At 50.0% G+C, this 144179-nt stretch overlaps 1 protein-coding gene across 1 annotated transcript; it reads left to right on the plus strand.

Moving 5' to 3' along the window:
• Window positions 1–9686: 9686 nt before the first annotated feature.
• On the plus strand, window positions 9687–96376 carry DEK (DEK proto-oncogene). The gene is made up of 11 exons (XM_075314704.1): window positions 9687–10044; window positions 25310–25493; window positions 68205–68303; window positions 69327–69436; window positions 70022–70116; window positions 70209–70329; window positions 70449–70640; window positions 92573–92708; window positions 93519–93682; window positions 95467–95535; window positions 95703–96376. Exons 2-11 carry the CDS (start codon window positions 25319–25321, stop codon window positions 95712–95714), a joined length of 1173 nt encoding a protein of 390 aa, XP_075170819.1. The 5' UTR covers window positions 9687–10044; window positions 25310–25318; the 3' UTR covers window positions 95715–96376.
• The last annotated feature ends 47803 nt before the right edge of the window (window positions 96377–144179 follow it).

The following is a 144179-nucleotide window of genomic DNA, read 5'->3' on the forward strand; positions in this document are numbered from 1 at the left end:
TTATTTAAAAAAAAATGAGTGAGCTCCCGCCGTTTTTTGATCGTCAGTCAGGTAAAGCCAGGCAGCTGGATGCTGGGATTCTCAACGTGGTAAGACCCAAGTGTTCTGGGCCCCCACGCTAAAAACTGCAGCCCTCCCTGGAAATGGCGCATTGTTTCTTAGCGCCATTTCCAGGCGCTTTACCTTGCTTGTCCAGCGGCCCTGATGGCAGTGGCACGCTGGGTAATAAAGGGGTTTACCAGCTTTGTATTGTCAGCTGGTACTAAGGCTGAAATTCATGGTGTCACTCCAAATTAGAAATAACCACCATGAATTTCTAGTAAACAGTAAAAAAAAACCCCACAAGACAGAATTTTTTTATTAGAAACAAAAAAAAACATTTAGAGACCCCATCTTTATCATAAAAAAATCCTTAGTCTGACGTAGTCCACAGGTAGAGCAATGTGAGCTCTGCTTCATCGCTCTGTAAAGATAAGTGTCTCTACAGAGCAAGACACAGGAAGAGATACTGTGGAGAACATAACGCAAATAGGGTCTTATCCAGTGATATACAGTAGGTAAGTGCAACTGAATACACTCACCTGGCAGGGTTGTTAGCGTCACAATACCTGTATCAGCATAGGAGAGGTAATAGCAGCAGCCCTGGAATTTGGATTGAAGATAAAAGAAGGAATCAAGGTTTTTTTGCCGCGCTGTCTCTAATAAGCGATGTTGATTAAATATTCTCTTTATTCATGTACAGGTCATGTCAATGCGTTTCTGAGGTCGCAGCCTCCATCATCAGGACAGCAGAGAAATTAAACAATAAAAAGGCATCAGGGGAGCCCCTATATATATCTGAACCGGTTTGTTACCGTCAGAGGACCACCCACCAGATTTTGAAAAAAAACAGCGGGATCCCCAACAACCGAAATATCACACGAAAATAAAGAATTCAAAAGCTTGACAATCAAAAGGTCTTGATGAATAAATTTTAAAAACACTTGATAAAATTACAACAAAAAGCAAAAAAAACATGTGAAGATGGACTAGAACTCTGAGTTTTAGCGTGAAGTCACTGTGACTGTGTTGTGTAACATATCCATTAATCTATAGGAACCTTGTATAGCTCCCTTGGGAGTGTAAGATTGTCATAAGAGAGGGAGTAATAGCATAAGAATTTTCATGGACAAGATGTAAAAAAACAGGTCTATAGGGTGCATTACACGCTGCGACATCGCTAGCGATGTCGTGGGCGATAGAACCCGCCCCCGTCGCTCGTGCGACATTTGGTGATCGCTGCCGTAGCGATAATGTTCGCTACGGCAGCGTCACACGCACATACCTTTACAGCGTCGTCGCTGTGACCGCCAAACAATCCCTCCTTCAAGGGGGAGGTGCGTTCGGCATCATAGCGACGTCACTGCGGCGTCACTAAGCGGCCGCCCAATAGCAGAGGAGAGGCGGAGATGAGCGGGCGGAATATCCCGCCCATATCCTTCCTCCTCATTGCCAGTGGACGCAGGTAAGGAGATGTTCGTCGTTCCTGCGGTGTCACACATAGCGATGTGTGATGCCGCAGGAACGACAAACATCGTACCTGCAGCAGCAACGATATTATGAAAAGGAGCGACGTGTCAACGATCAATGATTTTTCACGCTTTTGCGATTGTTGATGGTCGCTCCTTGGTGTCACACGCTGCAATGTCGCTAATGGCGCCGGATGTGCGTCACTAACGACGTGACCCCGACGATATACCCTTAGCGATGTCGCAGCGTGTAAAGCACCTTTATGTGTTCAGTTTGTGATACTATGTATCAAGGAAAAAGATCTTGTGTCGGGAGAGTGTGCGCCGTGCCAGGTGATGCAATGCAACACTTGCAAAGTGAAAAAGCAGTGCAATGAATACCCCCGAAAGGTAACAGGGCCTTCGATGACATCATAGCCATGTGACCAGACTGTAAGCCAATGTCTGTACAACGTTCACACCATACTGGTCACATGGCTATGACCTCATGGAAGGTAATTTATTCAGTGGTGGTTACCCGGGGCACAGAAATGATTGGACGCGTAAGCGTAAGCCGCCAGGAGCCAGCGGTTGAGCGGGTCTGCAGGACGCGTCGCGGACCTGTAAGTATAATCAGAATGTTTTTTAGTAATGTGCTTTTTTATTTTTACAGCCCATGGACCCGAACCGTAACACAAGCTTCCCAGGAAAGCTTTTGTTCGGGATCGTGTGTATGAACACTATGTGTTTGGTACAAACCCCAAACTTTACAGTTCAGGTTCGGCCATCGCTAATTGCATCTACTGTTTCTTATGGTGTTGTATTTTAACTCTATAAGTTGTCTGTATCCTTTTACGGCAAAATCAGAGCTCTAAAATAGTCACACTAACAAGTTGCACATTCAGCTGAAATGTATTGTGGCACAGAGAGCCACCAACTCCTTGCACTGCAATACACTCTGCCGGCCAATTGGAGGCCAACGAGTGACATCAGCATGCCTGTCACAGACGGCACGTGGCTTTGATGTAATGCAGCACCCATGGCAAGCCCATCATGGGAGGAGGTAAGAATTATTTTCTTTTTTAAATACACTGAAGAGCAGCAAAACAGATGACATTAGACCAGGAAAGGGCTAACAATGTTTTCTAATTTGAACACGCACTGCAATCTCAGATGTAGCAGAGCCAGGATCGTCATGGGAACTCCTAAGGATTAGGTCGAACCTGCAGTGGTGTTTTGGGGTTTGATAAATTTGAGAAAGAGGGTGTTTTTTTTTTTTTTAAGTAAAATCCTTTTTTATTTAAAAAAACCCCCACCCTTTCTCAAATGTATCAATTTTTCTGTGTTTTGTGTTTATTTCTTTTTACTTACAGGGTTAGTAATGGGGGAATCCCATAGACACCTCCCCATTACTAACCTTCGGCTTGATGGCAGCTGTAATTTTTTGACAAACCACAGCCTTCATTAACCCCTTATATTACCCCAATTGCCACCACTCTAGGACAAATCGGGATGAGCTGAGTAAAGCACCGGAATTGGCACATCTAATGCGACAATTCCTGGGCAGCTGGGGGCGGCTATATTTATGCTTGGGAGGGCCCAATAACCATGGGCTTCCCCAGGCTGAGATCACCTTGTCGTGGTTATCGGGCTCACATGCATTGGCCAATACATAAGCTGAGTATTTTTTTCACCAAATATTCCTGTAGCAGTAATCCAATATCTGAGTTCCCTTATTCAATATTAGCATTTTTGAGTGCAGCTGTGTGTATTTTTGTAGTTATGTGTTTTCAGCTGGCACTCATACACACCTGTGGGATGTGCGGGTCAGTCTTTTTGATACATTTGTAGTGCATTTCTTTCTTCTTTTTGACTGTGCACCTCGCCCTGTAACCAGGCTGTGTCCATCCTCTTTAAAGGGAACCTGTCACCACTTTTTTGGCCTATAAGCTGTGGCCATTACCACAGGGCTCTTATATACAGCATTCTAACATGCGGTATATAAGAGCCCAGGCCGCTGTGAGAACATAAAAAACAATTTATAATACTTGCCTAATAATCGTGTGGTGGGCCTTATGGGTGTCTCCGTTGTCCGGTGCCAGCGCCTCTTCTTTCGGCAATCTTCGTCCTCATTCTGAAGCCTGGGTGCATGACGCGGCTACGTCATACAGACTCGCCGGTCCTGCGCAAGCGCCCTACAATACTTTGATCTGCCCTGAATGCCGGCGAGTGTGTATGACGTCGGACCCGTACAAGCCGCAAAAGAACAGACTGTGCCAACACTGCCAGCAGGGGGCTCTGGAAGACGAGGCGCATTTCCTGCTACACTGTAACAAATACTCAGCAGTGAGGGCCTCCCACTTCCAGAAACTTACCGCTCATACCCCGGACTTTCAATCCATTGGTGAGGAGAGGAAACTCTGCATCCTACTGGGGGAAGAAGAATCAATGGTGGAGATCGCCGCCCAATATGTCACCACATGTCATAAGATGAGAGGACCGTAAGACCCCCAAATGGACCATCATTCCCCAAATTGTGGCCCCAACACTCCATCCCCACAACCCTAACCCACTCCCCTATCACATTTCGTTTCTTGCTTTGGCAATAACGATTGCACTTTGGTCCTGCCAATAAAGCCTATTTGATTTGATTTGATCTGAAAAAGAGAGAGAGAGAAAAAGAGAGAGAAAAAGAGAGAAAGAGAAGAAGGGAATTTTGTTTACTTACCATAAATTCCTTTTCTTCTAGCTCCTATTGGGAGACCCAGACAATTGGGGTGTATAGCTTCTGCCTCCGGAGGCCACACAAAGTATTACACTTTAAAAAGTGTAACCCCTCCCCTCTGCCTATACACCCTCCCGTGCATCACGGGCCCATCAGTTTTGGTGCCAAAGCAGGAAGGAGGAAACTTATAAATTGGTCTAAGGTAAATTCAATCCGAAGGATGTTCGGAGAACTGAACCATGAACCAAAAGAACAATTCAACATGAACAACATGTGTACACAAAAGAACAACAGCCTGAAGGGAACAGGGGCGGGTGCTGGGTCTCCCAATAGGAGCTAGAAGAAAAGGAATTTACGGTAAGTAAACAAAATTCCCTTCTTCTTTGTCGCTCCATTGGGAGACCCAGACAATTGGGACGTCCAAAAGCAGTCCCTGGGTGGGTAAAAGAATACCTCGATAAAAAGAGCCGTAAAACGGCCCCTTCCTACAGGTGGGCAACCGCCGCCTGAAGGACTCGCCTACCTAGGCTGACATCTGCCGAAGCATAGGCATGCACCTGATAGTGTTTCGTGAAAGTGTGCAGACTCGACCAGGTAGCCGCCTGACACACCTGCTGAGCCGTAGCCTGGTGCCGCAAAGCCCAGGACGCACCCACGGCTCTGGTAGAATGGGCTTTCAGCCCTGAAGGGACCGGAAGCCCAGAAGAACGGTAGGCTTCAAGAATCGGTTCCTTGATCCACCGAGCCAAGGTTGACTTGGAAGCCTGCGACCCTTTACGCTGGCCAGCGACAAGGACAAAGAGCGCATCAGAACGGCGCAGGGGCGCCGTACGAGAAATGTAGAGTCTGAGTGCTCTCACGAGATCTAACAAGTGCAAATCCTTTTCACATTGGTGAACTGGATTAGGACAAAAAGAAGGTAAGGAGATATCCTGATTGAGATGAAAAGGAGATACCACCTTAGGGAGAAATTCCGGGACCGGACGCAGAACCACCTTATCCTGGTGAAACACCAGGAAGGGGGCTTTGCATGACAGCGCTGCTAGCTCAGACACTCTCCGAAGTGATGTGACTGCCACTAGGAAGACCACCTTCTCTGAAAGGCGTGAAAGAGAAACATCCCTCATCGGCTCGAAAGGTGATTTCTGAAGAGCCGTTAGCACCCTGTTAAGATCCCAGGGTTCTAGCGGACGCTTGTAAGGAGGGACTATGTGGCAAACCCCCTGCAGGAACGTGCGTACCTGCGGAAGCCTGGCTAGACGCTTTTGAAAAAACACGGAAAGCGCCGAGACTTGTCCCTTGAGAGAGCCGAGAGACAAACCCTTTTCCATTCCGGATTGAAGGAAGGACAGAAAAGTGGGCAAGGCAAACGGCCAGGGAGTAAAACCCTGATCAGAGCACCAGGATAAGAAGATCCTCCACGTCCTGTGGTAGATCTTGGCGGAAGTTGGTTTCCTGGCCTGTCTCATAGTGGCAATGACCTCTTGAGATAATCCTGAAGACGCTAGGATCCAGGACTCAATGGCCACACAGTCAGGTTGAGGGCCGCAGAATTCAGATGGAAAAATGGCCCTTGAGACAGCAAGTCTGGTCGGTCTGGTAGTGCCCACGGTTGACCCACCGTGAGATGCCACAGATCCGGGTACCACGACCTCCTCGGCCAGTCTGGGGCGATGAGGATGGCGCGGCGGCAGTCGGACCTGATCTTGCGTAACACTCTGGGCAGCAGTGCCAGAGGGGGAAATACATAAGGCAGTCGAAACTGCGACCAATCCTGAACTAATGCGTCTGCCGCCAGAGCTCTGTGATCTTGAGACCGTGCCATGAATGCCGGGACCTTGTTGTTGTGCCGGGACGCCATTAGGTCGACATCCGGCGTTCCCCAGCGGCAACAGATCTCTTGAAACACGTCCGGGTGAAGAGACCATTCCCCTGCGTCCATGCCCTGGCGACTGAGAAAGTCTGCTTCCCAGTTTTCTACGCCCGGGATGTGAACTGCGGAGATGGTGGAGGCTGTGGCTTCCACCCACAGCAGAATCCGCCGAACTTCTTGGAAGGCTTGATGACTGCGTGTGCCGCCTTGGTGGTTGATGTACGCCACCGCCGTGGCGTTGTCCGACTGAATTCGGATCTGCCTGCCTTCCAGCCACGGCTGGAACGCCTTTAGGGCTAGATACACTGCCCTTATCTCCAGAACATTGATCTGAAGGGAGGACTCTGGCTGAGTCCAGGTGCCCTGAGCCCTGTGGTGGAGGAAGACCGCTCCCCACCCTGACAGACTCGCGTCCGTCGTGACCACAGCCCAGGATGGGGGCAGGAAGGATTTTCCTTTCGACAGAGAAGTGGGAAGAAGCCACCACTGAAGAGAGGCTTTGGCTGCCCGAGAAAGGGAGACGTTCCTGTCGAGGGACGTCGACCTCCTGTCCCATTTGCGGAGAATGTCCCATTGGAGTGGACGCAGATGAAACTGCGCAAATGGAACCACAAAGCAAAAAACTGATGGGCCCGTGATGCACGGGAGGGTGTATAGGCAGAGGGGAGGGGTTACACTTTTTAAAGTGTAATACTTTGTGTGGCCTCCGGAGGCAGAAGCTATACACCCCAATTGTCTGGGTCTCCCAATGGAGCGACAAAGAAAAAGAGAGAAAAAGAGAGAGAGAAAGAAAGAGAGACACTACCGTCCCCATCATCACCGCACAAATGCAGACACTATGGCCCCATCATCACCGCACACACCGCCACTACCATCATCATCGCACACACGCAGGCACTACCACCCCCATCATCACCGCACACATCGGCACTACCGCCCCCATCATCACCGCACAAAAGCAGGCACTACTGCCCCCATCATCACCGCACACACCGGCACTACGGCCCCCATCATCACCGCACACACCGGCACTACCGCCCCCATCATCACCGCACACACGCATGCACTACCTTCCCCATCATCACCGCACACACGCAGGCACTAGCGCCCCCATCATCACTGCACACACCGGTACTACCGCCCCCATCATCATCACACACACCGGCACTACCGTCCCCATCATCACCGCACATACACATGCACTACCGCCCTCATCACTACCTCACACACGCAGGCACTACCACCCCCATCATCACCGCACATACCGGTACTACCGCGCCCATCATCACCGCACACACGCAGGCACTACCGCACCCATCATCACCGCACACACGCATGCACTACCTTTCCCATCATCACCGCACACACGCATGCACTACCTTTCCCATCATCACCGCACACACCGGCACTACGGCCCCCATCATCACCGCACACACGCAGGCACTAGCGCCCCCATCATCACTGCACACACGCATGCACTACCGCCCCCATCATCACCGCACACACGCAGGCACTAGCGCCCCCATCATCACTGCACACACGCAGGCACTAGCGCCCCCATCATCACTGCACACACCGGTACTGCCGCCCCCATCATCACTGCACACACCGGCACTACCGCCCCCATCATCACCGCACATACACATGCACTACCGCCCCCATCATTACCGCACACACGCAGGCACTACCACACCCATCATCACTGCACACACCGGCACTACCACCCCCATCATCACCGCACACATCGGCACTACCGCCCCCATCATCACCGCACAAACACATGCACTACCACCCCCATCATCACAGCACACACCGGTACCACCGCCCCCATCATTACCGCACACACGCAGGCACTACCGCCCCCATCATCACCGCACATACCAGTACTACCGCCCCATCATCACCGCACATACCGGTACTACCGCACCCATCATCACCGCACACACCGGCACTACCGCTCCCATCATCACTGCACACATCGGCACTACCGCCCCCATCATCACCGCAAACACACCGGCACTACCGCCCCCATCATCACCGCACACACACCGGCACTACCGCACCCATCATCACCGCAAACACCGGCACTACCCACCCATCACCGTACACACGCCGGCACTACCTGAGTGACGTCACCGCTGACAGCGCGGCTCACTTCAGTTTCTGTGTGGAGCTCACAGGAGCGGCGGTGTTCTACTGCATCTCCTGTCAGCTTCCGATGTAGCAGAGCTGAAAGCGTCGTGGGACCTCTGTGGATTACGTCGAACCTGGAGGGGTATTTGGGGATTTTAATAAAGTGGTGAAAGAGGGTGTTTTTTTGTTTTTTATTTCAAATAAAGGATTTTTTCGGGTGTATGTTTATTTACTTTCACTTACAGGTTAATAATGGAAGGTGCCTCATAGACGCCTGCCATGATTAACCTAGGACTTAATGACAGCTATGGGCTGTCATTAACTCCTTATTACCCCGATTTCCACCGCACCAGGGCAATTCTGGATGAGCTGGGTAGAGCCCCGGGACTGTTGCATCTAATGGATGTGGCAATTCCAGGCAGCTGCTGGCTCATATTTTGAGGCTGGGGGGCTCCCCATAACGTGGGGCTCCCCATCCTGAGAGTACCAGCCTTTAGCCGTGTGGCTTTATCTTGGCTGGTATCAAAATTGGGGGGAAAGTCCCTGGATGGTGAAGGGGTTAAACGGTGAAGGGGTTAAATGCCACATTTGCAGCTTTTTTCGTAGCCATTAAAAGGTATCAACCTCTGAGGACTCTAAGGGGTACTTTGCACACTACGACATCGCAGGTGTGATGTCGGTGGGGTCAAACTGAAAGTAACGCACATCTGGCATCGCAGGCGACATCGTAGTGTGTAAAGCCTAGATGATACGATTAACGAGCGCAAAAGTGTCGTAATCGTATCATCGGTGTAGCGTCGGCGTAATGCATAATTACGCTGACGCGATGGTCCGATGTTGTTCCTCGCTCCAGCACACATCGCTGTGTGTGAAGCCGCAGGAGCGAGGAACATCTCCTACCAGCGTCACCGCGGCTCCCGTAGGATATGCGGGAGAAGGTGGGCGGGATGTTTACATCCCGCTCATCTCCGCTCCTATTGGCCGCCGGCCGTGTGACGTCGCAGTGACGCCGTACGACCCGCCCCCTTAATAAGGAGGCGGGTCGCCGGCCAGAGCGACGTCCCAGGACAGGTGAGCACATGTGGAGCTGCCATAGCGATAATGTTCGCTATGGCAGCTATCACAAGGATATCGCAGCTGCGACGGGGGCGGGGACTATCGCGCTCGGCATCGCAGCATCGGCTTGCGATGTTGCAGGGTGCAAAGTACCCCTAAGTTCTTTTAAACATTTTTTTTATCTCTGCTGGCTAACCCAGTACAAAGATATATTTCACTTTGTATTACAAACACATCCAAAGGAGAAAAATGAAAACAATCTATATTTCCTTCATACATTAATGTGTGACCCCGGCGCCTGTATGGATGTGCCGCACGAGCTGACATTCCCTGCAGCCGCCCTCAGCCATGACGACACACGGAGCGTTTCCCGCCATGAGGAGGCTCCCGGGGCTGTCCCGGGGCATGGCTGCTATTACACAACACTGCCGTGCTCTTCCGGGGTCGCCTCCCCCTCAGGCCTGTCACAGTGACGTCCTGTTCCCGCCCTGACAGGGCGCTGCTCCTCCTCTCCGCCTGTGGTTGGTTGTAGCTTTCCCGCTTTGCTCTTACACCGCCATTTTAAATAAAAATAAGTAAATATTATCTCCCCCAATCTATAAGCTGCTCTCCCGGCGGGAACCGTGTCTGGAGTCGGTGTACCGGAGCCGTAAGCTGCTCGTAGCTCGGTATAAGTCTCGGGGCTAGCGGAATCTTCTAGTCGTTTCCAATTGTAAATCTGTTTCTTCTCATCTTCCCGCTGCGCCATTTCACGCCGACCGGAGTCCAGGGTAAGTGTGTGCGCATATATGTGTGTGTAAGCGCGCTCCCCTGGTCAGGTGTGAGAATATATAATGTGTATGTATGGATGTGCTCTCGCCCGGCCAGGTGTGTGTATCTATCTGCCTATGTATGTATGTATGTATGAATGCATATACAGTATGTGCACCCCACTGCCAGTGACGTCTGTGTATGTGTGCTCGCCTGGTCAGGTGTGAGTATATATAATGTGTATATACTGTATATATGTGCTCTGCTGCTCAGCCAGGTTGTGTGTGTGTGTGTGTATATGAATGTATATATGTGCATCCCACTGCCAGGTGTGTGCGGACTGCCAGTGACGTGTGTGTGTGTGTGTGTGTGTGTGTGTGTGTGTGTGTGTGTGTGTGTGTGTGCGCTCGCCTGGTCAGGTGATTATATATGTCAGATATATATATATATATATATATATATATATATATATATATATACGCACTGGCATCGTCAGGTAACAAGTGCCGCCCACACAAAGATGCACTGTCATTTCCCATGTATATAGTCGGGTATCCACCTGTCCAGGACATGCTAATTATAATATATATCTATCCATACACAGACTTCACTTGCAGTGCATACACAAACAAGCAGGCATACATAATTATATAATATAGTGTAATATATATACTATATGTGCACCCCACTGCCAGTGAGGTAGAGGTAGGTGTGTGTGTGTGTGTGTGTGTGTGTGTATATTATACTATATTATATGTGTATGTATGCCTGCTTATGTTTGTGGGTGCACTGACAGTGAAGTCTGTGTATACACATATTAACATACACATATATAATGTGTGTATATGTCATGGATAGGTGGATAACTGACTATATACATGGTAAATGACAGCGCATCTGTGTGGGCGGCACTTGTTACCTGGCGATGCCAGTGCCCATTAATCCACCTTAGGCCCCTTTCACACGTCAGTGATTCTGGTACGTTTGTGCTTTTTTTTTAAACGTACCAGAATCACTGACATACGCAGACCCATTGTAATGAATGGGTCTGCTCACACGTCAGTGATTTTTCACTGCACGTGTCTCCGTGCAGCGTACCCGCGTGTGCGTGATTGCTGCACGGAGACATGTCCATTTTTTTCTGGCATCACTAATGTTCCACGGACCACGCAGTGGTGTGGTCCGTGAGACACGTGCCAGAAAAAAACATGCTTTTAAAATAATAAACATTTTAACTCACCCGGCTCCAGCGATGTCCTCTGCAGCCCGTTCTCCCTTCTCCTTCTGTGCCGGCTGATTACTGTCGCGCATATTCATTATGCGCGACACAGCCGACCCGGAAGCAGCTGCTGCGGGGGTCACCGCCGGCCGGATGCTGCGTCGCGGGAGGATTCAGCACCACGGACAGCGGGAGCGGGCGCAGGTGAGTGAATCTCTAAGTGCAATCACGGAGAACGGAGCCCGGATTGCACTTAGACAACCCACATGTGCCGTGAGTTTCGGCACACGCAGGGACATGTGCGTGTTTTACACGCCAGTGAAAAACGTATGTGTTTTTCACTGACGTGTGAAACGGGCCTTACACAGGCATGTCATGGTGTTGCGAGGTCTCAGGAGCTTTTGGTTTTAGCTTCTCCATAGACATCAGGTGCAGCTGGATGAGAAGCTTGTAGTTCCCGCCCCGGGGAGCTGTCATTATGTCTGCAGGGAGGCAGCTCTCACCACATAATTTAATTTTGATGTCTTGGATCCTTCAGGGAACGGTTAATAAATGTGTGAGAGCTGCAGGAAGGCGTCTCCACCTGCCTGTGTACAAGCATCAATAAGTGTACCCACACAAAATGATCAATAGACTGACCTATATTCATTCAAATTGATAGTTTGTTCATAGAAATGCCAAGGGAGAATAAGGCGTTGTGCCCACAGGGCTTTTTTTTTTTTTTAATCAATAACAAGCAAGGAAAACGCATCCCAGCAACGTTTGGGAATCCAGACTCGTTGTGCCCATGTTGTTTCTTTTTTCCTTGCTTTTTTTGTTGCTGAAAAAGAAGCAACATGTCAAGTGTTTGGTTTTGTTTTGTGTTTTTTTTTTTTTTTTTTTTTGTTTTTTTTTTCTCCCCCTAGCTCAATAGATAACTATGAAAAAAGCAGCTTTCTTTTTCGCTCCTAATTGGGAGACCCAGACAATTGGGTGTATAGCTACTGCCTCCGGAGGCCACACAAAGCATTACACTTAAAAGTGTAAGGCCCCTCCCCTTCTGCCTATACACCCCCCGTGGGATCACGGGCTCCTCAGTTTTCAAGCTTTGTGCGAAGGAGGTCAGACATCCACGCATAGCTCCACTGTTTAGTCAGCAGCAGCTGCTGACTATGTCGGATGGAAGAAAAGAGGACCCATACTAGGGTCCCCAGCATGCTCCCTTCTCAACCCCACTTTTGTCGGCGGTGTTTGTTAAGGTTGAGGTGCCCATTGCGGGTACGGAGGCTGGAGCCCACATGCTGCATCCTTCCCCATCCCCCTTAGGGCTCTGGGTGAAGTGGGATTTTACCGGTCTCCAGGCACATGGGACCGTGCTCCATCCACAGCCCCTGGGGAATCTGCTGGATATGGAGCGGAGTATCGTCAGGGACAGGCCCTGCTACGTCAAGGTACTCTGTGTCCCCGTACAGACCGCGCGCACACTGCAGCATTGCTGGGTGTGTTAGTGCGCCGGGGACAACAGCGCTGCGCGCTTGTGCCACACTACCACAGCTTGCTGATGGAGTTATTGTATTGGGAACTGCCGCGCCGGCCGCTGCTGGCAGTTTACGCTGCGGCGCGGCTGGGATTTGTGGTGCGCCGGGGACTTCCGCGCTGGCCGTGCATATTTGACGGCCGCGCTTATTACTAGAGTCCCCGGCTTTTGCGGCCTAGTTTCGTTTCGTTCCCGCCCCCAGGCCTGCCAGTCAGGGGAAGGGCGGGACGCTGTACAGAACGTCAGCGCCGAGGGCTGGAGTCTGCTTTACATACTCCAGCCCTCACATTGAGCACAGTGGGACGCCAGTTTCCCGCACTTTGTCTGAGGCACGCCCACGGTCCGCCCCTCTTCACAGAACGCCGGCGGCCATTCCTGTATGCAGTCTGAGCTGGAGAGGGGAGACAAGTTCTGGGAGACCCAGGCACGGGATTCTGGCGACCACACACCCGCTTTTAGCGGGCGGTAAGCGGCACCTCCGGTGCTGACCCCACTAGTGCCGAAGTGTACAATTGTATTTTTATGCTTGCATGCTATACATTGCACTAAACGGTCGCTGGTGATTCTTGGCTATATACCCTCCTAGATTGCTCAGAGGAGTCAACAGCATGTCGTCCGCAAAAAGCAAGGGTGCCAAGGCACAGGCTTTCTATGCTGCTTGTACCGCATGTGAGGCTATTCTACCGGCAGGTTCCACTGACCCCCATTGTGTGCAGTGCTCGGCCCCTGTGCCACTTGCTCGGCCGGGGCCCCTGCTGGAGGTGACCCAGGGAGAACCACCTGTGAATACTGTCCAGGTGACGGGGACAGAGTTTGCAGTTTTTGCTGATAGATTGTCTGTGACTATGACTAAAATTCTAGAAACTTTGCAGTCTAGACCAGTAACTCAGACCATGGGCACTGTTGAATCATTGCTCCCTGGTCCCCCTCAGTTGGAACAGCTCCGGGCTCCGGGGGTGTCCCATGCATCCCAGGGTGACGGCTCTGACACGGACGACAGTCCCAGACAGCCTAAGCGAGCTCGCTATGAGCGGCCCTCTACTTCATCACACTGGTCAGGGTCCCAGCAGGAGGATTCTCTGTGTGATGAGGCGGAGGTAGCTGATCAGGATTCTGATCCTGAGACCGCTCTCAATCTGGATACACCTGATGGTGACGCCATAGTGAATGATCTTATCGCGTCCATCAATAAAATGTTGGATATTTCTCCCCCAGCTCCTCCAGTGGAGGAGTCAGCTTCACAGCAGGAGAAATTCCATTTCAGGTATCCCAAGCGTAAATTAAGTACTTTTCTGGACCACTCTGACTTTAGAGAGTCAGTCCAGAAACACCACGCTTATCCAGATAAGCGTTTCTCCAAACGGCTTAAGGATACACGTTATCCCTTTCCTCCTGACGTGATCAAGAGCTGGACCCAGTGTCCCAAGGTGGATCCCCCAATCTCCAGGCTTGCGGCTAGATCCATAGTTGCAGTGGAGGATGGGGCTGCACTTAAAGATTCCACTGACAGACAGATGGAGCTCTGGTTGAAATCCATCTATGAAGCTATCGGCGCGTCGTTTGCTCCTGCATTCGCAGCCGTATGGGCACTCCAAGCTATTTCAGCTTGTCTTACACAGATTGACACGGTCACACGTACATCTGTTCCGCAGGTGGCATCCTTAACCTCTCAAATGTCTGCATTTGCGTCTTACGCGATTAATGCGGTTCTGGACTCTACGAGCCGTACGGCAGTGGCGTCCGCCAACTCCGTGGTTTTACGCAGAGCCTTGTGGTTAAGGGAATGGAAAGCAGATTCTGCTTCCAAAAAGTGCTTAACCAGTTTGCCATTTTCTGGTGACCGACTGTTTGGTGAGCGTTTGGATGAAATCATTAAACAGTCCAAGGGTAAGGATTCATCCTTACCTCAGCCCAGACAAACCAAACCCCAACAGAGGAGGTGACAGTCGGGGTTTCGGTCCTTTCGAGGCTCGGGCAGGTCCCAATTCTCCTCGTCCAAAAGGACTCAAAAGGATCAGAGGAGCTCAGATTCTTGGCGGGCTCAGTCACGCCCAAAAAAGACAGCCGGAAGACCCGCTACCAAGGCGGCTTCCTCATGACTTTCGGCCTCCTCTCTCCGCATCCTCGGTCGGTGGCAGGCTCTCCCGCTTTGGCGACATTTGGCTGCCACAGGTCCAAGACCGTTGGGTGAGAGACATTCTGTCCCACGGGTACAGGATAGAGTTCAGCTTCCACCATATCCGCAGTTCACATCCCAGGCGTGGACAACTGGGAAGCAGACTTCCTCAGTCGCCAGGGTATGGACGCAGGGGAATGGTCTCTTCACCCGGACGTGTTTCAGGAGATCTGTCGCCGCTGGGGGATGCCGGACGTCGACCTAATGGCGTCTCGGCACAACAACAAGGTCCCGGCTTTCATGGCACGGTCTCACGATCACCGAGCTCTGGCGGCAGACGCCTTAGTTCAAGATTGGTCGCAGTTCCGGCTTCCTTATGTGTTTCCACCTCTGGCACTGTTGCCCAGAGTGCTGCGCAAGATCAGGTCCGACTGCCGCCGCGCCATCCTCGTCGCTCCAGACTGGCCAAGGAGGTCGTGGTACCCGGATCTGTGGCACCTCGCGGTAGGCCAACCGTGGGCACTACCAGACCGACCAGACTTGCTGTCTCAAGGGCCGTTTTTCCATCAGAATTCTGCGGCCCTGAACCTGACTGTGTGGCCATTGAGTCCTGGATCCTAGCGTGTTCAGGATTATCTCAAGAGGTCATTGCCACCATGAGAAAGGCTAGAAAACCAACCTCCGCCAAGATATACCACAGGACGTGGAAAATATTCTTATCTTGGTGCTCTGCCCAGGGAGTTTCTCCCTGGCCATTTGCATTGCCTACTTTTCTTTCTTCTTCGGCGCTCTATTGGGAGACCCAGACGATTGGGTGTATAGCTACTGCCTCCGGAGGCCACACAAAGCATTACACTAAAAAGTGTAAGGCCCCTCCCCTTCTGGCTATACACCCCCAGTGGGATCACTGGCTCACCAGTTTTCTGCTTTGTGCGAAGGAGGTCAGACATCCACGCATAGCTCCACTGTTTAGTCAGCAGTAGCTGCTGACTATATCGGATGGAAGAAAAGAGGACCCATATAGGGCCCCCAGCATGCTCCCTTCTCACCCCGCTTGTGGTTTGTAAGGTTGAGGTACCTATTGCTGGTACGGCGGCTGGAGCCCACATGCTGTTTTCCTTCCACATCCCCCTGAGGGGCTCTGAGGAAGTGGGATCTTACCGGCCCCAAAGCCCTGAGGCCGGGCTCCATCCACAGACCCATTGAACCTGCTGGATACGGAGCTGGGTACCGTTCAGGGACATGGCCCTGCACCATTCAGGTACTCTGTGTCCCCGTACACACAGGCGCAGCACACTCCAGACTTGCTGGGTGTGCTAGTGCGCCGGGGACAGTAAAGGGTTACAGTCACTGCAGCCTAGCTGAGTGACTTTATGTATGGGGAACTACCGCGCCGGACGCTCCGGGAGCGGCGGCGCGGCTGGGACTTGTAGTGCGCCGGGGACTTAGCGCCGACCGCGCTTTTACGGCGGCGGCGCTTATAAATCCAGTCCCCGGCTTTTGCGGCCTAGCTCCGCTTCGTTCCCGCCCCCACCCTGTCAATCAGGGTAGGGGAGAGACGCTGTACAATCAGCAGCGCCGAGGGCTGGAGCCTTATTTACATGCTCCAGCCCTCTCACTGGACACTGTGGGACGCCGGTTTCCCGCTCTGAGTTGGGGGCACGCCCACGGCCCGCCCCTACTCACACGAGCTGGAGAAGACGCCGGCAGCCATTCCTGCAGTCCGAGCTGAGAGATCGGACTCTGGGCGACCAGGCACAGGACTAGGGCGACCACACACCCGCTTATAGGCGGGCGGTAAGCGGCACCTGAAGTGCTGACCCCACTAAATACCGCAGTTGTCCATTTGTATTTTTATGCTTACACTGCATAGGTCGCTATTTTTGGCTATATGCCCTCTTAGATGGCGACACATCAGCAGCAGGAAAGCAGGGGTGCTAAGGCACAGGCTTTCTATGCTGCTTGTATTGCATGTACTGATGTGTTCATGTGTATTTATGCTTGTATGCTATACACTGCACTGTACGGTCGCTAGTCTGGGCTATTTTCGCCTAGAATGACTAGACTACAGCAGCAGAAAAGCAGGGGTGCTGAGGCACAGGTTTTTTCTATGCTGCTTGTATTGCAGGGGTTGCAGTGTTCATTTGTACTTATGCTTGTATGCTATACATTGCACTGTATGGTCGATATTCTGGGCTATATTCCCCTAGATGGCTAGTCTACAGCAGCAGAAAAGCAGGGGTGCCAAGGCACAGGCTTTCTATGCTGCTTGTATTGCATGTGCTGCAGTGTTTATTGTACTTTATGCTTGTATGCTATACATTGCATTGTACGGTCGCCATTCTTGGCTCTATGTCCTAGATGGCTAGTCGGCACCAGCATATAAGCAACACAGGCTTTCGATGCTGTTTTTACTGCATGTGTTACTGTTCCACGGCACTGAACCCCATTGTGTGCAATGCTCCCCTGGAGCACTTGGTCAGCCGGGGTCTCTACTAGACGTGGCCAAAGGAACCACCTGTCAACCCTGTCCAAGGACAGGGATGGAGTTGAATTGGGATAGAGACTTGCAGTCCGGACAGGCCATGGGCAAATCATTGCTCCCTGGCCACCCTCATTGGGAATAAAATCGGTTCCCCGGGGGGGGTCCCAGGAGGCTCTCTGTATGATGACGCAGACGTAGCTCATCAGGACTTTGATCCTGACAACGCTCTCAATCCGGATACACCGGTTGGTGACGCCATAAGGAATGATCCTATAGCGTCCATCAATGGAATGTTGGATCTTTCTCCCTCAGCTCCCCCAGCGGAGGAGTCAGCTTCACAGCAGGAGAAGTCCCATTTCAGTAGCTCAAACGTATATTGAGTATTTTTCTGGCCACGCTGACTTCAGAGAAGCAGTCCAGGAACACCACGCTTACCAGATAAGCGTTTTCTCCAAACGTATTAAGGATACACGTTATCCTTTTCCCCCTGACGTGGTCAAGCGCGGGACCCAGGGTCCAAAGGTGGATTCTCCAATCTCCAGGCTTACGGCTAGAGCTATAGTTGCAGTGGAGATGGGACTTCACTTAAAGATGCCAGACAGACTGTGGTTGAAATCTGTCTATGAGGATATCGGCGTGTCGGTTGCTCCGGCATTTACAGCCGTATGGGCACCCTAAGCTTTTCAGCTGTTCTTGCACAGCTGGTCTTGAGCATATGTACATTTGTGCCGCAGGGGCGTCCGTATCCTCGCAATGTCTGCATTGCGACTTACCCTATTAATGCTGTCCTGGAAGGACAGTCGAGGTTTCGGTCCTTCCCAAGCTCGGGCAGGTCCCAATTGTCCTCGTCCAAAAGAGCTGAAAAGCCTCAGAAGGGCTCAGTTTCCGGGGGCTCAATCACGCCCAAGGAAGGCAGCCGGAGGAACCGCTACCAAGGCGGTCTCCTCATGACTCTCAGCTCTCTCATCTCTCCGCATCCGCGGTTGATGGCAGACTCGCTCGCCTTTGGCGACATTTAGCTGCCACAGGTCACAGACCGGTGGGTGAGGGACATTGTGCCCACGTGCACAGGACAGAGTTCTGTTCTCGTCCTCCGACTCGATTCTTCAGAACGTCCCCACCTCCCCACCGAGCCGATGCTCTTCTGCAGGCAGAAGGAGTGGTAATCCCTGTTCCTCTTCAGGAACAAGACACGGTTTTCCTCCAATCTGGTTGTGGTGCCAAAAAAGGATGGCTCTTTCCGTTCCGTTCTGGACCTAAAACTGCTCAACAAGCACGTGGAGGCCAGGCGGTTCCGGATGAAACCCTCCGCTCCGTCATTGCCTCAATGTCTCAAGGATATTTCCTAGCATCAATAGACATCAAAGATGCTTATCTCCACGTGCCGATTGCTACAGAGCACCAATGTTTTCTACGTTTCGTGATGGGAGACGACCATCTTCAGTTCGTAGCTCTGCCATTCGGTCTGGCGACAACCCCACGGGGGTTCACCAAGGTCATGGCGGCAGTGGTAGCAGTCTTGCACTCACAGGGACACTCTGTGATCCCTTACTTGGACGATCTACTTGTCAAGGCACCCTCTCAAGAGGCATGCCAATTCAGCCTGAATGTTGCGCTGGAGACTCTCCAGACGTTCGGGTGGATCATCGACTTCTCAAAGTCAAACCTGTCACCGACCCAATCACTAACGTATCTTGGTATGGAGTTTCATACTCTCTCAGCGATAGTGAAGCTTCCGCTGGACAAGCAGCGGTCACTACAGACTGGGGTGCAGACTCTCCGTCAAGGTCAGTCGCACTCCTTAAGACGCCTCATGCACTTCCTCGGGAAGATGGTGGCGGCAATGGAGGCGGTTCCGTTTGCGCAGTTTCATCTGCGTCCTCTTATTGGGACATTCTCCGCCAATGGGACAGGAAGTCAACATCCCTGAACAGGAAAGTCTCCTTTTCACAGAAGGACTCTCTGCAATGGTGGCTTCTTCCCACCTCATTATCACAGGGAAGATCCTTCCTACCACCGTCTTGGGCGGTAGTCACGACAGACGCGAGTCTGTCAGGGTGGGGAGCAGTTTTTTCTCCACCACAGGGCTCAGGGTACGTGGACTCAGCAGGAGTCCACCCTTCAGATCCATGTTCTGGAAATCAGAGCAGTGTATCTTGCCCTACTAGCCTTCCAGCAGTGGCTGGAAGGAAAGCAGATCCGAATTCAGTCGGACAACTCCACAGCGGTGGCATACATCAATCACCAAGGAGGGACACGCAGTCGGCAAGCCTTCCAGGAAGTCCGGCGGATTCTGACGTGGGTGGAAGCCACGGCCTCCACCGTATCCGCAGTTCACATCCCCGGCGTAGAAAACTGGGAAGCAGACTTCCTCAGCCGCCAGGGCATGGACGCAGGGGAATGGTCCCTTCGCCCGGACGTGTTTCAGGAAATTTGTAGCCGCTGGGGAAGGCCGGACGTCGACCTAATGGCGTCCAGGCACAACAACAAGGTCCCAACCTTCATAGCACGGTCTCGCGATCACAGAACTCTGGCGGCAGACGCCTTAGTGCAAGATTGGTCGCAGTTCCGGCTCCCTTATGTGTTCCCACCTCTGGCACTCTTGCCCAGAGTGCTACGCAAGATCAGATCCGACTGCAGCCGCGTCATACTCGTCGCCCCAGACTGGCCAAGGAGGGCGTGGTATCCGGATCTGTGGCATCTCACGGTCGGCCAACCGTCGGCACTACCAGACCGACCAGACTTACTGTCCCAAGGGCCGTTTTTCCATCGGAATTCTGCGGCCCTGAACCTGACTGTGTGGCCATTGAGTCCTGGATCCTAGGGTCTTCAGGATTATCCCAAGGGGTCGTTGCCACCATGAGACAGGCTAGGAAGCCCACGTCCGCTAAGATCTACCACAGAACGTGGAGGATATTCTTATCCTGGTGCTCTGCTCAGGGAGTGTCTCCCTGGCCTTTTGCATTGCCTACCCTTCTTTCTTTCCTGCAATCTGGGTTAGAAAAAGGTTTGTCGCTCGGCTCCCTTAAAGGGCAAGTCTCGGCGCTATCCGTCTTTTTTTCAAAAGCGTCTAGCACGACTTCCTAAGGTGTGCACGTTCCTGCAGGGGGTTTGTCATATTGTACCCCCGTACAAGCGGCCGTTAGATCCATGGGATCTGAACAGGGTACTAGTTGCCCTCCAGAAGCCGCCCTTCGAGCCTCTGAGGGAGGTTTCACTTTCTAGACTATCACAGAAAGTGGCTTTTCTAGTAGCGATCACATCTCTTCGGAGAGTGTCTGAGCTAGCAGCGCTGTCATCCAAGGCTCCTTTCCTGGTCTTCCACCAGGACAAGGTAGTGCTGCGCCCCATTCAGGAGTTTCTCCCGAAGGTGGTATCCTCTTTTCATCTTAATCAGGATATCTCTTTGCCTTCGTTTTGTCCTCATGCAGTTCATCGGTATGAGAAGGATTTACATTTGTTAGATCTGGTGAGAGCACTCAGAATCTACATTTCCCGCACGGCGCCCTTGCGCCGTTCGGATGCACTCTTTGTCCTTGTCGCTGGTAAGCGCAAAGGGTCGCAGGCTTCTAAGGCCACCCTGGCTTGATGGATCAAAGAACCAATTCTTGAAGCCTACCGTTCTGCTGGGCTTCCGGTTCCATCAGGGCTGAAGGCCCATTCTACCAGAGCCGTGGGTGCATCCTGGGCATTACGACACCAGGCTACGGCTCAACAGGTGTGCCAGGCAGCTACCTGGTCGAGTCTGCACACTTTCACCAAACATTATCAGGTGCATACCTATGCTTCGGCGGACGCCAGCCTAGGTAGAAGAGTCCTGCAGGCGGCAGTTGCCTCCCCGTAGGGGAGGGCTGTCTTGCAGCTCTAACATGAGGTATTTCTTTACCCACCCAGGGACAGCTTTTGGACGTCCCAATCGTCTGGGTCTCCCAATAGAGCGCCGAAGAAGAAGGGAATTTTGTTACTTACCGTAAATTCCTTTTCTTCTAGCTCTTATTGGGAGACCCAGCACCCGCCCTGTTGTCCTTCGGGATTTTTGGGTTTTTTTCGGGTACACATGTTGTTCATGTTGAACGGTTTTTCAGTTCTCCGTTGTTACTCGGAGTGAATTTGTTTAACCAAGTTATTGGCTTTCCTCCTTCTTGCTTTTGCACTAAAACTGGTGAGCCAGTGATCCCACTGGGGGTGTATAGCCAGAAGGGGAGGGGCCTTACACTTTTTAGTGTAATGCTTTGTGTGGCCTCCGGAGGCAGTAGCTATACACCCAATCGTCTGGGTCTCCCAATAAGAGCTAGAAGAAAAGGAATTTACGGTAAGTAACAAAATTCCCTTCTTTCCTGCAATCCGGTTTGGAAAAAGGTTTGTCGCTCAGCTCCCTCAAGGGACAAGTCTCAGCGCTATCTGTATTTTTTCAGAAGCGCCTAGCACGACTTCCTCAGGTACGCACGTTCCTGCAAGGGGTTTGTCATATCGTCCCTCCTTACAAGCGGCCGTTAGAGCCCTGGGATCTGAACAGGGTTCTAATTGCTCTTCAGAAGCCGCCTTTCGAGCCTATGAGGGATGTTTCCCTTTCTCGCCTTTCACAGAAAGTGGCTTTTCTAGTAGCGGTCACGTCTCTTCGGAGAGTGTCCGAGCTAGCAGCGCTGTCATGCAAATCTCCCTTCCTGGTGATTCACCAGGACAAGGTGGTTCTGCGCCCGATTCCGGAGTTTCTCCCTAAGGTGGTATCCCCCTTTCATCTCAATCAGGATATCTCCTTGCCTTCTTTGTGTCCTCATCCAGTTCATCAATGTGAAAAGGATTTGCATTTGTTGGATCTGGTGAGAGCACTCAGAATCTACATTTCCCGCACGGCGCCCCTGCGCCGCTCGGATGCACTCTTTGTCCTTGTCGCTGGTCAGCGCAAAGGGTCGCAAGCTTCCAAATCCACCCTGGCTCGGTGGATCAAGGAACCAATTCTTGAAGCCTACCGTTCTGCTGGGCTTCCGGTTCCCTCAGGGCTGAAGGCCCATTCTACCAGAGCCGTGGGTGCGTCCTGGGCATTACGGCACCAGGCTACGGCTCAGCAGGTGTGCCAGGCGGCTACCTGGTCGAGTCTGCACACTTTCACCAAGCATTATCAGGTGCATACCTACGCTTCGGCGGACGCCAGCCTAGGTAGACAAGTCCTTCAGGCGGCGGCTGCCCACCTGTAGGAAAGGGCTGTTTACGGTCCTATCACGAGGAGTTATTATACCCACCCAGGGACTGCTTTTGGACGTCCCAATTGTCTGGGTCTCCCAATTAGGAGCGAAAAAGAAGGGAATTTTGTTTACTTACCGTAAATTCCTTTTCTTCTAGCTCCAATTGGGAGACCCAGCACCCGCCCTGTTTTCTTAGGGATTTTTGTTTTTTCGGGTACACATGTTGTTCATGTTGAATGGTTTCGGTTCTCCGATGTTCCTTCGGATTGAATTTGTTCTTAAACCACTTATTGGCTTTCCTCCTTCTTGCTTTTGCACTAAAACTGAGGAGCCCGTGATCCCACGGGGGGTGTATAGGCAGAAGGGGAGGGGCCTTACACTTTTAAGTGTAATGCTTTGTGTGGCCTCCGGAGGCAGTAGCTATACACCCAATTGTCTGGGTCTCCCAATTGGAGCTAGAAGAAAAGGAATTTACGGTAAGTAAACAAAATTCCCTGCTTTTCCTGCAAAGACATGGGGGTTTTTTGTGCTGAAAAAAACCCTACTAAAGGTATATGGCCGAACATCGGAAACCTAACAATATGTAATATTGAGGCGAAAAATAAAAATGGCTATTGTTCATTGTCCTGCCCCAGACCTGAGTTCTGTTTATTTTTGGTCTGTCTCTACTTTGCAATTAATGTTCGTTCTTTTTTTGTTTTTTTACCCACATGCAAACTTAAATTATTTTACAGAATTACAATTGGGGAGTTTAAAGCGGTGTTTACACTGCATCTGTCATGAGGCAAAAGCACCCTATGAAATAAACATGCACAGCAATGGCAAAACGACATTGCTGTGCACGGGTGCTGTCTATTGTTACATCTGTACGCACACCTCTGCTGTCAGACACAGTGCGGTTCGTGCTTATATTTTTTCATAGTAGCCGCACTTACAATACAGCATCCGGGCTGCTTCCTTAAGGCCACGTCTCACTAAGCAACATCGCTAGCAACATCACTGCTGAGGCACGACTTTTGTGACGTAACTGCGATCTTGCTAGCGATGTTGTTGTGTGTGACATCCAGCAACAACCTGGCCCCTGCTGTGAGGTTGTTGGTTGTTGCTGAATGTCTTGGACCATTTTTTTAGTTGTTGCTCTCCCGCTGTGAAGCACAGATCGCTGTGTGTGACAGCGACAGAGCAACAACTGAAGGGAGCGGGAGCCGGATTCTGCGGACGCTGGTAACCACAGTAAACATCGGGTAACCAAGAAGCCCTTTACTTGGTTACCCGATATTTACCTTCGTTACCAGCGTCCGCCACTCTCAGCTATCAGTGCCGACTCCTGCTCCCTGCACACATAGCCTGACTACACATCGGGTAATTTTCCCGATGTGTACTCTGGGTAGGAGTGCAGGGAGCCAGCGCTAAGCGGTCTGCGCTGGTAACCAAGGTAAATATCAGGTTGGTTACCCGATATTTACCTTAGTTACCAAGCGCAGCATCGCTTCCACGCGTCGCTGGGGGCTGGTCACTGGTTGCTGGTGAGATCTGCCTGTTTGACAGCTCACCAGCAACCCGTGTAGTAACGCTCCAGCGATCCCTGCCAGGTCAGGTTGCTGGTGGGATCGCTAGAGCGTCGCGTAGTGTGACGGTACCTTTACAGTGTTATGGTGGGTTCCTTTTGAGATGATAAACCTTATCATTTGTAAGAAATTGCACTCTGTACAGGTATTTCCATGTGTCAGATCCATCAATAAGCCCTCTCAATCTGTCATAGGTTTGGAATAATGTTGGGATAATGAATACCTTGCACTATGAAGTTGTCAACACTTGTGGTTGCTTTGCTGTTTCATGAAATATTTTCGTTGGTCCCTATTTTATTCATCTGATTCTCATGTAAATTTGTTGCAGTCCCTCTAAGGCCTAAAGGCCACTTTACACACAGAGATAGATCTTTGGCAGATCTGTGGTTGCAGTGAAATTGTGGACAATCAGTGTCAGGATTGTGGCTCTGTACAAATGGAACAATATGTCCATGATTTCACTGCAACCATAGATCTGCCAAAGATTTATCTCTGTGTGTAAAGTGGCCTTTAGACACACGGCATGAAAATCGGAGCGAGTGGAATGCGATAAAACATCGCATTCCACTCGGACCAATATTAATCTATGTACCAGCACCCTAATCGGACCGAGAAAACAGTCGCAGCATGCTAAGAGTGTAATGCGATCCTTGTTTCTCGCACTCATTCAAGTCTATGGGGCGAGAGAAAAATCGCAGTGCACTTGCAGTACACCGGTGTAATGCGAGTGCAGAGCGAGAATGGCAATAGCCGGCAACGGAGGAGAGAGGGAGATAAACCCCGCCATCACCTCTGCAGCACCGGCCCTCCCCTCCTCAGTGCCGGCCCACCCCCACGCAGCTGTCAGTCGCAGTGACACTCTCATGACACTCGGCTCCCGCTGTGCTGCCAGTGTGGGCCGAGTATCATACGAGGATCGCAGTAGTCCCCGTGTGGCCCCGACCTAAGATCAGAAGTAGTGCATTTTGTTCGCCAGTCTTGACGAAGAGTACTTTGGAGTACGTTGAGCCAAGGAAATTTTGTGACTTCTAATGAATGTGACCCATCTTTTGAATGTTGTGTGTCACCACAAAAAACATAAATATGGACTGAAGTACATTTCTGTCATATTTTTCACCACTTTCTTGTGCTAAATTCTGTTTGTTTGGCCTGGTTGATTCATGTTTTCCTTTGCGGGATTTTTTTTTTTTCTGCCCAGGTAAGAAACATGTCGTCAGCTGCTACATCAGACACTCTTATGGAGGAATCTGAGACTGTGGAGCAGGCCACAGAAGAGCAAGTAGAAGATGAGGCTGCAAATGGAAGTGAAGGAGAAGAAAATGATGATGATGATGATGAAGAGGATGACGAAGAAGATGAAGAGGATGACGATGAGAAAAAAGGTCTATAAATTAGTGTAGATTGTAAAATACTTAATGCAATATTCTGGAGCTAGGAATAGGAGCCAATTTAGAGACAACTGCAGCTGTTAACCCCTTCACGACTTATGATGTAAACTTCTGTCATATATCATGTCCCTAATCTGATGCGGGCTCTCGCCTTTCCCTGCACCTGACTGCTGATTTTATCACCCATCATGTACATCTAACAGTCGCAGGTGGACCGGAGATCCACCCACGGTGTTAGTCCGCTGTCAGTGGGATTTAACAAGCATTGGCAAGGGGTCACGTTATCCCCAGCTAACGTTGGTGCACCCGTGACGTGATCACGGGGTGCCAATGGGTGATGACAGTCAGGGATTAGCTGTGACCTCTGTCATTATGATCCTCTGACATTAATAGGAGATTGTGATTTCTGATATGCAGAGCACAAGTTCAAATTCCTACCTTTTTGCCCCATTGAAAATGAAATAACCCCATCACACACAATTCCCACCCCCCGAACATGTTATCTTCTTGACCAGGCCATTTTTTATTTTTTTATTTTTTTGTCGGATCCCAGAGATTGAGACTTGTTGTTGTTGTTTGTTGTGTTTTTTTTTTTTTTTTTTTGTGTGACAACTTCATGTTAGTGGTAAATTTAAGGTGGTATTTTTGTGTTTACTTGTGAAAATTTATCTGAAATTTATCAAATTGTTAAATTTTCATGCCCTGAGACCATAGTTATTTCATACAAAATTAGTTAATAAATAACATTTAACACGTCTATTTTACATCAGCACCATTTCTAAAGCATATTTTTTGTTAGGGAGTTAGAAGGGTTAAACATTTCACTAATTTCTCATTTTACCTCATAAAATTTAGAACCCTTCTTTTTTTTTTTTTTTTTGGGGTCCACATCACATTTGAAGTGACATTGAGAAGCTTATGTGACCGAAAATAACTCTGACACCATTCTAAAACCTGCACCCCTCACTGTTCAAAACTACATCCAGGAAGTTTAACCTTTCAGGTGCTTTGTAGGAAATAAAGCAATGCGTGAGGAAAAAATGTAATTTTTTTTTCCGTCCCACAAAAATGCTACTTAACCTTGTGAAAATGCTAAATTTGGGGTTTAACAGGAGAAATTGCACAACAAATTGTATGACGCATTTTCTCCTGAGTACCCCAATACCCCATGGAATAGATAGCAAACACCATGTCTCATTTGGAGAGCCTCTGATGTACCCCACAAACATAATAAAAAAAAAGTGAAACCCCACCACAAGTGACATTTTCGAAATTAGACCCCTCAAGGAATTTAGCCCCACATTTCTCCACAAGAGTACAGCGATACCCCATATGTACTGGAAAACTATTGTTAAGGTGTAGGGCTCAGAAGGGAAGGAGTGCAATTTTGTCTTGAATAGATTGTGGACACCATGTCACACTTGAAGAGCTTTTAACATGACAAAACAGCAGAAGCCCCCACAAGTGACCCCATTTTGGACTCTACACCTATCAATGAATTTATCTAGGGGATTTGTGAGCATTTTTAACCCCTTCACCCCCGGCCACTAAAACACCCTAATGACCGGGCCATTTTTTGCAATTCTGACCAGTGTCACTTTGACAGGTTATAACTCTGGAACGCTTCAACGGATCCTGGCGATTCTGAGATTGTTTTTTCGTGACATATTGTACTTCATGTCAGTGGTAAATTTAGGCCGATATTTTTTGCGTTTATTTGTGAAAATTTAGGAAATTTGGCGAAAATTTTGAAAATTTCGCAATTTTCAAACTTTGAAAATTTATGCCCATAAATCTGAGATATGTCACACAAAATAGTTACTAAATAACATTTCCAACTTGTGTACTTTACATCAGCGCAATTTTCGAAACAAATTTTTTTTCCGTTAGGAAGTTAGAAGGGGTCAAAGGTCATCAGCAAATTCTCATTTTTCCAACAAAATTTACAAAATAATTTTTTTTAGGGACCACATTACATTTGAGGTGACTTTGAGAGGCCTAGGTGACAGAAAATACCCAAAAGTGACCCCATTCTAAAAACTACACCCCTCACACTGCTCAAAACCACATCCAATAAGTTTATTAACCCTTTAAGTGCTTCACAGGAACCAAAGCAATGTGGAAGGAAAAAATGAAAATTTTACTTTTTAACACAAAAATGTTACTTTAGCCATAAAATTTTCATTTTTACAAGGGAGAAAAGAGAAAGTGCACAATACAATTTATTGTGCATGTTCTCCTGAGTACGCTGATACCCCATATGTGGTAAAAATCAATTGTTTGGGCGCACGGCAGAGCTCGGAAGGGAAGGAGCGCCATTTGAATTTTTGAACGCAAAATTAGCTGCACTCATTAGCGGACGCCATGTCGGGTTTGAAGACCCCCTGAGGTGCCTAACCAATGGAGCTCCCCCACAAGTGACCCCATTTTGGAAACTAGAGCCCTCAAATAATTGTTCTAGATGTTTGGTGAGCACTTTGAACACCTGGGGGCTTCACAGAAGTTTATAGCGTTGAGCCGTGAAAAGAAAATTATTTTTCTTTGTCGCTCCATTGGGAGACCCAGACAATTGGGGTGTATAGCTCATGCCTCCGGAGGCCACACAAAGTATTACACTAAAAGTGTAAAGCCCCTCCCCTTCTGCCTATACACCCCCCGTGCATCACGGGTTCCTCAGTTTTCAAGCTTTGTGCGAAGGAGGTCAGACATCCACGCATAGCTCCACTGTTTAGTCAGCAGTAGCTGCTGACTATGTCGGATGGAAGAAAAGAGGGCCCATACTAGGGCCCCCAGCATGCTCCCTTCTCACCCCACTCTTGGCGGTGTTTGTTAAGGTTGAGGTATCCATTGCGGGTACGGAGGCTGGAGCCCACATGCAGCTTTCCTTCCCCATCCCCCTTAGGGCTCTGGGTGAAGTGGGATCCTACCGGTCTCCAGGCACAGGAGACCGTGCTCCATCCACTGCCACTGGGGTATCTGCTGGATATGGAGCTGAGTATCGTCAGGGACATGGCCCTGCTACGTCAAGGTACTCTGTGTCCCCGTACAGACCGCGCGCAGACACACCGCAGCATTGCTGGGTGTGTTAGTGCGCTGGGGACAACAGCGCTGCGCGCTTGTGCCACTACTCACTACAGCTTTGCTGAGTTAGTTAATGTATTGGGGACTGCCGCGCCGGCCGCTGCTGTCAGTTTTACACTGAGGCACGGCTGGGATTTGTAGTGCGCCGGGGACTTCCGCGCTGGCCGTGCCTCTGGACGGCCGCGCTTATTACTCGAGTCCCCGGCTTTTACGGCCTAGTCTCGTGGCTTTCCCGCCCCCAGGCCTGCCAGTCAGGGGAGGGGCGGGACGCTGTGCCGGACGTCAGCGCCGAGGGCTGGAGTCTGCTTGCATACTCCAGCCCACTCACTGAACACAGTGGGACGCCAGTTTCCCGCACTTTGTCTGAGGCACGCCCACGGTACGCCCCTCTTCACAGGATGCCGGCAGCCATTCCTGTGTGCAGTCGGAGCTGGAGAGGGGAGACAAGCTCTGGGGGACCCGGACACGGGATTCTGGCGACCACACACCCGCTTTTCAGCGGGCGGTAAGCAGCACCTGAAGTGCTGACCCCACTAGCGCCGAAGTGTTCATTTGTACTTTTATGCTTGTATTCTATACATTGCACTGTACGGTCGCTATTCTTGGCTATATACCCTCCTAGATTGCTCAGAGGACAGCATGTCGTCCGCAAAAAGCAAGGGTGCCAAGGCACAGGCTTTCTATGCTGCTTGTACTGCTTGTGAGGCTGTTCTACCGGCAGGTTCCACTGATCCCCATTGTGTGCAATGTTCGGCCCCTGTGGCACTTGCTCAGCCGGGGTCTCTGCTAGAGGTGACCCAGGGAGAACCACCTGTGAACACTGTCCAGGTGACGGGGACGGAGTTTGCAGTTTTTGCTGATAGATTGTCTGTGACTATGACTAAAATTCTAGAAACTTTGCAGTCCAGACCGGTACCTTAGACCATGGGCACTGTTGAATCATTGCCCCCTGGTCCCCCTCAGTTGGATCGAATCCGGGCTCCGGGGATGTCCCATGCATCCCAGGGTGAAGGCTCTGACACGGACGACAGTCCCAGACGGCCTAAGCGAGCTCGCTGGGAACAGCCCTCGACATCATCACACTGGTCAGGGTCCCAGCAGGAGGACTCTCTGTATGATGAAGCGGAGGTAGCTGATCAGGATTCTGATCCTGAGACCGCTCTCAATCTGGATACACCTGAGGGTGACGCCATAGTGAATGATCTTATAGCGTCCATCAATCGAATGTTGGATATTTCTCCCTCAGCTTCTCCAGTGGAGGAGTCAGCTTCACAGCAGGAGAAATTCCTTTTCAGGTATCCCAAGCGTAAATTGAGTATTTTTCTGGACCACTCTGACTTCAGGGAGGCAGTCCAGAAACACCACGCTTATCCAGATAAGCGTTTCTCCAAACGCCTTAAGGATACACGTTATCCCTTCCCTCCTGTCGTGGTCAAGGGCTGGACCCAGTGTCCCAAGGTGGATCCTCCAATCTCCAGGCTTGCGGCTAGATCCGTAGTTGCAGTGGAAGATGGGGCTTCACTTAAAGATTCCACTGACAGACAGATGGAGCTCTGGTTGAAATCCATCTATGAAGCTATCGGCGCGTCGTTTGCTCCAGCATTCGCAGCCGTGTGGGCACTCCAAGCTATTTCAGCTGGTCTGGCGCAGATTGACACTGTCACACGTACATCTGTTCCGCAAGTGGCATCCTTAACCTCTCAAATGTCGGCATTTGCGTCTTACGCTATTAATGCTGTCCTGGACTCTACGAGCCGTACGGCAGTGGCGTCCGCCAACTCCGTGGTTTTACGCAGAGCCTTGTGGTTAAGGGAATGGAAGGCAGATTCTGCTTCCAAAAAGTGTTTAACCAGTTTGCCATTTTCTGGTGACCGACTGTTTGGTGAGCGATTGGATGAAATCATTAAACAATCCAAGGGTAAGGATTCATCCTTACCTCAGCCCAGACCAAACAAACCCCAACAGAGGAGGTGACAGTCGGGGTTTCGGTCCTTTCGAGGCTCGGGCAGGTCCCAATTCTCCTCGTCCAAAAGGTCTCAAAAGGATCAGAGGAGCTCAGATTCTTGGCGGGCTCAGTCACGCCCAAAAATGACAGCTGGAGGAACCGCTACCAAGGCGGCTTCCTCATGACTTTCGGCCCCCTCTCTCCGCATCCTCGGTCGGTGGCAGGCTCTCCCGCTTTGGCGACATTTGGCTGCCACAGGTCCAAGACCGTTGGGTGAGAGACATTCTGTCTCACGGGTACAGGATAGAGTTCAGTTCTCGTCCTCTGACTCGATTCTTCAGAACGTCTCCGCCTCCCGACCGAGCCGATGCTCTTCTGCAGGCGGTGTGCACTCTAAAGGCAGAAGGAGTGGTGATCCCTGTTCCTCTTCAGCAGCAAGGTCACGGTTTTTACTCCAATTTGTTTGTGGTGCCAAAAAAGGACGGGTCTTTCCGTCCCGTTCTGGACCTAAAACTGCTCAACAAGCACGTGAAAACCAGGCGGTTCCGGATGGAATCCCTCCGCTCCGTCATCGCCGCAATGTCTCAAGGAGATTTCCTAGCATCAATAGACATCAAGGATGCTTATCTCCACGTGCCGATTGCTCCAGAGCATCAGCGTTCTCTACGCTTCGTTATAGGAGACGAACACCTTCAGTTCGTAGCTCTGCCTTTCGGTCTGGCGACAGCCCCAGGGGTCTTCACCAAGGTCATGGCAGCAGTAGTAGCAGTCCTGCACTCTCAGGGACACTCTGTGATCACTTACTTAGACGATCTGCTGGTCAAGGCGCCCTCTCAAGAGGCATGCCAACACAGCCTGAACGTTGCGCTGGAGACTCTCCAGAGTTTCGGGTGGATCATCAACTTTTCAAAGTCAAATCTGACCCCGGCCCAATCGCTGACATATCTTGGCATGGAGTTTCATACTCTCCCAGCGATAGTGAAGCTTCCGCTGGACAAACAACGTTCACTACAGATAGGGGTGCAATCTCTCCTTCAAGGCCAGTTGCACCCCTTGAGGCGCCTCATGCACTTCCTAGGGAAGATGGTAGCAGCAATGGAGGCAGTCCCTTTCGCGCAGTTTCATCTGCGTCCACTACAATGGGACATTCTCCGCCAATGGGACGGGAGGTCGACGTCCCTCGACAGGAACGTCTCCCTTTCTCAGGCGGCCAAGGATTCTCTTCGGTGGTGGCTGCTGCCCAACTCATTGTCGAAAGGGAAATCCTTTCTACCCCCATCCTGGGCGGTGGTCACGACAGATGCGAGTCTGTCAGGGTGGGGAGCAGTTTTCCTCCACCACAGGGCTCAAGGTACGTGGACTCAGCAAGAGTCCACCCTTCAGATCAATGTTCTGGAAATCAGGGCAGTGTATCTTGCCCTACAGGCCTTCCGGCAGTGGCTGGAAGGCAAGCAGATCCGAATTCAGTCGGACAACTCCACAGCGGTGGCATACATCAACCACCAAGGCGGAACACGCAGTCGACAAGCCTTCCAGGAAGTCCGGCGGATTCTGAGGTTGGTGGAAGACACGGCCTCCACCATATCCGCTGTTCACATCCCGGGCGTAGAAAACTGGGAAGCAGACTTCCTCAGTCGCCAGGGCATGGACGCAGGGGAATGGTCTCTTCACCCGGACGTGTTTCAGGAGATCTGTTGCCGCTGGGGGATGCCGGACGTCGACCTAATGGCGTCCCGGCACAACAACAAGGTCACGGCATTCATGGCACGATCTCACGATCACAGAGCTCTGGCGGCAGACGCCTTAGTTCAAGATTGGTCGCAGTTTCAACTCCCTTATGTGTTCCCACCTCTTGCACTGTTGCCCAGAGTGATACGCAAGATCAGGTCAGACTGCCGCCACGCCATTCTCGTCGCTCCAGACTGGCCGAGGAGGTCGTGGTACCCGGATCTGTGGTATCTCACGGTGGGCCAACCGTGGGCACGTCCAGACTTGCTGTCTCAAGGGCCGTTTTTCCATCTGAATTCTGCGGCCCTCAACCTGACTGTGTGGCCATTGAGTCCTGGATCCTAGCGTCTTCAGGGTTGTCTCAAGAGGTCATTGCCACTATGAGACAGGCCAGGAAACCAACGTCTGCCAAGATCTACCACAGAACGTGGAAGATATTCCTTTCTTGGTGCTCTGATCAGGGATTTTCTCCCTGGCCATTTGCATTGCCCACGTTTCTTTCCTTTCTTCAATCTGGACTGGAAAAAGGTTTGTCGCTCGGCTCCCTTAAGGGACAAGTCTCAGCGCTCTCTGTGTTCTTTCAGCAGCGTCTTGCCAGGCTTTCTCAGGTACGCACGTTCCTGCAAGGGGTTTGTCACATTGTTCCTCCTTACAGGCGGCCGTTAGAACCCTGGGATCTGAACAGGGTTCTGCTGGCCCTTCAGAAGGTACCCTTTGAACCTTTGAAAGATATTTCTCTTTCTCGCCTTCGCAGAAAGTGGTCTTCCTAGTAGCAGTCACCTCACCTCGGAGAGTGTCTGAGCTAGCAGCGCTGTCATACAAAGCCCCTTTCCTGGTGTTTCACCAGGACAAGGTGGTGCTGCGCCCGGTTCCGGAATTCCTTCCTAAGGTGGTATCCACCTTTCATCTCAATCAGGATATCTCCTTGCCTTCTTTTTGTCCTCATCCAGTTCATCAATGTGAAAGGGATTTGCATTTGTTAGATCTGGTGAGAGCACTCAGAATCTACATTTCCCGTACGGCGCCTCTGCGCCGCTCGGATGCACTCTTTGTCCTTGTCGCTGGTCAGCGTAAGGGGTTACAGGCTTCCAAATCCACCCTGGCTCGGTGGATCAAGGAACCAATTCTTGAAGCCTACCGTTCTTCTGGGCTTCCGGTTCCCTCAGGCCTAAAGGCCCATTCTACCAGAGCCGTCGGTGCGTCCTGGGCTTTACGGCACCAGGCGACGGCTCAGCAGGTGTGCCAGGCGGCTACCTGGTCGAGCCTGCACACTTTCACCAAGCACTATCAGGTGCATGCCTATGCTTCGGCGGATGCCAGCCTAGGTAGACGAGTCCTTCAGGCGGCGGTTGCCCACCTGTAGGAACGGGCCGTTTTACGGCTCTATTATGAGGTATTCTTTTACCCACCCAGGGACTGCTTTTGGACGTCCCAATTGTCTGGGTCTCCCAATGGAGCGACAAAGAAGGGAATTTTGTTTACTTACCGTAAATTCCTTTTCTTCTAGCTCCAATTGGGAGACCCAGCACCCGCCCTGTTGTTTTTTCGTGTACACATGTTGTTCATGTTGAATGGTTTCAGTTCTCCGAGGTTCTTCGGATTGAAGTTACTTTAAACCAATTTATTTGCTTTCCTCCTTCTTGCTTTTGCACTAAAACTGAGGAACCCGTGATGCACGGGGGGTGTATAGGCAGAAGGGGAGGGGCTTTACACTTTTAGTGTAATACTTTGTGTGGCCTCCGGAGGCATAAGCTATACACCCCAATTGTCTGGGTCTCCCAATTGGAGCTAGAAGAAAAGGAATTTACGGTAAGTAAACAAAATTCCCTTCTTTTTTACCACAAAACGGTTGCTTCAACTAGGTAGCTTTTTTTTTCACAAGGGTAACAGGAAAAAATGCACCATAAAACGTATTGTGCAATTTCTCCTGAGTACGCAGATACCTCATATGTGGTGGAAAGTAATTGTTTGAGCGCATGGCGGGGCTCAGAAGAGAAGGAGCGCCATTTGACTTTTCAAACGCACAGACGCAGTGCACTGATCGGCCGCTGCAGGACGCACGGTCGGATGCGATAAAAAAAAAAAGCGTCGGATACGTAAAAAAAAAAGTCACGCCAAAAATTGACCATGGATGCAGATACGTTATGTGCATCCCTGATCAGCGCTCGGCGGGACGCACGGACGGATGTGATACAAAAAGCGTCGTGAATACGGAAAAAAGTCACGCCAAAAACTGACCACGGATGCAGATCCGTTATCTGCATCCCTGATCAGCGCTCGGCGGGACGCACGGACGGATGTGATACAAAAAGCGTCGTGAATACGGAAAAAAGTCACGCCAAAAACTGACCACGGATGCAGATCCGTTATCTGCATCCCTGATCAGCGCTCGGCGGGACGCACTGACGGATGTGATACAAAAAGCGTCGTAAATACGGAAAAAAGTCACGCCAAAAACTGACCACGGATGCAGATCCGTTATCTGCATCCCTGATCAGCGCTCGGCGGGACGCACGGACGGATGTGATACAAAAAGCGTCGTGAATACGGAAAAATGTCACGCCAAAAACTGACCACGGATGCAGATCCGTTATCTGCATCCCTGATCAGCGCTCGGCGGGACGCACGGACGGATGTGATACAAAAAGCGTCGTGAATACGGAAAAATGTCACGCCAAAAACTGACCACGGATGCAGATCCGTTATCTGCATCCCTGATCAGCGCTCGGCGGGACGCACTGACGGATGTGATACAAAAAGCGTCGTGAATACAGAAAAAAGTCACGCCAAAAACTGACCACGGATGCAGATCCGTTATCTGCATCCCTGATCAGCGCTCGGCGGGACGCACGGACGGATGTGATACAAAAAGCGTCGTGAATACGGAAAAAAGTCACGCCAAAAACTGACCACGGATGCAGATCCGTTATCTGCATCCCTGATCAGCGCTCGGCGGGACGCACTGACGGATGTGATACAAAAAGCGTCGTGAATACGGAAAAAAGTCACGCCAAAAATTGACCATGGATGCCGATCCGTTATGTGCATCCCTGATCAGCGCTCGGCGGGACGCACGGACGGATGAGGTGTAAAAATGGACAGGGGATACGGGAAAAAAAAAAAAAGTTATACTCACAGTACCCAGAGGACTAGCAGGAGGATCACTGACCAGAAGAGCTGCAGAGGAACAGATGGCAGAGAGATGGACAGCTTTACAGGAGCAGCAGGCAGATCAGCAGAATGCCCAGGAAGGACCCAGCGATGGACGCAGATGTGATCAGGCCGGTGAAGACAGGTAAGAGGACGTCGGGGGGGGGGGGGTTGAGAGCAGAGGGGGGGGTTGAGAGCAGAGGGGGGGAGAGCAGAGGGGGAGACCGGAGAGGGAGCTGCAGAAGCAGAATAGAGATAATGGGGGAGGCAGTCAGATCGCGGGGGGAGCAGATCGGGATGTCGGGGGGAGCAGATCGCGGGGGGGGGCACGGCAGGGGCTATCACGGCAGCGCGCAGGGGCACCACGGGAGCGCGCACGGGCTGCAAAGTGAGCACAGTACTCACGTGCAGCAGCAGCGGTGACATCAGCAACGGCGGCGGCAGCGGTGGCGTGGTACCACAAGTACCAGCCACTGCACGCTGCAGACATGTTTGGGGAGGGGGGCCACCGGCAGATCAGACCGCCCCACTGCACACTGATTGGAGCGATTGCGCGTCATAGCACGATCGCTCCAATCAGTGCTGCAGGGGCTGGGGGCGACATGTTTGAGGTCCACCTATGATATGCTGCAGCAGCTGCGGCATCTCATAGCTGGATCTCACAGGATCGCACTAATTCGGGCATTATTTTTGCCGAAATTAGTGCGATCGATGTGGTTGGCGGTTCAGATTTGAACAGCCAATCACATCGATCGTCGATAGGGGGTGGCGATGCCGCCCCGCCTGGGGTCAAGCAAAGGTCCCCTGCTGTAAGAAACAGCAGGGGACATCATTTGAAAGCCGTTGCTATGGCCACGGCAATCAAATGAAGTTTAGGCAGTAAAATTACGTCCCTGGTCGTTAAGTCATGTTAAAATAGGACGGAATTTTACTGCCCGCGGTCGTGAAGGGGTTAACCTGCATGTGATTCACAGAATTTTATAACATTGGGCTGAGCAAATGAAAATTACAACTTTTTTTTTTTAATTTATTTATTTACTTTTTTTAATTCCTCCCCCCACTAAAATGTTACTTTGGCCCTACATTTTTCTTTTTCAAGACGTAGTGGGAGAAGACAAACATTGCAGTTTCTATTGAGTACACAGACACCCCATATGTGGTTGAATACTACTTTTGAGGCAGTGTAAGCTTAGTCCAGGGGCAACACAGCGCTCCTTCCCTTCTATCAGGTCGTCACAGGGTATTGCACAATCTACCCTCCCGTGCAGTATCCTACTGCCTCTTGGTTATGGGTCCCTAACCAAATGGTGTTGCCTAAATCAGCTAATCAAATCCTAGATACACCCTGCACCACACCCACCAGTGGACGGCTTGAGTGGAATAGTCACCCACCTGGGGGTCAGTGAGGGGAGGTGAGGAGTGTAGTCAGTAGTGAGAGAGAGAGAGTAGAGTAGCCCTCGAGCTATGAGGAGCTCTGAGGAGGTCAGGTGCGGGGACTCCCATAAGGAAAGGGTCTAGGTGGCAGACGGTGGTCTAGTCTGGGATTAGAGGAGTTGGACCCCCGATTGCAGGGGATCGTGGCAAGGGGCTCGGGTCTGTTAAGCAGGACAGCCGGCGGCCTTGCACCATCACCGGGCTGGGACCAAGGCACGACGGGGTACGTGGACCCTAGGTCGGGGAGTCGTAGCTGCATGCAACCCGATAATTTCCCCGTGGAGATCGGAGCTTTCAAGATTCGTTCCCAACCGCTCCAAAATTGGGGGTACTAACGCAACAAGGGTGGATACGACTTTCCACCCAAAACGGTCCAGAAAATCCCAAGCGTGAGCCCTGAGAGCAAGCTCTCATACTTAGCCACAGTGGGGAGCGGGACGCGGCAAGTTCCATACTACTGGGACCACCAGAGAAGTAAACTTGGTGCCAGGAGGCAGGTCACGGATCACCAGGCAGCACCATTGAGGACGGGAACCGAACTAGCTCCCCTCAGCGGCAGTGGTACCCAGAGATTTGGTTTAACCGGTTGTCGGTGTCTGTTTAATGGACTGAGTGAGTGCAAAAGTGATCCCTGTATCCCACGGCCTTCTCCTAACACACGAGTCCCGTGGCATTCCCCCCCCCCCCCACCCGTGAGGGTTCTAACACCTTGCTGCCCCATTCCATCATCCCCGGGTACTCCCAACTGCAGCGGTGGTACTCCTAATTACCACACACCACGGGTGGCGTCACAAACTCTATAATCCCTTGTAAATACCCCCTTCATTTGAGCGGCCGCATGACCCCCGGGTCCGAAGGAAGACCCTCGAGCCACTGAGAACCCAGATCCGAGCAGCTCGGCTGCTGCCACGGGGGCGGCACCGCGCCATATTATAGTACAGATTTTGCTGTTCTGGTTTGTAAGTACAGTGCAACCTTGGATTACGAGCATAATTGGTTCTGGGAGTGTGCTCCTAAACTAAGTTACTCCTATATCAAAGCTAATTTTTCCATAAGAAATAATTGAAACTCAGACAATTCGTTCCACAACCCAAAAATATTTACTGCATTTATACAAACTTATTACAGTAATACAAAATAATGTACTGTATTCATATAAAATTATTACAGCACACTAATACAAAATACTGTACATTACAGTACAGTAAAAAACATAAAACAAATTAAACTGCACGTTAGCTTACAGTAGAATTGTTGGTGTGTGCGGGAGGTACACTATAGAGAGAAAAGTTGCTGTATAATTGACACCTTTTATTCTAGTACAGTACACAAACACCCCAAATCTATTCTCCCCAAACAGGTGGGGTAGGAATACTGCACAGGCAATTACAGTACAAGCAATGTGCTGTACTCTCTAGCAGAAAGTACAATACTGTATCCACAAATGGATTGTTCTTGTTTGTAGGTTGCGTTGAATTCTATTTGGGGTACAGAACACTTTGGATCAGTTCAAAATTTATCCTGTGCTCCATGCTAAGCACATACATTAGTATCAATCTGCATCCCTGAATCTACGTGATTCAGGTGAAATGAAATGTTGTTGACCGCAGTTTTGTGCATGCCTAAAAAAAAACACAAAAAGATGGGCATTGCCAGAGGCTGCAAGTGGGAGTTCAAAATGACGCAGTCTGCCTCATAACAGTGAATTCTCCTTTGGGAACTTTGTCTTTTTCAGAGATTTGCAAGTAGTACCCAGTGTAACCGCTCAGCGTACAGCGCAGGATAAATGTGAGCTGAGGCTTACTGCAGTCTTTGGAAGGCAGAAAAAAACAATTCTTCACCTACTGTTGATTTGTCACTTGTTTAACCCCTTCACGACCATGGACGGATCTATCAGTCATGGAGCGTGTCACGTTAAGCCCTGCCGTGGGCAGGGTGCGGCGATCGGCGCACATATCAGCTGTTTTCAACAGCTGACGTGTACCTGCATGTTACGAGTGGAATCGCATTCCACCCGTAACATTAACCCCTTACATCTCGCTGCCAAAGTCTGGCAGTGAGATGTATATTATACGCGCGGTGAAGATTTTCACTTACCGCCGCCACCACCGAAAGTCACGTGAGTGATCACGTGACTTTCGGTGGTTGCCATGGTAGCACAGGGTCATGTGATGACTCCTGCAGCTATGACTAGTCACTTTCATTTTCACCCGGCCCGGAGGCCAGTGAAGCAGGAAGTGACCGTATCTGCTGTTTACAGCTGTATAGCTGTGATTAGCAGATGCATCAGAGCAATTGGATTGCTGATCACTATAGCCCCCTAGGGGGAATAGTAAAATAAAAAAAAAGTTTTAAAAAATTAAAAAAAAAAAAAAAACCTAAAAGTTCAAATCGCCCCCCCTTTCACCCCATTGAATATTAAAGGGTTAAACAAAAAATTAAATATACACATATTTAGTATCGCCGCGTTCAGAAATGCCCGATCTATCAAAATATAAAATCAATTAATCTGATTGGTAAACGGCGTAGTGGCAAAAAAATTCCAAACGCAAAATTACGTTTTTTGGTCGCCGCAAGTTTTACGCAAAATGCAATAACAGGCTATCAAAACGTAGCATCTGCGTAAAAATGGTACCATTAAAAATTTCAGCTCGAGACGCAAAAAATAGGCCTTCACTGAGCCATAGATCCCAAAAAATGAGAACGCTACGGGTTTTGGAACATGGCGCAAAACGTACGCCACTTTTATTGGACAAGCTTGTGAATTTTTTTTAACCCCTTGGATACAAGTTAACCTATAAATGTTTGGTGTCTACAAACTGGCATTGACCTCAGGCATCATACCCACACATCAGTTTTACCATATGGTGAACACCGTGAATAAAACATCCCAAAAATTATTGTGCCATCACACTTTTTCTTCGGCGCTCTATTGGGAGACCCAGACGATTGGGTGTATAGCACTGCCTCCGGAGGCCACACAAAGCAATTACACTAAAAAGTGTAAGGCCCCTCCCCTTCTGGCTATACACCCCCAGTGGGATCACTGGCTCACCAGTTTTCTGCTTTGTGCGAAGGAGGTCAGACATCCACGCATAGCTCCACTGTTTAGTCAGCAGTAGCTGCTGACTATATCGGATGGAAGAAAAGAGGGCCCATACTAGGGCCCCCAGCATGCTCCCTTCTCACCCCACTTGCGGTTTGTAAGGTTGAGGTACCCATTGCGGGTACGGAGGCTGGAGCCCACATGCTGTTTTCCTTCCCCATCCCCCTGAGGGGCTCTGAGGAAGTGGGATCTTACCGGCCACCAAGCCCTGAGGCCGGGCTCCATCCACAGACCCATAGAACCTGCTGGATGTGGAGCGGGAGTGCCGTTCAGGGACAAGGCCCTGCAACTTTCAGGTACTCTGTGTCCCCGTATGGCAGGCCACGCACACTCCAGGCTTGCTGGGTGTGCTAGTGCGCCGGGGACTGTAGCGCTGTGCGCTGGGCTTATAGTCCCCGCAGATTTCTGGGGGACTTTATGTGTGTGGATCGCCGCGCCGACCGCCCCTGGAGCGGCGGCGCAGCTGTGACTTGTAGTGCGCCGGGGTCGCGCCGACCGCGCTTTTACGGCGGCGGCGCTTCTAACTTTAGTCCCCGGCTTTCTGCGGCCTAGCTCCGCTTCGTTAACGCCCCCACCCTGTCAATCAGGGTAGGGGAGAGACGTTATTCAATCAGCAGCGCCGAGGGCTGGGGCACGATTTACATGCTCCAGCCCTCTCACTGAGCACAGTAGACACAGGCTTCGCGCTTTTTCTCTGTGCACGCCCTAGGCCCGCCCCCAGGCTTGCAGCTCCCCAGGACGCCGGCAGCCATTATACACATGCAGCCTGGCTGGAGAACACACGCAGGCTCTGGGGGACCCAGGCTAAGGGGTTCTGGCGACCACACACCCGCACTCAGCGGGCGGTAAGCAGCACATACGTGCAGCCCCTCTAGTGCCACAGTGTTATATTTGTCACTGTACATAGACACTGCTGTGTCTAGATATATTTAATACTGCACTGTAAGGTCGCTTCTTGGCTGTACACCCTATATTGCTTGAGGAGACAACAGCATGTCATCCGCAAAACGCAAGGGTGCCAAGGCACAGGCTGTATACACTACTTGTACAGCATGTGGGGCTAATCTACCAGCAGGCTCCAACGACTCTCATTGTGTGCAATGTTCAGTCCCAGTGGCACTTCGTCAGCCAGAGCCTACTGTGGTGGTAGCCCAGGCAGAGACGCCTGTGAACCCTGCCCCGGTGACGGGGACAGAATTTGCAGTCTTTGCTGATAAAATGTCTGTGACCATGACAAAAATCCTGGAAACCTTGCAGTCCAGGCCAGTTGCTCAGACCATAGACACTGCTGTGTCTATGTTCCCCGGTCCCCCTCAGTTGGAACTAATCCGTACTTCAAGGGGGTCCCAGGCATCACAGGCTGAGGGCTCTGACTCCGATGACAGTCCCAGCCCGCCTAAGCGAGCTCGCTGGGAGAGACCCTCCACGTCATCACGTGGATCAGGGTCTCAGCGAGAAGGGTCCCTATATGAGGGTTCAGAGGTGGGTGATCAGGAGTCTTGTCCTGACGCCGCACTCAATTTGGATACGCCAGATGGTGACGCCATGGTAAATGACCTTATAGCGGCCATCAATAGGCTGTTGGATATTTCTCCCCCAGCCCCTTCTGCAGAGGAGGCAGCTGCACAGCAGGAGAAATTCCATTTCCTGTATCCCAAGCGTAAATTGAGTACTTTTCTGGACCACTCTGACTTCAGAGAATCCATCCAGAAACATAATACTTATCCGGACAAGCGTTGTTTCTAAACGCCTTAAGGATACACGGTATCCTTTTCCCCCTGACGTGGTCAAACGCTGGACCCAGTGTCCAAAAGTGGACCCTCCAATATCCAGGCTTGCAGCTAGATCCATAGTTGCAGTGGAGGATGGGGCTTCACTTAGAGATGCCAATGACAGACAGATGGACCTTTGGTTGAAATCTGTCTATGAAGCTATCGGCGCGTCGTTTGCTCCAGCATTCGCGGCCGTGTGGGCGCTCCAAGCTATTTCAGCTGGTCTGGCACAGGTGGACTCTCTCATACGTCCAGCAGTGCCGCAAGTGGCGTCCCTAACTACGCAAATGTCTGCGTTTGCGACCTACGCTATCAATGCGGTACTGGACTCTACGAGCCGTACCTCAATGGCTTCTGCCAACTCTGTAGTTTTGCGCAGAGCCTTGTGGTTAAAGGAATGGAAAGCAGATTCTGCTTCTAAAAAATGTTTAACCAGCTTGCCATTATCTGGAGACAGACTGTTTGGTGAGCAATTGGCGGAAATCATCAAACAGTCCAAAGGTAAGGACTCCTCCTTACCCCAGCCCAGATCAAGCAAACCTCCACAGAGGAAGTGGCAGTCAAAGTTTCGGTCCTTTCGAGGCTCGGGCAAGCCCCAATTCTCCTCGTCCAAAGGGACTCAGAAAGAGCAAAGGAGCTCTGATTCATGGCGGGTTCACTCACGCCCCAAGAAAGCAACCGGAGGTACCGCTTCCAAGGCGGCTGCCTCATGACTTTCGGCCGCCTCCCTCCGCATCCTCGGTCGGTGGCAGGCTCTCCCGCTTTTGCGACATTTGGCTGCCACAGGTCAAAGACCGGTGGGTAACAGACATTTTGTCTCACGGGTACAGGATAGAGTTCAGTTCTCGTCCTCCGCCTCGGTTCTTCAGAACTTCCCCACATCCCGACCGAGCAGATGCCCTTCTGCAGGCGGTGAATTCTCTAAGAGCAGAAGGAGTGGTGGTCCCTGTTCCTATTCAGGAACGAGGTCTAGGTTTTTACTCCAATCTCTTTGTGGTGCCAAAAAAGGACGGCTCATTCCGTCCTGTTCTGGACCTAAAACTGCTCAACAAGCATGTCAACGCCAGGCGGTTCCGGATGGAATCCCTCCGCTCAGTCATTGCCTCAATGTCTCAAGGAGATTTCCTAGCATCAATAGACATCAAGGATGCTTATCTCCACGTGCCGATTGCTACAGAGCACCAACGCTTTCTACGCTTCGTGATAAGAGACGACCATCTTCAGTTCGTAGCTCTGCCATTTGGTCTAGCGACAGCCCCACGGGTGTTCACCAAGATCATGGCGGCAGTGGTAGCAGTCTTGCACTCTCAGGGACACTCTGTGATCCCTTACTTGGACGATCTACTGATCAAGGCACCCTCTCAAGAGGGTGGATCATCAACTTCTCAAAGTCAAATCTGTCACCGACCCAATCACTAACGTATCTTGGCATGGAGTTTCATACTCTCTCAGCGATAGTGAAGCTTCCGCTGGACAAGCAGAGGTCACTGCAGACTGGGGTGCAGGCTCTCCTTCAAAGTCAGTCGCACTCCTTAAGACGCCTCATGCACTTCCTCGGGAAGATGGTGGCGGCAATGGAAGCGGTTCCGTTTGCGCAGTTTCATCTGCGCCCACTTCAATGGGACATTCTCCGCCAATGGGACGGGAAGTCAACATCCCTGGACAGGAAAGTCTCCCTTTCCCAGACGGCCAAGGACTCTCTGCAGTGGTGGCTTCTTCCCACCTCATTATCACAGGGAAGATCCTTCCTACCCCCATCCTGGGCGGTGGTCACGACAGACGCGAGTCTGTCAGGGTGGGGAGCAGTATTTCTCCACCACAGGGCTCAGGGTATGTGGACCCAGCAGGAGTCCACCCTTCAGATCAATGTTCTGGAAATCAGAGCAGTGTATCTTGCCCTACTAGCCTTCCAGCAGTGGCTGGAAGGAAGGCAGATCCGAATTCAGTCGGACAACTCTACAGCGGTGGCATACATCAACCACCAAGGGGGGACACGCAGTCGGCAAGCCTTCCAGGAAGTCCAGCGGATTCTGATGTGGGTGGAAGCCACAGCCTCCACCATATCCGCAGTTCACATCCCCGGCGTAGAAAACTGGGAAGCAGACTTCCTCAGTCGCCAGGGCATGGACGCAGGGGAATGGTCCCTTCACCCAGACGTGTTTCAGGAAATCTGTCACCGCTGGGGGGTGCCGGACGTCGATCTAATGGCGTCACGGCACAACAACAAGGTCCCAACCTTCATGGCACGGTCTCGCGATCAAAGAGCGCTGGCGGCAGACGCCCTAGTGCAAGATTGGTCGCAGTTCCGGCTCCCTTATGTGTTTCCACCTCTGGCACTCTTGCCCAGAGTGCTACGCAAGATCAGATCCGATTGCAGCCGCGTCATACTTGTCGCCCCAGACTGGCCGAGGAGGGCGTGGTACCCGGATCTGTGGCAGCTCACGGTCGGCCAACCGTGGGCACTACCAGACCGACCAGACTTGCTGTCCCAAGGGCCGTTTTTCCATCGGAATTCTGCGGCCCTGAACCTGACTGTGTGGCCATTGAGTCCTGGATCCTAGCGTCTTCAGGATTGTCCCAAGGGGTCGTTGCCACCATGAGACAGGCTAGGAAGCCCACGTCCGCTAAGATCTACCACAGAACGTGGAGGATATTCTTATCCTGGTGCTCTGCTCAGGGAGTGTCTCCCTGGCCATTTGCATTGCCTACCTTTCTTTCTTTCCTGCAATCTGGGTTAGAAAAAGGTTTGTCGCTCGGCTCCCTTAAAGGTCAGGTCTCGGCGCTATCCGTCTTTTTTCAGAGGCGTTTGGCACGCCTTCCTAAGGTGCGCACGTTCCTACAGGGGGTTTGCCATATCGTACCCCCGTACAAGCGGCCGTTAGATCCATGGGATCTGAACAGGGTACTAGTTGCCCTCCAGAAGCCGCCCTTCGAGCCTCTGAGGGAGGTTTCACTTTCTAGGCTGTCACAGAAAGTGGCTTTTCTGGTAGCGATCACGTCTCTTCGGAGAGTGTCTGAGCTAGCAGCGCTGTCATCCAAGGCTCCCTTCCTGGTCTTCCACCAGGACAAGGTAGTGCTGCGCCCCATTCAGGAGTTTCTCCCGAAGGTGGTATCCTCTTTTCATCTTAATCAGGATATCTCTTTGCCTTCGTTTTGTCCTCATGCAGTTCATCGGTATGAGAAGGATTTACATTTGTTAGATCTGGTGAGAGCACTCAGAATCTACATTTCCCGCACGGCGCCCTTGCGCCGTTCGGATGCACTCTTTGTCCTTGTCGCTGGTAAGCGCAAAGGGTCGCAGGCTTCTAAGGCCACCCTGGCTCGATGGATCAAAGAACCAATACTTGAAGCCTACCGTTCTGCTGGGCTTCCGGTTCCGTCAGGGCTGAAGGCCCATTCTACCAGAGCCGTGGGTGCATCCTGGGCATTACGACACCAGGCTACGGCTCAACAGGTGTGCCAGGCAGCTACCTGGTCGAGTCTGCACACTTTCACCAAACATTATCAGGTGCATACCTATGCTTCGGCGGACACCAGCCTAGGTAGAAGAGTCCTGCAGGCGGCAGTTGCCTCCCCGTAGGGGAGGGCTGTCTTGCAGCTCTAACATGAGGTATTTCTTTACCCACCCAGGGACAGCTTTTGGACGTCCCAATCGTCTGGGTCTCCCAATAGAGCGCCGAAGAAGAAGGGAATTTTGTTACTTACCGTAAATTCCTTTTCTTCTAGCTCTTATTGGGAGACCCAGCACCCGCCCTGTTGTCCTTCGGGATTTTTGGTTTGTTTGCGGGTACACATGTTGTTCATGTTGAACGGTTTTCAGTTCTCCGATGTTACTCGGAGTGAATTTGTTTAAACCAGTTATTGGCTTTCCTCCTTCTTGCTTTTGCACTAAAACTGGTGAGCCAGTGATCCCACTGGGGGTGTATAGCCAGAAGGGGAGGGGCCTTACACTTTTTAGTGTAATTGCTTTGTGTGGCCTCCGGAGGCAGTGCTATACACCCAATCGTCTGGGTCTCCCAATAAGAGCTAGAAGAAAAGGAATTTACGGTAAGTAACAAAATTCCCTTCTTTTTGCAGTTTTTCCACATTTGGAATTTTTTTGCTGTTTTCCAGTACACCATATGGTAAAACTTATGGTTTCATTTAAAAGTACAACTCGTCCCGCAAAAAACAAGCCCTCATATGGCAAGATTGACAGAAAAATAAAGTTACGGCTCTCGGAAGAAGGGGAGCAAAAAACGCAAAAACGGAAAGTGCCCCGGGGCTGAAGGGGTTAAAGAGAATCAATCGCCAGGATTTTTGTATTTAACCTAAAGCCAGTGCTATACTGGCACGATCAGGTTGATTCTCTGCATACCTGTAGTGGTCAGCACGGATGTTTAGGTTTTGAAATCCAAGAAAGTAAAGTTTATAAAATCAGCTTCTTAAGTGACAGCAGCTGAGGGTCAGATAATATGTGGGGATTATGCATAGTTATCCCCTCCCTCTGTTAGAATTGGCATAAGTATTATACAGTTGACCTACAGGACCTGTGGTGAGGTTATACCCATGTGACCAGAAGGAGCGGGGCCCCAACCTACAAAGCTGATATCAGGAAGCAACATTTTTCTGTTGGCTGAGGCTCCACCCCTTCTGGTCTGGTCTGGTCTGGTAATGCTTATGCTAATTCTAACAGAGGGAGCGGATAACTATGCATTCAGATATTATCTGATCCTCAGCTGCTGTCACTAAAGAAGCTGCTGATTTCTTCAGCGCTCTATTGGGAGACCCAGACGATTGGGTGTATAGCACTGCCTCCGGAGGCCACACAAAGCAATTACACTAAAAAGTGTAAGGCCCCTCCCCTTCTGGCTATACACCCCCAGTGGGATCACTGGCTCACCAGTTTTCTGCTTTGTGCGAAGGAGGTCAGACATCCACGCATAGCTCCACTGTTTGTAGTCAGCAGTAGCTGCTGGCTATATCGGATGGAAGAAAAGAGGGCCCATATGGGGCCCCCAGCATGCTCCCTTCTCACCCGCGGTGGTGCTTGTAAGGTTGAGGTACCTATTGCTGGTACAGAGGCTGGAGCCCACATGCTGTTTTCCTTCCACATCCCCTTAGGGCTCTGTGGAAGTGGGATCTTACCGGCCTCCAAGCCCTGAGGCCGGGCTCCATCCACAGACCCAGAGAACCTGCTGGATTTGGAGCGGGAGTGCCGTTCAGGGACAAGGCCCTGCAACTTTCAGGTACTCTGTGTCCCCGGCAGGCACGGACACTCTCAAGGCTTGCTGAGCGTTATAGTGCGCCGGGGACAGTAGCGCTGTGCGCTGGGGTTAGGTCACTGCAGCTTTGCTGAGTGACGTTACATGTTGGGAACTACTGCGCCGACCGCTGCTGGAGCGGCGGCGCAGCTGCGACTTGTGGTGCGCCGGGGACTTTGCGCCGACCGCGCTTTTACGGCGGCGGCGCTTCTATCTTTAGCCCCCGGCTTCTGCGGCCTAGCGCCGCTTCGTTCCCGCCCCCACCCTGTCAATCAGGGTAGGGGAGAGACGCTGCTCAATTGGCAGCGCCGAGGGCTGGAGCTTTATTTACATGCTCCAGCCCTCTCACTAGGCACAGTGGGAAGCAGGCTTCCCGCTCTTCGTCTGTATACGCCCAGGGCCCGCCCCCCTCTCCACAAGGACGCCGGCAGCCATTACACATGCGGTCTGGCTGGGGAAAGGCAGCAGGCTCTGGGAGACCCAGACTAAAGGGATTTCGGCGACCACACACCCGCTCCTAAGCGGGCGGTAAGCTGCACTTTAGTGCTGGCCCCACTTGTGCCTCAGTGTTATATTAGTGTACTTTTTTCTTAGTACCATATATATATATAGTTGCACTGTAAGGTCGCTTCTTGGCTGGACACCCTGTACTGCTCTGAGGAGGCAGCAACATGTCATCCGCAAAACGCAAGGGTGCCAAGGCACAGGCTGTGTACACTGTTTGTACTGCATGTGGGGCTGATCTACCGGCAGGCTCCAAAGACTCACATTGTATGCAATGTTCAGTCCCAGTGGCACTCCGTCAGCCAGAGCCTAATGTGGTGGTAGCCCAGGCAGAGACGCCTGTGAACCCTGCCCCGGTGACGGGGACAGACTTTGCAGTTTTTGCTGACAAAATGTCTGTGACTATGTTAAAAATCCTGGAGACCTTGCAGTCCAGGCCAGTTACTCAGACCATGGACACTGCTGTGTCTATGCTCTCCGGTCCCCCTCAGTTGGAACTAATCCGTACTTCAAGGGGGTCTCAAGCATCACAAGCTGAAGTCTCTGACTCAGATGACAGTCCCAGGCAGCCTAAGCGAGCTCGCTGGGAAAGACCCTCCACGTCATCACACTGCTCAGGGTCTCAGCGAGAAGAGTCTCTCTGTGATGAGACTGAGGACGGTGATCAGGATTCTAATCCTGAGGCTCCTTTCAATCTGGATGCCCCTGATGGTGACGCCATGGTTAATGACCTTATATCGGCGATTAATAGACTGTTGGATATTTCTCCCCCAGCCCCTTCTGAAGAGGAGGCAGCGGCACAGCAGGAGAAGTTCCATTTCCTGTATCCCAAGCGTAAATTAAGTGCTTTTTTGGACCACTCTGACTTCAGAGAATCGATCCAGAAACACGACGCTCATCCAGATAAGCGTTTCTCTAAACGTTCTAAGGATACCCGTTACCCTTTTCCTGCTGAGGTGACCAAACGCTGGACCCAGTGTCCAAAGGTGGATCCCCCAATTTCCAAGCTTGCGGCTAGATCCATAGTCGCAGTAGAGGATGGCGCTTCACTTAAAGATGCCAACGACAGACAGATGGACCTTTGGTTGAAATCTGTCTATGAAGCTATCGGCGCGTCGTTTGCTCCAGCATTCGCGGCCGTGTGGGCACTCCAAGCTATTTCAGCTGGTTTAGCACAGGTGGATGCTATCATACATCCAGCAGTGACGCAGGTGGCGTCCCTAACTTCGCAAATGTCTGCGTTTGCGACCTATGCTATCAATGCTGTCCTAGAATCTACGAGCCGTACCGCTATGGCGTCCGCCAATTCTGTGGTTTTGCGCAGAGCCTTGTGGTTAAAGGACTGGAAAGCAGATGCTGGTTCCAAAAAATGCTTAACCAGCCTGCCATTATCCAGAGACAGACTGTTTGGTGAGCCATTGGCTGAAATCATAAAACAGTCCAAGGGTAAGGACTCTTCCTTACCACAGCCCAGAGCAAGTAAACCTCAACAGAAAAAGTGGCAGTCGAGGTTTCGGTCCTTTCGAGGCTCGGGCAAGGCCCAATTCTCCTCGTCCAAAAGGACTCAGAAAGAACAAGGGAGCTCAGATTCCTGGCGGGCTCACTCACGCCCCAGGAAAGCAAATGGAGGAACCGCTTCCAAAGCGGCTACCTCATGACTTTCGGCCTCCTCCCTCCGCATCCTCGGTCGGTGGCAGGCTCTCCCGCTTTTGCGACATTTGGCTGTCACAGGTCAAGGACCGGTGGGTAACAGACATTTTGTCTCGCGGGTACAGAATCGAGTTCAGTTCTCGACCTCCACTTCGGTTCTTCAGAACCTCCCCACACCCCAACCGAGCAGATGCCCTGCTGCAGGCGGTGGACTCTCTAAGAGCAGAAGGAGTCGTGATCCCTGTCCCCCCTCAGGAACGAGGGCGAGGATTTTACTCCAATCTCTTTGTGGTTCCAAAAGAGGACGGCTCCTTCCGTCCTGTTCTGGACCTAAAACTGCTCAACAAGCATGTGAACGCCAGGCGGTTCCGGATGGAATCCCTCCGCTCAGTCATTGCCTCAATGTCTCAAGGAGATTTCATAGCATCAATAGACATCAAAGATGCTTATCTCCACGTGCCGATTGCTACAGAGCACCAACGCTTTCTACGCTTCGTGATAGGAGACGACCATCTTCAGTTCGTAGCTCTGCCATTTGGTCTGGCGACAGCCCCTCGGGTGTTCACCAAGATCATGGCGGCAGTGGTAGCAGTCTTGCACTCTCACGGACACTCTGTGATCCCTTACTTGGACGATCTACTGGTCAAGGCACCCTCTCAAGAGGCATGCCAACTCAGCCTGAATGTTGCACTGGAGACTCTCCAGGCGTTCGGGTGGATCATCAACTTCCCGAAGTCAAATCTGTCACCGACCCAATCACTAACGTATCTTGGCATGGAGTTTCATACTCTCTCAGCGATAGTGAAGCTTCCGCTGGACAAGCAGCGGTCTCTACAGACTGGGGTGCAGGCTCTCCTTCAAAGTCAGTCGCACTCCTTAAGACGCCTCATGCACTTCCTCGGGAAGATGGTGGCGGCAATAGAGGCGGTTCCGTTTGCGCAGTTTCATCTGCGTCCACTTCAATGGGACATTCTCCGCCAATGGGACGGGAAGTCAACATCCCTAGACAGGAAAGTCTCCCTTTCCCAGACGGCCAAGGACTCTCTGCAGTGGTGGCTTCTTCCCACCTCATTATCACAGGGAAGATCCTTCCTACCACCGTCTTGGGCGGTGGTCACGACAGACGCGAGTCTGTCAGGGTGGGGAGCAGTTTTTCTCCACCACAGGGCTCAGGGTACGTGGACTCGGCAGGAGTCCACCCTTCAGATCAATGTTCTGGAAATCAGAGCAGTGTATCTTGCCCTACTAGCCTTCCAGCAGTGGCTGGAGGGAAAGCAGATCCGAATTCAGTCGGACAACTCCACAGCGGTGGCATACATCAACCACCAAGGGGGGACACGCAGTCGGCAAGCCTTCCAGGAAGTCCGGCGGATTCTGATGTGGGTGGAAGCCACAGCCTCCACCATATCCGCAGTTCACATCCCCGGCGTAGAAAACTGGGAAGCAGACTTCCTCAGTCGCCAGGGCATGGACGCAGGGGAATGGTCCCTTCACCCAGACGTGTTTCAGGAAATCTGTCGCCGCTGGGGGGTGCCGGACGTCGATCTAATGGCGTCACGGCACAACAACAAGGTCCCAACCTTCATGGCACGGTCTCGCGATCAAAGAGCGCTGGCGGCAGACGCCCTAGTGCAAGATTGGTCGCAGTTCCGGCTCCCTTATGTGTTTCCACCTCTGGCACTCTTGCCCAGAGTGCTACGCAAGATCAGATCCGATTGCAGCCGCGTCATACTTGTCGCCCCAGACTGGCCGAGGAGGGCGTGGTATCCGGATCTGTGGCAGCTCACGGTCGGCCAACCGTGGGCACTACCAGACCGACCAGACTTGCTGTCCCAAGGGCCGTTTTTCCATCGGAATTCTGCGGCCCTGAACCTGACTGTGTGGCCATTGAGTCCTGGATCCTAGCGTCTTCAGGATTGTCCCAAGGGGTCGTTGCCACCATGAGACAGGCTAGGAAGCCCACGTCTGCTAAGATCTACCACAGAACGTGGAGGATGTTCTTATCCTGGTCCTCTGCTCAGGGAGTGTCTCCCTGGCCATTTGCATTGCCTACCTTTCTTTCTTTCCTGCAATCTGGGTTAGAAAAAGGTTTGTCGCTCAGCTCCCTTAAAGGTCAGGTCTCGGCGCTATCCGTCTTTTTTCAGAGGCGTTTGGCACGCCTTCCTAAGGTGCGCACGTTCCTGCAGGGGGTTTGTCATATTGTACCCCCGTACAAGCGGCCGTTAGATCCATGGGATCTGAACAGGGTACTAGTTGCCCTCCAGAAGCCGCCCTTCGAGCCTCTGAGGGAGGTTTCACTTTCTAGACTATCACAGAAAGTGGCTTTTCTAGTAGCGATCACATCTCTTCGGAGAGTGTCTGAGCTGGCAGCACTATCATCCAAGGCTCCCTTCCTGGTCTTCCACCAGGACAAGGTTGTGCTGCGCCCCATTCAGGAGTTTCTCCCGAAGGTGGTATCCTCTTTTCATCTTAATCAGGATATCTCTTTGCCTTCGTTTTGTCCTCATGCAGTTCATCGGTATGAGAAAGATTTAAATTTGTTAGATCTGGTGAGAGCACTCAGAATCTACATTTCCCGCACGGCGCCCTTGCGCCGTTCGGATGCACTCTTTGTCCTTGTCGCTGGTCAGCGCAAAGGGTCGCAGGCTTCTAAGGCCACCCTGGCTCGATGGATCAAAGAACCAATTCTTGAAGCCTACCGTTCTGCTGGGCTTCCGGTTCCTTCAGGGCTGAAGGCCCATTCTACCAGAGCCGTGGGTGCATCCTGGGCATTACGACACCAGGCTACGGCTCAACAGGTGTGCCAGGCAGCTACCTGGTCGAGTCTGCACACTTTCACCAAACATTATCAGGTGCATACCTATGCTTCGGCGGACGCCAGCCTAGGTAGAAGAGTCCTGCAGGCGGCAGTTGCCTCCTCGTAGGGGAGGGCTGTCTTGCAGCTCTAACATGAGGTATTTCTTTACCCACCCAGGGACAGCTTTTGGACGTCCCAATCGTCTGGGTCTCCCAATAGAGCGCTGAAGAAGAAGGGAATTTTGTTACTTACCGTAAATTCCTTTTCTTCTAGCTCTTATTGGGAGACCCAGCACCCGCCCTGTTGTCCTTCGGGATTTTTGGTTTGTTTGCGGGTACACATGTTGTTCATGTTGAACGGTTTTCAGTTCTCCGTTGTTACTCGGAGAGAATTGTTTAAACCAGTTATTGGCTTTCCTCCTTCTTGCTTTTGCACTAAAACTGGTGAGCCAGTGATCCCACTGGGGGTGTATAGCCAGAAGGGGAGGGGCCTTACACTTTTTAGTGTAATTGCTTTGTGTGGCCTCCGGAGGCAGTGCTATACACCCAATCGTCTGGGTCTCCCAATAAGAGCTAGAAGAAAAGGAATTTACGGTAAGTAACAAAATTCCCTTCTTTATAAACTTTACCTTCTTGGATTTCAAAACCTAAATATCCGAGCTGAGCACTAATGATATGAAGAGAATCAACCTGATAGTGCCAGTATAGCACTGGCTTTAGCTTATATATGTAAATCCTTTTGAGTGGTTCCCTTTAATTACTATTTTTTTTTTTACCCTATATTCACCCCGTGGTATAAATGGTTAGGTGGCTTTATTTCTCAGGTCAGTACGATTTTACAGCAATACCAGATTTATATAGAATTTTTATTTTTTTTTTTTTTTGTAAGCTTTTGCTGTCATCACCAAAAGCATAAAAACCTCGGTTGTGGTTTTTTTTTTTTTTTTTACAAAATAAAGGTTTTTCTGACGCCTCACTGGGGGACACAGGACCATGGGTGTTATTCTGCCTATCCATAGGAGGACACTAAGTAGATGCAAAAGCATAGCTCCTCCTCTGCAGTATACACCCCCTGGCCGGACCAGGCAACCTCAGTTTTAGCTTAGTGTCTGTAGGAGGCACATCCTTTCAAGGTTTTATTTTTTTTCAGGGCGACTGTTTCCCTTTGGGACCGATCTCCCAATGCCATCAACGGGCGGGAACGCAGAGTGTCGTCTCCACATACCCCCTCCTGCGACGCTGGATCCTGGGCTGCCTTTTACTGGACGACGGGTCCCACAGACACCGATTTTTCCAGAGCCCAGGGCAGAGGCACAATTCCTCAGCCCCTCTTTGCAGGCTCTGAGTTGAACATGGCACCTGTGTGGCCGGACACAGCAAGCTGACTCTGCTATTTCCACTGCCTGGACTGAGGCAGCGTTAAGGTGAGATCCCCCCCTGACTGGTTTCCCAGCCAAAGGAAGAAAAGAAAGTCCCTTGCTGATTGCAAGGAGGAGAGCCCCAGGGATCCTGAACACAGTGTTAATTTTTCTCTAGCTGCCTGCTGGCTGGAGGAGGGGGGAGGGGGAAGTCCCTCGCTGTTTGCAGAAAATCCTGCACAGATAATTGGTGGTGGGGGGAGGGCCCAGAGCTCAGGAACTCACTGTTTATTTGATCTGCTTATTTGCTCTAGCTGCGTGCTCTGATTGCAGGAAAGCCGGCAGAGATAATCCACCAAGCTGTGTGCTGACTGGAGGGAGGGGGAGAAAAACTGTCACAGAAGCTCCCTTCCCGCCGTTTTTTTTTGCTACCGACAGCAGGGGGGGCACACTGACTGACTTCTTCTTGGCGCTCTTTTAGCGCTGAGCCCCGCCCCCCACGGGCTGCGATAAGCCCCGCACCCCCCCCCCCCCCTCCCGGAAAGCGTGCGAAGTTCTCCACAGAGCTTACTCTTTCCTGAGGACGCAGGACCATCGGCTGATTCTGGTGAGGTACTTGCTTCACTTGTAGCTCTGCCGAGCATTGCTCCCCCTCCTGGCATACTCCTATTAGGAGCATGCATAATTCTAAGGGTACTAAGAGATTATTCAGCCTGCACTGCCTGCCACGCTGAGCTACCACGTAAACACACCTCTTCTCTCTGTGGTTCCTGTGCCCCTATAGCCCCCCAAGACCCCCCCCCCCACCCCGCCACCACCGTCGTAACAGTCAGCCCAGAGCCTAGGGCTCCCAGCCCACCGGAATGGGCACAGTTTCTGTCCCAATCCATGGAAAAACTCACAGAACCTGGTTCTGGTTATACAATGTCGTCCTCCACACCCTTCTGGGCCCCTGGACGGAACGCAGCCTGAGGATACCTCTATGGAGGATCCTTTTGAGGTAATCCGGGCACATGCTTCACCGGTTGCAGGGATCAGGAAAAGAGCACACGGCCGGGTGTCTCCAGCACTCTCTCATGGACCCCATGACTCTCCCTCGGGAGCATACAGGGCAGGCTCTCCCACACGCTCCACAGCTTCTGAAGAGCTGGAGGAGGGAGAATGCTGTTTGTACCAGGAGGATTCCTTGGTTTCATCCTCTCCAGATGATCAAACTGCAATAGACTCCCTTATAGCAGCAGTCAACCAAACTCTGCATGTGGAGGATCGCTGATAAGAGTTTCAGGTTATCCTCACAAAGCAAAGGGTGAAGCCTGACAGGTGCTTCGGTAACCGAAAACTCATGGAGTCCGGGTCCCCCCCACCCCCACCCCCGGTCTCCCGCCTTGCCACAAAGACGCTCCTGTTTTTACCCGATGGTTCCTCCATCAAGGACCCGACAGACAGACAAGTGGAGCACCTCGCCCGCTCTGCTTTTGAGGCTGCAGGTTCCTCCCTCTCGCCCTCCTTTGCCTCTGTGTGGGTTGCAAAGGCGATCTCGGTCTGGGCAGAATCCCTTAACACTTCGCTTGAGGAATCCCAGTTCACTCATACCTTCACAGAGGTAACAGCTCAAATTGCCGCTGTGGCGGAGTACCTCATGCAGGCCTCCATGGACGCTGCTACCTGCGCAGCGTTTGCCGCCTCAAATACCATAGCCATCCGCAGAGCTCTCTCGCTCCGACAATGGCGAGCAGACTCTGCCTCCAAGAAGTCTCTCACGGGCCTTCCCTTTTTTCCAGACTGATGGTTTGGCGAACGTCTGGACAAGCTCATTTCTGACGCCACGGGAGGAAAGAGTACCTCCCTCCCCCAGCTGAAGTCCAGGACGACCTTCACCAGACGTCCACAGTCCTCGTTCCGCTCCTTTCGGAACTCATTGGTTTGTCGACATCCCGTGCTGTCCCCGCCATGCAGGGACCGACCTTCTCAGCTCTCCCCGAAACCCACTTCGTCATGGCAGCCTAGACCGAAACAGTCCAGGACTAGGGAGATTCGTCCACGACGTTTTTTCCCCCCCTCATGACTCCTTCGGCGCCCTGGAAGACACACTCATTGTAGGAGGTCGACTGCGGCTCTTTCAACACATCTGGGCTGCCGCCTCAGACGACAAATGGATGCGAGACCTTGTGTCTTCCGGTTACCAGGACCCGACCCCCGAGTCGATTCTTTCTCTCAAACCCCCCAAAGACTCGAAAACGACGCAAAGCTTTTTTTCTCAGCAATCCACTCGCTCCAAACAGCGGGAGTGATAACTGTCCCGGACGACGAGAAGTTCAGGGGTTTTTATTCCAACCTCTTTGTGGCCCCCAAAAAGGATGGGTCAGTTCGACCCATCCTGGACCTCAAACACCTAAACAAACATGTGCACGTACGGAGATTCAGAATGGAGTCCCTAAGGTCCATTATTGCATCCATGGTCGAAGGGGAATTCCTCGCCTCCATAGACATCAAGGACGCTTACCTGCACATACCCATCGCCCCAGATCACCAAAAGCTCCTCCGCTTCGCAATTCAGGACTCCCACTTTCAATTCGTAGCTCTACCCTTCGGCCTTGCCACCGCACCAAGGGTCTTCACCAAAGTCATGGCGGCCGCCATGAGCGTCCTTCACGCCAGGGGAGTAGTCGTTCTCCCTTACTTGGACGACCTCCTCATCAAGGCCCCCTCCTACCGCGACTGCTCAGCCAGCATACAGATCACTGTGGACACCCTATCCTGCTTAGGGTGGCTAGTGAATCTAGACAAATCATCCCCAATCCCATCACGATCCATCACCTACTGCAGCTAGCCCTTCTAGCGGCCTGGGACAAGAGCCCTTTCTCCCTGGACAGACATCTTCACCTGACTCCTTCAGTCAGGTACGCACTCTGCTAGTGGCTTCGGTCCTCATCCCTATCGAAGGGGAGATCTTTTCTCCCAGTGAACTGGCTGGTCCTGACCACGGACGCCAGCCTCCTAGGCTGGGGAGCAGTGTACCGGCACCACACTGCTCAAGGACGTTGGACGTCCCAGGAGTCTTCCATACCCATAAAAATCCTGGAAATCTGCGCGATCTTCCTCGCGCTCAGGGCGTTTTGCCCTCTGCTAGCGGGTCATCAGATTCGAGTCCAATCGGACAATGCGACAGCTGTAGCCTACATCAATCGGCAGGGGGACACCTGCAGCAAGTAGCTTATCTCGAGGCCCACCGGATCCTCAGCTGGGCCGAATCGACAGGGTCAGTGATATCAGCGGTACACATACCGGGAGTAGAGAACTGGGCAACAGACTTCTAAGTCGCCAAGGCCTGGCCGCCGGAGAGTGGTCTCTCCACCCAGAAGTGTTCCTACACATCTGCACTCGCTGGGGTACACCAGACGTGGATCTAATGGCCTCAAGGTTGAACGCAAAGGTACCCGCGTTCATAGCCAGGTCATGCGATCTGCAGTCCATCGGCGTGGATGCTCTAGTCTGCTCCTGGCTCCACTTCCGCCTGCCTTACATATTTCCACCTCTACCTCTGCTGCCGCGGGTAATCAGGAAAATCAAGGCAGAGGGAGTCCCGGTGATACTGATAGCACCGGACTGGCCCAGGCGCGCCTGGTACGACGAATTAGTACAAATGCTCGTAGATGTACCGTGGCGCCTTCCAGACATCCCAGCCTTGCTGACCCAAGGGCCCATTTCCCATCAGAACTCCAGAGCCCTGAAGCTGACGGCATGGCCATGGAGACCTGGGTATTAACAAGAGCAGGATTCTCCCCCGCGGTTATCTCCACCATGATCAGCGTCCGAAAACCTGTTTCATCCCGCATTTACCACCGTACGTGGAAAATCTTCCTTTCATTGTGCAGGGACACTAACGTCCAGCCTCTGCCTCTGGCCATCCCCAGAATTCTCGATTTTCTGCAGGTCTGCTCTCAGTTCCCTTAAAGGGCAGGTCTCAGCGTTCTCAATCTTCTACCAATGCCGCCTGGCTCAAAAACCGCAGGTCAAGACCTTCCTCCAGGGCGTTTCCCATCTAGTTCCCCCGTACAAATGGCCGCTGGACCCATGGGACCTCAATCTCGTTCTGGACGGTCTCCAGAGGTCTCCCTTTGAACCTCTCAAGGAATCCTCCCTTGCTCTTCTGTCCTGGAAGGTAACATTCCTGGTGGCAATTACGTCCATCAGACGGGTTTCGGAGCTGGCAGTACTCTCTCTTGCCGCGATTTTTTTTTTTTTTTTTTTCCACCAGGACAAGGTGGTTCTGCGCCCCCTTCCGGATTTTCTTCCAAAGGTTCCTACCCAGTTTCATTTGAACGAGGACATTGTTCTGCCTTCCTTTTTGTCCACACCCAGTTCATAGGGTGGAAAGGTCTCTGCATTCGTTAGACCTAGTCAGAGCTCTCAGATATTACATATCCAGGACAGCCCCCCTAGGAAAACGGACTCTTTGTTCGTCATTCCTCAGGGGCCTAAGAAGGGACAGGCAGCTTCAAAGGCGACTCTGGCTCGCTGGATTCTCTCTGCGATCCAGGAAGTCTACCACTTGCAACTCAAGCCCATTCCTAGTGGGCTGCGGGCTCATTCCACGCGAGCAGTTGGCGCTTCGTGGGCCATTTGGCATCAGGCTTCAGTGGAACAGGTGTGTAAGGCTGCGACCTGGTCTAGCCTACATACGTTTTCAAAGCATTACAGAGTCCATACCCAGGTTTTCTGCTGAGGCAAATCTGGGTAGGACAATTCTGCAAACGGCAGTAGAGCACCTTTTTCTTAGTAATGCTCCAGGCTGTCTGGGACTGGTTCCTAGTCCTTGGGTTACGTTGTCTTGTTTTTATTTTTCCCACCCATGGACTGCTTTAGGACGTCCCATGGTCCTGTGTTCCCCAATGAGGCGTCAGAGAAAAACTGAATTTTGTGTACTCATCGTAAAATCGTTTTCTCTTAGCCATCATTGGGGGACACAGCACCCACCCTGTTGCCCTGTTGGACCTTGGTTCTCTCAGTACCTTATGTGTTTATGACTCCTTTTTTCTCATGTTGCGCTGTTGAGAAGTTTTTACTGGCTTTTTCTCCTACTGCTTGTGTACTAAAACGGAGGTTGCCTGGCCAGGGGGTGTATTCTGCAGAGGAGGAGCTATGCTTTTTGCATCTACTTAGTGTCCTCCTATGGATAGGTAGCATAACACCCATGGTCCTGTGTCCCCCCAATGATGGCTAAGAGAAAACGATTTTATGGGGAGTACACAAAAATCCGTTTTTTGCTCATCAGCAAATTTTGAAGGCTTTGTTTTTTAATCTTCCTGCCAACAGTCATGTGAGGGCTTGTTTTTGCAGGATGAGTTGGAGTTCTTATTGGTACCATTTAGGGCCACCTAATTGTTGATCGTTTTCCATTCCTCTCTTTGTGAGGCAGAATCTAGAAGAAATGGCAACTGAGGAATAGTTTAAAGTTTTTGGTTTTGTTTGTTCACCGTGTAGTAAAAGTGATGACCATTTTATTCATTGGGTCAGCACGAATACAGGGATACCATTGTGCTACAACTTTTCTTTTACGGTGTTCACTGAAGTAATTAACTAGTAACTTTCATAGTTTGGGTTGTTCTGGAACGGCAATACCAAACTGTGTATATTTCATATATTTCTATCCCGCTCACCTATTCCTTTTGAGAAGTCAAATCTACCAGACATTGCAAGGACACATTAATGTCGGCCACAAATTCACAAGGAGTACGGAAACAAGGGTATCCATCAACGACATCTGGTAATACGTAAAAAATCCATTGTTTATTTAGTCCATTGAAAGCTCTGTATTTTTAAAGGATAAACAGGGATTCTATTGATTACTGAGTTACTATGTGTGTCTCTTTCTGATATAATTCTGTATATGTGTCTAAGATGCTTGTAAGGAATTGTTCCATGTCATTTCCTGTTCAGTCTTTCTCCCTCCCCATTCTTCCCGTTCTATTAGCGGACCAGTCCGTTCTGGATAGACTCCTGAATAAGGGCTATGTCTGAAACGCATCCCTGTCTATTTTTTTTTTTTTTTTTAATTTAAAGCTTCATTTTTCTAATGTATTAGTTAAAGAGGATGGATTTTTCACGTATTACCGGATGTTGTTGCTGAAAATATATATATATATATATATAGTTTTGTTTTTTTATTTACTTATTTTTTTTACTTAGTCCCTATGTGAGACTTCAACTTTTATTACTCTGATCACTGGTATAAAGTATTGCAGTGCACCAGCATTGCAATACATTATACCTTTCTGTGCTGCACTGACATAAGCTTCTTAGACCCAGTTTCTGGCAAGAAGCTAAGAAAAAGACCTTGGGTTGCCATGGCAACAGGCTTCATGATCACATCACGGGGGTCCCAATTGCATGGGAGAGGAAGCATGCTCCCTCTTCCAGCCAGCTGAATACTGCAATCACTATTGATCGCGCTATTTAGGTGGTTACACAGCCAGGGTTGGTGAGGAGACCATCCCTGGCTAACACCTAGAGATCAGCTATAACTTAAAGGGAATGTATCGTCCAGAAAAAAAAAAATCCATAACTGAAAAAATGGAAAGTAATAATATTTTAACGTTTTGTTTAAATATTAGTTTTTTTTTAATTGAGCAAAATATAAAAAAAATAAAGTTAAATATTTTCCACTGTTAAACACTAGGGGGAGCAGCTTCTGAAATCCTACAGAAATTCAACTGTATAAAAAGCTCAGATTACAGCTGCAGTAAAGTGGGCGGAGTCTGCTCTCCTGTGTGTGATGGCATGCCTCCCCCCTCCCAATCTGAGTGTTTACAACACAACAGACTGACATGTAGCGACACAGTGCACAGCCATTTTGTTGGTGACCAGAAATGTCTAAAGTGTCACCAAGGACAGCAGAAGTATCACACAGGATAGGATTAGATACACAGCTCAGCAGACCGTATCACACAGGAGAGGATTAGATACAAGGCTCAGCAGTTAGTATCACAGGATAGGATTAGCTACACAGCTAAACAGACAGGATCACACAGGATAGGATTAGATACACTGCTCAGCAGACAGTATCACAGGAGAGGATTAGATACACAGCCGTGCAGACAGTATCAGCGGTAGCAGCGGCGGTACTCACATGCAGTGACACACACACACACACACACACACACACACACACACACACACACACACACACACACACACACACACACACACGTGTACGTACGTGGCTGGGGAGAGCGGAGGAGGGAGGGAGGGGGTGTCAGCGGAGACGGTAACTGTGTGGGGAGGGGTGGCGGTAGCAGTAGCGGGGGCTGGGGAAAGCGGAGGGGTGAGGTGTCAGCGGAGACTGTAACAGGGGGAGGGGAGGCGGCCTGTACTCACATATCCCGGCGGTTGACAGGGGTACAGTGGAGCAAATGGCATACGCTGTGAGCTTCACAATGATGGCGCTGATCTCCCCCCTCTGCTGTGATCTGGACAGCCCAGGGGGCACGTCTAGGTCACAGCAGACGCCCACTGTAACGTAAAAGATGGGGTCGGATCCCGACCACTGTTCTCTATGCACAGGGGCTGCCATAAAGGAGTGAGTAACTGTTGTTCTCTTGGAATAGAGAGAGGGGGAAAAAAAAAACAAAATTGGAAAATGGCCATGGTGTGAAGGGGTTAAACGATTAGTCGCATCTAGCCGATTGGCAATCTGTGTTCTCTGTAACAGCCTGCTTGCACATGCCATCTGTACATCCATGCACACAGAACGATGTGTTAGTGCAATTCTTCTGTGCACATAAAACATCATGTTTTTGTCCTGGACATGTGCTGCCCTAGAATGGGGTATCATTTATTATAATAAACTATTTGACTTGAAAAATAAGAGTTTCTTTGTCGCTCCATTGGGAGACCCAGACAATTGGGTGTATAGCTATTGCCTCTGGAGGCCACACAAAGTATTACACTCAAAAGTGTAAGGCCCCTCCCCTTCTGGCTATACACCCCCAGTGGGATCACTGGCTCACCAGTTTTGTGCTTTGTGCGAAGGAGGCAACACATCCACGCATAGCTCCACTTTTTAGTCAGCAGCAGCTGCTGACTATGTCGGATGGAAGAAAAGAGGACACATATAGTGTCCCCAGCATGCTCCCTTCTCACCCCACTGTATGTCGGAGGTGTTTGTAAGGTTGAGGTACCCATTGCGGGTACGGCGGCAGGAGCCCACATGCTGATTCCTTCCCCATCCCTTTTTACAGGGCTCTGGGTGAAGTGGGATTTACCGGTCTCCAGGCACTGAGACCGTGCTCCATCTACAGCCCCTGGAGAAGATGCTGGATGGAGCGGAGTACATCAGGGACATGGCCCTGCTTCCTCAAGGTACTCTGTGTCCCCGTGCATTTGGCGCTCACACCGCAGCATGCTGGGTGTTGTAGTGCGCCGGGGGACATCAGCGCTGCGGCGCCTGTGCCATGGCCTCATTCAGCTTTGCTGAAGCAGGCTCACTTATGGGAATTGGTCGCGCCGGCCGCTGGGACTGCGGCGCGGCTGGCACTTGTAGTGCGCCGGGGACTTCAGCGCGGCCTGCGCTTTTACGGCGGCCGCGCTGATAACTAGAGTCCCCGGCTTTTGCGGCCTGCTTCCGTTCGTTCCCGCCCCCAGACCTGCCAGTCAGGAGAGGGGCGGGACGCTGGCCACTTCCAGGAATCGGTCGCGCCGGCCGCTGGCAGCGGCGCGGCTGGCACTTGTGGTGCGCCGGGGACTTCAGCGCGGCCCGCGCTTTTACGGCGGCCGCGCTGATAACTAGAGTCCCCGGCTTTTGCGGCCTGCTTCCGTTCGTTCCCGCCCCCAGACCTGCCAGTCAGGAGAGGGGCGGGACGCTGGCCACTTCTATGAATCGGTCGCGCCGGCCGCTGGAACTGCGGCGCGGCTGGCACTTGTGGTGCGCCGGGGACTTCAGCGCGGCCCGCGCTTTTACGGCGGCCGCGCTGTTAACTCGAGTCCCCGGCTTCTGGGCCTAGTCTCCCTTCGTTACCGCCCACAGCCCTGACAGTCAGGGTAGGGGCGTGACGCTGCATAGAGCAGAGCTGAGAGCTGGAGTATGTTTTGCATACTCCACCCCTCTCACTGTGTGCACTGTGAATCCGGATTCCCGCACTTTCTCAGGCACGCCCACGGCTTCCTTCTCTAGAAGGACACCGGCAGCCATTAGTGTCAGTTTCTGTACGATACAGAGACAAGTGTGGAAGACCCTGGCATTCTGATAGTCACACAATCGCTGTAACAGGCGTTAAGCAGCACCTGTGGTGCTAACCCCACTAGTGCAGAAGTGCACTTATAGATATGCTTGTACTATATACATTGCACTGTTTGGTCGCACGTTGTATATACCCTCCTGGATTATGCGGAGGAGTTATCAGCATATTCTCTGTGTAAAACAAAGGTGCAGAACCACATGTTTTTCTATACAGCTGGTACAGCATGTACGGCTATACGGCCGGCAGGTACATAGACTCCCATTGTATGCACTAATGGCCAGGGGATGAGGACGGTGTCTGCAGTATTTACTGACAGTTTTTCTGAGACTATGGCTATGATACTAGAAGCCTAGCAGTCCGGACATGTCTCTCACAATATGGGCACTGTTGAATCATTGATCCATGGCCCCCCTCAGTGTGAATAACTAACAGCTCCGGGAATGTCACACGCATCCCAGAGTCACGGCTCTGCACGGACGTCAGTCCCAGACAGCCTAAGTGGGCTCGCTATGAGCGGCCTCGGTTTCATCAGGGTCCTAACAGAAGGACTCGCTGTGTAATGAGGCGGAAGTAGCGGCTCAGGATTCTGATCCTGAGACCGCTCTCAATCTGGATACACCTGATTGTGACGCCATAGTAAATAATCTTATAGCGTCCATCTATAGAATGTGGGTTATTTCTCACAGCTCCTCCAGTGGAGGAGTCAGCTTCACGTATTTTTCTGGACCACTCTGCCTTCAGAGAGGCAGTCCAGGAACACCACGCTTATCCAGATATGCGCTTCTCCAAACGGCTTAGGATACACGTTATCCCTGTCCCCTGACTTGGTCAAGGACTGGACCCAATGTCCCGAGCGGCATCCTCCAATCTCCAGGCTTGTAGCTAGATCCATAGTTGCAGTGGGAGATGGAACTGCAAACTCAAAGATGCCACTGACAGACAGATGGATCTCTGGTCGAAAGCCATCTATGAGGCGGTCGGCGCACCGTTGGCTCCGGCATTCTCTCCCTTGGGGCACTCCAAGCTATTTCAGCTTGTCTTACACAGATTGACACGGTTACACGTACATCTGTGCCGCAGGTGGCATCCTTAACCTCTCAAATGTCTGCATTTGTTTCTTACGCGATTCAGGTTGTCCTGGACTCTGCGAACCGTGCGGCGGTAGCCTCCGCTACTCCGTGTTTTTAAGCAGAGCCTGGTCTGCTCGTTAAGTGAATGGAAGGCAGATTCTGCTTCCAAAAAAGGTTGCCTAACCAGTTGCCTTTTTTCTGCTGACCGACTGTTTGGTGAGCGTTGGATGTAACCATCAAACAGTCCAGGGGTAAGGATTCATCCTTTCCTCAGCCCGGACACAACAAACCCCAACAGAGCAAGAGGCAGTCGGGGTTTTCGGCCTTTTCGAGGCTCGGGCAGGTCCCATTTTTCCTCGTCCAATGTGGACTCAAAAGGAGATTCTTAGCGGGCTCAGTCTCGCCCAAAAAAGCGACAGTCTGAAAACCCGCTTCCAAGGCGGCTTCCTCATGACTTGCGGCCTCGGTCGGTAGCAGGCTCTCCCGCCTTGGCGATATTTAGCTGCCATAGGTCAATGACCATTGAGTGTGAGACATTCTGTCTCACGGGTACAGGATAGAGCTCACTTCTCGTCCTCCAACTCGATTCTTCAGAATTTCTCCACCTCCCGGCCGGGCCGCTGCTCTTCTGCAAACAGGGTGCACTCTATAGGCAGAAAGAGTGATGACCCCCGTTCCTCTTCAGGAACAAGGTCACGGTTTTTACCCCAAATTCTTTGCGGTACCTATAACAACGGGCCGTTCCGTCCCGTTCTGGATCTAAAAATGCTCAGCAAGCTCGTGGACACCAGGCGGTTCCGGATGGAATCCCTCCGCCATGTCATCGCCTCAAGGTCCCAAGGATATTTCCTAGCATCATTAGGCATCAAGGATGCTTATCCACACGTGCCGATTGATCCAGAGCACTAGCGTTTCTACGCTTCGTTATAGGAGACGAACACCCTCTGTTCGTAGCTCTACCTTCCGGCTAGCGACAGTCCAACTGGTCTTCGCCAAGGTCAGGGCAGCAGTAGTCACAGTCTTGCACTCTCAGGGTCACTCTGTGGTCCCGTATTTAGACGATCTACTTGTCAAGGCACTCTCTTAGGAAACATGCCAACACTGCCCGAAAGTTGCGCTGGAGACTCTGTAGAGTTTTGGGTGGATCATCAACTTTTTAAAGTCAGATCCGACCCCGACCCTATCGATAACATATCTAGGCATAGAGTTTCTTACTCTCTCAGCGATAGTGAAGCTGCCGCTAGACAAACAGCATTCACTACGGGCTGCAAGCTCTTCTTTAAGAACCAGTCGCACACATTGAGACGCCTCATGCACTTCCTACGTAAGATGGTAGCAATGGAGGCAGTTCCTTTCGCGCAGTTTTACTGCGTCCACTACAATGGGACATTCTCCGCCAATGGGACGAGGAGTCGACGTCCCTCAACAGAGTCGTCGTTCTTTCTCAGGCGGCCAAGGAATCTCTACGGTGGTGGCTTCTTCTCACCTCTTGGTCAAAAAGAAGGTCCTTCCTATCCCCGTCCTGGGCGATAGTTACGACAGACGCGAGTCTATCAGGGTGGGGAGCAGTTTTTCTCCACTACAGCGCTCAGGGTACGTGGACTCAGCAAGAGTCCACTCTTCAGATCAATGTTCTTGAACACAGAGCAGTGTATCTTGCCCTACAATCCTTCCAACAGCGGCTGGAAAGCAAGCATATCCGACTTCAGTCAGACAGCTCCACAGCGGTGGCATACATCAACCACCAAGGAAGAACGCGCAACCGGCAAGCCTTCCAGGAAGTCCGGCAGGTTCTGATGTGGGTGGAAGACACGGCATCCACCATATCCACAATTCACATCCCAAGTGTGGAAACTAGGAAGCTGACTTCCTAAGTCGCTGAGGTGTGGCCGAAAGAGTATGGTCTCCTCACCCGGACGGGTTTCAGGAGATCTGGCACCGCTGACAGAGGCCGGACGTCGATCTAATGGCGTCACGGCACAACAACAATGTGCCAGCTTCATGGCACGGTTTCACAATCATCGAGCTCTGGCGGCAAACGCCTTAGTTCAGCATTGGTCGCAGTTCCAGCTACCTTAGGTGCCACCTCTGGCATTGTTGCCCAGAGTACTGCGCTAGATCAAGACCGACTGCGGCCGCGCCATCCTCGTCGCTACAAATTGGCCGAGGATGTTGTGGTACTCGGTTCTGTGGTGCCTCACGGTAGGCTAACCGGGGGCACTACCAGACCAATCAGACTGGCTGTCTCAAGGGCCATTCTTCCATTTGAATTCTACGGCCCTCAACCGGATGGTGTGGCATTGAGTCCTGGAACCTAGTGTCGTCAGGATTACCTCAGGACGTGGTTGCCACCATGAGACAGGCTAGCATACCAACGTCCGCCAAGATTGACCACAGGACGTGGAAGATATTCTTATCTCGGTGCTCGGCGCAGGGTGTTTCTCCCTGGCCGGTTGCATCGTCTATGTTTCCTTCCTTCCTGCAATCTAGGTAGGAAAATGGGTTGTCGCTCAGTTCCCTTTAGGGACAAGTCTCAGCGCTATCTGTATTTTTTCAGAAACGACGACTTCCTCAGGTACGCACGTTCCTACGGGGAGTTTGTCTTCTCAGCACTCCGTACAAGCGGCCGTTAGAGCCCTGAGATCTGAACAAGGTTCTAATTGCTCTCCAGATGCCGCCTTTCGAGCCTTTGAAGGATGTCTCCCTTCCCGTTTTTCACGGGAAGTGGCCTTCTAGTAACGGTCTCGTCTCTTAGGAGAGTTTCCGAGCTAGCAACGCTCTCATACAAACTCCCTTCCTGGTCCTTCACCAGGACAGGGTAGTTCTGCGTCCGGTTCCGGAATTTCTCCCTAAGGTGGTATCCCATTTTCATATCAATCAGGATATCACCTCACCTTCTTTGTGTCCTCGTCCAGTCCATCAATTTCAGAAAGATTTGCATCTGTTGGTTCTGGTGAGAGCACTCAGGTTCTACTTCCCGCATGGCGCTCCTGCGCCACCCGGATGCACTCTTTGTCCTTGTCGCTGGTCGGCGTAAACAGTCGCAAGCTTCCAGATCCACCCTTGCTCGGGGGCTCGAGGAACCAATTCTTGAAACCTACAGTTCTACTGGGCTTCTGGTTCTCTCAAGGCCGAAGGCCCATTCTACCAGAGCCGTGGGTGCATCCTGGGCATTACGGCACCAGGCTACGGCTCAGCAGGTGTGTCAGGCACCCACCTGGTCGAGTCTACTTACTTTTACCAAGCATTATCAGATGCATACCTACGCTTCGGCAGACGCCAGCCTAGGTAGATAAGTCATTCAGGCGGCGGTTGGCCACCTGTAGGAGAGGGCCGTTTGACGGCCCTATCATGAGGTATTCTTTTACCCACCCAGGGATTGCTTTTGGACATCCCAATTGTCTGGGTCTCCCAATGGAGCGACAAAGAAGAAGGGAATTTTGTTTACTTACCGTAAATTCCTTTTCTTCTAGCTCCAATTGGGAGACCCAGCACCCGCCCTGTTTTCTCGGGGTTTTTCTGTTTTTTCGGGTACACATGTTGTTCATGTGGTATGGTTCAGTTCTCCGATGTTTCCTCGGATTGAATTGGTCTTTAAACCAGTTATTGGCTTTCCTCCTTCTTGCTTTGGCACTAAAACTGGTGAGCCAGTGATCCCACTGGGGGTGTATAGCCAGAAGGGGAGGGGCCTTACACTTTTAAGTGTAATACTTTGTGTGGCCTCCAGAGGCAATAGCTATACACCCAATTGTCTGGGTCTCCCAATTGGAGCTAGAAGAAAAGGAATTTACGGTAAGTAAACAAAATTCCCTTCTTTGCTTCTCTGAAACTGATTGGCTGCAGTGCAGTTTTGTTTACGTTGATTTGTGACCGAGCATTGCTTGCATCTCTGACTCTTTGGCACATCAATGGTATAGCACTGTTCTGAAAACAAGGAACTTGATTTTACCTCTGAAGACTCCGGTTCCAGCAGTCATACGTCAAAACAAACTTCATTTAAGGGAGTTTGTCAACATGACAGTCTAACCATAGACTTTGATGGGCAGAGCTGTGGATTTCCCATAAATGTATAGTTGGGAATAATCTCTTCCTATGCCATATAAGACTGATTTAGTTTTGTAACTCTTGCCTGTCTGATGTTACTGTATGCCAACACCAACAAACCTTTTAAATCTTTTAAATGGAACCTGTCATGCGATTTATGCACAAAACACAGGCATCATGAGTCAGTACTTGGTTGCATGATTGCAGCCAGGTATATATATTTTCTGAAACGACAGAGCATTTCAGAACAAATCTGCTTTGAGATCTAGCCAGGCACCATAGCCGAAGACTAGTCAAGCTTCTCTCCCAGCTGCCTCTTTGTGGCAACAGTGACTATGTGTCTCTCCATTGTGTGTACATATGGAAAGTTCTGTCAATTGCCCACAACTTCACTGGGAAGAGCTGTCCGAGGGTGGTTCTGGACAAGTCCCATCTCTGGCTATAGTCTCCAGCAGGCTCTTCAAAGTATACTTTCTCTGAAACGCTTTTATTATGCAGTCTGCTGTTTTAGAATGGAAGAACTTGCTCTGCACGCAAGACATTTGTTTGTTTTACTAATAAAAATTATTTCTGTTTCTTACTCAGAAAAAAGCCTAATTGTAGAGGGTAAAAGAGAAAAGAAGAAGGTGGAAAGATTGTGCCTTGAAATGTCAGTTGTGAAAAAAGATCCAGTCTTAACTGAAGGTAATGACTATTTCACTTTCATGTGAGTACCTGCCCATTATGCAACCACTATGCCTTTTTGTGTGTGTGTGTGTGTGTGTGTGTGTGTGTGTGTGTGTGTGTGTCCACATTGATTGGTTATATTGCTGAGCATGTAAATTGTGAACTCCCAGGCTGCCTTCCCCCAGTATGATTTTCCATGATACTTCCCACTGATATTACACATAATGGTGCCGATCCACAAAGCTTACATACTGCAAGATATGATACGACACCAGTTTTTGAGCAAGGTGTGGGTCATGTGGTCTTGTCTGATAAGGTGTCTAGGAAATGACATTTTCATTGTATTACATGGCGGCATTGAGAACCAGAGATGGATCATTTTGTCTCCGCTGTTCAAAGGAGTTTAAAGTGAACCTCACAGCTGATATACTGCCCATGATCATACAGCATGTTTCGCACACTGGCTATAAGGTTTCGGCTAGGTATGTTTGAATTTAAAACGCTGTGGCATTTCAAAGAAAAGCATACTTTAAATATCTGCAGACTAGCTGGACAGGTGAGTTCTTGCTCCCCTTAAGTGAGAGGTCCCTGTATGTGTATAGGGAGACGCTGCTGGGGACTCGCTTGTCTGCCTATTCTTTCATGTGTCTCAATCCCTGGTGGCTTGTAAAGTACCAAATGTTATTCTCTGAAATACCGCAGTGTCTGAAATCCTACAGCCAATGTCTGATGCACGCTGCCTGATCCACGAGCATCATATATGACCAGTCAGGTTCCCTTTTAAAGGAATATTCATATTTGGAGGATCTGTTCCTGTGCTAAAACTTGTGTTACCATGTGTCCACCAATTGCTTTTACAATGACCACTTTTATCGGTTGTGTGGTTTATTGCACTCAATGGGATATCTAGAAAATGCTCTTGCCACTCATTTATTTATTTTTTTTTTTTTTTCTAATTGCTTTCATTTCTCCATTCACTCTGACTTTGTTTATCAACAATTGTTGGATACTCTGTTTCATACTTGCATTCCTGCCTTTTAGGAAAGGGGAAAAAGCTGTATGATATTGAAAGGGTACAATTCTTTTTAAAGAAAAAGAAATGTGAAGAATTAAGACTCTTACATCGACTGCTTTTCAATCGTCAGGGCACGGTAAGTGTAAAATGTTTAACTCCTGTTTCCAATCTCATCAGAAAGTTTGCTATAATGTCTTGTATATGTGTAGATAAATTTTAGATAAATGTTTAATTAGACATTGCTTTCAAGAAATGCATAGCTTAATAATCTTAGTTCTTTGCCCCAATTTCCTTAAATTTCACTGCAGTGACTGCAAACCGCATATAAGCACATTTTTTAAGATGTAGATTATATCCAGATAGCCTGATTTGATAAAAAAAGGCTTAGAGCCTGGAAGTTCCTCAATGTTTGCTTTACCGTTAGAACATCGTATTTGACTTCAAAATGCACCAATTTTTTTTTTTGTGGTAGTTTGTGAATGGGTATTGGACCTCTTATTTGCATGCGTTATACTGTTCTTTGTTGTGGATTTGATGTCTGGATTGTGGGTTTTTTTTTTTTTTGTATTAATGTTACGGGAGGTTTTTTTAAGTTGACAGGTTTTTTGTTTTTTTTGTTTTTTTTTCATCCTTCAATTTTGTGTGTAATACGCAGCGATTGACTACAAATATGAAGGTGCAAGACTAATTTGCTATGTTTGCTTCTTTTTTTTTTTTTTAGCTGAACATGATAAAGAAAAATATTGGTCAGTTTAATGGCTTTCCATTTGAAAAAGGCAGCGACCAATACAAAAAGAAAGAAGATATGCTTAAGAAGTACGTGTTTGTTGATCTATATAATGCTGGGGGATGGGTGAATTGTGTGCTGTTTTTCAATGTTTTTGCAATTTCATTTTCATTTTTCTTAGGTTTAGAAAAGATGTCTTAAAAAATATGTGTGGTGTGCTTGATCTGGAAAAATCTGGAGCCAACAGTGAATTGGTTTCTAGAATAATGAAATTCCTCATGGAGCCAAAGTCTACAGGAAAAGTATGTATTAAACTACTAGGCTTGAAAGTCAATGTATGTAAAAGTCTAATTTCTAGAGACTTAAGCATACATTTTCTAATATTTTTTTTTTTAACACACTATTTATACTCCCCTTCAAGCCTCTTCCAAAATCCAAATCCAAGTCTCCTAAAGGTGGCAAAAAAGAACGAAGCAGCTCGGGATCTGCCCGAAGATCAAAGTCTCGTAAATCCAATGTAATTTTGACTGATGAGTCTAGCAGTGAGGAGGAGCAAAAAGATAAAGAGGAGTCTTCAGCTGATGAAAAGGAAAGTGATGAGGAAGATGAAGAGGTACAAATGAGAAGTGTTGGTGAATAGATAATTGACTGTTCTAATGTTTATGCATGTAGCAGGTGAAATAAGTATTGAAGAGGCAACCCAATTTTCTAACTAAATATATTTCTAAGGCTATGTGCACACTGTTTTTGGTGTAGTTTTGTGACAAAAGTGCATGCCTATCCTTATGCCAGCAAAGTCAATGAGCATTCTGAAGTGTTGTGCACATGTTGCTTATTTTTCGCTTTCAGATTTGGTGCAAAAATAACCTGCAGCATGACAATTTTTTACAGGTTTTTTTTTTTTTGCCAGTCTTTCCACCCCAAATATATAAAAAAACAAACAAAAAAAACCCCCAAACACACATTTGTTTGTTTCTTCATCGTTCCTATGGGAGACCCAGACCATCGGTGTATAGCTTCTGCCTCCGGAGGACACACAAAGTACTACACTAAAAAGTGTAGCTCCTCCCTCCGAGCATATACACCCCCTGGATAACCAAATATAGCCAGTTCAATGCTTTGTGTTCAGGAGGCACACATCCACACATGCATTCTCATCTGATTTTTGATTTTAAAGAGTTTGAAGAAAAGCGGGTCCAAGCCTGGACCCCCGGCATGTCCCTTCTCACCCCACTGTGTCGGCGGTGTTGTTAAGGTTGATTTCAGGGCTGGAGCCTTACATGCTGCGCTCCTTCACCATCCCTCGGGCTCTGGCTTGAAGTGGGAGCCAGCACGGTTCTCACTGCCTTGCAGGAGACCGGTCTCCATCCGCAGCCCTTTCAGGATCCTGCCGGACGGAGCACTCATCCCTCAGGGACCTGGCCCTGCGTCTCACAAGCTAAGTATTTGAGACGTTATTGTCAGGGGTCCCTTGCACAGGTCGGCGTAAGCCTTATTGTTGGGGAGAGTGTGTTATTTAACTTTTGTGACATTTCCGGCCGGTTCTCTGGTTTTCACCTGAGAACCGCCCTGAGGGTGCCTGCGCGCCGGCCGCATTGTAAAATTTAGGCCCCGGCTTCGCCTGAGGCCTAGTTTCGTTTTCACTGCCCCTGCATGTCAATCATGCAGAGGGACAGTGCGGCGCCGCCCACCGGCCGTTCGACACAGCGGAGGACACTCCTCTCTGAGGAGATGTTTCCCTCCCCTGTATATCTCCTTAGCCCTCCGGATCCTGCTCTTTGACTAGGCCCCGCCCCCTCTCCTCACTCCGGCGCCATTTTATCAGCGTTCTCACACCGATCGGCGCTGGCTGCAGCATCTCTGCATAATCTGTCTGGGGGTCCGAGCTGTGGGATCCGGAGGGCACACAAACGGTCTGGTAAGCCACAACCTCCGGTTGTGGACCTTCTTTTACACTCTCTGGGGGTCATTCTGGCTCAGAGCCCCCACCTCAGCAGCATGTCTCACACTAGGAGCAAGGCTGCAAGGCTGTACTCAATATGCACTGCATGTAAGCTCGTACTGCCTGAACCGAGCACATATCCACATTGTGATGCCTGCTCTAACATGGTGGTGCCTCAGCCTGGAGTCTCCCCAGTGGTCCCTCCGGCTGCTCCGGCCCCGGTGGCTGAACCCCCGGCTTGGGTAGAATTGTTCTCGAAGTCTATCTCCCAGTCCTTTGCCGACTCCATGGGAGAGTTGTCCCGGACTCTGCTGAGCATGCATCAGCCCCCTTCTCAGGGCGCCTCTGCTGCTACGGCTCGCTCTGCAGAGCTCACAGAGGATTCTTCATCTGCTCCCAGACCCCGTCCTCCTAAAAGGAGACGCAGGGTCCCCTCTCCTTCCTCGTCCCGCGGCTCTGATTCACGAGCTGACTCGCGGGACGAGGAGGATGCCTTTACAGGGGGCTCGGAGGCTAACTCCATGTGCCCCATTGATCTGACCGAGGGTGACGCAGATGTTAGTGATTTGATTGCGTCCATTAATTCTGTACTGGACCTCAATCCGCCAGTATCAGAGGAGCAACCCTCTCTGGCAGAAAAGCACCAGTTTACCTTGCCTAAGAGAACAAGGAGTGTGTTCTTTAACCACTTCAGTTTTCAGGCCACTGTGACCAAGCCTAGGGCCTGTCCTGACAAACGCTTCCCAAAGCGTGGTTCTGATGACCGTTTTCCTTTTCCACCAGAGGTGGTCAAGGAGTGGGCTCACTCACCAAAGGTAGACCCTCCGGTGTCTAGACTCTCAGCCCGGACAGTTGTATCAGTGGCTGATGGCACCTGACTTAAGGATCCCACTGACCGCCAGGTTGACCTTCTGGCCAAGTCTGTATATGAGGCGGCAGGGGCCTCGTTCTCCCCATCCTTTGCAGCAGTGTGGGCTCTCAAAGCCATCTCTGCTTCTCTAGAGGAGATGCATTCCCTCACTTGGGACTCTATGCCTGAAATGGTTGCCTTAACTTCCCAGGCTTCAGCCTTTTCATCCTACGCCATGTCTGCCATGCTGGAGGCTTCTCACCGCACTGCGGTGGCTTCGGCTAATTCCCTCGCTATCCGCAGGATCTTGTGGCTTCGTGAGTGGAAGGCAGACGCTTCTTCAAAGAAGTACCTTGCTGGGCTCCCATTTGCTGGGTCCCGGCTGTTCGGTGAACAACTGGATGAAATTATTAAGGAAGCTACTGGCGGGAAGAGTACTTCCTTGCCACAGACTAAAACCAGGAAACCTGTCCAGGGAAGGAACCAGTCGAGGTTTCGTTCCTTTCGTTCACTGGTCGTCCTCTAAGCCCTCGGCCTCGTCCACTAACTCAGCCAAGGACCAGAAGCCCAACTGGCGCAAGAAGCCGCGTCCACAGAAGTCCGCAGGAGCTGCTGCCACCAAGGCAGCCTCCTCTTGACTATCTGGCAGAGCCAGCAACGTCCTTGGTCGGTGGCAGGCTCTCCCACTTTGGCGACGCGTGGTTTCAACACGTCTCCGATCAGTGGGTGCGGGATATCATCTCCCATGGCTACAGGATTGAATTCTCTTCCAGCCCGCCAAACAGATTTTTTTTTCTGTCAACTCCCCCCTGCTCCAAGGCCGCAGCCTTCTCTCAGGCCGTGGCATCCCTGCAGGCCAACGGAGTAATTGTACCGGTTCCCGCCCGGGAACGGTTCAGAGGTTTCTACTCAAATGTCTTCCTAGTCCCCAAAAAGGACGGTTCCTTCAGGCCCATTCTGGTTCTCAAGCTTCTCAACAAGCATGTTCAGGTGCGGCATTTTCGCATGGAGTCTCTGTGATCAGTCATTGCCTCAATGACCCAAGGAGATTTCCTGGCATCCATCGACATCAGAGATGCCTATCTGCATGTGCCAATTGCAGTTTCACACCAGCGTTGGCTACGTTTTGCAATCTGAGAGGAACATTTCCAATTCGTGGCTCTCCCCTTCGGGTTAGCCACCGCCCCTCGAGTATTCACCAAGGTCATGGCAGCAGTGGTTGCGGTTCTGCACCTCCAGGGGTTGGCAGTGATTCCTTACCTGGACGACCTTCTAGTCAAGGCTTCATCCAGCGCAGACTGTCAGCGGAGTGTCTCGCTCACTCTCGCCACTCTTGTTCAATTCGGGTGGCTTGTCAATCTGCCCAAGTCCACTCTGACTCCGACCCAGAAACTCGCGTACCTAGGGATGCAGTTCGAGACTCTGCCGGCACTTGTCAAGCTGCCCTTAGTCAAACAGCAGTCCCTCCATCTGGCGGTGCGCTCTCTGCTGAGGCCCCGCCGTCATTCCATCAGGCACCTAATGCAGGTGCTGGGTCAGATGGTGGCGTCAATGGAAGCGGTTCCCTTTGCCCAGTTCCATCTGCGTCCTCTGCAGCTGGACATTCTCCGCTGTTGGGACAAGCGGACTTCTTCCTTGCACAGGTTGGTGGCTCTGTCACCACAGACCAGGGGCTCCCTTCAGTGGTGGCTTCGGCCCCTCTCTCTGTCTCAGGGACGCTCCTTCCTGGCCCCGTCCTGGGTGATTCTCACCACGGATGCCAGTCTATCCGGCTGGGGAGCAGTATACCTCCACCACCGAGCACAGGGCACTTGGACTCCGTCCGAATCAGCCCTCTCGAACAATGTGCTGGAAATCAGAGCTGTGCTCCTAGCTCTCGTAGCCTTTCACCACCTGTTGGCAGGCAAGCACATCCGAGTCCAGTCAGAACGCGACAGCGGTTGCCTACATCAATCACCAGGGCGGGACTCGCAGCCGCCTGGCAATGTTGGAGGTTCAACGCATCCTTCAGTGGACGGAGGACTCCAGGTCCACCATATCCGCAGTCCACATCCCAGGCGGGAAAACTGGGAGGCAGATTATCTCAGCAGTCAGGCCGTGGACAGCGGCGAGTGGGCTCTGCATCCGGCAGTGTTTCGGTCAATCTGCCGCAAGTGGGGCACTCCGGAAGTGGATCTAATGGCATCCCGGCACAACAACAAGGTCCCGGTTTACGTGGCTCGCTCCCACGATCCTCAAGCCTTTGCAGCGGACGCGCTGGTTCAAGATTGGTCCCAGTTTCGTCTGTCTTACGTGTTTCCCCCTCTAGCTCTCTTGCCCAGAGTCCTGCGCAAGATCAGAATGGAGGGCCGTCGGGTCATCCTCATTGCTCCAGACTGGCCCAGGCGAGCTTGGTACCCAGACCTGCTCCGTCTGTCCGTAGAGGTGCCGTGGCATCTCCCGGACCGCCCAGACCTTCTCTCACAAGGTCCGTTTTTCCGCCAGAATTCTGCGGCTCTGATTGACGGCGTGGCTCTTGAGTCCTGGATCTTGACCACTTCTGGCATTCCTCCTGAAGTCCTCTCCACTATGACTCGGGCTCGGAAGTCTTCCTCGGCCAAAATTTATCACAGGACTTGGAGAATTTTCCTGTCCTGGTGTCGTTCTTCCGGCCATGTCCCTTGGCCTTTTTCCTTGCCGACCATCCTGTCCTTTTCTACAGTCCTGTCTGCAGCTAGGACTATCCCTCAATTCCCTCAAGGGACAGGTCTCGGCTCTGTCAGTGTTTGTTCCTGCGGCGTATCGCCCGGCTGGCTCAGGTGCGCACCTTTATGCAGGGCGCATCTCACATCATTCCGCCTTACCGGCGGCCTTTGGATCCCTGGGACCTTAATCTGGTCCTCACGGCTTTCCAGAAACCCCCCTTTGAGCCTCTTAGGGAGGTTTCTTTGTTTCGTCTTTCACAGAAAGTCGTCTTTCTAGTGGCCATAACTTCCCTCAGGAGAGTCTCTGATTTAGCTGCGCTCTCTTCGGAGTCGCCTTTTTTGGTTTTTCATCAAGACAAGGTGGTTCTCCGTCCGACTCCCGACTTTCTCCCTAAGGTGGTATCTCCTTTCCACCTTAACCAGGACATTTCATTGCCTTCCTTTTGTCCGGCTTCTGTTCATCGCTTTGAGAAAGCATTGCATACTTTAGATCTGGTGCGGGCGCTCCGGATCTGTGTCACGCACCACTGTTCTTAGGCGGTGCACCTCTCTTTTTGTGCTAACCACAGGTCGGCGTAAGGGCCTCTCGGCTTCTAAACCGACCCTGGCTCGTTGGATTAGGTCGGCCATTTCTGATGCCTACCAGTGTTCTCAGGTGCCTCCCCCGCCGGGGATCAAGGCACACTCGACCAGAGCTGTCGGTGCCTCTTGGGCTTTCAGGCACCAGGCTACGGCTCAGCAAGTCTGTCAGGCTGCCACTTGGTCTAGTCTGCACACCTTTTCGAAGCACTACCAAGTGCATGCTCATGCATCGGCAGATGCGAGCTTGGGCAGACACATCCTTCAGGCGGCTGTCGCCCATTTGTGAAGTTAGGTTTCGCCTACTTCTCAGTTTTCTGTTTATTTCCCACCCATGGACTGCTTTGAGACGTCCTATGGTCTGGGTCTCCCATAGGAACGATGAAGAAAAAGAGAATTTTGTTTACCGTAAATTCTTTTTCTTATAGTTCCGTAATGGGAGACCCAGCACCCTCCCTGTTGCCTGTTGGCAGTTTCTTGTTCCGCGTGTTATCACTGGCTGTTGTTGTAGACCGAGGCTCCGGTTGTTCCGGTTTTTGCTCTATCTCTACTAGTGGGTGGCTATTCTCCTTCAGCTTTTGCACTAAACTGGCTATATTTGGTTATCCAGGGGGTGTATATGCTCGGAGGGAGGAGCTACACTTTTGAGTGTAGTACTTTGTGTGTCCTCCGGAGGCAGAAGCTATACACCCATGGTCTGGGTCTCCCATTACGGAGCTATAAGAAAAAATTTACGGTAAGTAAACAAAATTCTCTTTTTTTTTTTCTGCCAAGAAATGCAGACATTTCTGCAACTAAATACTCAGTGTATGCACAGCCTAAAGGTGCCATTGACACAAATTTGTCACCAGATGTCTGTAACAAGCCATCCAATCCACACAGGCAAAGAAATCAAACGGTAGATGTCCATAAATTTAAAATTGTGTGTAATAATGAGAAATGGCACAGGAAAAAAAATATTTAGCACATGAAGAAAGCCGTGCAGAAATCCACGGAAAGTCATGACACCAGCTGAAATTTATCAATAATTAGAAAGCAATCATGCCACTTATTGAAAAATATTAGCTGGTTGAACTGATAGCCTTTAAAAGGTGACTCATCCAAAGGACCAACTGAACTGAACAAATAGGTTAGGTTGTTAAGTTAGAGTAAATTATTGTTAAGATAATTCTATGGAGATGAAATTGTTGTGACAATGAAAAAGAAAATGATGTAACAGAAGCATTGTACGATCCGAAGACATTTTATGGAATGTAACAACATGTTCTCTTGTTGATGATATGTGCTTGCTGACATCAAATAAAATATGTTTAAAAAAAAAAAAAAAAAAAAGGTGACTCATTAGAGGCATTTCAAAAAGTGGTCATCACCAACAATGGCTTTTAAATAGTTAAATTTTAAAAAAAAGTATTAAATTTCAGTAAGTGTGTTCAATACTTTTTTCCCTCTCATTTCTCAATATTACACAACATTAAATTTATGGACATCTGTAGTTTCCTTTTTGTCTGTGTGAATTGGATGGGTTGTTACCGACCTCTGGTGAGAACGTTAGGTCAATAGCACATTTTGAAATATGCACTACTCACAAAACGTTAGGGATATTTGAAATTTCAGGATGATCCTAAAATTCCCTCTAACCTTTCTTTATCGTTCCTTTGGGAGACCCAGACCATGGGTGTTTAGCTTCTGCCTCCGGAGGACACACAAAGTACTATACTTAAAAGTGTAGCTCCTCCCTCTGAGCTTATACACCCCCTGGTAGCCAGTCCTAGCCAGTTTATTGCTTTGTGTCAGGAGGCATACATCCACACATGCATTCTCATCTGATTTGTTTGACTTTTGGAAAGAGTTTGAAGAAAAGCGGGTCCATGTCTGGACTCCCGGTATGTCCCTTCTCACCCCACTGTGTCGGCGGTGTTGTTAAGGTTGATTTACAAGGCTGCAGCCTTACATGCCGCGCTCCTTCACCATCCCTTCTGGGCTCTGGCTTGAAGTGGGAGCCAGCACGGTCTCCATGCCTGGCAGGAGTCCGGTCTCCATCCACAGCCCCTTGAGGATTCTGTTGGACCGGAGCACTCATCCCCAGGGACATGGCCCTGCGTCTCAGCAGCTAAGTACCTGAGACGTTTATGTTGGGGGTCCCGGTTCTTTATTGTAAGGGGAGAGTATGCTGTATGTGATTGTTTTAACTTTTCCGGCGGGTTCTCTAGCTTTTGCCTGAGAACCGCGCCGATGGTGCCTGCTTGTCGGCCTCGCCGCTTAAATTTAGGCCCCGGCTTCGCCGGAGGCCTAGTTTCATTTTCCTGCCCTCGCATGTCACTCATGCAGAGGGGACAGGTTCGGCTCCTCCCAGCGGCCGTTCTACACAGGGGAGGGACACTCCCCACTGCTGGGGCGTCCCTCCTTCCCTGCAGGTCTCTATAGCCCTCCAGTTCCCGCTCTTTTATAGGAATGCCCTCTTAGGCAGAGTTCACTCTGCTCTGGGACATCCTGCATTCTGCATCTCTGCTGAGGTGCTGCGACTGGGGGACCGGGCTTCGGGATCTGGAGGGCACACAACACCACGCTCAACGGTCTGGTAAGCCACAGCTGGTCTCCGGTTGTGGACCTCTGTATATTAGGAGCAAGGCTCCAAAGCTTTATTCTGCATGCACTGCATGTAAGCTCCTGCTGCCTGAGACGAGCATTTATCCACACTGTGATGGTTGCTCTAACTTGGCGGTGCCACAGCCTGGAGTCTCACCCCCAGTGGTCTCTCAGGCTGCTGCTGCACCTGTGATTGAACCCCCGGCCTGGGTAGAGTCCTTTTCTAGGTCCATATCCCAGTCATTTGCTGAGTCCATGGGGCTTTTGTCCAGGACTTTGATGAATATGCATCAGCCCCCCTCACAGGGTGGCTCTAATACTCTTGACAGAGGACTCCTATCCTCTGACCTCCGTCCATTGGAGCTCACGGAGGATTCATCATCTGATCCCCAGACCCCGTCCCTTCTAAGAGAAGGCGCAGGGTTTCCTCCCCCTCCCCATCCCACAGCTCTGTCTCAAGAGCTGACTCTCTAGATGAGGAGGATGCCCTCACTGGGGGCTCGGAGGCTATGTATCCCATCGATTTCTCTGAGGGTGACTCAGATCTTAGTGATTTGATTGCTTCTATTAATTCTGTGCTTGATCTCAATCCGCCAGTGTCAGAGGAGCAACTCTCTTTGGCAGAAAAACATCAGTTTACCTCGCCTAAGAGAGTGAAGAGTGTGTTCTTTAACCACTCCAGTTTTCAGACCGCTGTGACCAAACCCAGGGCCTGCCCTGACAAACGCTTTCCAAAGCGTGGTTCTGATGACCGGTTTCCATTTCCACCTGAGGTGGTCAAGGAGTGGTCTCACTCCCCAAAGGTAGACCCTCCGGTGTCTAGGCTCTCAGCCCGGACCGTTGTGTCGGTGGCTGACGGCACCTCACTTAAGGATTCCACTGACCGTCAGATTGACCTTCTGGCCAATCTGTGTATGAAGCTGCGGGGGCCGCGTTTTCCCCGACTTTTGCAGCAGTGTGGGCTCTCAAAGCCATCTCTGCTTCTCTAGAGGAGATGCATTCCCTCACCAAGGAATCTATGCCTGAGATGGTTACCTTAACTGCTCAGGCTTCAGCTTTTTCATCCTATGCCATGTCTGCCATGCTAGAGGCTGCTCACCACACTGCTGTGGCTTCAGCTAATTCTCTTGTTATCCGCAGGATTTTGTGGCTTCGAGTGGAAGGCAGATGCTTCTTCCAAGAAGTTTCTTGCTGGGCTCCCTTTTGCTGGGTCCCGGCTGTTCGGAGAACAGCTGGACGAAATCATTAAAGAAGCTACTGGCGGGAAGAGTACTTCCATGCCACAAACAAAGACCAGGAAACCCGCCCAGGGTAGGAATCAATCGAGGTTTCGTTCCTTTCGTTCCTCCAGCTGGTCATCCTCTAAGCCTTCCGCCTCGTCCGCTAACTCAGCCAAGGATCAGAAATCCAACTGGCGCCCAAAAGCGCGTCCGCAGAAGACCGCAGGAGGTTCTGCCACTAAGGCAGCTTCCTCATGACTCTCGGCCCGCTCCAGCGACGTCCTTAGTCGGTGGCAGGCTCTCCCACTTTGGCGACGCTTGGTTAAAGCAAGTCTCCGATCAGTGGGTGAGAGACATAATATCTCACGGCTACAGGATAGAATTCTCTTCCAGCCCTCCAAACAGATCTTTTTCTCTCAACTCCCCCCTGCTCCAAGGCTGCCGCCTTCTCGCAGGCCGTGGCGTCCTTGCAGGCAAACGGAGTGATTGTCCCAGTTCCCGCTCAGGAACGGTTCAGAGGTTTTTACTCAAATATCTTCCTAGTTCCAAAAAAGGACGGTACCTTCCGGCCCATCCTGGATCTCAAGCTTCTCAACAAGCATGTCTGGGTGCGGCATTTTCGCATGGAGTCTCTGCGATCAGTCATTGCCTCAATGACCCAAGGGGAGTTCCTGGCGTCCATCGACATCAGAGATGCCTATCTACATGTGCCAATCGCAGTGTCACATCAGCGTTGGTTACGTTTTGCGATAGGAGAGGATCATTTCCAATTCGTGGCTCTCCCCTTCGGGTTAGCCACCGGCCCCTCGGGTATTCACCAAGGTCATGGCGGCAGTGATTTGCGGTCCTGCACCTCCAGGGGTTAGCAGTGCTTCCTTATCTGGACGACCTTCTGGTCAAGGGTACATCCAGCGCAGACTGTCAGCGGAGTGTTTCGCTCACTCTCGCCACCCTAGCCCAATTCGGGTGGACTGTCAATCTTCCCAAATCCACTTTGACTCCGACCCAGAGTCTCACGTACCTAGGGATGCAGTTCGAGACTTTGCCGGCACTTGTGAAGTTGCCCTTAGACAAACAGCTGTCACTCCCGGTTGGCGGTGCGCTCTCTCCTGAGGCCCCGCCGTTATACCCTCAGGTGTCTGATGCAGGTGCTGGGTCAAATGGTGGCCTCTATGGAGGTGGTTCCCTTTGCCCAGTTCCATCTGCAGCTGGACATTCTCCGCTGTTAGGACAAGCGGACTTCCTCCTTACAGAGGTTAGTGGCTCTGTCGCCACGGACCAGGAGCTCTCTTCAGTGGTGGCTTCGACCCCTCTCCCTGTCCCAAGGGCGCTCCTTCCTGACTCCGTCCTGGGTGATTCTCACCACGGATGCCAGCCTATCCGGCTGGGGAGCGGGTACATCTCCACCACAGAGCATAGGGCACTTGGACTCCGTCCGAGTCAGCCCTTTCAATCAATGTGCTGGAAACCAGAGCTGTGCTTTTAGCTCTCCTAGCCTTTCACCACCTGTTGGCGGGCAGGCACATTCGAGTCCAGTCAGACAACGCGACAGCGGTTGCCTACATCAATCACCATGGCGGGACACGCAGCCGCCTGGCGATGTTGGAAGTACAACGCATCCTTCAATGGACGGAGGACTCCAAGTCCACCATATCCGCAGTCCACATCCCTGGCGTAGAAAACTGGGAGGCAGATTATCTCAGCCGTCAATCCGTGGACAGTGGCGAGTGGTCCCTGCATCCGGCAGTGTTTCAGTCAATCTGCCGCAAGTGGGGCACTCCGAACGTGGACCTAATGGCATCCCGTCACAACAACAAGGTTCCGGTTTACGTGGCTCGCTCCCACGATCCTCAGGCCTTCGCCGCGGACGCTCTGGTTCAAGACTGGTCCCCAGTTTCGTCTGTCCTACGTGTTTCCCCCCTCTAGCTCTCTTGCCCAGAGTCCCTGCGCAAGATCAGAATGGAGGGCCGTCGAGTCATCCTCATTGCACCGGACTGGCCCAGGCGAGCTTGGTATCCGGACCTGCTCCAACTGTCCGTGGAGATGCCGTGGCATCTTCCGGACCGTCCAGACCTGCTCTCGAAAGGTCCGTTTTTCCGCCCGAATTTTGCGGCACTCAAATTGATGGCGTGGCTCTTGAGTCCTGGATTTTGACTGCTTCTGGTATTCCTCCTGAAGTCATCTCCACTATGACTCGGGCCCGTAAGTCTTCCTCCGTCAAGATCTATCACAGGACTTGGAAAATTTTCCTGTCCTGGTGTCGCTCTTCCGGCCATTCTCCTTGGCCATTCTCGTTGCCGACCCTTCTGTCTTTTTTACAGTCCGGTCTGCAGCTAGGACTGTCCCTTAACTCTCTCAAGGGACAAGTCTCAGCTCTGTCAGTGCTGTTCCAGCGGCGTCTCGCCCGGCTGGCTCCGGTCCGCACCTTCATGCAAGGTGCGTCTCACATCATTCCGCCTTATCGGCGGCCCTTGGATCCCTGGGACCTTAACTTGGTCCTCACGGTATTGCAGAAACCCCCTTTCGAGCCCCTTAGGGAGGTTTCTTTGTATCGTCTTTCTCAAAAGGTGGCCTTTCTAGTTGCCATAACTTCTCTCAGGAGAGTCTCTGATTTGGCTGCGCTCTTTTCGGAGTCACCTTTTTTGGTTTTTCACAAAAGACAAGGTAGTTCTCCGTCCGACCCCGGACTTTCTTCCTAAGGTGGTCTCTCCCTTCCACCTTAACCAGGATATTTCCTTGCCTTCCTTCTGTCCGGCCCCTATTAATCGCTTTGAGAAAGCGCTGCATACTCTAGATCTGGTGCGTGCTCTCCGGATCTATGTGACTCGCACCGCTGCGCTTAGGCGTTGCAACCTCTCTTTTTGTGCTAACCACAGGGCAAGGGTCTCTCTGCTTCTAAGCCGACCTTGGCCCGTTGGATTAGATCGACCATTTCGGACGCCTACCAGAGTACTCAGGTGCCTCCCCCCGCCGGGGATCAAAGCACACTCGACCAGAGCTGTCAGTGCCTCTTGGGCTTTTAGGCACCAGGCTACGACTCAACAAGTCTGTCAGGCTGCCACTTGGACTAGCCTGCATACCTTTTCGAAGCACTACCAAGTGCATGCTCATGCTTCGGCAGATGCGAGCTTGGGCAGACGCATCCTTCAGGCGGCTGTCGCCCACTTGTGAAGTTAGGCTACGCCTACTTCTTAGTTTTTTTTTTTCTGTTTATTCCCACCCAGGGACAGCTTTGGAACGTCCCATGGTCTGGGTCTCCCAAAGGAACGATAAAGAAAAAGAGAATTTTGTTACTTACCGTAAATTCTTTTTCTTATAGTTCCGTATTGGGAGACCCAGCTCCCTCCCTGTTGCCTGTTGGCAATTTTCTTGTTCCGTGTGTTATCACCGGCTGTTGTCGTGGACAGAGTCTCCGGTTGTTCCGTTTCTTACTCGGTTCTACTAGTGGGTGGCTATTCTCCTTCAGCTTTTGCACTAAACTGGCTAGGACTGGCTACCAGGGGGTGTATAAGCTCAGAGGGAGGAGCTACACTTTTAGTGTAGTTCTTTGTGTGTCCTCCGGAGGCAGAAGCTAAACACCCATGGTCTGGGTCTCCCAATACGGAACTATAAGAAAAAAGAATTTACGGTAAGTAACAAAATTCTCTTTTTTCAGGTTAAACATAATGTAAAGCTCTCTAAGCTTTTGAATGCATATGTCCAACTGTTCAATGTTTAAGCACTTTTTGCACAACTTGCTGTTCTTTAACAAGGAGCTTAATGGCCACATTCACAATGTTTTTGATCCATGAATCGCCCAACAAATTTCAGGGTTTAATTAGAATTAGTATGTAAACAGTCTTCTCATGCTGTTCACATTTTGACATCGTGAAACCAAGACGACACATAACAATTGATCAACAGTAACATTGTGCGGCTTCAAGCAGGATGTTCTCAGACGGAAGTGGCCACTGAGCTTAGTGTCATCAGCAGGTTACAGATGGACAGGAAGAGTCACAGAAAGGCATAGAAGTGGACGTCCTATAACAACACCCCACACCGATGACCGCTTCATTAGTGAATGGCACACCACTTCAGCCACATTTTTAGGGAGGTGAGAGGTACCCAAGTATCATGTCAGACCATCCAAACCCGTTTAAATCAGTGTGGTCTGTGAGAGTACCTGTACATCAACAGGCGAAGGCATCATTGTCTTGTTGGACGAGGGACCAATGGGCCTCAGTACTGTTCACTGATGAAACTCTACTCACCCTGAGCAGAAATGATGGCCTCCAATGATGTTGGAGATGTCATGTAGAGCCCTATGTATCAGCCACTGTTGTCACCAAAAGAGCCTTTGGTGGTGCTGGTGTTATGGATGCTTTACACGCTGCGACATTGCTAACGATATATCGTCGGGGTCACTGTGTTTGTGACGCACATCCGGCGGCGTTGGTGACATTGCAGCGTGTGACAGCTAGGAGCGACTATCAACAATCGCAAAAAACGTCAAAAATCGTTGGCACGTCGCTCCTTTTCATATCGTTGGTGGTGCATGCCTCTGGTTGTTCGTCGTTCCTGCGGCATCACACATCGCTATGTGTGACACCACAGGAACGACGAACATCTCCTTACCTGCGTCCACCGGCAATGAGGAAGGAAGGATGTGGGCGGCATGTTCCGCCTGCTAATCTCCGCCCCTCCTCTGCTATTGGGCGGCCGCTATGACGCCGAACGAACCGCCCCCTTAAAGGAGAGATTGCCCTTTAGTGTGGACAGGTGCGTTTTGTCAATACAGAACTGCTTTACACTTTATGAATGGTACAGTGACAACCCCTACTACTTGAATAACATCATTTTATTTAGTTGTTGTGCCTTTTGTATGAACAGGCATAATTTCATCTTCATGGACGACAATGCTCCAAATCGAGGTTGCATCATTAGGTAACGGCTGCTGGAGACACTGGTACCATTAATGGAGTGGCCTGCACTTTCTCCAGACTTGAAAACCTATGGGATCAGCTCAGTTGCTGTGTAGAGGCTCATAACTGTACCCCAGAACCTCGACCTGGGGGCCGCCCTTCAAGAAAGGTGGAATGCCATGCCTTCAGTAGACAATAACTCATTTGTGAACCGCATGAGAAGTTGCAGTCAAGCTGTAATTGATGCTCACGGCCACATGACAAGTTGAGACATTTGATTTTTTGGGGGGGTATACTCACCACTGTTCTTGGCTTTTCTTTAATAATTTCCTCATCTCAAAGAATTTAACATTTCATATTTCCATTTAAATGCCCTACTTTCATGATAAAATATCACTATAGCGTGAACTTTGTAATTTTTTTTTTTTCTATAACTTTCACCCGAAAGTCAAATATACCTAACTTTTTGTGAGTAGTACTAAAAAAAAAGATTGGTGGTGTTCATTGCTCAAAAAATGGCCGAGATTTAATCAAAGATTTGATCACTTTTCATGAAACTCAGATGGTAAAAACTGACCATCAGGTTGTTTTTGTTTGCATCTTGGTCATTGTACTAAGATGACATTTTCGGGGGCGTGGCTTGAGCTTGATGGCAGGCGGACGCTTTCTCTAAGAGCTCCGCAGGCTGAGGCGGCAGATTACAAATTACAACTCATCAGGCACCTCCAAACATGCCTGGAAAGAAAGGCACAGACACACCAAGCAGACCACCAGCGCTGAGGAGCGGCAGCACAGCGGTGGATCACTTTTTCAGAAGTGGGAAGCTGTCCCCGGGTCCCAGGCCTGCTCCTGTCATGGCACCCGCGACCACGAGGCAGACGCTGGCAGCAGGAGGAATTAGCAGAGGACACGGTGTGGAAGCGGCGGGGGAGACTCACATCACAGAGGTACAGAGCGGTGTCAGTGCAGCGCTGACAGGATCAAGGTCTCCACGTGTTTTCCAGACACCAGTGGTGCAGGGGAATATAGGAGGAGAGCCCGCTGTGAGACATATACAGGAGGAGGGAGGAGGGGGAATTCCAACCTCACAGCAAAGATCAGGAGGTCAGGCTGATGCAGAGAACAGGAGCGTGGGTGCTGAGGGAATTAACCCTGTAAGCACAGACAGCATGAACTCTCAAGGGATATCAGGTTCCCAGGAAAACTCATCCCCAAACAATCAGGGGAAGCAAACTGGAGGCCAAATCACACATATAGTTAACCCTGGCTGTCTCTCTGCAGAAACAGATCGCATATTGCAATTACTGTCAGCTCTCCCTACCAAAAATGATCTAGACATACTAGTGACCAAAATGGAGGCGGCACATGAAAGGGCCCTGTCTATTGTGAAAGGGGACATTGACGCTCTGGATACACGCACAACAGCAGTGGAAAAAGACGTATTTACATTATTTGAAAGAGTTAACACACTGGAGCAAGATCTCTCCAATTCCAGAACACACCTGCAAAATGTCGCCATTCTATTAGATGACCAAGAGAATAGAGGAAGGCGGAATAATATCCGATTGAAAGGAATTCCAGAAGTGATAACAGCCAATGCCCTGCTCAAGTCTGTAACTCTAATATTCAACAAGGTGATGGGGGCTGCTGAGGATACCACCTATGTGATTGATAGGGTCCACAGAGTGTTCCGCCAAGGCCCGGGGGATACTGCCCAACCAAGAGATGTTCTGTGCAGACTACATTACTACACCGATAAAGAAGCCATACTGAGAAATGCATGGACCTATGGAACTGTCTCATATGAAGGGTCTGAAGTCAAGCTCTTTCCTGACATATCATCCAGAACCCTGTACATGAGACGCCAACTTATGCCAATTTTGCAAAAGATCAAAGATAAAGGAGCATCCTACAGATGGGGACATCCATTTCACCTAATAGTTCGCCACAAAGGGGACCAATTCCTGCTGAAGCGTCCGGAGGAAGTGGAAAGTCTCTTCCAATTTCTTGATACGCCTGCGGTGGAAATTCCTAACTGGCTACTGATGGACAGACCTGCCGGGTTACCCCAAAGAAAAAGAGGAAGTAGACGTCTGCCTGCGAGATATCAGAAAAGTTCCAGGGACTTCGTGCCGATCGGTTATTGTTCCCAGGAGGAGCCAGATTGATGACTCGGGTTTGATTATGGTTTTTTGTCTCATGGTGGGAGGAGTGGGAGGCCATATTTTTAGGCCTGGTGTGGTCATCATAATATTGTATTAAGGTCTTGCGAAATGTCCTGAAGTATTCATGCTTTTTGCTCTTTTTTTTTTTTTTTTTTTTTTCTCTCCCCCCCTTCTCTCTCCCCCCCTCCTCTCCATGTGGGATATAAGGACCCTTGAATTGTTAAGTTTTGAGGATAGTCTGGAAATTTTGGTAGTCATCTAAGTTCTGTGCCTCTCACCGCCCTGTCCCAGTATGGGGGGGTGAGATGTGGGTTTGTAGTTTAAAATAGCAATGTCATTTTTGCCTAGAGCCTGTTCAGCTTCTGCCCTTGGTCTTCCACGCACCCCAAGGGTGGTTCTCCCGTTAGGAGGGCACCAGGTCTCCGAAAGTTTCAGTGAGACTGTATAGTTTTAGAGTGTATAATTGTACTGGTCGTTCTTTTAGGCCAGCTGGTACGGTCTATAATTATATTTTGTCTAACTCTTAACGTACTCTTTCTCTAACTCATTATCCTTTTCTCCTTCTTGGTTTCTTTCTTTCTTCTGCGTTTTTTTCTCTCTGTAGGGTCTGAACCCTTCTCTCTCCTTCCTGACTTTTCTGACCCCCTCTTCCCTTCCATCCCCTATCCCACTCTCTCATATCCCGTCCTCTCCTGTAGGGGGTACACCACAGTTCTTGACATAACTATGCACAGATCAGGGGTCTCGGAAGTGAAATATGGGACACTAAATGTAAAAGGACTACATAGCCCGGGTAAGAGGTCTATCCTGGCAAACTCGTTAAAAAAAAATGGGGTCCAAGTTGCCTTTCTGCAGGAAACGCATTTATGCAAACATAAACCATTCAAACTAACATCACGCTGGTTCCCTGAGGCATACCATAGCTTCTCACCAGACCCGAAGTCCCGAGGAACTAGCATCCTCATCGCTCGCGCAATTCCCTGGGAGTTCATGGACTCTCGCAGTGATGACATGGGCAGACTATTAATGGTGAAGGGCAGGATCGCCAGGCATATTTACACTCTGGTATTCATATACCTTCCCAATATAGGGCAGATTGACACCCTGGCGGGATTTCTGGAGTCGATGGAGGACTTCGTGGAGGGGACACTCATACTAGGGGGGGATCTCAATATTGCTCTAAACCCAGCGCAGGACACTTCGACAGGCACTTCGGCACATCCTACATCAGCTCTCCGCAGGCTGCGGTGCATGTTACATGAACAGCAGCTTGTGGATACATGGAGACTTCTGCACCCGTCCGATAAAGACTACTCTTTCTATTCAAATGCACATGGAGTGTACTCCAGACTGGATTACTTTTTTGTGAAACACAAAGACCTTGAAAGGATCTCTAAAGCCCAGATAGACAACAGAACCTTCTCTGACCACGCACTCTGCACAGTGTCGGTCTTGTTGCAGTCCCCGATTCCACAGCAGTGGCAGTGGAAGCTGAACACTTCCTTGCTGGAGGACCCGAGAAGCCTGCAGATGGTACAGAATTCTTTGACAGAATACTTTACAATGAATGCGGGTGGGGACACTTCACCAACAACGGTTTGGGAGGCTCACAAGTGCGTCATTAGGGGGGTGCTCATACAGCAAGGGGCAAGGAGAAAGAGGGAAAGGGAATTGGAGGTTAACAGGTTGCTCACACAGCTGAGAGATCTGGAGACACAACATAAGCAGATGCCCTCAGCAGAGTTGGGGGGATCCTTATTTAAAGTTCGGGATGAATTGCGGAAATTACTTAACAACAAGGCAAAGGGGGTCCTTAATAGATGCCGTAGACACTTCTATGAATACGGGAACAAGTGCAGCAGGACTTTAGCGAGAGCACTCAGACAACAACAGGCGACAACCTTTATATCAAAAATATCCCCATCACATCCCCAGGGTTCAATATTACACTCTTCGGTAGAAATAGCGGAGGCGTTCCAAAAATTCTATGAGTCCTTATATAATCTAGAGACAAATGACCCTGCGAAGTCAAAATCATCTTTTGAAAGAAAAATTTCAGAGTACCTCAGAGAAGCAAAAATGCCGAGGTTGGAAGATTCTGACATAGCTATGTTGGAAACTCCAATCTCAAAGCAAGAACTGGTGGACGCAATTACGTCATCAAAACCGGGAAAAGCCCCAGGGCCGGATGGCCTTCCCCTGATTTACTATAAAAAATTTACAGAGATGATCTCTCCACACCTCCTGTCAGCATTTAATTCCAGGGCCTCGGAGGGCTCAACCCCTAATGCAGATTCGTTGAGAGCACATATTACGGTATTACCAAAAATAGGGAAAGATCCAACACAATGCGCCAGTTATCGCCCGATATCCCTGCTGAATGTGGACACAAAATTATTTGCCAAGATCTTAGCGAACAGGTTGGCTCCTTTTCTTTCTTCAATAATTCATCCAGATCAGGCGGGCTTCATGGCGGGCCGTGAGGCACGGGATAATACTGTTAAGGCCATTAATCTGATACATAAAGCTAAAATGGGGGGTCTACCGTCTATGCTTCTGTCAACAGATGCCGAAAAGGCTTTCGACAGAGTAGACTGGACTTTTATGGAAGCCACGCTCGGTTGTCTTGGGTTGGGACGCGGCATGATGAATTGGATCATGTCTTTATACTCGGTACCCTCGGCAAGAGTCCGGGTAAATGGGATTCTGTCCGACCCATTTAAAATATCTAACGGCACCCGGCAAGGATGCCCATTGTCTCCGCTAATCTTCATCCTGACGCTAGAACCCTTCCTCAGACATGTACGAGCCAATTCTGATATTACAGGGATTGGGGTTGGCCAGGCAACACATAAAGTAGCTGCATATGCGGATGATCTTCTGTTTTTCGTTTTGGCACCAAGGATTTCGCTCCCAAACTTAATGAGGGAGTTTCTGAAATTCTCCAGCCTATCAAACTTTAAGATAAATTTCACAAAATCTGAGGCGCTCAACATAAATCTTTTAAAGAAGTGGAAGAGTTGAAAACATCGTTTAGTTTTCGATGGGCAGCCCAATCCCTAAATTACCTGGGGGTACGTCTGACCAGTGACTTGGGTCTACTTTACTCACAGAACTTCCCATCTCTGTTATCTAGTATCAGGAAAGACTGTGACAGATGGGGGAAATTATTATTCTCCTGGTTTGGCAGATGCCAGATATATAAAATGAATGTCCTACCCAGAATTCTTTACCTGTTACAGGCGCTCCCAATCAAAATACCGTCTGGATTCTTCAAATCTCTGGAATCCATTCAGTCTTCGTTCATTTGGGGAGGTAAATCGGCACGCATAAAAAGAGCTATCTTACACAGGACCAAGGGGGGTGGGGGGATTGGGTTGCCAGATATAAGAAGATATCACTTAGCTGGGCATCTTACTAGAATGATTGACTGACTGGTGCAGGAACGGGTCTCAGAAGGCGTGGATACAGATAGAGCAGTCCTTTTCACCAATACCCCTCAACAAATTACCGTGGGTACTCTCTGAGGTCCCTGCAAGATTGAAATCACATCCAACTATCGGACCAACCGTGACATACTGCAATACTGGGAAGGTGCAATCGGAGTTGATACCCAGACACTCGAGCCTGACACCGATCTTGAGCCATCCTGCTTTTGAACCAGGTAGAACAGACCCGGTATTTCAGGCATGGGTTCGGGGCGGGGTGGACCGGGTGGAAGACTTTGGGATTCGGGACAACTGGCCGCAGGTGGAGGGTTTGGGGGTTAGACAGGATCCCATCCCACTGGGTCTATGGAGATGCTTACAATTGACGCATTTTTTCAGTAGTCTCCCAGCTAGGACCCACTTTCAACGTCCTAAGACACAGTTTGAAAAATTGTGTATGGGTTCAGGCACAATACGACATTCGCTTTCAGTGGTTTATTCACTTTTGTCTTCGTCCCCTGACCAGCAACTTCCCCCGTTTGCTTCACAATGGGAATGTGATTTGGGTATCCAGCTGACACCAATACAGTGGGAACGGATCTTCAGATTGGCACACACATCTTCCATCAGCTCCAGGTTCCAGGAGGCTAGCTATAAACTGTTATCCAGATGGTACAGAGTACCCTCCAGGTTACATGTCATGTTTCCAACAGTAGACCCCACATGTTGGAGATGTGGCACAGCAGAGGGTAACATTTTACATGTGTTTTGGGGGTGTGAGGCGATCCGGCCCTTCTGGAAGGGAGTGTCCGACACCATTCGCCGGGTTACTGGCAATGATGAGGAGCTGGGACCTGCTGCTGCCCTATTGCATCACTGTGGGGTCCCTGAAAAAACCTACAAGAATTCTTTGAGGAAATTCCTTATTATGGCTGCAAGAGTATGCATACCTGAAAGATGGAGGAGCACGACCCCTCCCACGTTGGTCCAATGGATCAATAAGGTCAATGACCTCATGTACATGGAGGATTTAACCTCCTCGCTGCATGATACATATGAGAAATTCTGGTCCACTTGGCGAGAATGGTTGGACTTCCAACATTCAGAGGAATATAGCGTCCTGGTGGGGGGCGATGTGGCTGCCGATGGAACCGCAGTCCGCAACACTTAGCTGAACTCCCCTCCCTACCCCCCCCCCCCCCGCTTCCCTCCCTCTCTTCCCCCCCCTCTCTTCCCCTCCCCCTCCCATCTTTCTTCCTACTTTTCTATTCTTCTCACACTGATTGCCTAATAACTTTTCTTTCTTCTCTAGCCTTTCTATCTTTCTTGTTTCACATGTATTTGTGAGTCACCTTCGTTATCTGTTTTAATGTGAATCTGTATTAAAGCAAAAATGTGGTGGAACCTAGACTTATCAGGAACCCGGGAGGAGATATATGAAGGAACGTTATTCAGCAAGATACAAATATATATTTCCCGTTTGGCATCTTGTTAATGATATATGTATTGTAGTGCAAATTGGCCTGATTGGTCATAAGAACTGTATTATGTTATGTTGAAGGTTTTCACTTAAAAATAAAGAATTTAAAAAAAAAAAAGATGACATTTTCTTTACTGCTAATTGTTTCTGTACAGCAGCGATGTATGTATCTGCAGTTATATTAAAATTTCTGATGTCCTTTTGATATGAGACAAATCCTCAAGTTTTTGCTATAATGCAACTGCTAAAATCTTTGTTGGCATGCATGACCGCTTCATCTTCTCGAAGCTTAAAACTGTTTATATTATTGGCAATCTACAGCTAAGATTCTGGCGAACAAAGCCAGTTAGTGCTGTGGTTTTAACCTAAAAATACTCTATGGTAAAATGATATTGCAAACTGATGCAATAGTTTTTCTTTAAAGGGAATCTGTCAGCAGGATTTCATTTCTACCCACCCAAACTGTTTATTCAGTGTGTGTGTGTGTGTGTGTGCATATAGCTCTTGCAAAGATCATCCATACCTTTTACCAAGCTAGTCAGTTCCTTTATCGAGAAATTCCCGTTTTGAATCAGTAAGACCTAAATTTTAGTTTGTTTTCCAAATAAACTGTTTTGGCTAGATTTACAGAGAGATAACTAAATATTGCATTCCTACAATTTGGTCCTAGGCTGCTCTCTAATAATGGTATTTTTTTATCTGCCTTATAGCCTCCAAAGAAGGTTGCCAAAAAAGAAAAGGCCAAACCCAAAGCAACACCGAAGAGTAAGAAAGCTGCTAAGTCTTCAAACATAAAAAAAGCTGATAGTAGTACTCCTAGTAAAAGTAAAAATAATTCCAAGAAAGGTAAGTTTATTGACTGAGATTTTATTGACTGATATAAACCTTAAGATGTCTGAAAAAGATTATGCTGCTTAAGATACGGTGCGTGTGGTTTTTGTTTGTTTTTTTTTTTTTGTTTTTGTTTTTTTTATTATAAGTGTATTTGAGTAGCTATTTCTGCATTACCCCGGACTAGCTGCAGTCTCTTGAGCTTAGATAACCTCATTGGCATGCATAAGTCTTTTGAATTTGCAGAGTCTGGAGACCTGTGGCTGCCATTTTGTTTACATAGTAAGTTTACATAGTGTCATCATATTATGCATTTATTTTGTAGGTTTTATTTATTTGTTTTATTATTATTTAGCCATGTATTTGGCGTGTGTGAGGAAACTTGCACAAACACAGGAAGCACATACAAACTTGTTGCAGATGTTGGCTTTGGTGGGACTTGAAACCAGGACCCCAGCTGTAGAAATCAACAGTGCTATTGTGTACTAGTCTCCTCGATTCCTATAATTTGACTAACAAGTGGCACTGGAGGACCCTCTCCTTCATATGCTTTCCTACTATTTGCCTCCAGGGATTTTTTTTTTTGTTTGTATCATGCATGACCCCTCTTGTGTGCTAACCCTTCCTTGCGGAGTGGTCTGTACTCATTCTGCAAGGTGCAATGGCGGTCTTAGTCAGATTTCTTCAATTTTATATGGGCTATAAATGGAATTACATGGGTAACTTTAGAGATTATAAATACCACAGAATTTAGAACTCTGCCTTTCATGACCTCTGGCCTATGCATGAATTGCTCTATATCATATTGGCAAATGTGTTTTTCAGAAAAGGTTGTTCCGTCAGAGAGTGAGGATAACAGCTCCGATGATGAACCACTCATCAAAAAGGTGAATAAACCACCTACCGATGAAGAGCTGCGAGAAACCATAAAGAAGCTTTTAGCTGAAGCAAATCTGGAAACTGTCACAATGAAACAAATCTGCAAAAAGGTACTTATCTCTCCCTGGTGAAGTCATCCTTTATCAAAAATGCACCACCTCCCATACCTTATTTTCACAAATACTATCATTCCAGCTGACGCTTTTAAATGACTCCATTCATTTTATCATGACATTTTTCTGGAAAATGAGGGGGGCATGATGTGCTGCGAAAAAAGCACACATCCACAATTTTGTTTTGGCCATGTTTACCGTGTTTATTAGTACCCGGAAATACAATTCTCCAGGTTAGTATGGTTATGGAGATGCCTAACATGCATATGTGGTAGCGTTTTGATTTTTGAAGGGTGGGGAGGTGTTTGTGTTTGCTTTTTTTTTTTTTTTTTCTGTGGTGGGAAAAAACAACTTTGCTTTCCGAAACCTGTTACTTTTTCAATTTTCAGTCGATGTAGCTGTGTGAGGGCTGGGTTTTTGTGCCTTTTGAGTTGACGTTTTTTATTGATACCATTTTTTGGCATAGATTTTAATTGCATTTTTAGCAGTGTTGTGGCTGATGAAAAACTAAATTGTAGCATTTACGTTTTTAAATTTCATTTTTTATATGGGAGAAAGATGGGTGATTTTGAAAGTATTTTGTGTGTATGTTAATTTTGAAATGCCGGTACTTCAAAAGTCATGTCTGACTTCTGCGGGCCTGCCATCAAGTGCCTTTAACAACTGAATCTGAGCTCCATCCGCCGCTGTTAACCATTTTAATCACACTGGCAATCTGTGCTATGTTGAGAGTGTAACCCACCCGGTGTTGCGGGCCAGAGTTGACATGTGGGTTAAAGGATCAATTGTGCTGTATACAGCAGTGCCACGGTATTGCGAAATATAGCAAGAATCAGTATGCCTTATGAACACCATTCAGAAACTGGCATTCAAAGGAATACAGTTATGGCATGACTGGCATGAAGGTCTTCAGCTGACCTTCGGGCGTTCTGCCAACCTCTATCAGCACCCTGAAATCTCATAATGAGGGCGCTAGTGGGTGCATAGAATGTTGCAATTCTCCAGCCGGTGAGCTGTAAATACCACGGTCAGCGCCATTTGACAAGTTATCAACCTCTGGCAGATTTCTGCTCCATGTGTGGCTGTTGGTGACATGTCTGAATATCACAGCCATAATCTGCCAACTGAGCCCATATCAAATTCAGGGGCCTGCATATGATGAATCTGTTGGTAAGGGGTTTAAAATAAAATAAAAAAAAGGCTATTTTTCCATTCAACAACGGAGTTCCCATTTCCCTTTGCATCTTATTCATACATGTTGAGGAGGGAAAATATAAAGAACTGTATAGCGCAGAGCTCTGAACAATAAGGCTACGTGCGCATCCTGCGGTTTTTTTGTGACCACACAATCGCACCCGCGGTAAAAAAACGCATCAAAACGCATGCATTTTTTAACTTTTTTTGCTGCGTTTCTGTTGCTGCGTTTTTTCCAATGCATTGCATGGGTGAAAAACGCTGGCAAAAAAAATGCAAAAATAATTGACATGTTGCATCTTTGTAGTCGCCACAAAAAAGCACCTAAACCAAAACTGCACTGTGCGGACAGCAAAAAATGAAAACTCATAGACTTTGCTGGGGGCGCAAAGTCATGCAGTTTTTAGACCAAAAATGCAGCGTGCACACACAGCCTTATGCTCCAGAGTAAATTTCATTGGGAAAGAAACTGTCATAAAACACATGGTTGAAGAGCTGAAGGGACCGTCTTATCAAACCGATACAGCATCCAATACTGGTGTATAAATGTCTTACATTTCTCATGGAATGTTTCACATGTTTTTAAGGTGAATGAAAGCTATCCGCACTATGATTTGTCCCCGAGAAAGCAATTCATTAAGACCACAGTTAAAGAAGTAAGTGTTTGCCTTTTACTCACAATTATCCATGGCCCCTATGCATAATTAAATCTATGAAATAGGAGGAAATTTTCCATTTTTCATATTGTGATTCATTGCTATGATGAGATTTTATATGTATTTATCATGAACTTTTTTTTTTTTTTTTCTTGTTTCTCTTCCAGTTATTATCCTGATTCATGTAAATTATTTTTTTTTATTCATGGAGAATACATGGACTGTTGGATTATACATGAACCAAGAAATCACACCAGCAAAAGTGTATTGTTTTTACCACGTTGGGTACAGTGTATTTTAAGCAGATTTTGCTGTTCTTGATTTGTTTTGTAAATTGCATACCTCTCATATATATATATTTTTTTTTTTTATTATTTTAGGTTTGTTTTCAATCATTTTCCTATGTCCTGTTCAGCACCCTTTATTAGTGTTTATTAGTAATAAAGTATAGGCCATTTGTACAGGGATTTATGTTGTAAAACAACACAATCGCATATTTGTGCTTTAAATAAACTACCTTATTCTTGAAAGGAATAATGTACATCACATGTTAAAGAAAGAAGAAGAAAAAAAAATCTGTCAGCATTGTAAATTGACCATACTGTTTTTACTGACTTTTACCTATAAAATGAATAAGGGATTCTAAAACTTCATAGTTAAGGTAAATTTAGTTTTAAAATAGTCACCTGTTTCTTGTACATTGCATGTGGATTGTTTTGCATTGCATGTAGATGTTAATATTTTTGTATTTTATTTTTATTTTTTAACTTTTTATCGCTTGTGTAAATTTAAAAATACATTTGCAAATAGACAGCTATTAAAGAGAAAATTCTGACCTAGTCGTATACTTGTGAAAAATATTGACCTGTTTTTAGTATATGCTGTCAAAGCCGAAAGTAAAAATATCTTTAGTAGTCCAATATGCACAGGTCACAAGAATGACTGACTGATTAGGATAGAGAGGTAACACTACATCTGATCATGCTGTTATTACCCAGAGTGTGAGCCGCTCAAATACGGCACGCGATTCGCACTGGGCTGAGCATTGAGCGTAGTGATTTCCGCATGAGTGGTTTGTATATGTAAAGCACCCAACCTTTGTTGTTTTGGGTTTTTTTTTTTTTTCTGAAAAATCTGTGTTTGGTACGAATACCGAACCTCTTAATTAGCGAGGAGCGAACCGGAGAACAGAAGTTTCAGAACAAAGATTTCAGATTATCTGCTAAGCAGTTTCAAAGTCAATGATTATGTACTAAATAAAAAAAATGCTGCTAAAGTTTAACATTCCAAAATGGTAATGAAAAGCTATTTCAAGAATCCAATGCTGTTCATGTGCTTTGTTCTGACATTCTCACAAGTGATTTTTATAGTTTGTATATGGACCACAGTGCACTGACTGACTGCTGGTCTCCCGAACCTCATATGAGGCTACAAGTTTGTTTTCGGCGGGAGATCTTACTCATTTTGCTTGCATATTAATAATAAATTGCACTCAAACATAATGCATATACCAATCAGACAAATGAAATTTTCAAGTCTGGCCTAATGCGTACATGCATGCACTACTCTAGCTGTGGAGTGGCTAACATAAACATATAATGTGGCAAAAACCATAGCTAGGTCCTCTGACATCACCACTCTGGTGAAAGATCTATCAAAATATTTGACTGCAAATTTCTCATTTTAGACCGGACAATTCCTTTAAAGTTAACTGATTAGGTGCCACTCTGTCTTTTTTTTTTTTTTTTTGACCACACTGCAGGGTTCTGGAAGGAAGCTGTGCTATTTGACTTTTGTGGGGAAGATTTTGCTAAAATACTTTAGGGACTTCAAATGAAGTCTGCAAAGTGCCAAACCAGCAGAATACCCCCTTCCCCTCAAGTGACCCCATTTTGTAAATTGCACCCCTCTGGAAATTTATTTACAGGGTATGGATTATTTCTCTGACGCCTCATTGGGGGACACAGGACCATGGGTGTTATGCTGCCTATCCATAGGAGGACACTAAGTAGATGCAAAAGCATAGCTCCACCACTGCAGTATACACCCCCTGGCCGGGCTAGGCAACCTTAGTTTTAGCTTAGTGTGTGTAGGAGGCACATCTTTCAAGGTTTTGTTATTTTTTGAGGGCGACTGTTTCCTTTTGGGACCGATCTCTCAATACCATCAACGGGCGGGAACGCGGAGTGCTGCCTTCACGTACCCCCTCCTGCAACGCTGGATTCTGGGCTGCATCTCACTGGACGACTGGTCCCACAGTCACCGATTTTCCAGAGCCCAGGGCAGAAGCACAATTCCTCAGCCCCTCTTTGCAGGCTCTGAGTTGAACATTGCACTGTGTGACCGGACAGCAGGCTGACTCTGCTATTCCCACTGCCTGGGCTGAGGCAGTGGTTTAAGGTGAGATCTCCCCTGACTAGTTTCCCAGACAAAGGGAGAAAAGACAGTGAAGTTCCTTGCTAATTGCAAGGAGGAGAGCCCCAGGGATCCTGAACACACAGTGTTAATTTTTTCTCTAGCTTGCTGGCTGGAGGAGGGGGGGAAGTCTCTCGCTGTTTGCAGAGAATCCTGCACAGATAATTTACAGGTGTCAGGGGGAGGGCCTGGAGCTCAGGAACTCTCACTGTTTATTTGCTCCAGCTGCGTGCTCTGATTGCAGGAAAGCCGGCAGAGACTATCCTCCGGTGACAAGCTGTGTGCTAACTGGAGGGAGATGTCACAGAAGCTCCCTTCCCGCCGGTTTTTGCTACCGGCAGCAGGGGTAGCACACTAACTTATTCTTGGCGCTCTTTTAGCGCTTAGCCCCGCGGCTGCGATAAGACTCGCCTCCCCCCCCCTCCACAGAGCTTACTCCTTCCTGAGGACGCAGGGCCATTGGCTGATTCTGGTGAGGTACTTGCTTCACTTGTAGCTCTGCTGACCATTGCTCCCCCTCCTGGCATACTCCTATTAGGAACATGCAGAATTCTAAGGGCACTAAGAGCGATAAGGCTCACATACTCTACAGTCATGGCCAAAAGTTTTGAGAAGGCTACAAATATTAATTTTTACAAAGTCTACTGCTTAAGTTTTTCTAATGGCAATTTGCATATACTCCAGAATGTCATAAAGTGATCAGCTTAACAGCAATTACTTGCAAAGTCAATATTGGCTAAGAAAATGAACTTTAACCCCCAAAACACATTTCAACATCATTGCATTCCTGCCTTAAAAGAAGCAGCTAACATTGTTTAAGTGATTGATCGCCAGCCCTGTCCTCATCAACACCCACACCTGTGTTAATGGAACAATCAGTCACGATTAAGTAAGAATGACACCACTGGACACTTTAAAAGGAGGCTGGTGCTTGGTATCATTGTTTCTCTTCAGTTAACCATGGTTATCTCTAAAGAAACATGTGCAGCCATCAATGTTCTGCACAAAAATGGCCTAACAGGGAAGAGTATCGCAGCTACAAAGATTGCACCTCAGTCAACAATCTATCGCATCATCAAGAACTTCAAGGAGAGAGCTTCAATTGTTGCCAAAAAGGCTCCAGGGCGCCCAAGAAGGACCAGCAAACGCCAGGACCGTATCTTAAAACTGTTTCAGCTGCGGGATCGGACTACCAGCAGTGCAGAGCTAGCTCAGCAATGGCAGCAGGCTGGTGTGAGTGCTTCTGCACGCACTGTGAGGCGGAGACTGCTTGAGCAAGGCCTGGTTTCAAGGAGGGCAGCAAAGAAGCCACTTCTCTCCAGAAAAAACATCAGGGACCGACTGATATTCTGCAAAAGGTACAGGGAGTGGACTGCTGAGGACTGGGGTAAAGTCATTTCTTTATCGTTCCTATGGGAGACCCAGACATTGGGTGTATAGCTTCTGCCTCCGGAGGACACACAAAGTACTACACTCAAAAGTGTAGCTCCTCCCTCTGAGCCTATACACCCCCTGGAGAACCAGATCTAGCCAGTTTATCGCTTTGTGTTCAGGAGGCATACATTCACACATGCATTCTCATCTGATTTTTGATTTTTTGGAAAGAGTTTGAAGAAAAGCAGGTCCAAGTCTGGACCCCCGACATGTCCCTTCTCACCCCACTGTGTCGGCGGTGCTGTTAAGGTTGATTGCAAGGCTGGAGCCTTACATGCCGTGCTCCTTCACCATCCCTCCTGGGCTCTGACTTGAAGTGGGAGCCAGCACGGTTCTCCATGCTTGGCAGGAGACCGGTCTCCATCCGCAGCCCTTCAGGATCCTGCTGGACAGGAGCACTCATCCCCAGGGACTTGGAACCCTGCGTCTCAGCAAGCTAAGTACCTGAGACGTTTATATATTGGGGGTCCCTGTACTTTATTGTTGTGGGAGAGTGTGCTGAGTGAGTTTTCTGACATTTCCGGCGGGTTCTCTGGCTGTCGCCTGAGAACCGCGCCGATGGTGCCTGCGTGCCGGCGGCACCGCTCAAATTTAGGCCCCGGCTTCGCCGGAGGCCTACTTTCGGTTTCACTGCCCTCGCATGTCATTCATGCAGAGGGACAGCACTGCTCCGCCCAGCGGCCGTTCTGCACAGGGGAGGGACACTCCTCACTGGGTACATGTCTCCTCCCCTGTAAGTCTCTTTGGCCCTCCAGATCCCGCTCTCAGAGTAGGTCCCGCCCCCTCTCTTCGCTCCGGCGCCATTTTCTCAGCGTTTTCTCTGCGATTAGCACTGGTCTGCAGCATCCCTGCTGAGGTGCTTGGGGGTTCGGGCTTCGGGATCTGGAGGGCACACAACACCGCTCCAGCGGTCTGGTAAGCCACAACCTCTGGTTGTGGACCTCTGTATATACTCTCTTGGGGTCATTCTAGCAAGCCCCCACTCCAGCAGCATGTCTCACACGAGGAGCAAGGCTCCAAAGCTGTATTCAGTATGCACTGCATGTAAGCTGCTACTGCCTGAACCGAGCACCTATCCACATTGTGTTGCCTGCTCTAACCTGACGATGCCTCAGTCTGAAATCGCACCCCCAGTGGTCTCTCCGGCTGCTCCGGCTCCTGTGGCTGAACCCCCGGCTTGGGTAGAATCCTTATCTAGGTCTATCTCCCAGTCTTTTGCCGACTCCATGGGACAGCTGTCCAGGACTTTGCTGAACATGCATCAGCCCTCCTCACAGGGTGCCTCTGCTGCTAGGGCTCTCTCAGCGGAGCTCACAGAGGATTCATCATCTGGTCCCAGACTCCGTCCTCCTAAGAGGAGACGCAGGGATCCCTCTCCTTCCTCGTCCCGCGGCTCTGTTTCAGAAGCTGACTCGCGGGACGAGGAGGATGCCTTTACAGGGGGCTCGGAGGCTAACTCCATGTGCCCCATTGATCTGTCCGAAAGTGACTCAGATGTTAATGATTTGATTGTGTCCATTAATTCGGTACTGGATCTCAATCCGCCAGTATCAGAGGAGCAACCCTCTCTGGCAGAAAAGCACCAGTTTACCTTGCCTAAGAGGACAAGGAGTGTGTTCTTTAACCACTCTAGTTTTCAGGCCGCTGTGACCAAGCCTAGGGCCTGTCCTGACAAACGCTTCCCAAAGCGTGGTTCTGATGACCGTTTTCCCTTTCCACCTGAGGTGGTCAAGGAGTGGGCTCATTCACCAAAGGTAGACCCTCCGGTGTCTAGACTCTCAGCCCGGACCGTTGTATCAGTGGCTGATGGCACCTCTCTTAAAGATTCCACTGACCGCCAGGTTGACCTTCTGGCCAAATCTGTATATGAGGCGGCAGGGGCCTCGTTCTCCCCAACTTTTGCAGCAGTGTGGGCTCTCAAAGCCATCTCTGCTTCTCTAGAGGAGATGCATTCCCTCGCCAGGGAATCTATGCCCGAAATGGTTACCTTAACTTCCCAAGCTTCAGCTTTTTCATCCTATGCCATGTCTGCCATACTGGAGGCTTCTCACCGCACTGCGGTGGCTTCGGCTAATTCCCTCGCTATCCGCAGGATCTTGTGGCTTCAAGAGTGGAAGGCAGATGCTTCTTCAAAGAAGTACCTTGCTGGACTCCCTTTTGCTGGCTCCAGGCTGTTATGTGAACAGCTGGATGAAATATTAAGGAAGCTACTGGCGGGAAGAGTACTTCCATGCCACAAACCAAAACCAGGAAACCTGTCCAGGGTAGGAATCAGTCAAGGTTTCGTTCCTTTCATTCCTCCAACTGGTCGTCCTCTAAGCCCTCGGCCTCGTCCACTAACTCAGCCAAGGACCAAAAATCCAACTGGCGCACAAAGGCGCGTCCACAGAAGACCGCAGGAGCTGCTGCCACTAAGGCAGCCTCCTCTTGACTATCTGTCCGCGCCAGCAACGTCCTTAGTCGGTGGCAGGCTCTCCCACTTTGGCGACGCGTGGTTTCAACACGTCTCCGATCAGTGGGTGCGGGATATCATCTCCCACGGCTACAGGATAGAATTCTCTTCCAGCCCGCCAAACAGATTTTTTTCTGTCAACTCCCCCCTGCTCCAAGGCCGCCGCCTTCTCTCAGGCCGTGGCATCCTTGCAGGCCAACGGAGTAATTGTACCGGTTCCCGCCCGGGAACGGTTCAGAGGTTTCTACTCCAATCTCTTCCTAGTCCCCAAAAAGGACGGTTCCTTCCGACCCGTCCTGGATCTCAAGCTTCTCAACAAGCATGTTCAGGTGCGGCATTTTCGCATGGAGTCTCTGCGGTCAGTCATTGCCTCAATGACCCAAGGGGATTTCCTGGCGTCCATCGACATCAGAGATGCCTATCTGCATGTGCCAATTGCAGTTTCACACCAGCGTTGGCTACGTTTTGCAATCGGAGAGGAACATTTCCAATTCGTGGCTCTTCCCTTCGGGTTAGCCACCGCCCCTCGGGTATTCACCAAGGTCGTGGCAGCAGTGGTTGCGGTTCTGCACCTCCCAGGGGTTGGCAGTGTTTCCTTACCTGGACGACCTTCTAGTCAAGGCTTCATGCAGTGCAGACTGTCAGCGGAGTGTCTCGCTCACTCTCGCCACTCTAGCCCAATTTGGGTGGCTTGTCAATCTGCCCAAATCCACTCTGACTCCGACCCAGAGGCTCACGTACCTAGGGATGCAGTTCGAGACTCTGCCGGCACTTGTGAAGCTGCCCTTAGTCAAACAGCAGTCCCTCCAACTGGCGGTGCGCTCTCTGCTGAGGCCCCGCCGTTATTCCATCAAGCACCTGATGCAGGTGCTGGGTCTGATGGTGGCGTCAATGGAGGCTGTTCCCTTTGCCCAGTTCCATCTGCGGCCACTACAGCTGGACATTCTCCGCTGTTGGGACAAGCGGCCTTCCTCCTTGCACAGGTTAGTGGCTCTGTCGCCACAGACCAGGAGCTCTCTTCAGTGGTGGCTTCGGCCCCTCTCTCTGTCTCAGGGGCGCTCCTTCCTGGCCCTGTCCTGGGTGATCCTCACCACGGATGCCAGTCTATCCGGCTGGGGAGTGGTATGTCTCCACCACCGAGCGCAGGGCACTTGGACTCCGTCCGAGTCAGCCCTCTCGATCAATGTGCTGGAAACCAGAGCCGTACTTCTGGCTCTGCTAGCTTTTCACCACCTATTGGCGGGCAAGCACATCCGAGTCCAGTCGGACAACGCGACAGCGGTTGCCTACATCAATCACCAAGGCGGGACACGCAGCCGCTTGGCAATGTTGGAGGTACAACGCATCCTTCAATGGACGGAGGACTCCAAGTCCACCATATCCGCAGTCCACATCCCAGGCGTGGAAAACTGGGAGGCAGATTATCTCAGCCGTCAAACCGTGGACAGTGGCGAGTGGTCCCTGCATCCGGCAGTGTTTTAGTCAATCTGCCGCAAGTGGGGCACTCCGGACGTGGACCTAATGGCATCCCGTCACAACAACAAGGTTCCGGTTTACGTGGCTCGCTCCCACGATCCTCAGGCATTCGCCGCGGACGCTCTGGTTCAAGACTGGTCCCAGTTTCGTCTGTCCTACGTGTTTTCCCCTCTAGCTCTCTTGCCCAGAGTTCTGCGCAAGATCAGAATGGAGGGCCGTCGAGTCATCCTCATTGCTCCGGACTGGCCCAGGCGAGCTTGGTATCCAGACCTGCTCCATCTGTCCGTAGAGGTGACGTGGCATCTTCCGGACCGTCCAGACCTTCTCTCACAAGGTCCGTTTTTCCGCCAGAATTCTGCGGCTCTCAGATTGACGGCGTGGCTCTTGAGTCCTGGATCTTGACAGCTTCCGGTACCCCCCCTGAAGTCATCTCCACTATGACTCGGGCCCGTAAGTCTTCCTCGGCCAAGATCTATCACAGGACTTGGAACATTTTCCTGTCCTGGTGTCGCTCTTCCGGCCATCCTCCTTGGCCTTTTTCCTTGCCGACCCTTCTGTCCTTTCTACAGTCCAGTCTGCAGCTAGGACTGTCCCTCAATTCTCTCAAGGGACAAGTCTCTGCTCTGTCAGTGCTGTTCCAGCGGCGTATCGCCCGGCTGGCTCAGGTCCGCACCTTCATGCAGGGCGCGTCTCGCATCATTCCGCCTTACCGGCTGCCCTTGGATCCCTGGGACCTCAATTTAGTTCTCACGGTTTTGCAGAAACTCCCCTTTGAGCCTCTTAGGGAGGTTTCTTTGTCTCGTCTTTCACAGAAAGTGGTCTTTCTAGTGGCCATAACTTCCTCAGGAGAGTCTCTGATTTGCAGGCGCTCTCTACGGAGTCACCTTTTTTGGTTTTTCATCAAGACAAGGTGGTTCTCCGTCCGACTCCGGACTTTCTTCCTAGGGTGGTTTCTCCTTTCCACCTTAACCAGGATATTACCCTACCTTCCTTTTGTCCGGCTCCTGTTCATCGCTTTGAGAAAGCATTGCATACTCTGGATCTGGTGTGTGCTCTCCGGATCTATGTGTCTCGCACCGTTGTTCTTAGGCGGTGCACCTCTCTTTTTGTGCTAACCACAGGTCGGCGTAAGGGCCTCTCTGCTTCTAAGCCGACCTTAGCCCGTTGGATTAGGTCGACCATTTCGGATGCCTACCAGTGTTCTCAGGTGCCTCCCCCGCCGGGGATCAAGGCACACTCGACCAGAGCTGTCGGTGCCTCTTGGGCTTTCAGGCACCAGGCTACGGCTCAGCAGGTCTGTCAGGCTGCCACTTGGACTAGCCTGCATACCTTTTCAAAGCACTACCAAGTGCATGCTCATGCTTCGGCAGATGCGAGCTTGGGCAGACGCATCCTTCAGGCGGCTGTCGCCCATTTGTGAAGTTAGGCTCCGCCTACTTCATAGTTTTTCTGTTTATTCCCACCCATGGACTGCTTTGAGACGTCCCAATGTCTGGGTCTCCCATAGGAACGATAAAGAAAAAGAGAATTTTGTTACTTACCGTAAATTCTTTTTCTTATAGTTCTGTATTGGGAGACCCAGCACCCTCCCTGTTGCCTGTTGGCAGTTTCTTGTTCCGCGTATTATCACCGGCTGTTGTCGTGGACAGAGTCTCCGGTTGTTCCGGTTCTTGCTCTGTTTTTACTTGTGGGTGGCTATTCTCCTTCAGCTTTTGCACTAAACTGGCTAGATCTGGTTCTCCAGGGGGTGTATAGGCTCAGAGGGAGGAGCTACACTTTTAAGTGTAGTACTTTGTGTGTCCTCCGGAGGCAGAAGCTATGCACCCAATGTCTGGGTCTCCCAATACGGAATTATAAGAAAAAGAATTTACGGTAAGTAAACAAAATTCTCTTTTTTCTCAAATGGATTTCCTTTTCGATTGTTTGGGACATCTGGAAAACAGCTTATTAGGAGAAGAAGAGGTGAGCGCTACCACCAGTCTTGGCTCATGCTAACTGTTAAGCATCCTGAAACGATTCATGTGTGGGGTTGCTTCTCAGCCAAGGGAATCTGCTCACTCACAGTCTTGCCTAAAAACACAGCCATGAATAAAGAATGGTACCAGAATGTCCTCCAAGAGCAACTTCTCCCAACTGTCCAAGAGCAGTTTGGCACCCAACAATGCCTTTTCCAGCAAGATAGAGCACCTTGCCATAAAGCAAAGGTGATCACTAAATAGCTCATCGAACAAAACAGAGAGATGTTGGATCCATGGCCTGCAAACTCCCCAGATCTTAATCCCATTGAGAACTTGTGGGCAATCAAGAGACGGGTGGACAAACAAAAAACAACAAATTCTGGCAAAATGCAAGCATTGCTTATGCAAGAATGGAGAGCTATCAGTCAGGATTTGATCCAGAAGTTGATTGAGCGCATGCCAGGGAGAATTGCAGAGGTCCTGAAGAAGGGTCAACACTGCAAATATTGACTTGCTGCATTAACTCATTCTAACTGTCAATATAACCTTTTGGTACTCATAATATGATTGCAATTATATTTCTGTATGTGATGTAAACATCAGACAAACACAATTAAAAACCAGAGGGCAACAGATCATGTGAAAATATAATTTCTTTGTCGCTCCATTGGGAGACCCAGACAATTGGGTGTATAGCTACTGCCTCCGGAGGACACACAAAGTATTACACTTAAAAGTGTAAAGCCCCTCCCCTCTGCTATACACCCTCCCGTGAATCACGGGCTCCTCAGTTTTTAAGCTTTGTGCGAAGGAGGCACACATGCAAGCATAGCTCCACAACTTAGTCAGCAGCAGCTGCTGACTATTTCGGATGGAAGAAAAGTGGGCCCATATAGGGCCCCCAGCATGCTCCCTTCTCACCCCACTCTGGTCGGGTGTTGTTAAGGTTGAGGTACCCATTGCGGGTACGGAGGCTGGAGCCCACATGCTGTTTTTCCTTCCCCATCCCTGCAGGGCTCTGGGTGAAGTGGGATCCATAATCGGTCTCTAGACACTGGGACCGTGCTCCCTCCGCAGCCCCTGGGAATCTGCTGGACAGGAGCTGAGTATCATCAGGGACATGGCCCTGCTACTGCGAGGTACTCTGTATCCCCTTGGGGACGGCGCATGGCGCGCTTGTGTCGTACATGCTGCAGCACTGCTGGGCGTGTTAGTGCGCCGGGACCCGCGCTTGTGGCCGGCTGCGCTTACACTCTAGTCTCCGGCTTCTGCCTAGTAACGCATGTTCCGGGTGCTCTGTGTCCCCGTTGGGACGGCGCATAAAGCACCTTGGGCACAGACGCTGCAGCGACTGCGGCGTGCGTGTGGGTCCGGGACTACCGCGCTGACCGTGCACTGCCGGTCGGCCGCGATTTCAACTTTAATCCCCGGCTTTTTGCGGCCTAGTATGGGATTCTCCCGCCCTCAGACCTGCCAGTCAGGAAAAAGGGCGGGACGGTCGGTGTGATGCCGACAGTGAGGGCTGTAGTACATTGAGCTGTCCTCCGCCCCCTCACTACCCACGCTGAGGCACCAGATTCCCGCACTTTTGTGTGAACACGCCCATGCCTCCCTCCTCAGAGAACGCCGTCAGCCATGTTTTTTCAACATTCTGGCTGCAGCTGAGGGAGATCCGGGTCAGAGAATCTGAGTGCTACCCTGCCGGAGACGGAGTATCGTCAGGGACACCCTGCAGCTACAGGTACTCTGTGTCCCCGTTGGCACGGTGCCTGAAGCACCTTGGCCTCAGACGCAGCTGCAATTGCGGTGGGCATTCTCTGTCCGGGACTACCGCGCCGACCATGCATGTTTGCCGGCCGCGGTTTTACTTGAATCCCCGGCTTTTGCGGCCTAGTGGGTTAACACTCCCGCCCCTGAGCCTGCCAGTCAGGGAGAGGGGCGGGAGGGTCCGTGGGTTGCCGACAGTGAGGGCTGGAGCACACCTCGCTGTCCTCCGCCCCCCCGCACTGATCCCTATAGACCACCGGATTCCTGCAGACACCTGCATCATAACGTAGGGAGGGCTGGAGCATACGTTGCTATCCTCCTTCCCCCTCACTGAGCACTGGGCAGTTTTTCAAAGGTGGTCTTCCTAGGGTGTTGTCACCCCCTGGGTGCCGCAGTGTATATATATATATATATATATATATATATATATATATATATATATATATATATATATATATATATATATATATATATATATATATATATATATATATATATATATATATGTGCCTATCTATATGATTTCACTGTTCGGCAGCATTATTGTTTTTGGCTGTATACCCTCACTGATTGCTCTGCGGACGACAGGCTGTTGTCTGCTCTTAAAGAGTAAGGGTGCCAAAACACTGGCTTATTTTAACCTCTTGTGCGCCTATATTACAGGCACTGCACAGATAACAGCTTCGCCGGCGTTCCCGGTCCAAGCGGCAGGGACAGAGTTACAGCTTGCTAAGAAACTCTCTGAGTCATTTTCCCTATCCATGTCTCAGGCTATGGACAAGTGGTCGGCTAAGAGACTAGGAGTTTGCAGTCCAGACCGGTCCCTTAAACAGGCCCCGGGCACTGCGAGATCGCCCCAGGCCTCTGTCGGTCTGCGACGAAGCGTGTTCCTGGGGTGGCCTCTAGTTATGACGTGGGGTACTCCGGCACGAACGCAGTCCCAGTCCGGCTAAGCAGCCTTGCTTGGAATCTTCCCCGACTTCTTCAAGGGTTTCAGCTTGAGGACCCTCTAGAGGATGGGGCCGAGGTCGCAACCCAGGACTCTGTCCGGACGTGGCTCTAAACGTCTTATAACAGTGGCTGACGGGTCCACGCTCAAAAATGCCACGGACAGACAGATAGAACTCCTAATGAGATCCATCTATGAAGCTATCGGCGCGTCCTTTGCTCCGGCATTCGCAGCCGTATGGGCACTCCAAGCTATCTCAGCTGGTCAGGCGCAAATTGACGCACTCACACGTACGTCTGCGCCGCAGGTGGCGTCCATAACCTCTCAAACGTCGGCATTTGCGTCCTACGCTATTAATGCTGTCCTGGACTCTGCGAGCCGTACGGCGGTTGCAGCCGACAATTCGGTGGCAATACGCAGGGCCCTGTGGCTACGGGAATGGAAGGCAGATTCGGCTTCCAAAGAGTGCTTAACTGGTTTGCCATTTTCTGGCGACCGCTTGTTTGGTGAGAGATTGGATGAAATCATCAAACAATCCAAGGGAAAGGAAACATCCTTACCCCAGGCCAAACCAAAAACACCCCAACAGAGGAGGGGACAGTCGAGGTTTCGGTCCTTTCGGGGTACGGGCAGGTCCCAATTCTCCTCGTCCAAAAGGCCTCAGAAGGATCAGAGGGACTCCGACACATGGCGGTCTAAATCACGCCCTAAAAAGACCGCCGGAGGTGCCGCTACTAAGGCGGCTTCCTCATGACTTACGGCCTCCTCACACCGCATCCTCGGTCGGTGGCAGGCTCTCCCGCTTTTGCGACACCTGGCTGCCACAAGTAAAAGACCGTTGGGTGAGAGACATTTTGTCTCACGGTTACAGGATAGAGTTCAGCTCTCGTCCTCCGACTCGATTCTTCAGAACATCTCCGCCTCCCGAGCGAGCCGAGGCTCTTCTGCAGGCGGTGGGCATTCTGAAAGCAGAAGGAGTGGTGGTCCCGGTTCCTCTTCAGCAACAGGGTCACGGTTTCTACTCCTACCTGTTTGTGGTTCCAAAGAAGGACGGGTCCTTCCGTCCTGTTTTGGACCTAAAACTGCTCAACAAACACGTAAGGACCAGGCGGTTCCGGATGGATTCCCTCCGCTCCGTCATCGCCTCAATGTCCAAGGAGATTTCCTAGCATCGATTGATATCAAGGATGCTTATCGCCACGTACCAATTGCTCCAGAGCATCAGCGCTTCTTGCGCTTCGCCATAAAAGACGAACACCTTCAGTTCGCGGCACTGCCGTTCGGCCTGGCGACAGCCCCAAGAGTTTTCACCAAGGTCATGGCTACAGTAGTTGCGGTGATACCTTACTTAGACGATCTGCTGGTCAAGGCACCCTCTCAAGAGGCATGCCAACACAGCCTCAACGTTACTCTGGAGATTCTCCAGAGTTTCGGGTGGATCATCAATTTTCCAAAGTCAAATCTGACACCGGTCCAATCGCTGACATATCTTGGCATGGAGTTTCATACTCTTCCAGCGATAGTGAAGCTTCCGCTGGACAAACAGCGTTCACTACAGACAGGGGTGCAATCTCTCCTTCAAGGCCGGTCGCACCCCTTGAGGCGCCTCATGCACTTCCTGGGGAAGATGGTGGCAGCAATGGAAGCAGTCCCTTTCGCGCAGTTTCACCTGCGTCCACTTCAATGGGACATCCTACGCAAGTGGGACAGGATGCCGACGTCCCTAGACAGGGACGTCTCCCTCTCTCAGGCAACCAAAGCTTCCCTTCGGGGGTGGCTTCTTCCCACCTCATTATCGAAGGGAAAATCCTTCCTACCCCCATCCTGGGCGGTGGTCACGACGGACGCGAGTCTGTCAGGGTGGGGAGCAGTTTTTCTCCACCACAGGGCTCAGGGTACGTGGACTCAGCAAGAGTCCTCACTTCAGATCAATGTTCTGGAGATCAGGGCAGTGTATCTTGCCCTAAAAGCGTTCCAGCAGTGGCTGGAAGGCAAGCAGATCCGAATTCAGTCGGACAACTCCACAGCGGTGGCTTACATCAACCACCAAGGTGGGACACGCAGTCGGCAAGCCTTCCAGGAAGTCCGGCGGATTCTGCTGTGGGTGGAAACCACAGCATCCACCATATCCGCAGTTCACATCCCGGGCGTAGAAAACTGGGAAGCAGACTTTCTCAGTCGCCAGGGCATGGACGCAGGGGAATGGTCCCTTCACCCGGACGTGTTTCAGGAGATCTGTTGCCGCTGGGGGATGCCGGACGTCGACCTAATGGCGTCACGGCACAACAACAAGGTCCCAACATTCATGGCTCGATCTCAAGATCACAGAGCTCTGGCGGCAGACGCCTTAGTTCAGGATTGGTCGCAGTTTCGGCTTCCTTATGTGTTTCCTCCTCTGGCACTGTTGCCCAGAGTGTTACGCAAGATCAGGGCCGACTGCCGCCGCGCCATCCTCGTCGCTCCAGACTGGCCGAGGAGGTCGTGGTACCCGGATCTGTGGCATCTCACGGTCGGCCAACCGTGGGCACTGCCAGACCGACCAGATTTGCTGTCTCAAGGGCCGTTTTTTCTATCTGAATTCTGCGGCCCTCAACCTGACTGTGTGGCCATTGAGTCCTGGATCCTAGCGTCTTCAGGATTTTCTCAAGAGGTCATTGCCACTATGAGACAGGCTAGGAAAACAACGTCCGCCAAGATCAACCACAGGACGTGGAAAATATTCCTGTCGTGGTGCTCTGCTCAGGGGTTTTTCTCCCTGGCCATTTGCTTTGCCCACTTTTCTGTCCTTCTTCAATCCGGATTGGAAAAGGGTTTGTTGTGAGGGATATTTCGCTCACATGTCTTTCGCAGAAAGTGGTTTTTTCTAGTAGCAGTCTCCTCACTTCGGAGAGTGTCTGAGTTGGCAGCGTTATCATGCAAAGCTCCTTTCCTGGTGTTTCACCATGACAAGGTGGTTCCGCGTCCGGTTCCGGAATTCCTCCCTAAGGTGGTATTCCCTTTTCATCTCAATCAGGACATCTCCTTACCCTCGTTGTGTCCTCATCCAGTTCACCGATGTGAAAAGGATTTGTTCTTGTTAGGTCTGGTGAGAGCACTCAGACTCTACATTTCTCGTACGGCGCACCTGCGCCGCTCGGATGCGCTCTTTGTCCTTGTCGCTGGCCAGCGTAAAGGGTCGCAGGCTTTCAAGTCAACTTGGCTCAGTGGATCAAGGAACCAATTCTTGAAGCCTACCGTTCTGCTGGGCTTCCGGTCCCTTCAGGCTGGAGGCCCATTCCGCCAGAGCCATGGGTGCGTCCTGGGCATTGCTGCACCAGGCTACGGCTCGGCAGGTGTGTCAGGCGACTACCTGGTCGAGTCTGCACACTTTCACGAATCACTATCAGGTGCATGCCGATGATTCGGCAGATGCCAGCCTAGGTAGGCGACTCCTTCAGGCGGCAGTTGCCCACCTGTGAGAGGGGGCCGTTTTTCGGCTCTTTTTATCGAGGTATTCTTTTACCCACCCAGGGATTGCTTTTGGACATCCCAATTGTCTGGGTCTCCCAATGGAGCGACAAAGAAGAAGGGAATTTTGTTTACTTACCGTAAATTCCTTTTCTTCTAGCTCCAATTGGGAGACCCAGCACCCGCCCCTGTTCCCTTCGGGCTGTTGTTCTTTTGTGTACACATGTTGTTCATGTTGAATTGTTCTTTTGGTTCATGGTTTCAGTTCTCCGAACATCCTTCGGATTGAATTTACCTTAGACCAATTTATAAGTTTCCTCCTTCCTGCTTTTGCACCAAAACTGAGGAGCCCGTGATGCACGGGAGGGTGTATAGCAGAGGGGAGGGGCTTTACACTTTTAAGTGTAATACTTTGTGTGTCCTCCGGAGGCAGTAGCTATACACCCAATTGTCTGGGTCTCCCAATTGGAGCTAGAAGAAAAGGAATTTACGGTAAGTAAACAAAATTCCCTTCTTTGGTGTCATTCTCAAAGCTACCACGTAAACACACCTCTTCTCTCTGTGGTTCCTGTGCTCCTATAGCCCCCCAAGACCCCCCCCCCCCCGCCACCACCGCCGTAACAGTCAGCCCAGAGCCTAGGGCTCCCAGCCCACCGGAATGGGCACAGTTTCTGTCCCAATCCATGGAAAAACTGTCACAGAACCTGGTTCTGGCTATGCAATGTCGTCTTCCACACCCTTCTGGGCCCCTGGACGGAACGCAGTCTGAGGATACCCCTATGGAGGATCTTTCTGAGGTAATCCGGGCACATGCTTCACCGGTTGCAGGGATCCGGAAAAGAGCACACGGCCGGGTGTCTCCAGCACTCTCATGGCCCCCAGGGCTCTCCCTCGGGAGCACACAGGGCAGGCTCTCCCACACGCTCCACTGCTTCTGAAGAGCTGGAGGAGGGAGAATGCTTTTTGTATCAAGAGGATTCCTTGGTTTCATCCTCCCCAGATGATCAAACTGCAATAGACTCCCTTATAGCAGCAATCAACCAAACTCTGCATGTAGAGGATCCCCCATCTACTACCACTGACCATGCGGTCTCCTTTAAGAGGGCAAGAAAACTCCAAAAGGTTTTCGCTGATCACCCAGAGTGATATCTGGATATCCTCACAAAACAAAGGGAGAAGCCTGACAGGCGCTTCGGTAACCGAAAACTCATGAGTCCCGGTATCCTTTTGCCTCACCTGCCCCTAAGGGCTGGGCCGATCCGCCCTCTGTCGAACCCCCCCCCTCCGGTCTCCCGCCTTGCCACAAAGACGCTCCTGTCTTTACCCGATGGTTCCTCCATCAAGGACCCGACAGACAGGTGGAGCACCTCGCCCGCTCTGCTTTTGAGGCTGCGGGTTCCTACCTCTCGCCCTCCTTTGCCTCTGTGTGGGTCGCAAAGGCGATCTCGGTCTGCGCAGAATTCCTTAACACTTCGCTTGAGGAATCCCAGTTCACTCATACCTTCACAGAGGTAACAGCTCAAATTGCCGCTGCGGCGGAGTACCTCATGAAGGTCTCCATGGACGCTGCTACCTGCGCAGCGTTTGCCGTCTCAAATACCATAGCCATCTGTAGAGCTCTCTGGCTCCGACAATGGCGAGCGGACTCTGCCTCCAAGAAGTCTCTCCTGGGCCTTCCCTTTTTTCCAGACCGATTGGTTGGCGAACATCTGGACAAGCTCATTTCTGACGCCACGGGAGGAAAGAGTACCTCCCTCCCCCAGCTGAAGTCCAGGACGACCTTCACCAGACGTCCACAGTCCTCGTTCCGCTCCTTTCGGAACTCATTTGATTGGTCGACATCCCGTGCTGTCCCCGCCACCAGCCACAGACTACGCAGGGACCGCCCTTTCAGCTCTCCTCGAAACCCACTTCGTCATGGCAGCCTAGACCGAAACAGTCCAGGACTAGGGAGATTCATCCACGACGGTTTCCCTCCTCATGACTCCTTCGGCGTCCCAGAAGACACACTCATTGTAGGAGGTCGACTGCGGCTCTTTCAACACATCTAGGCTGCCGCCACAGACGACAAATGGGTGCGAGACCTTGTGTCTTCCGGTTACCACATAGAATTTCGGACCTGACCCCCGAGTCGGTTCTTTCTCTCAAACCCCCCAAAGACTCAAAAACGACGCAAAGCTTTTTTCTCAGCAATCCACTCGCTCCAAACAGCAGGAGTGATAATAACTGTCCCGGACGACGAGAAGTTCAGAGGTTTTTATTCCAACCTCTTTGTGGCCCCCAAAAAGGATGGGTCAGTTCGACCCATCCTGGACCTCAAACACCTAAACAAACATGTGCACGTACGGAGATTCAGAATGGAGTCCCTAAGGTCCATTATTGCATCCATGGTCGAAGGGGAATTCCTCGCCTCCATAGACATCAAGGACGCTTACCTGCACATACCCATCGCCCCAGATCACCAAAAGCTCCTCCGCTTCGCAGTTCAGGACTCCCACTTTCAATTCGTAGCTCTACCCTTCGGCCTTGCCACTGCACCAAGGGTCTTCACCAAAGTCATGGAGCCGCCATGAGCGTCCTTCACGCCAGGGGAGTAGTCGTTCTCCCTTACTTGGACGACCTCCTCATCAAGGCCCCCTCCTACCGCGACTGCTCAGCCAGCGTACAGATCACTGTGGACACCCTATCCTGCTTAGGGTGGCTAGTGAATCTAGACAAATCATCCCCGATCCCATCACGATCCATCACCTTCCTGGGCATGTCCCTGGACACCTGTCGGGGCTTGATCTACCTCCCCCTGGACAAGGCGATCGCTCTTGAACGAGCGGTACGCTGCCTTCTACGTCCTCCGTCTCTCTCCATTCGATTCAGCATGAAGGTACTCGGCAGGATGGTGGCGGCTATGGAAGCAGTACCCTTTGCTCAACTGCACCTCCGCCCACTGCAGCTAGCCCTTCTAGCGGCCTGGGACAAGAGCCCTTTCTCCCTGGACAGACATCTTCACCTGACGCCTTCAGTCAGGTACGCACTCTGCTGGTGGCTTCGGTCCTCATCCCTATCGAAGGGGAGATCTTTTCTCCCAGTGAACTGGCTGGTCCTGACCACGGACGCCAGCCTCCTAGGCTGGGGAGCAGTGTACCAGCACCACACTGCTCAAGGACGTTGGACGCCCCAGGAGTCTTCCCTACCCATAAACATCCTGGAAATCCGCGCGCTCTTCCTTGCGCTCAGGGCGTTCTGCCCTCTGCTAGCGGGTCGTCAGATTCGAGTCCAATCGGACAATGCAACAGCTGTAGCCTGCATCAATCGGCAGGGGGGCACCCGCAGCAAAGCGGCTTATCTCGAGGCCCACAAGATCCTCAGCTGGGCCGAATCGACGGGGTCAGTGATATCAGCGGTACACATACCGGGGGTAGAGAACTGGGCAGCAGACTTTCTAAGTCGCCAAGGCCTGGCCGCCGGAGAATGGTTTCCACCCAGAAATGTTTCTACACATCTGCACTCGCTGGGGCACACAAGACGTGGATCTAATGGCCTCAAGGTTGAACGCAAAGGTACCCGCGTTCATAGCCAGGTCACGCGACCCGCAGTCCATCAGCGCAGATGCTCTAATCTGCTCCTGGCACCACTTCCGCCTGTCTTACATATTGCCACCTCTACCCCTGCTGCCGCGGGTAATCAGGAAGATCAAGCCAAAGGGAGTCCCGGTGAAACTGATAGCACCGGACTGGCCCAGGGACGCCTGGTACGCCGAATTAGTACAAATGCTAGCAGACATACCGTGGCGCCTTCCAGACATCCCAGACTTGCTGACCCAAGGGCCCAGTTCCAATTAGAACTTCAGAGCCCTGAAGCTGACGGCATGGTCATTGAGACCTGGGTATTAACAAGAGCGGGATTCTCCCCCGCGGTTATTTCCACCATGATCAGCGCCTGAAAGCCTGCTTTATCCCGCATTTACCACCGTACGTGGAAAATCTTCCTTTCATGGTGCAGGGAAACTAATGTGCAGCCTATGCCTCTGGCCATCCCCAGAATTCTCGACTTTCTACAGTTTGGCTTGCAAGCGGGGTTGGCTCTCAGTTCCCTTAAAGGGCAGATCTCAGCACTCTCAATCTTCTACCAATGCCACCTGGCTCAAAAACCACAAGTCAAGACCTTCCTCCAGGGCGTTTCCCATCTAGTTCCCCCGTACAAACGTCCGCTCTACCCATGGGACCTCAATCTCGTTCTGGACGGTCTCCAGAGGTCTCCCTTTGAACCTCTCAAGGAATCCTCCCTTGCTCTTCTGTCCTGGAAGGTAACATTCCTGGTGGCAATTACGTCCATCAGACGGGTTTCGGAGCTGGCAGCACTCTCTTGCCGCAAGCCTTTTCTGACTCTTTGTTCGTCATTCCTGAGGGGCCTAAGAAAGGACAGGCAGCTTCTAATGCGATTCTGGCTCGCTGGATTCGCTCTGCGATCCAGGAAGTCTACCACTTGCAACTCAAGCCCATTCCTAGTGGGCTGCGGGCTCATTCCACGCGAGCAGTTGGCGCTTCGTGGGCCATTCGGCATCAGGCTTCAGTGGAACAGGTGTGTAAGGCTGTGACCTGGTCTAGCCTACATACGTTTTCAAAGCATTACAGAGTCCATACCCAGGTTTTAGCTGAGGCAAATCTGGGTAGGAAAATTCTGCAAACGGCAGTAGAGCACCTCTCTCAGTAGGCGCTCCAGGCTGTCTGGGACTGGTTCCTAGTCCTTGGGTTGCGTAGTCTTGTTTTTATTTTTCCCACCCATGGACTGCTTTAGGACGTGCCATGGTCCTGTGTTCCCCAATGAGGCGTCAGAGAAAAACGGATTTTTGTGTACTCACCGTAAAATCGTTTTCTCTTAGCCATCATTGGGGGACACAGCACCCACCCTGTTGGGCCTTGGTTCTCTCAGTACCTTATTTGGTTATGACTCTTCTTTTCTCATGTTCCTCTGTTGAGAAGTTTTTACTGGTTTTTCTCCTACTGCTTGTGTACTAAAACTGAGGTTGCCTAGCCCAGCCAGGGGGTGTATACTGCAGAGGAGGAGCTATGCTTTTGCATCTACTTAGTGTCCTCCTATGGATAGGCAGCATAACACCCATGGTCCTGTGTCCCCCAATGATGGCTAAGAGAAAACGATTTTACGGTGAGTACACAAAAATCCGTTTTTTTCCCTCACCGTATGACGGCACCACGAGAGAGGATCCGCCCATCCAGGACAGGAAACCTTCAGGTTAAAAAGGGGCGGTCCTCTCGCCGCTTCAGTTTGGTTTCCTGTTCTGGACGGATACCTCAGAATACGGCTCTGGAGGGCCGTGGATCTTCTGGACAATCTTACCCGGTCCCGACGGGCGGCTCTGGCGGCGGCACGGGTCCTGCCTCGCTCCGTTCGGGTGCCTGGAGGCGCCATGGCGGACTCCCGGGGGTTGCGTCCATGAGCGGGAGCGGTGCATCAGGCGGCAGATGAGTACAGCAGCCGGCCTGTCCTTCCTGGGCGGCGGGGCTGCTCGCGGCTGCGTGTGCTGCACGCTGCCGCCATCTTGGAGGCGGGTTTTGTGTGCTGGCGTTGCGCATGTGCGGCGGCCGCACTTGACATGCGTTGACGTCGGCGGTGACGTCTGACCCAGGAAGTGGGTCCGGGGGCGCGGGAGAACAGCGCTCAGTTTGAAAAACGGCGCTCGGAGATGGGGGAAAGTGCTCCAGTTCTCCTGCAGAACGGAGGGGTTTGTTGCTCTGACAGCAGGGTTAGGAATATGGGCAAAGATGGGCACCGTGAGGAGGATCGGCACTCGGTGCGTGAGTCCTCCTTCCCTCCTGCTGGCAAGAAAGCCGTGAAACCACCGGAGCGTCGCAGGAGCGACTCTGGCTCAGATGCCAGTTTATCCAGCAAACGTGGCACCCGGGCCACTAAACAGACCCGAGATGTATCTGACGGCAAAGGCGCCTCCAGAGGGAAGACTTTGATGAAAGCTCCTTCCCCAGAACCGGAACTGACCCTTCATCTCCTATGGGTGAGTGATCTTCGGGCATGTGTACCTGTTGTTCATTGTTTTCCTGGTGTTGTGTCTCCCCTCCGTCCCTGTCATGCATAGGTTAAAAAACCACGGAAATGTGCTGCCAAATCGAATAACAGGGAATGCGCCCTCTGTTAACGGGACCTGGCTCCGTCCTGGTCCAAACGGCTCTGCAAGAACTGTATCCAGCAGACCATTTCTGATGGGACTCCTGGGTTTGCTAGTGATCTCCGTGCCATCATCCGGTCCGAAGTCCAGAGTTCTCTACAGTCCCTGAGAGAGCCTCCTCGTAAACGGCATGGACAGGCCTCCCCGGCTTCGCCATCCAGTCGATCTGAGGGAGAGTGTGGGTCTTCTGGCTCTGCGTCTTCTTCCTCTGACAGTGAGGCTGACGTCCACCAGTGTTTCCCAGTAGAAGGCACGAGCAAATTGATTAAAGCGGTCAGGGACACTATGGGCATTACTGAGGAGAAATTGCAGCCTTCAGTCCAAGATGTGATGTTTAAGGGTCTGGAGCATAGAAAGCGCAGGACCTTCCCAGTCGTGGACAAGATACAGGCATTGATCTCCAGGGAATGGAAGAAACCGGATAAGCGAGGTTATCTTCCAGGCGGCTTCAAGCGCAAATATCCCTTTGAGGACGCAACCTGTTCCCACTGGGATAGGGCACCCAAATTGGATGTGGCAGTGGCTAAAGCATCAAAAAAGTTTTCCATTCCCTTTGAGGACATGGGATCCTTGACGGACCCTATGGATCGGAAGGCGGATGTCTTCCTTAAAACCGCATGGGAGTCCTCAGCAGGTGCTCTCCGGCCGGCCATTGCAGCTACATGTACGGCACGGTCTCTGGCGCTGTGGTTGTCTGAATTAGAGGAGAAGCTGAGGACCAAAGTTCCTCGGGACGAGATTATTTCTTCTCTACCCAGACTGCAGGGAGCAGCGGCTTTCATCTCAGATGCATCGGCAGATTCCACTCGGCTGGCTGCTAAGACCGCGGCCCTTTCTAATGCGGCTCGTCGGCCCTTATGGTTGAAATGTTGCCCGGGGGATCTGCAGGTTAAGTCTAAGCTGTGTTCCATTCCCTGTCAGGGCGAGTTTCTTTTTTGGATCAGTTCTGCATGATGTCCTTGAGAAGGCTGGGGACAGAAAAAAGAACTTTCCAGCCCCGTCCTTTCCCTCCTTCAAGCGGTCCTTTCGTAAGAAGCAGTTCACCCGCAAGTTCACCCCCAGGAATAGAAGTACCTGGTCGGACCGTAAGAAGGATGATAAGGGGTTCTTGTTCAAGGGCCCTTCCCAATCCAAGAAGTCTTCCCAATGACTCCCTTCCCCAGGTGGGGGGGGGAGATTGACCTACTTTCTTCCGACCTGGGAACGTATTTCTTCGAGCCCGTGGATTCTCAATATTGTCCGCACAGGTCTGACATTTCCATTCCGCAGTGTTCCTCCCAGGCGCTTTCTCCTGACATCCCCGAGGACGTCCCCGAGCGAACAACATGCCTTGGAGGGGGAAGTAACGTCCCTATTGTGCCGGGCGGTCCTGACGGACGTCCCATTGGCGGAAAGGGGAGAAGGGTTTTACTCCCCTCTCTTTTTGGTTGGGAAACCGGACGGCTCCTTTCGGATCATCATAAACCTCAAAGGCCTGAACAGCCACCTGCAGATCTTGTCCTTCAAGATGGAATCAATGAAGCCCACAATCTAGTCTCTCTACCCGGATTGTCATATGGCTGTCCTGGATCTGAAGGACGCGTATTACCATGTTCCCATCGCTCCTCCCTTCCAGAAATATCTCAGGGTGGCGGTGATGCTCGAGGGGTCAGTGCGTCATCTGCAGTTCAGGGCCTTACCATTCGGCCTGGCAATTGCGCCCCGTATCTTCACGAAGCTCGTCCTGGAAATCACTGCCCACCTGCGGGAAGACAGAATTCTCATTATCCCGTATCTCGACGACTTTCTCGTGGTAGGGGATTCAGCGAACCATTGTACTGCCGTGCTTCAGACTGTATGCTCAAAGCTGGAAAGTCTCGGCTGGATTTTGAACAGGGAGAAGTCAAGGTTGTTTCCGGCCACGGTGCAAGTTTTTTTGGGGCTTACTTTGGACTCTCTCCTCCAAGAATGTCGTCTACCGCCTTCCAAAGTGGAGAAGATTCACTCTCTGGTGCAGCAGGCGGTGGCGGTTCCGCACATGTCCCTGCGACGGGCTATGTCTCTTCTGGGCTCCCTGACCTCTACTCTCCCTGCAGTGTTGTGGGCTCAAGGCCATACCAGAGCCCTCCAGTGGGACATTTTGGGACATCAGTCATTTCTGGGGGACAGGTTGAACACTCGGATTACTCTGAGCTCCAGCTCCATCGCCTCCCTTCACTGGTGGCTGGTTCCTGCGCACCTCACACGGGGAGTCCCATGGTCTGTCCCGGTGTCCCGAATTGTGACCACGGATGCCAGTGTGTCCGGATGGGGGGCTCACCTGCTGGCCGGCTGATTCAGGGTCTCTGGTCGCCCAGGGAGGAGGCTTCCTCCTCCAATATCAGAGAGCTGCTGGCTGTGGAACGGGCCCTGACTGGACTTCTCCCTTCACTGACTGGTCACCATACCTGGGTGTTGTCGGACAATCAGGTGATGGTGGCTTATCTGAACCATCAGGGGGGCACAAGATCCAGGTCCCTTATGTTGATAGCCGACAGGATTCTGCTACTGGCAGAAACTCACCTTCTGTCCCTCACTGCTGTTCACATCAGGGGGAAAGACAACCTAGCGGCGGATTTTCTGAGTCGCACTCGCCTGCGCGAGGGCGAGTGGGAGCTCAACCCGTCTGTCTTCAAACTCATCACAGCCATGTGGGGGGTTCCAGCCATCGACCTTTTTTCCACCAAACAGAACAGGAAGGTTCCTCTGTTCTGCTCTCTCAATCCCAAGGAACTTCCGTATGCTGTGGACGCCCTGTCAATCCCGTGGGACTTTCCCCTTGCTTATGCGCTTCCCCCATTGGTCCTCCCCGCTGTCCTGAAAAAAATCAGGGACGACGGGGCCAGAGTCCTTCTGATTGCTCCCTTCTGCCCAAAGCGACCATGGTTTTTTTGACTGGTTCGGATGACCCTGACCGAACCGTGGGTCCTCCCAAAACTTCTGAATCTCCTGTCCCAGGGACCTGTGTGCCATCCTCCGACAGTCAAATTGCACCTGACGGCATGGAATTTGAGAGGGCGTTGCTGATCAGTAAGGGGTTTTCTCCCAATTTAGTTTCCACACTGTTGGGTTGTAGAAAGCCTGTGACAACCAAGATCTACTGTAGGACTTGGAGGAAGTTCTTATCTTACTCGGGCGCTAGTGTAACCGGGGAGGTTCCCATCTGTCCCATCCTGGAATTCCTGCAGTGTGGGTTGGACAAGGGGTTGGCGGTTAGCACACTCAAGGTCCAGATCTCCACGTTAGCAGCACTCTACAATTATGATGTTGCGGGGAACCCTTGGGTGGCTCGGTTTATCAGGGCTAGTTCGTGCCAGCGTCCTAGACGGGTAGTCTCCGTTCCCCCTTGGGACCTTAACCTGGTTTTGGGGGCCCTGACGGATCCTCCGTTCGAGCCCCTTGGCTCCATCTCTGTTAAATGTCTTTCCCTTAACACGGTCCTCCTGGTTGCCCTGACCTCGGCCCGTAGGATTAGCGACATTCAGGCCCTTTCTATTGACCCACCTTACACTCAAATACTGGACGATAGGGTAGTGTTGCGCCCTGACCCTGCGTACCTCCCCAAGGTGGTTTCTCGGTTTCATACGTCCCAGGAGATTGTACTGCCGTCCTTTCGCGCTAACCCGACGCGTGCGGAGGAAAGGCGTTGGCATTGTCTGGATGTACGTCGTTGTCTTCTCCAATATCTGCTTGTCACCAGTTCCTGGAGGCGGGACAAGTCTCTGTTTGTCTCTTTCCAGGGGCCTACGAAGGGGGTGAAGTGTTCCAAATCCACGCTGGCCAGGTGGATTCGGGACGCCATTGAGTTAGCTTACACGACTAGGGGTGCTGCTGTTCCGGTGTGTCTGAAGGCACATTCCACGCGGGCTGTAGCATCTTCTTGGGCAGAACGGGCGGATGTTTCCATTGCTCAAATTTGTAAAGCTGCCACATGGTCCTCACCCTCGACCTTTTATAAGCATTATAGGTTGGATCTTTCCTTCTCCGACCTCACCTTTGGGAGGCGTGTTCTACAGGCTGTGGTCCCTCCCTAATTTTTTTTCTTCGCTGTAATTCTCTCGTGGTGCCGTCATAGGGTGAGGGAAAAATACGTAATTACTTACCGGTAATGTGTTTTTTCCGAACCCATGACTGCACCCTTATATTCCCACCCTGCACTGGGGATTGTTGGTTGGTTCAATTTCCTTTTTCCTTCTTCCACAATTTTACTGGTGGTGGCCTTATACTAACCTTTTGGGGTTTTTTTGGAGGTCCTCTCATCCTCTGTAATCAAACTGAAGCGGCGAGAGGACCGCCCCTTTTTAACCTGAAGGTTTCCTGTCCTGGAGGGGCGGATCCTCTCTCGTGGTGCCGTCATGGGTTCGGAAAAAACACATTACCGGTAAGAATTACGTATTTTCACACCATGGGTGCCACATTAACTCTGTTGTCCAGAAACAAGTGTACAGCGGAAGTTGCAATATGCCATTATTGTTCTTAATTCATTGTGCCCAGCTTGTGATTCCTAGGACGCGTACCCCTAAATTAAGTGGGTTTCCCTGCTACAGTAATGCCAAGCAAGTGGATGCAAATGGCTGTTTGGGGCTCAGAAGTGAGGGGGGGTGGGGGGTTGGGGCGCATTTTATGCTCCCAGTAACATTGAAACCCCTTATATTTTGATTTTTCCATTTAACAGATGTAGATGACAAACCTGAGTGAGAATTTTTTTTTTTTTTTTTTCTTGTCTTGGTTGAGTTTGAAGCTTTTCTTGTTAAGAAACCTGAAATTTTATACAGTTTGTGGAACAGTTCATATTTATTGTGTGTTTAACACCCACCACTTACATCGGGATTTCCATCCAAATCTCAAAACTACGTAATTCAGACAAAACCCTGAATGAGCCATTCACTATAATGAAGCAGTCAGTTTCGCTGCATTCGGTTTGGCCTATATTCGGCAATGTTGGTTTTGCGCACCTCTAAAAACACAATGGTTGCCTGCACTTTTATGCTTGCCTTAAAAGACAAACCTCTCCATATCATAGGCCAAAGTGGCCCTATCTGGGTAATTATATTGAATCTTCTGTTAGGGGTTATGTCAGAATCATGTTTTTTGTTTTGTTTTTAGATTCAAACTGAGGCCTTGTGTGCACTAGAAAAAGGATTTTTCTCAAGAAATTTTGAGAGTCTGAAAGATTAGCGCGCATGTGTTTTTACCGCAGGTTGGCCCCTGCATTTTGTATTATGTAATCGTGTTCACTGTTGATGTTAAATAGTGTGACCTGGTATTCGGCTGGGAGGCTTGAAAGGTCCATGGTTTTTTGACCCTTCCCAGCCTAAAATTTGGTCAGGGCTATTTCTGCAAAGCTAGGTGTAGCAATTCTCTTCCTAACATTTGCTCCAATAGGACGCATGCTCCTTTGAGTCTTCCCGTGTTCGATGCTGCAGTGTCGAAGCACATCGCCTTGACGGTGTTGGGTAGACCCCATTCCTGTAGGCATTCATATACGGCTACGGCTTGCTCCTCTCCAGAGCTGCTTGCTGTTACAGGAACTCCCAGCAACTGTTCCTTTTCGCCATATGAAATAGCAATAGCTATTCGCTCACATTGCTCATGTTTTAAAACACCCGGTAAAAGTTTACCGTCCCAATGGACAACCACGGGCTCTTTTTCAGGAATGTTTACTTTGTCTAAAAATTTTTAGTATATTGTTCTCTGAACATTTGCCTTCTAGAATGTAATAAAGTTTTCGAGACTTTGTACTCAAGAGGGTCAAGGTTTAGTGCTTCTAGAGTAGCTATTAAAATTCTCGTGGCATTTCTGTCGGATACCTTACATCGATCTAACACAATGGATAATTTCATGTTTAAAATCTCTTTAACGCCCCTTGCAAATTAAACTTAAATCCTCTTGCTCTCAGATGGTCCTGGATCTTCTGCAGCTTCTTCAGGGATGTCCATTTCCTCCAAGCTCTCAAGTTCCTGGTAGATGCTGTCCTCTTCAGTATCTTCTTCTTCTTCTTTTCCTTCTTCGATCTTGTCTTCATCATCCGTCTCTAAGAAGCAACAAAAGAAAGAGAAAAAAAAAAAAAAAAGACTATAGAAACTTGTCATTTTAGCAGAATAGTAATAATACATAGGTACTAAATTACCTACTTCTAATTATCAATAGGTATTATTTTAAGAATATAAACTCAATCATAAAGATGCCAAATGATGCTCTCATGTACAATTTTCTTTCAATTATAATGAAACTATTTACTTATTTATCTACTTTTTAGAATAATAATAAAATAAACTCACCAATATCAAAAGTTTCTTCTTGGATTTGTCGGTTCATTTTTGCAAGTTCCTTTTGCGCCTTGATTTCTTCAGCTTGAGACAACTTGAGATCCACTCCAGCCATGGAACCTGGGCGGCCCTTCTGCCTCTGTTTCACGAGAAACGCCTTATCTTCTTCCGATTTCATCAGAGCCAAGGCATCTTGTTGAGCAATATCAAAGAGATCATTCAACTTGTCAACAAACTGTTTAAATTTGTTTTTGGCCGTTTCCGATGTTTTCTACCGGTCTTTTTGAAGACTTCTCCACTCGGCGTGAAGTTTTTCCAGCTTAGTAATTGCATCTTGCTCATGTTTAGTCGGGATTCGAGCTTTCCCCCCAAAAAATGAACACTTCTCATATGGTCAGTTTTGCTGATTCTCTTACAGTTAATTTCACAGTATGTAAATTATAAAATAAAGCACATAAGACTTGACGATTTGAGGGTAGTTTACAACCGGTGATCTGGTGAATGGGATAGCCCACAAGAAATATTTTATCCTTGTTCCGGCTTTGTACACCTGGTGCGAATGCCATTTCAGAGTCCAATAGGTAAATAACAGTTAACTAGAAAAACGAAACAAAATATATTACAAACTTTAATTTCAATAAAATATTTTCAAATATCTTTTAAAATAATACTATAATAGCTATAAAAACAATAACACACACACTTGGAAAATTTAAAAAAAAACAACATTAAAATATCTTCACTGGATAATTGTTCGATCTAACCAGCTCAAAGGCACTTCAGAAACTAAACTGAATAAATAAAAGGTCGGTTGTACGCTGAAGTAAAATCACCATCCCTAATAGAAATTACATGCACCCTGTGTGTAACAAATAAATTTTGAAGAACAACATTAGCTTTCTTTTGAGATATTAAGCGTGTTTTTATTATTTACCGTTCTGGAGTTATGGCTCCATATGTCAGCTTTTTGGCCAAAAATTTGGATTTTTTCAAACTTTGAGCAACGAGCGGCACGGGTTAACGTCGTTTGATCGAGCTCAAATTTTCTCAATATCTGGAAAGGGGAATAGTTTTGTGGGGTCCAGTCGAACAAGATTCCGACATTCCCCCCCCCCCCATGAGATCCGGTCACCCTAATGACCATATATAATTTATTATACAGTGGTACCTTGGTTTTCATTGACATCGGTTTTCGTTGATTTTTTTTTGCACTAAAAATTTGCTTTGGTTTTCGTTTATTGCCTCGGTTTTTGTTTGTTTTGTCTGCATGCCCACATGACTACGCTGTTAATTTTGAGACAACAAAGGTGATCCATGCATTCTCTGGCTGTGTGGCAATATATGAGTATCACCCCACTCGTCAGTTTCAAATTGTATGTAACAAATGTAAGATAAAATGTATTCTTTAGTGTTTTATATTAATTTAATATTCATTTTATATTAATTTCTTACTGTTTTTAGTATTAAAGACTATCTCTTCTCTATAAAATGTGGTTTTTTGTTTTTTTTTATGTTTTTGAGAGGGTCTAAAACAAATTAATTAGATTTATATGGATTCCTATGGAAATAATTGCTTTGGTTTTGTTTTTTTATTGTATTCAGATGGATTGACAACAAAAACCCCGAGGTATCACTGTATATAGAACAATTTTTACAACTTGTGAAAATTACAAATTTTAGGCTCCATTTTAGGAGAATTAATAGAATTTTATTTTATTCTACTTTGCATTTGTCATGATCCAGGACCGATATTCCCCGCTCCAGAGTTTCCCAGACCCAGCCTGGTCATGTCAGGGGTTAATTCCAGTCGGCCTCGTTCCGTTTTCAGGAGACACTATATCTAGGTACTGCACCAGCATTCCTGTGCTGGTTATAGTTTTTCTCTGCAACCTGTGACTGGCTCTGGTGAGATTTCCTGTTTGATCTGACTCCTAGTTACTGTGCCCTGACCTGTACCCTCCCCCTTTCGTCCATCTGTATGCCGCAGTCCCTGACTTCCTGCTCCTGTCATGTGTTTACCCATCCTGTTTCATCCTCTACATGTGTTTGTGTCTCCTCACCCACCGGTCTACTCTTCTGTTCCCTGTGCCCTATGTGTTCCCCTCTACTTACCTAATTTCCCGGCATCCGACCTTGGTTCTGTTTTTTGACCTGATCTTGATTCTTCGTCTGCACTTGACTTCCCGGCCAGACACTGCCTGCTTGACTACTCTATTGCCCCCTGGTGGTTCGCCTGTGAACTGCCTGCTGAAGTTACTCTGCTGTACTTCAGCCTCTCTTCTGTTACAGTGTTACTTTGACTCTCCTTCACTAGTGGAGTATACGCTGTATTACTTCTCACCAGCCCTTTGTACAGCGTGACAGCATTATTTCCTGTGAAGCACGTGAAGGGATAACAAACTTCCTGGATGTGGTTTTGAATACTTTGAGGGATGTAGTTTTTAACCCTAGAACGCATACCTGGGGCCTTGCAGGCCTGCTAGGTTACTTGTTATCTATGGTTGATTCCTATGGTTGCGCGTTTTAGGGTTAAAATAGTATCACTTTTGGGTATTTTCTGACATAAAGGTCCTTAACCCCTACTAGGTCTGTAAAATGGTTTTCCAAAAATGATAGTTCCTGCTGAACGTCTAACCATTCAAACAAAATAAAAAGGTGTTTCAAAAAAATGATGCTGATGTAAACTAAACTTATGGGAAATGTTTAGTAACTGTTTCCTTATTTGATTGCACAAGATGAGTTAATCTGTTCTTACTTTGTTTTAAAGAGACACATTATTAGGAGTAGATATTAATTAGATAGATGAGCTCTGTTAATATAAAAACCTCATTCACACTGTAAACAGTCATTTCTTGGACATTATACAGCAGCACAGAGTGGGTTAAATGCATATCCACTCATTAAAGACATGAGATAATAAATCAGCAAAAATAACTAACTATATACCTAATTAAGGCACTACAGTATATAGTGACCAGATAGGAACGATACCATATGGCTAATACATCAAAGCTTTCATGGCAAAAAACTAGTATGAAAGTTCAGAAAAGAAGCTTTTTTTTTGTGCAACAAAAATGTTGCAACTTTTGGCATCTTCATGTCCATTTGCAACAGCTCTGCCAAAATTAGAGCAGCTGGGGAGAGTTGGGTATGGTAACATTTACCCCTCCAAATAAAAATGCCTGCATTTTGTACTCCAGAAATGCTACTCAGGAGTAGCATTTTTGGCAAGGAGTATGGAGGCGCACCCCACTCAGAAGATGCGCTGAATTTCTAAAGTTGAATTAACCGCTTAATGATTTGGAGCATTGTACACAAGTTGGACATCCATCAACAATGATGAAAGGGCAAGAAAAAAAAAACTGGACTGCAAGACTGTGAAGAGACCTACAGAAACACTAAAGGAGCTGCAGGAACGTCTGTCATGTACTGGTTATGTATTGCATGTGGCAACAAAATCTGTGTTTTTTTTTTCTTTAAACACGAAATAATGACAGAACCATCATACAGAAAAACATTCACATGGTTTAGGCTTAGTGAAACCAAAACCGGAGAAAGTAACAAATGTAAACCAGGGTTTATATTGCTGTCATTAGTTTTGTCCAAATTTTTATATGATGGGGAAGAAGTAGGAGACCAGACAATAGTTTTTCAGAAAAAAAATTTAGTGGGAGAGATCATGTGGGGAGGAAAGGGTGGGGGGTGATGGGAGGAGTCAAATCTAACTATACACCGCATAGTCCAGATTCTGAATACCCCAAAACCCCAAGCTAAGGGAGAGACTGCAAAAGTCCATCGTAATTTCCAGTGTGTTTGAATTCTATTCAATAGAACCAAATCTTATAAAAAGCATCAGATCTATCATAAATAGAAGCAGTCAATTCCTCTATATACATTAATTGATTGACTTCCAGAGGGAAATCCGGAGGGACACATTAGGAAGATTGGGAGACTTCCTCCTCAAAGAAATACAGGCTCTAGCAGCCATCAGTAGAAATCTTAACAGAGAGTGTTTAAATTGAGCAGATTGAAGCCCCACAGAGCTGAAGGAAGAATAGGTCTCGGCCTAGTTCATGTGTAGTGCTTGTTACCAACCTGGCAATGCCTTTTACTTTGGTCCAAAATGGCCTAAGAACCAGACATGATCAAAAGATGTGCAGAAAATCCCCCTCCCCTGTTAAACACCTCCAACACCCAGTATCTACAGTGGAAAACCTTTTGTTTAATTAAATTTAACCAGGACCCTGTACCATCTTGACTGATGTTTATAGTTCTCTTCCTGTAGCCAAAAACGTATAGAGCACTTATACGCTAAGGGCAATACCTTGTCCCTCTGTTCCAGGGAAAGATAAATACCCAAATCCTCCTTCCATTGTAACAAGAACCTAGGAAGAGACCGATTTTGATTTCCTAGCATTGAATGTACACAAGGGAGTGAAAGGCAAAGAACACCTCACCAAGATAAAGATTGTAAATACTGTCGAAATTTTTAGTAAATTGATCATAATTATAAAGTGAGTAAAGAAAATGGCGAGGTTGCAGAGAGAGCCATGTTCCCAATGGTATGGAATACTTAATATCTTGAAGGGTCTGTAATGAAGGACAGTCACTGCCAATACAAATCTGGCAAGTGCCAAACCTATCCTGCGTTATCGAGGACCGGAGAGCAGGGTTTGACAAACTGAAGCGGAATGCCGGAGAGCCGACTATAGGGGATAAATGACAGGATGAGTTTTCAGTGAAGAATTAGGAATATTGGCTACCCATGGGAAGATAGCTAAAGGAAATTCAGAGAAAATTTAGTTCAATTTGTACCCATGGTTTACTGAGGCATGAGAAGCAAACAGTATGTTTTTAAATCTCGGAGGGCCTAAGAAACCTGTTTTTTTTTGTTGATATAAAGGAGACCAGTCAATTCTCGTCAGTTTATTCACTCAAATAAAACCTATTTGTAAGGAGGCAATAGATTTGAGAAAGTAATCAGGAATTTTAATGGGAAACGTTTGGAGGATATAAAATGAATGTTCTACTGAATATTTTAAGATTTTCACATCTACCGAGCCAGGTAAAGATTTTTTTTTACCATTTAGAATAATCTCTAATGACCTAATGTAAAGGTAAACAATTAAGTTTGAATATAGAATTCATGTCAGCGGAAAGATGAATGCCCAAATATTTAAAAGACTGAGATAACCAGCGAAATTTGATCGAGTTTTGTATTGAGGAAATTATTTTGAAGGGTAAATGTATATTCAGGGCTTCTGATTTAAATAGTTTGATTTTAAAATTAGATAGAGATATTCAAATTCCCACATTAAGTTGGTGTTATGCCTGAACCGTATCACTCTCACAGGGATGGACAAATCAAAGGAAATGCAAAAGCAAAAATCCACAGGTCCCAAAACAGGCTAATAATTGCCTTAGACCTGACCCTGATTTTTCCCTTCCTGACAGCAGAGGTTCGCACCCTAAGATCATGTAATGGCGCCACCACTTATCGACAGCTGACCCCAAGTGTCCTTAACTGCACCCTAAGCTATAAACTAAGTGTATCACAAAAAAAATAATAAACATAAATGAAGTGCACACAGGCAGAGGGTGATACACTATGCTAGGAACATGCAAACACAGTTGTACAGGAATGATGGAATACAAAAAAAGAATAATAGAACCCTCCCGAACCTAAGTGAATCAAAATAGGAGACAGCTGAGAAGAAATTCACACAAACTGCAGGGAATAGCAATGTCTCCATTAAAAACGTAACCAAGGACATGGGACTCCAGACAACAGTCCCAGAAATATAGCCAGCACTAATACATGTGAGTAGTAAGTATAAATAGACCCTCCAAAAATGTGATTGGGCAAACCAAATGAGAAAGTGCACACACCTGAATAGGTGTGAAACAGGAAGGCAGAGCATTAAGAAGATAAGTTATCCATCAGCAGTTGGACTAATACAAAACAGGCTGTGGTCCAATCAAGAAGGAAACCGACCAACAAGAAGAGATAACTGGTTCAAACCCCAAAGTGAAGCCATAACAGGTCATCCATATAGGCTGCCATTTTTGTTGGATATATTTTAGATCTTTGGATCTGGAATATCCAGATTGGATCTAATATAACAAAGAAAGGGTTCTAATGTATTTGCTAAAATATTGGTGAATAACTTCAAATATACATTGAGAAGGGAAATTCGGCGAGAACTCGCGCACAAAGCAGGGTCTTTACCCTATTTATGTGTAACAATAATATTGGCTGATTAATACATCTTTAGGGGGAGGAGAGACCAAACTAGTAGGTTTATTGTTAATGGTAGAGAGAAAAGGAGAAAATAGGTAAAAACTGAACTTTTTATCATAAATTACTGTAATGTGATCAGGGAGACCCTTATGATGCGTTTCCAGGATACAGATGTTGACCAACAGACCTTTGATTTCTCAGGCATGGTCTTGTTTAAAATGGGACCCTTGTTTGATAAAGATTCCCCTCATTACACATTTATGAGCTTCTCAAATTGTATTAGGGGACAAATCTGTAATTAAATTAGTGGCAAAATAATCCTTTAAGGTATTCTGAATTTCTTGTGTAGTAGCCTGATCATTTAATAATGTTGAATTTATATATCCATTGTCCTTGTCGGGTAATAGGATTAGATAAGTATTAAGTGAGAGTGACCAATGCATGATCCAAAAAGGAGATGCTATAAATGTAAGCTTTAACAAGAGTGTGTAAATTACTACTTCATGAGAAAATAGTCTATATGTGAGTATGTATCATGTACTAGGTTGTATTTATAATCTGGAAAGAAAAAAAAACAAGAAAGTCAGCTAAACTCAAAATGACATGCATTATAAGATGTGCGCTGCACTAAAAATTCCAAACTGTACTATTATAAATTTGAGATTTTTGGCAAAAGATTGAAATTTCTTGAGCTACCCCGCCACGTCACGGTAAATCTTTTTGGGGCTGTCCTACTATAATGTGCCATACGGCCTCACTTATGAAAAAGTAGAACTCTTTATAGCAGCACTTACCTGGTGCTTTTCAATCCCGTACCCATGACTGAATAATGTTGAATTGGTCGGTGGCTGACCCCCACCTTGCCGTGCACCTCAATTTGGTTTGTTTTTCCACCTGTCTTGATTTTGGCAATTGGTGGATGTTCACATTCATCCATCAAACCCTATCCACAGGCTATTTATTTCATGCAGAATTTGCTTGGGCCTGTCCCGCCCACAGCCATTATTCAGTCATGGGTAACAGGATTGAAAAGCACCAGGTGAGTGCTGCTATAAACAGTTGTACTTTTTCATATGTGAGGCCGTGTGGCACATTTTAAATACAAAATATTTTAGAGTAGGACTGCTCCAAAGAGATTTGCCATGACGTGGTGGGGTAACTCAAGAAATTAGTATTTATCATGTCTAGCTGACGGGAGTAGTAGACAACAAGCATCAATCAACTGGTGTTCATGAAGCCCTCATCTAATGCGTTGTAAGACTGCTTGGACATATACGATGACCCCCTTGAAAAATCATCGAAAGGTTCAAGAGAAACATTGGTCTCTCTCTAAGATCAGCGTTCCCTCCTCCATTAGATCAAGATATTGCAAAGGTGAAGGACATTGACCAGAGTTGGGTAAGTATAGTGCTGCAAAGGTGAAGATTTGAAAGGCTATTTGCCCTTTAATAATTAGTCTACCTTTCTGATATATACTTGTCTCCGGCTCTACTGTTGCTTCCAGGTCCCGCTCATTATGCCTCATGAATATTCACTGCACTGACTGCGGACCTGGAAGCAAGTATGACAGCAGCGCCTGAGACAGGTAAATATATAAGTTCATGCTGTCTGTCCAGATGTCACACGAATAGCACACAATAAGCACATGGAGAGCATTTATCTAGCAGTATGCAGAGAGTTTTTCTTCCCACCCTGCTATAAGGTTGTATTTCTGTCTTTCATCATACTGAAGGTACTGTTCTCTGTTATGGCGTTATATCAACATTTTCAGATGTACCAAGATGGTGTCCAATCTCCTTACACCGAGGATGCATGTTATTCTGACTTATGCAGTTTCTGTCCTTGCGACTGTGACCACTGGAGACACTCCTGACATCACTAATCTCCGCCTCCTGTTAATTGTGTCCCGTCTAATGGATAAGGTAATGCCAAGTTTTCATTGAGCTGTTTGCTGTGCTCCGGATCTCGTGTGTCACAGGAAAATAGCTGTCAGTTTAAATGAGTTACTGTTCTTATGGCAATGGAGGTGGGATTGATTGAAGAAGTAAGGAGGAGTGGTCCACTAATGGACCATGATAAATAGCACCGTATGTCTCTGTGTGCATAGGTAAGCTTTTCACTGTATGCCTTGATAAAGAACATCTGAAGCAAAAACATGCTTTTTAATTTTTGTATGCTGTAGCCAATAAAGAAACTTATAAAGGAAGACAACTGGTGCTTTAAATACTTTTGCTCTGAATGGATTGGTACGCTATCTCAGGCAGCAAAAGCCTTTACATACATAAGGTACATGGTGGATAATTTGGTTTGCTTGCGTCTGTTAATTTATCTTTGGGTTGTTGTTTATTAGAATGCTCTTTCCTGTTTCAGATGTTCGGTATTAATATACCCTCTGGGAAACTGAAGAAAAAAAATCCATACACACCATGTGTATTTCATGACACCAACCTCAGCAGTTGATAACAATTATCAGGCAATGTGTTCGCTGTAGTGGAACTGAATCTACTATTCCATCTGAAACAAAGTCCTTCTTTTCTTTGCATTAAACAGAAAATGATGTCCACTACCATGTTAGGCTAAGTTCACATGTCCTGTAGTCATCCGTTAGAAATCAGTTTCCCAATGGATCTGTTCTGTCAGATCCATTTTTGTTACTTTTTTTTTTTTTTTTTTTTAACATGGCAGTCTATGGACAACAGATCAGTTAACAGATTGCTATGTAACCATCTGTTGTACTTGCATTTCTAAAGCATCCGTTACAAATGGACGATAAATAGCAATCCATTGACCATAGACTTCACATTTTTTTCATTGTGTTTTTGACACAGCATTTTTTAAATAAAGATGTTTTGTTTTTGAAACTGGATTGACATCATTAGACGAGGATTACATGTTATTTCTTTATCGTTCCTATGGGAGACCCAGACATTGGGTGTATAGCTTCTGCCTCCGGAGGACACACAAAGTACTACACTAAAAAGTGTAAGGCCCCTCCCCTTCTGCCTATACACCCCCCGTGGGATCACGGGCTCCTCAGTTTTCAAGCTTTGTGCGAAGGAGGTCAGACATCCACGCATAGCTCCACTGTTTAGTCAGCAGCAGCTGCTGACTATGTCGGATGGAAGAAAAGAGGACCCATACTAGGGTCCCCAGCATGCTCCCTTCTCAACCCCACTCTGAGCATATACACCCCCTGGATAACCAGATCTAGCCAGTTCATTGCTTTGTGTTCAGGAGGCATACATCCACACATGCATTCTCATCTGATTTTTCATTTTTGGAAAGTTTTTGAAGAAAAGCGGGTCCAAGCCTGGACTCCCGGCATGTCCCTTCTCACCCCACTGTGTCAGCGGTGCTGTTAAGGTTGATTTACAAGGCTGGAGCCTTACATGCCGCGCTCCTTCACCATCCCTCGGGCTCTGGCTTGAAGTGGGAGCCAGCACGGTTCTCCTTTCTTTGCAGGAGACCGGTCTCCATCCGCAGCCCTTCAGGATCCTGCTGGACAGAGCACTCATCCCCAGGGACTTGGAACCCTGCGTCTCAGCAAGCTAAGTACCTGAGACGTTTATATTCGGGGGGTCCCGGTACTTTATTATGGTGGGAGAGTGTGCTGTGTAACTTTTGTGACATTTCCGGCCGGTTCTCTGGCTGTCGCCTGAGAACCGCGCCGATGGTGCCTGCGCGCCGGCCGCATTGCTTAAAATTTAGGCCCCGGCTTCGCCGGAGGCCTACTTTCAATTTCACTGCCCTCGCATGTCAATCATGCAGAGGGACAGTGCGGCTCCGCCCAGTGGCCGTTCGGCACAGGGGAGGGACACTCCTCTCTGAGTACATGTCCCCTTCCCTGTAAATCTCCTTTGCCCTCCAGATCCCGCTCTCAGAGCAGGTCCCGCCCCCTCTCCTTGCTCCGGCGCCATTTTCTCAGCGTTTTTCTCTGGATCAGCGCTGGCTGCAGCATCCCTGCTAAGCTGCTTGGGGGTCCGGGCTGTGGGATCTGGAGGGCACACAAACGGTCTGGTAAGCCACAACCTCCGGTTGTGGACCTTCTTATGTACTCTCTGGGGGTCATTCTGGCTCAGAGCTCCCACTTCAGCAGCATGTCTCACACGAGGAGCAAGGCTGCAAGGCTGTACTCAATATGCACTGCATGTAAGCTCGTGCTGCCTGAACCGAGCACATATCCACATTGTGATGCCTGCTCTAACCTGACAATGCCTCAGCCTGGAATCGCACCCACAGTGGTCCCTCCGGCTGCTCCGGCTCCGGTGGCTGAACCCCCGGCTTGGGTAGAATCCTTCTCTAGGTCAATCTCCCAGTCTTTTGCCGACTCCATGGGACAGCTGTCCCGGACTTTGCTGAACATGCATCAGCCCCCTTCTCAGGGCGCCTCTGCTGCTAGGGCTCTCTCAGCGGAGCTCACAGAGGATTCTTCATCTGGTCCCAGACCCCGTCCTCCTAAAAGGAGACGCAGGGCCCCCTCTCCTTCCTCGTCCCGCGGTTCTGATTCAAGAGCTGACTCGCAGGACGAGGAGGATGCCTTTACTGAGGGCTCGGAGGCTACCTCCATGTGCCCCATTGATCTGTCCGAAAGTGACTCAATGTTAGTGATTTGATTGCGTCCATTAATTCTGTACTGGACCTCAATCCGCCAGTATCAGAGGAGCAACCCTCTCTGGCAGAAAAGCACCAGTTTACCTTGCCTAAGAGGACAAGGAGTGTGTTCTTTAACCACTCTAGTTTTCAGGCCACTGTGACCATGCCTAGGGCCTGTCCTGACAAACGCTTCCCAAAGCGTGGTTCTGATGACCGTTTTCCCTTTCCACCTGAGGTGGTCAAAGAGTGGGCTCCTTCACCAAAGGTAGACCCTCCGGTGTCTAGACTCTCAGCCCGGACCGTTGTATCAGTGGCTGATGGCACCTCTCTTAAGGATTCCACTGACCGCCAGGTTGACCTTCTGGCCAAATCTGTATATGAGGCGGCTGGGGCCTCGTTCTCCCCATCTTTTGCAGCAGTGTGGGCTCTCAAGGCCATCTCTGCTTCTCTAGAGGAGATTCCCTCTATGCCCGAAATGGTTGCCTTAACTTCCCAAGCTTCAGCTTTTTCATCCTATGCCATGTCTGCCATGCTGGAGGCTTCTCACCGCACTGCGGTGGCTTCGGCTAATTCCCTCGCTATCCGCAGGATCTTGTGGCTTCGAGAGTGGAAGGCAGATGCTTCTTCAAAGAAGTACCTTGCTGGGCTCCCTTTTGCTGGATCCAGGCTATTCGGTGAACAACTGAGGCAGCCTCCTCTTGACTATCTGTCCGCGCCAGCAACGTCCTTAGTCGGTGGCAGGCTCTCCCACTTTGGCGACGTGTGGTTTCAACACGTCTCCGATCAGTGGGTGCGGGATATCATCTCCCACGGCTACAGGATAGAATTCTCTTCCAGCCCGCCAAACAGATTTTTTCTGTCAACTCCCCCCTGCTCCAAGGCCGCCGCCTTCTCTCAGGCCGTGGCATCCTTGCAGGCCAACGGAGTAATTGTACCGGTTCCCGCCCGGGAACGGTTCAGAGGTTTCTACTCAAATCTCTTCCTAGTCCCCAAAAAGGACGGTTCCTTCCGGCCCATCCTGGATCTCAAGCTTCTCAACAAGCATGTTCAGGTGCGGCATTTTCGCATGGAGTCTCTGCGATCAGTCATTGCGTCAATGACCCAAGGAGATTTCCTGACATCCATCGACATCAGAGATGCCTATCTGCATGTGCCAATTGCAGTTTCACACCAGCGTTGGCTACGTTTTGCAATCGGAGAGGAACATTTCCAATTCGTGGCTCTCTCCTTCGGGTTAGCCACGGCCCCTCGAGTATTCACCAAGGTCATGGCAGCAGTGGTTGCGGTTCTGCACCTCCAGGGGTTGGCAGTGATTCCTTACCTGGACGACCTTCTAGTCAAGGCTTCATCCAGCGCAGACTGTCAGCGGAGTCACTCGCTCACTCTCGCCACTCTAGCCCAATTCGGGTGGCTTGTCAATCTGCCCAAATCCACTCTGACTCCGACCCAGAGGCTCACGTACCTAGGGATGCAGTTCGAGACTCTGCCGGCACTTGTGAAGCTGCCCTTAGTCAAACAGCAGTCCCTCCATCTGGCGGTGCGCTCTCTGCTGAGGCCCCGCCGTCATTCCATCAGGCACCTGATGCAGGTGCTGGGTCAGATGGTGGCGTCAATGGAGGCTGTTCCCTTTGCCCAGTTCCATCTGCGTCCTCTGCAGCTGGACATTCTCCGCTGTTGGGACAAGCGGACTTCCTCCTTGCACAGGCTAGTGGCTCTGTCGCCACAGACCAGGGGCTCCCTTCAGTGGTGGTTTCGGCCCCTCTCTCTGTCTCAGGGACGCTCCTTCCTGGCACCGTCCTGGGTGATCCTCACCATGGATGCCAGTCTATCCGGCTGGGGAGCGGTATGTCTCCACCACCGAGCACAGGGCACTTGGACTCCGTCCGAGTCAGCCCTCTCGATCAATGTGCTGGAAACCAGAGCTGTGCTTCTGGCTCTCCTAGCCTTTCACCACCTTTTGGCGGGCAAGCACATCCGAGTCCAGTCAGACAACGCGACAGCGGTTGCCTACATCAATCACCAAGGCGGGACACGCAGCCGCCTGGCAATGTTGGAGGTTCAACGCATCCTTCAATGGACGGAGGACTCCAAGTCCACCATATCCGCAGTCCACGTTCCAGGCGTGGAAAACTGGTAAGCAGATTATCTCAGCCGTCAAACCGTGGACAGTGGCGAGTGGTCCCTGCATCCGGCAGTGTTTCAGTCAATCTGCCGCAAGTGGGGCACTCCGGACGTGGATCTAATGGCATCCCGGCACAACAACAAGGTTCCGGTTTACGTGGCTCGCTCCCACGATCCTCAGGCCTTTGCAGCGGACGCTCTGGTTCAAGATTGGTCCCAGTTTCGTCTGTCCTACGTGTTTCTCCCTCTAGCTCTCTTGCCCAGAGTTCTGCGCAAGATCAGAATGGAGGTCCGTCGAGTCATCCTCATTGCACCAGACTGGCCCAGGCGAGCTTGGTACCCAGACCTGCTCCATCTGTCCGTAGAGGTGCCGTGGCATCTTCCGGACCGTCCAGACCATCTCTCACAAGGTCCGTTTTTCCGCCAGAATTCTGCGGCTCTCAGATTGACGGCGTGGCTCTTAAGTCCTGGATCTTGACGGCTTCTGGTATTCCTCCTGAAGTCATCTCCACTATGACTCGGGCTTGGAAGTCTTCCTCGGCCAAAATCTATCACAGGACCTGGAGAATTTTCCTGTCCTGGTGTCGCTCTTCCGGGCATGCTCCTTGGCCTTTTTCCTTGCCGACCCTTCTGTCCTTTCTACAGTCCGGTCTGCAGATAGGACTATCTCTCAATTCCCTCAAGGGACAAGTCTTGGCTCTGTCAGTGCTGTTCCAGCGGCGTATCGCCCGGCTGGCTCAGGTGCGCACCTTCATGCAGGGCGCGTCTCACATCATTCCGCCTTACCGACGGCCCTTGGATCCCTGGGACCTCAATCTGGTCCTCACGGCCTTGCAGAAACCCCCCTTTGAGCCTCTTAGGGAGGTTTCTTTGTCTCGTCTTTCACAGAAAGTGGTCTTTCTAGTGGCCATAACTTCCCTCAGGAGAGTCTCTGATTTGGCTGCGCTCTCTTCGGAGTCACCTTTTTTGGTTTTTCATCAAGACAAGGTGGTTCTTCGTCCGACTCCGGATTTTCTCCCTAAGGTGGTTTCTCCTTTCCACCTTAACCAGGAGATTTCCCTGCCTTCCTTTTGTCCGGCTCCTGTTCATCGCTTTGAAAAAGCGTTGCATACTCTGGATCTGGTGCGGGCGCTCCGGATCTATGTGTCTCGCACCGCTGTTCTTAGGTGGTGCACCTCTCTTTTTGTGCTAACCACAGGTCGGCGTTAGGGCCTCTCGGCTTCTAAGCCAACCTTAGCTCATTGGATTATCCAATGCCTACCAGTATACTCAGGTGCCTCCCCCGCCGGGGATCAAGGCACACTCGACCAGAGCTGTCGGTGCCTCTTGGGCTTTCAGGCACCAGGCTACGGCTCAGCAGGTCTGTCAGGCTGCCACTTGGACTAGCCTGCATACCTTTTCAAAGCACTACCAAGTGCATGCTCATGCTTCGGCAGATGCGAGTTTGGGCAGACGCATCCTTCAGGCGGCTGTCGCCCATTTGTGAAGTTAGGCTCCACCTACTTCTCAGTTTTCTGTTTATTCCCACCCATGGACTGCTTTGAGACGTCCCAATGTCTGGGTCTCCCATAGGAACGATAAAGAAAAAGGGAATTTTGTTTACTTACCGTAAATTCCTTTTCTTCTAGCTCCTATTGGGAGACCCAGACAATTGGGTGTATAGCTTCTGCCTCTGGAGGCCACACAAAGTATTACACTTTAAAAAGTGTAACCCCTCCCCTCTGCCTATACACCCTCCCGTGGACCACGGGCTCCTCAGTTTTGGTGCAAAAGCAGGAAGGAGAAAACTTATAAATTGGTCTAGGGTAAATTCAATCCGAAGGATGTTCGGAGAACTGAAGACCATGAACCAAAAGAACAATTCAACATCAACAACATGTGTACACAAAAGAACGACCAGCCCAAAGGGCACAGGGGTGGGGTGCTGGGTCTCCCAATAGGAGCTAGAAGAAAATGAATTTACGGTAAGTAAACAAAATTCCCTTTTTCTTTGTCGCTCCATTGGGAGACCCAGACAATTGGGACGTCCAAGAGCAGTCCCTGGGTGGGTAAAAGAATACCTCAATAAAAAGAGCCGAAAACGGCCCCCTCTTACAGGTGGGCAACCGCCGCCTGAAGGACTCGCCTACCTAGACTGGCGTCTGCCGAAGCATAGGTATGCACTTGATAGTGCTTCGTGAAAGAGTGAAGACTAGACCACGTAGCTGCCTGACACCTGCTGAGCCGTCGCCCGGTGCCGCAATGCCCAGGACGCACCTACGGCTCTGGTAGAATGGGCTTTCAGCCCTGAAGGGAGCGGAAGCCCAGAAGAACGGTAGGCCTCGAGAATCGGTTCCTTGATCCACCGAGCCAAGGTTGACTTGGAGGCCTGAGAGCCCTTACGCTGGCCAGCGACAAGGACAAAGAGCGCATCTGAATGGTGCAGGGGCGCCGTGCGAGACACGTAGAACCGGAGTGCTCTCACTAGATCCAAAGAGTGCAAATCCTTTTCACACTGGTGAATTGGATTAGGGCAAAAGGAAGGCAAGGAGATATCCTGATTTAGATGAAAAGGGGATACCACCTTAGGGAGAAATTCCGGGACAGGACGCAGAACCACCTTATCCTGGTGAAAAACCAGGAAGGGGGCTTTGCATGACAGCGCTGCAAGCTCAGACACTCTCCGAAGTGATGTGACTGCCACCAGGAAGGCCACCTTCTGCGAAAGACGGGAGAGAGAGACATCCCACAGCGGCTCAAAAGGCGGCTTTTGAAGAGCCGTCAGGACCCTGTTAAGATCCCAAGGTTCCAACGGACGTTTGTAAGGTGGGATCATGTGGCAGACCCCCTGCAGGAACATGCGGACCTGCGGAAGCCTGGCTAGACGCTTTTGAAAAAACACGGAGAGCGCCGATACTTGGCCCTTGAGAGAGCCGAGGGACAAACCCTTGTCCATTCCAGATTGTAGGAATGAAAGGAATGTGGGTAAGGCAAACGGCCATGGAAGAAAACCGTTATCAGCGCACCAGGATAGGAAGATTTGCCAAGACCTGTAATAGATCTTGGCGGACGTTGGCTTCCTGGCTTGTCTCATGGTGGCAATGACATCCTGAGATAACCCTGAAGACGCTAGGAGCCAGGACTCAATGGCCACACAGTCAGGTTGAGGGCCACAGAATTCAGATGGAAAAACGGGCCTTGTGACAGCAAGTCTGGGCGGTCTGGAAGTGCCCACGGTTGACCCACCGTGAGATGCCACAGATCCGGATACCACGACCGCCTCGGCCAGTCTGGAGCGACGAGAATGGCGCGACGGCAGTCGGACCTGATCTTGCGTAGTACCCTGGGCAGCATCGCCAGAGGGGGAAACACATAAGGCAGTCGAAACTGACCAAGCGACCAATCCTGGACTAAAGCGTCCGCTGCCAGAGCTCTGTGATCCTGAGACCGTGCCATGAAGGCTGGGACCTTGTTGTTGTGTCTTGACGCCATGAGATCGACGTCCGGCGTTCCCCAGCGGCGACAGATCTCTCGAAACACGTCTGAATGCAGAGACCATTCCCCCGCGTCCATGCCCTGACGACTGAGAAAATCTGCTTCCCAGTTTTCTACGCCCGGGATGTGAACTGCGGAGATGGTGGAGCCTGTGGCTTCCACCCACTGCAGAATCCGCCAGACTTCCTGGAAGGCTTGACGACTGCGAGTGCCGCCTTGGTGGTTGATGTAGGCGACGGCAGTGGCGTTGTCCGACTGGATTCGGATCTGCCTGCCCTCCAGCCACCGATGGAAAGCCAATAGGGCTAGATATACTGCCCTTATCTCCAGGATATTGATCTGAAGGGACGATTCTATCGGAGTCCAGGTTCCTTGAGCCCCGTGGTGGAGAAAAACCGCTCCCCAACCTGACAGGCTCGCGTCCGTGGTGACCACAGCCCAGGTTGGAGGTAGGAAGGATTTTCCCCGAGACAGAGATGTGGGTAGGAGCCACCACTGAAGTGATGTTTTGGTTGCAAGTGAAAGAGAGATGTTCTTGTCGAGGGAAGCCGCACTCTTGTCCCATTTGCGAAGAATGTCCCATTGGAGTGGCCGTAGATAGAATTGCGCGAATGGCACTGCCTCCATAGCTGCAACCATCTTCCCCAGGAAGTGCATGAGGCGCCTTAAGGGGTGTGACTGACTCCGAAGAAGTGATTGCACCCCCGCCTGCAGCGAAAGCTGTTTGTCCCGCGGTAGCTTGACTAACGCTGGCTGGGTATGAAACTCCATCCCGAGGTAAGTCAGCGATTGGGTCAGTGTCAACTTGGATTTCGGGAAATTGATGATCCACCCGAACTGCTGGAGAGTCGCCAGAGTGACGGTAAGGCTTTGTTGACACTCCACCCGAGAAGGGGCCCCGACTAGGAGATCATCTAAGTAGGGGATCACCGAGTGGCCCTGAGAGTGCAGGACCACCACGACGGATGCCATGACTTTGGTGAAAACCCGTGGGGCTGTCTCCAGGCCGAAAGGCAATGCCACGAACTGGAGGTGTTCGTCCCCGATGGCGAAATGCAGGAAACGTTGATGTTTGGGTGCGATCGGCACATGAAGAGAAGCATCCTTGATGTCGATCGATGCTAGGAAGTCTCCTTGTGACATCGAGGCGATGACCGAGCGGAGAGATTCCATCCGAAACCGTCTGGTTCTCACATGTCTGTTGAGTAACTTGAGGTCCAGAACGGGACGGAATGACCCGTCCTTTTTTGGCACCACGAACAAGTTGGAGTAAAATCCGCGACCACGTTCCTGAAGGGGAACGGGAATCACAACTCCTTCGATCTTTAGAGCGTCCACTGCCTGAAAAAGTGCGTCGGCCTGTGCGGGGGGTGGGGAGGTTCTGAAGAAACGAGCCGTAGGTCGGGAGCTGAACTCTATCCTGTAACCATGAGACAGAATGTCTCTCACCCATCGGTCTTGAACGTGTGGCCACCAGACGTCGCCAAAGCGGGAGAGCCTGCCACCGACCGAGGATGTGGCTAAGTGAGGCCGAGAGTCATGAGGAGGCCGTCTTGGAGGCAGTGCCTCCTGCGGCCTTTTGGGGGCGTGACTTGGACCGCCACGCATAGGAGTTCCTCTGGCCTTTCTCCGGCCGGTTGGACGAAGAGGATTGGGGCTTGGCGGAGGGACGAAAGGACCGAAACCTCGATTGGATTTTTCTCTGCTGAGGTCTCTTAGGTTTGGATTGGGGTAAGGAGGAGTCCTTTCCCGAGGATTCCTTAATAATCTCATCCAATCGTTCGCCAAATAAACGGTCGCCAGAAAAAGGCAAACCAGTTAAGAACCTTTTGGAAGCAGAGTCTGCTTTCCATTCGCGCAGCCACATGGCCCTGCGGACTGCCACGGAGTTAGCAGATGCTACAGCCGTACGGCTAGTGGAGTCCAGGACGGCGTTCATGTTGTAGGACGAAAAAGCTGATGCCTGAGAGGTCAAGGAAGAAACATGCGGAGCAGAATTCCGTGTGACAGCATTAATCTCAGTCAGACAAGCCGAGATTGCTTGGAGAGCCCACACAGCCGCAAAGGCCGGGGCGAAAGACGCGCCCGTGGCCTCATAGATGGACTTCACCAAGAGCTCTGTCTGTCTGTCAGTGGCATCCTTCAGGGATGAGCCATTGGCAACAGACACAACGGACCTAGCAGCCAATCTAGAGACTGGAGGATCCACCTTGGGAGAGTGTGCCCAGCCCTTAACGACCTCAGGTGGAAAGGGATAACGCGTGTCAGTGTGCCGTTTAGCAAAGCGCTTGTCCGGGACCGCTCTGGGCTTCTGGACAGCGTCCCTGAAGTTAGACTGATCAAAAAACGTATTGCGCGTACGTTTGGGGAAACGAAATTGGTGTTTCTCCTGCTGAGAAGCAGACTCTTCTACAGGAGGAGGCGGGGGTGAGAGATCCAACACCTGGTTGATGGACGAGATAAGATCATTTACTAAGGCGTCCCCCTCAGGTGTATCAAGGTTAAGGGCGAAGTCAGGGTCAGAGCCCTGAGCTCCCACCTCCACCTCGTCTTCCTGAGAGTCCTCAAGCTGAGATCCAGAGCAGCGTGAGGAGGCCGGGGAAGAATCCCAGCGAGGCCGCTTAGCCGGTCTGGGACTGCGGTCCGGGCAGGAGTCCTCCGCCTGGGACCTAGGGGCTAACCTGGGAGCGCGCTGCGGCGCGGACCGAGAAGGGCCTGGAGGAGACAAGCTAACAGGGGCCGGAGCCTGTGAAGGGCCCGGTCTGGACTGCAATGCCTCAAGGAGCTTAGATGACCATTTGTCCATAGACTGTGCAATGGATTGAGAAAGTGACAGAGAGTTTCTCAGCAAAAGAGGCCAACGCCGGTGACTCTGTCCCTGCAGCCTGCTCAGGGGGAGCAGGGGGATCTACATGAGCCGAGGGGCCCACAAGTGCCCTAGGCTCCGGCTGAGCAAGCGTGGCACGAGTCGAGCATTGATCACAGTGAGGGTAGGTGGATCCCGCAGGCAACATAGCCCCACAAGAGGTACAGGCTGCGAAAAAAATCTGTGCCTTAGTAGCTTTGCTCCTTGTGGACGACATGCTGTTGTCTCTTAGGAGAGTGACCACTGAGGGTATATGGGAAAAGGGTATACAGCCTGTCCGAACAGATATATAAATATCTATTATATATATATATATATATATATATATATATATATATATATATATATATATATATATAAATGTGTATCTATTCCTGCACCCTAGGGGGACCAGCACCAGGTGACCGGTGTGGCTTACCGACCGCTAACGAGCGGATTGTGTCCTCCAGATTCCCTGTCGTGGATCCCCCGGAGCTGCAGAGCTTTGTCACTGAGAAGCATCCACCGGCAGAATGCCAAAAATGGCCACCGGAGCTCTCAGGGGAGGAGTGGGGCCGAGGGCGGCGCCAGCAAAGAGCGGGAATCTGGGGTCCCCACAGTGGTCAATGAGGGGGGAGGGAGACATGCAAGATGCTCCAGCCCTCACATCCGACGTCATGTCGGTAATCCCGCCCTTACCCCTGACAGGCAGGCCCGGGGGCGGGATTTTTCGCGACTAGGCTGCGGCGAAGCCGGGGACTAAATTTGAGACCGCGCCCGACAAGCAGGCATGGTCGGCGCGGAAGTCCGCCGAAAAGACAACGGATTGAACTACCGCGGCTTCCGGGAAGAAGGTGCCCTCCCTGTACAGTCCCCCCATGGGGACACAGAGTACCTTCAAGTTGCAGGGCCCGGTCCCTGGGGTTGAAGAGGCTCCGGTCCGGCAGGTTCCACCAGGGGCTGCGGATGGAACACGGTCCCAGCAAATG

The sequence above is a fragment of the Anomaloglossus baeobatrachus genome, chromosome 6 (genome assembly GCF_048569485.1).
Source record: "Anomaloglossus baeobatrachus isolate aAnoBae1 chromosome 6, aAnoBae1.hap1, whole genome shotgun sequence".
NCBI lineage: Eukaryota > Metazoa > Chordata > Amphibia > Anura > Aromobatidae > Anomaloglossus > Anomaloglossus baeobatrachus.

Excerpts from the sequence above, each read along its gene's own strand:
- DEK (XM_075314704.1), top strand. The coding sequence starts at position 25,319 with ATGTCGTCAGCTGCTACATCAGACACTCTTATGGAGGAATCTGAGACT. Across the intron at positions 25,494-68,204 it reads GGATGACGATGAGAAAAAAG|AAAAAAGCCTAATTGTAGAG; the intron begins GTCTATAAATTA and ends TTTCTTACTCAG. Across the intron at positions 68,304-69,326 it reads AGATCCAGTCTTAACTGAAG|GAAAGGGGAAAAAGCTGTAT; the intron begins GTAATGACTATT and ends CCTGCCTTTTAG.